This window comes from Doryrhamphus excisus, chromosome 1, assembly GCF_030265055.1.
Source record: "Doryrhamphus excisus isolate RoL2022-K1 chromosome 1, RoL_Dexc_1.0, whole genome shotgun sequence".
In the NCBI taxonomy this organism is placed as follows: domain Eukaryota; kingdom Metazoa; phylum Chordata; class Actinopteri; order Syngnathiformes; family Syngnathidae; genus Doryrhamphus; species Doryrhamphus excisus.
The window spans coordinates 30,027,427-30,171,605 of record NC_080466.1 but is presented as its reverse complement, the minus strand read 5'-3'; the positions used below and the strand labels follow the sequence as shown (position 1 = coordinate 30,171,605).

Genomic DNA, 144,179 nt, shown 5'->3' with positions numbered 1-144,179 from the left:
CTTATAGTGAACAAATGTAACAGTAAAAAAGTATACTTTTACAATCAGTAACTGTTACATTTGTTCACTTCCTGCTTTCCTAAGTTTTTTAAGTCAAGATATGTTTCATAATCAGTGTCGGAAAAATAGAGGGGGTGTCTGGATTTGTTTAACACCGCTGTTTACTGCACACACATCATACTATGACAAACGAATGTAAGTTCTTCTAAGTTTCACCGAGCTTCAGAAGAGCCAGCCAAAGGAGTGTAGAGCTTGACAGGAGCTTGGCTTGACTATACTCCAAAAGACACCTCCCCCGAGTCGTTTTTTTTTTTTTTTTTTAAGACCAACACAGCATACCACACAAGCATTTTTTGAAAGTTCCTTCAAAGTGCGAAATAACAACTGGGGGTGTCCCATAATAGTTAACGCAAACACAACAAGCCTGACCTGCACAAATGTGAAATGCGGGCCAAGCTTGGAAGAATGTCAACATGGCAGATGCAAAGCATCGGAAACATGCGCTGGTCAAACACCGCACACAGAAAAAAAAAAAAAGTCAAGATAAAGACTGCAGAGGAAGCAGTGGGAGTAGATAGAAAAGGGAATGGGGGCACAATGGGAACAATGGAGTTAAGATAAAATACAGATCCTATGAGAAAAGAACCGTTCTGACTGACTGGTAGTCGTTTGAATAGAACGAGGCTGCCAACGCCACATTATTGTTATGCAGACACAACACTTGTTTGTTTTGTTGTGTATGGAATAATCCACCTATTTATAAGCATACAGTGGTCCCCTCCCGGAGGAATGTTAATCTTCCCAAAGGGCTTTGGTCAAAGAGTCCAGAAGCCCCGTAGACGAATGCCATGCAATTGACAGGTCAGTTCCAGAGCATCCGCAACAGGGAAGGTGGTATTTGTTGTTTATTGGCTAGAACAGATGAGGCAGATATTCCATTCATCCAATCACCTATCAGGTTTTTGGTGTGTCCCAGCAGATTCGGATGCGTTCCCAGGCAAGTTGAGAGACATAGTCTTTCCAACATGTCTTGGGTTTTCCTGAGGTCTCCAACTGGTCAGATAGGAAGTATCCTGTCCACCTCATGTTAATGTGGAAGAGCATCGACTCCACTCTAGTTTCTCCCGGAAAACAGAACTTCTCAACTTTTTTATAAGGGAAAAAAACCCAGTCCACCGACTGATGAAGCTAATTTCGGCCACTTGTACTCGCAATCTTAGTCACTATCCAAACTACTACTACTATTACTATTACTATTACTATTACTATTACTATTACTTAAATTAAATTAAATTAAATTAAATTAAATTAAATTAAATTAAATTAAATTAAATTAAATTAAATTAAATTAAATTAAATTAAATTAAATTAAATTAAGGAGAACAGAACCAAACCATGGATCAGGTCCTTTAGCGGCCAATAACTAAAGAACCTAAAAAAAAACCCTATATTAAACTAAAGTAAACTATATTACGAAAGCAGGAAGTGAACAAATGTAACAGTTACTGATTGTAAAAGTATACTTGTACAATCAGTAACTGTTACATTTGTTCACTTCCTGCTTTCCTAATATAGTTTAGTTTAATATAGTTTTTTTTTTAGGTTCTTTAGTTATTGGCTGCTAAAGGACCTAGTCCATGGTTTGGTTCTGTTCTGTAAAAGTATACTTTTACAAGAGGCGGGGTACACCCTGGACTGGCGGCCAGCCAATCACAGGGCACATATAGACAAACAACCATTCACACTCACATTCATACCTATGGACAATTTGGAGTGGCTAATTAACCTAGCATGTTTTTGGAATGTGGGAGGAAACCGGAGTACCCGGAGAAAACCCACGCATGCACGGGGAGAACATGCAAACTCCACACAGAGATGGCCGAGGGTGGAATTGAACCCTGGTCTCCTAGCTGTGAGGTCTACGCGCTAACCACTCCGTGCCGCCCATAAATAAAAATATTTGCAAATAAATTGTTATTTTGATGTAAAACAACTCTTTTTTTTAGTTGTTTTATTAAGTTGAGTTGTTTATGTATCGAATGTATCGTTTCAACAAAAACTTTTTCTCCCATTTTTAGTCGGTAACTGATATTTTCCTAAAACCGACTTATGTTCTCCAGCTGATTGGAAACTGAACCATAAACGTTTCTTTCATATTGTATAGCCAGACCCAAAAGGTACAATACGGCTTTATGCCCCCCCCCCCCAACAATCCTACACTTTACTTGTGTTAGCTTCACCTGTTACTTTAAGTCCTTTTAGTCCCTTTATTTCTCCCCGTCTGTCCTCTCAGCCCCCACATTCCTCCCACCTGTGCGTCATTGTCTTGTCACTGGAGTATATTTAGCTTCTCGCTTTTCCGTCCCATCTTGATAGGTCATTTGTTAGCGGCTCCTCTTCTCACGTGTGACACCTCTTGAGTCTCGTTTTTTTTTGTTATGTCTGCCCTTTTCGAGACTTCTTTTCTTGTAACTTAAGATAAAGCGCTCGCACTCACCATAGTAGACAACTTGAGATAGTGGAAACCATATGATAAGATTTAAAGCGGGTCCTTAAATGACTGCCTTGCTGCTTTGGATATGGCCCCAATTAGTAAATAGTCGTTCTCAGACTTCATGTTTAAAGCTTTTAGTTCATATCTGACGTATAAATGTTGTTATAATGTTATATTCAATGCTGGAGTTTCAGGTTTAAATATTTGGGATCAAGCCCAGAAAGCCTGGTTTCAAAGAGTTTTTTCTAACATTGTTTCACTGTGATGTCACAGTGAGACAGATTTCCTTATATGGGTATGTGACCAATCACAGTGGACTGGGTGTATATTTAAGCAAACATTTCAAATTTTTGGCCTAAAATACGACGATTCCAGCATAAAAATATCAAAATGAAGAAAAATACCAATATAAAGCAAAATATTATTATACTGTATGTTGTATTCTATACTGTAATACTGTCAGTAATGTTACATTGTTGAGTGGTTAGCGTGCAGAGATCCGAGTTCAATTCCACCCTCGGCCATCTCTGTGTGGAATTTGCATGTTCTCCCCGTGCATGTGTGGGTTTTTCTCCGGGTACTCCGGTTTCCTCCCACATTCCAAAAACATGCTAGGTTAATTAGCGACTCCAAATTGTCCATAGGTATGAATGTGAGTGTGAATGGTTGTTTGTCTATATGTGCCCTGTGATTGGCTGGCCACCAGTCCAGGGTGTACCCCGCCTCTCGCCTGAAGACTGCTGGGATAGGCTCCAGCAACCCTCGCGACCCTAGTGAGGATAAGCGGTAGAAAATGAATGAATGAATGAATTTTAGAGCCCTTTAGGCATGAAGTAACACCCCTATAGTGAACTTTATACTCATATTACCCAATATAGTAGACATAATAAGAGAAAATAAGATGTTTTTATGCTGCATGGCGGACGAGTGATTAGCGCGAGGAGACACGAGTTAGATTCCACCCTCGGCCATCTCTGTGTGGAGTTTGCATGTTCTCCCCGTGCATGCGTGGGTTTTCTCCGGGTACTCCGGTTTCCTCCCACATTCCAAAAACATGCTAGGTTAATTAGCCACTCCAAATTGTCTATAGGTATGAATGTGAGTGTGAATGGTTGTTTGTCTATATGTGCCCTGTGATTGGCTGGCCACCAGTCCAGGGTGTACTCCGCCTCTCACCCGAAGACGGCTGGGATAGGCTCCAGCACCCCCCCCTCACAGAAAATGAATGAATGAATGTGTGTTTTTGCAATAAGTGTCACAAAAAAGTCCAAACAAAACACTAAAAGACAAAGAAAAAGCTTCACTTTTGACATAATTTGTTGACTATAAAGTATATATTTACATTTGCTTAATTTATATTTGCTATTTTATTTTTATTTTTAAATATTTGCTATTTGCTTAATTTATGTCTGTCACGTACTCGTGACAGACATATCTTGGCTAGCATTCAGCTTGTGGAGTGTTTCTGTTTCACGTCATTTCGTGCTACCTGCTGCATGTTTGTGTTAAAACCTTCATCCTCCTCAACGGGGCCTGGCTCCACTCCGAGTGGGGAGTCACGGTGTCTGTGACATAGTAGCTGATCTCATTAGTGGTCCGTGGACGTGAGAACCGCTGAGCCGCCCCGTTCCTCCTTAACATTTGGGCACGTTTTGCATTGAGCATGAAGACATTTACCAGGGAAAGGCAAGGAATTGAACGTGGGAGTAAATAGCCCGCCAAGTCCTAAGGAAATGGAAGAGTTCGGAGTAAACACGGAAAATAAGGAAGCCACAATGTCTTGACTCACAGATAAATCTCACATTGGAATGAAGCAAATGTGAGAAGGTTGAGTGTTATTCCAGTTATTCCAGTAAATGCAGTCAATGAATGGGCAAGTGACTCATTCAGCGTGGAGGACTTGGATATTATTCCGAAATGTTTGGCATTAATGTGTCCAATCTGAGTTCATATAATAACAGGAAGAAGGTGGACAGTGAAGTAATCACGACATGGAGACCGACTCTCTCAGGACAGCAGCATCAATCACACCCACTTGACAGCCTGCTTATCCAACAGATGAGGAGGTGCTACTATGTGTGTGTGTGTGTGTGTGTGTGTGTGTGTTGTGGAGCCTATCACAGCTGACTTGGGGTGAGAGGGTACACCCTGAACTGGTCGCCAGCCAATCACGTTCATCCCTATGGACAACTTAGAGTCACCAATTCACTTGTTGGGCTGTGAATTATTCACAAAAATCTTTCTCTTGTGTTTTATTCTAACTATAATTTGTAATTTATAATAATTATTATAATTAATAATAATAATAATGATTATTATAATTATCATCATAATTGTGATGATGATAATAATAATAATATATAACCTGAAATAATAATAATAATAATAATAGTAATTATTATTATTATTATTTTTATTATTATGAACTATGAACTAGCACCATAATAATAATAATTATTATTACCATTATTATTATATGTTTTAATACTATTTTTATTATTGTTATTATTATTATGAACTAGCACCATAATAATAATAATAATTATTATTATTATTATTACCATTATTATATGTTTTAATATTATTTTTATTATTATTATTATTATGAACTATGAACTAGCACCATAATAATAATTATTATTATTATTACCATTATTATTATATGTTTTAATATTATTTTATTATTACTATTATTATTATCATTATGAACTATGAACTAGCACTATAATAATAATAATAAAAACATATAATAATATTTATTATTATATGTTATTATTATTAATTACAATAATTATCATAATAATAATATAATAATAATAATAATAATAATAATAATAATAATAATAATAATACTTATTATTATTATATGTTCTAATTTTAATTATTATTGGTGTCCAATTGTTATTATGATTATGATGATGATTATCATTATTATGATGATGATGATTATTATTATTATTTTTTTTATTGGGTTTGATACCTGGGAAGTGCAAAGAGATGTGAGGGGTGCATTGGAAAAAAGTTACATTGGTTTTCTGTGAAAATATGAACTGTAAATTTAGCTTGTTTAGCTTATTAATATTATTATGGTTATGATTATTGTGATTATCATAATGATTGTTATTAAATCACTAAATCACATCATATTTAATAATCATATCAAACTTTCAACTCAAAATATTGATATCGATATCAATATTGATATCTACAATACTCGGTATATGCATTTATCTGATATCGGTATCAATATTTGCAGTATCACCCAATGAACAGAGTTGAACGTTAAAACTCAGGTGGACACATAAAGTTTTTTGTAGTTTTTTTAGGGTTAGCTTCACGAGGTCATGATGGCTGAATAGGGACCACGTGACACAAGGTAGAGCAAGAGAGAGAGAGAGTGAGAGAGAAGTTTCCCCTTGTTCCCCGGCGCCTTCAGTAGCAGCCTAACATGCAGGACATTTCCATCTGTTGATCAGCACTTCAACTCGGCAACAGAAAAAATGCACTTGTCCGCACTCCATGGACCTTCGTATGCCGTGACGTCATCTCCATTCAGCTGTCGATAACGGCGGAGAGTTGTTTTTTGTTCTTTGGAATTAACTTGACAAGCTAAAAAAATAAGACTTTTGAGGAGAAGTCCAAAGGATGGAGACCTTCGTCTACCTGCTCGCCCTCGCTTTGGCCCGGCTGTCCTGGGGTCTCGGCTACCCGGAACCCGGCGTGCACGGTGGCCAAAGGGCTGCCAGTAGGCACAGGTAGGACGACAAAATGACCTTAAATTAGCACTTTAGTTTGATTTAAATGTGCCTGTGCCCTCATTTGACGCTGGTGTGAAGCGGTAATTAGTATTAATATTAGTAAACTTCGTGTACTAATACATATGGAAGCCAAAATTATACTGTGTTTCTAATATTTTGGCCTGCTAATGTAGCTTCAAAAACTGTTAAATTACATTAGATGAATATATGACTGGCAACAGGTGGATTCGTCTTTCTATGTACACAGAATATATAATATGTATGTATATATAATATATATGTGTATATATATATATTCATTCATTCATTCATTTTCTACCGCTTTTCCTCACGAGGGTCGCGGGGGTGCTGGAGCCTATCCCAGCTGTCTTCGGGCGTAAGGCGGGGTACACCCTAGACTGGTCGCCAGCCAATCACAGGGCACATATAGACAAACAACCATTCACACTCACATTCATACCTATGGACAATTTGGAGTCGCCAATTAACCTAGCATGTTTTTGGAATGGGGGAGGAAACCGGAGTACCCGGAGAAAACCCACGCATGCACGGGGAGAACATGCAAACTCCACACAGAGATGCCCGAGGGTGGGATTGAACCCTGGTCTCCTAGCTGTGAGGTCTGCGTGCTGTATATATATATATATATATATATATACAATATATATAAACATGGAACATACAAAAAGAAAGATTAAACTCAAAATGACCCTTTTCCATTTCTTTAATAATCAGCTGGAGAAAATAGGTCGGTTTCAGGAAAATATCAGCTGCCAACTAAAAAAGGGAGAAAAAGTTTTGGGTGAAACGATACAACTCAACTTAATAAAACAACTAACTCATTTGGAACAGGGGCTGCACAGTACTCGAGTGGTTAGCACTCAGGCCTCAAAGTTAGGAGACCAAGGTTCAATTTCAAAAAGGTTCAAGGAGGTTCAATTCCATCCTCTGTGTGGAGTTTGCATGTTCTCCCCGTGCATGCGTGGGTTTTTTCCGCGTACTCCGGTTTCCTCCCACATTCCAAAAACTTAGATAGGTAGGGCACAAAAAACTGTTTATATAACATTATAACATTTTAGAGCCCTCCAGACATGAAGTAACACCCCTATAGTGAACTTTATACTCATATTACCCATTATAGTAGACATAATAAGAGAAAATAAGATGATGAGTGATTAGCACGAGGGCCTCACAGCTAGGAGACCCGTGTTCAATTCCACCTTCGGCCATCTCTGTGTGGAGTTTCCATGTTCTCCCCGTGCATGCGTGGGTTTTCTCCGGGTACTCCGGTTTCCTCCCACATTCGGGCGAGAGGCGGGGTACACCCTGGACTGGTGGCCAGCCAATCACAGGGCACATATAGACAAACAACCATTCACACTCACATTCATACCTATGGACAATTTGGAGTGGCTAATTAACCTAGCATGTTTGAACGTGGGAGGAAACCGGAAAACCCACGCATGCACGGGGAGAACATGCAAACTCCACACAGAGATCACTGAGGGTGGAATTGAACCCGGGTCTCCTAGCTGTGAGGCCCTCTCACTAATCACTCGTCCGCCATGCAGCGTAAAAACATCTTATTTTCTCTTATTATGTCTACTATATTGGATAATATGAGTATAAAGTTCACTATAGGGGTGTTACTTCATGTCTAGAGGGCTCTAAAATTCATTCATTCATTCAGTCATTTTCTACCACTTATCCTCACGAGGGTCGCGTAGGTACTGGAGCCTATCCCAGCTATCTTCGAGGGAGAGGCGGGGTACACCCTGGACTGGTGGCCAGCCAATCACAGGGCACATATAGACAAACAACCATTCACACTCACATTCATACCTATGGAACAATTTGGAGTCGCTAATTAACCTAGCATGTTTTTGGAATGTGGGAGGAAAACCGGAGTACCCGGAGAAAAAACCACGCATGCACGGGGAGAACATGCAAACTCCACACAGAGATCGCAGAGGGTGGAATCGAACCCTGGTCTCCTAGCTGTGAGGTCTGTGCGCTAACCACTCGTCCACCGTGCAGCCCTGGATTGTTCATTTATGGAAAGAAATGACAGTACTGTACTGATATTCCTGACAGTAATGAAACTACTAATAATACTGATGGCTGCCACATGCGTTTTGTTTTTGTATTACCCTGGAGTAGCAAGTAAGCTTTTAGCCTTAAGACACCGCGCGATGACAGGAACTCATGTCCGTAAATGAATGAATGACAGCCATTTAGTGATTTAACTGTATACATATGTGCATATTCGGTAATAAAACAATAAACATGCACCACAACAGAACGTTTACAGTCAGTGTACAGTGTTACTTTGTACATCGTTGCATGCAGTAATAGTAATGCCATGTGTTTGCACTTAGTGTGTGTGTGTGTGTACAAGCCAGGCGTCTGGGGGTTGAGCCCCTGCATATGGGCTTCTATCAGGTTTCTCGCCACATCAGAGGATTCGGCTGCTGCTGTTTTGACTCCCTGAGTGATGAGACTCGGATTGTTGCCGTCTTTTTTGGTGGAAGTTTTGCTTGTGTGGGTTCTCAGCTGCTACTTGGCTTACGTACACAAATACTGAATAGATGAAGTGGAGACCGGAAAAGTAAAAAAAAAAGGTATGAAGATGAGTTTGAATGCCTGTCTGGGTAGGTATTAGCTCCTTAGCAGAATGATGATCTGGATGGAAAGAATGAAATCATGGTGACACTAAAGTGATTATGTTATGTAAATGCATATTTTGTATGCACAATAGTGTGTACTGCAGGGGGTCTCAAACTCAATTTACCTGGGGGCCACTGGAGCTAGGGTCTGGGCAAGACTGGGCCGTATCAACTTTTTCAGTGCTTTGGTTCCGATTTTCTGAAAAATAAATAAACAAATCAAGAATAAAGAAAATCAATCAATCAGTAATAAAAAAAATGCATTTATTAAAAATTTAATTTTTTTTAAAAACTTCGCTTTGGTTCCAATTTTCTACAATAAAAGCCTGATAAAACATTCCACTGTTCTCAAATATCTTACTTTTTATTTTTCTACACAAAATAAGATGAAAAATAAATAAACAAATCAAGAATAAAGAAAATCAATCAATCAGTCAAAAATAAATATAATAATAATAATAAAACGGCAAATAATAAAAAATTAAGAAACCACATATAGTTGGTGGGTAGACAAATTATTTTTTTCAGATTAAAATGAACAAAGCATTATTAGAGCCCTGTAGACATGACAAAACACGACTATAGTCACATTTATACTTTTTTTTATTTACAATATATTGCGCAACTGCAGCATCTTGAGACACATGCTAACTCGCAAACTAGAGAGCTAGCGACCTAAACGGTAGCCTTCAAGTTATTTCCTTTCAACTTAAATAGCCAAAAACTTACCACTTCCACATGGATAGGGAGGGTAACTATTAATTTAACCCTATTTAACCTTTAACATGAACATTAATCAAACGTAATAATTTTTTTCTGGGTACATGATACCATACAGCATCCATATCAACTAACATTAAACTAACATTAAACTTTCATATCAAGGCGGGGGGCCTCAAAGTAGTGTCCTGCGGGCCACATTTGGCCCGTGGGCCGCGTGTTTGAGACCCCCTGATCTATGCGCTGGTGGCTCAGTTCCGGTGAAGAATGATTAGCGGTTCTTCTATAATCTGTACACTCTTCAAGCTCTGTGCCATGCGCTGACGAGGCGTTCAAGCGCACTGCCTAATTATAAAGATCATGCTATAACAAAGTCGGCAAAGTTGTTTTCATCATACCGAAGTGAGATTAGCCAATCAGAAAAGTCTCTCTCTTTATAATGAATTATACAAATTACTCCTTGTTGCCGTCCAATGCTGAGCTAATCTTAGCTCCAACCAAAATAGACCAGCAGGCCTCTTACAGCTGGATTCCATCCACACCCACCTCGGCTTCACCGTGGCTGTAGCAAGAACATGTCCTGTCAGACTCCTGCTGGACATCTTCACTTCCTTCAAGCACCTTTAGCACTTCTAGTATGGTTGCTACTACACACATCTGTCAAAACACATGGTTTGAGTTCAAACAGATGTCAGAAGGTCAAAGTGTATTCTTCTCTCCTATTGTGGTGGATTTGTCCTGATGTCCTGATCACTTCCTCGTGAGGATAAGCAGGAGAAAATGAATGAACTAATAAATTTTAGAGCCCTCTAGACATGAAGTAACACCCCTATAGTGAACTTTATACTCATATTACCCAATATAGTAGACATAATAAGAGAAAATAAGATGTTTTTACGCTGCATGGCGGACTAGTCATTAGCGCGAGGGCCTCACAGCTAGGAGACCCGAGTTCAATTCCACCCTCGGCCATCTCTGTGTGGAGTTTGCATGTTCTCCCCGTGCATGCGTAGGTTTTCTCCGGGTACTCCGGTTTCCTCCCACATTCCAAAAAACATGCTAGGTTAATTAGCGACTCCAAATTGTCCATAGGTATGAATGTGAGTGTGAATGGTTGTTTGTCTATATGTGCCCTGTGATTGGCTGGCCACCAGTCCAGGGTGTACCCCGCCTCTCGCCCCAAGATAGCTGGGATAGGCTCCGGCAACCCCTGCGACCCTCGTGGGGAAAAAGCGGTAGAAGTTGAATGAATGAATGAATGAATTTTAGAGCCCTCTAGACATGAAGTAACACCCCTATAGTGAACTTTATACTCATATTACCCAATATAGTAGACATAATAAGAGAAAATAAGATGTTTTTACGCTGCATGGCGGACGAGTGCTTAGCGCGAGGGCCTCACAGCTAGGAGACCCGAGTTCGATTCCACCCTCGGCCATCTCTGTATTTTTCCGGGTACTTCGGTTTCCTCCCACATTCCAAAAACATGCTAGTTTAATTGGCGACTCCAAATTGTCCATAGGTATGAATGTGAGTGTGAATGGTTGTTTGTCTATATGTGCCCTGTGATTGGCTGACCACCAGTCCAGGGTGTACCCCACCTCTCGCCCGAAGACAGCTGGGATAGGCTCCGGCACCCATGCGACCCTCGTGAGGATAAACAGGAGAAAATGAATGAATTAATTAATTTTAGAGCCCTCTAGACATGAAGTAACACCCCTATAGTGAACTTTATACTCATATTACCCAATATAGTAGACATAATAAGAGAAAATAAGATGTTTTTACGCTGCATGGCGGACGAGTGATTAGCACGAGGGCCTCCAGGGTGTACCCCGCCGGTTGCCTGAAGACAGCTGGGATAGGCTCCGGCACCCATGCGATCCTCGTGAGGAAAAAGCGGTAGAAAATGAATGAATGAATGCTGTATAGGTCAAATTATGGGGAGATAATAGATAATAAAATCGGATTTAAAAATAAATCGTTAGATTAATCGATGCATAGAAAAACAATTTTGTAGATTAATCGATTGCAAAAATAATCGTTTAACTCAACCCTTGTTCGCATTGTGTCTGTTTGTACCGCTAGTTGTTTGCAGAACGCTGACTATGCTGAGTTACGATGCCATCTACTGGACTTGATCTGTAACGACAAACCACTCGGATCTCGATATAATGCGTGAAAAGGGCGAAAAAAAAGTAGCTGCAAAGTTTCCTGTGGTCGTTCAAATTTCCTTCGCCAGCGACTACACAGTATTCATACATATTGAGAGGAACCGCAGTATTTGTGCCTTGGTTTCTGAATCTTAAGTAATGGAATACCACAACGTACCGCGGTGTGTTATTTCACTGACCACTACAAGAGGGACGGCATACCAGGAGACACCGCTGTGTTCCCGGGCTAATTTGAGCGTAATAGGATTTTCCTGTTCTGGACCACACCTTGGAAAGTCTCCAAATTCAGTCTGTTTGATTTTCTGCTGATTAGCTCGGTTGACAAATCTCCTTACACGCAAGGCATGCTAATGCGTGGAAAATAATATATTCCAGTCACAGCTGTGTAAACGTTGTTTGGATTGCCATGTTAGCGTATTCTACCTGAAGGCTATCCATAAATGGCTAAAATCCACTCCCCCCCCCCTTCTCTGCAGATATCCAAATGCTGACGTATGTGCACAATAACGCTAAAGTATCATGGACAGACTCTGTATATCTTAGCGACCACAAAGCTAAACAATCAGAGCGAAGTTTACACAGTCGTGCTGTCGCTACAGTCACACAGTATTGTGTGTATTGTGTGTGTATTGTGTGTATTGTGTGTGTATTATGTGTGTGTGTGCGCGTCTAAAACCACAGAAGAATGTGTCACCCCGTGTGTATTTGCCCACATGCAATCACTCAAGCATGAGTAAGTGCACTCAAGTGTGTATGTTGTCGTCTGTATGCATGACTGTGTGTGTGTGTGTGTGTGTGTACAGGGGTGTACCTTTACAAGGACGCTGGAGGCGATGCTTGACCTCAAGGGGTCATAGTTCAGCCATAGAGGCACAAGCCACTCCCAAAGAACTCATTGAAGTCGATGTCAGAGCTTTTCCTTGAAGCTTAATGAAAGGTCCCGACAACAAAGGGAACCTCCTAGCCATTTCTTTGTTTAAGTATTAAACCCCCCCCCCCCTCCATTTTGCTGTTTCATTTACTCGCTAAATGGCCCCGAGTGTAAAGACGTTGGTATGTATGGGTTGAGATGTCACTCATGAACATGGTGATTGATTTTATTGATTCTCAGACAGGTGTATGGTGAGTTATGGCTTTGTGGTAATTGGTTGTATTTAGCAAACATCAACTGTTACATTTGTTCACTTCCTGCTTTCCTAATATAATTTTTATAATTAAAAAAAAATTTGTATAATTTTTATAGTTTTTTTAAATTTAATTTAATTTAATTTAATTTAATTTAATTCTGACATGCATACTATGTTACATTAATGTATGTCACATATATGGTAATGGTAATGGTTTTATTTCATTTGAACATGCATCAGATTACAATTGAATGCATCACATAATCAGTTCACAGTTCCACATGTCCAAAAGGAGTAGGAAGAAGCAAAGCTTATTAAATCCTACCCCTCCATCTGGTACTTTTACAATCAGTAACTGTTACATTTGTTTACTTCCTGCTTTCCTAATATAGTTTAAGTTTATTTATTTATTTGTAATTTATTTTTAATTTAATTTATTATTTTATTTTATTCATATCCTCCACACCGGCCTGAACATAAAATAATAAAAAAAAAATATTATAGAATGAATGAATGTTTAGACCGTAGAAAACCTGTTTTAATGTCATTAGAGTCCTCTAGTCATGAAATAACACCCCCACAGTCACCTTTACATTCCTATTCCCCAACATAGTTGACCTAATAACAAAAAATAAGCCATCCACCGTGCAGCCCGTGGCTGGCCACCGGTCCTGGGTGTACCCCGCTTCTCTCCGGAAGACAGCTGGGATAGGCTCCAGCATACCCGCGACTCTCGTGAAGATAAGCAGTAGAAAATGAATGAATGAATGAAGAAATGCACGGGCTTGTATTTCAATATTCAATATGTTGTGTGCACAAAAAAAAATTGACCCTTGGTATATTGTAAGTCATGTGACACATGTAAAATGGAAGTACTTGGTAACCTTTTTTTGCCCCCACCTCCTGCTCCATTGACTTTAAAACCCCTGCCCTAATCTATGGAGCAAGTTAAGCCTCTTACTTTTATGATTGGAATATAATATTTTGTTCTACTTCTCTCTTAATTTCCCAGCAGGATTTATTCCATAAAGGAAATCACAAGGCAGAATGGAAAATGAGATATAATATCTAAATGGCCCCCCAAAGGCTATTATTGCCTCTGATTATAGTTTGAAGGACGCTAATATGCTGCTCCAGTATGTTATGCTCCAATAATCACTGAAAGCTGTTTTTAACTTTAGTATAGTATTACAATGTCTTTTTAATGTGGTTTGTGTATTGCCTAGTTATACGTGTTCTGCATATCTGCACATAATTGTTGCCATAAATAAATATACATGCAACATGTGCATTGTTTTCCTGTGTGGCAAAGCTAGTAAAAGGAGATTAGATGCTGATTAAGCCATTCAGAGAAAACACAAACATACACTCTCTGGGAAAATGTCATTTGACTGGAATTCCTTCCTTCTATAAAAGTACAATTTATGGTTATTTCAAGAGCCTATCCCAGCTGTCTTCGGGCGAGAGGCGGGGTACACCCCTGGACTGGTGGCCAGTCAATCACAGGGCACATATAGAGAAACAACCATTCACACTCACATTCATACCTATGGACAATTTGGAGTGGCTAATTAACCTAGCATGTTTTTGGGATGTGGGAGGAAACCGGAGTACCCGGAGAAAACCCATGCATGCACAGGGAGAACATGCAAACTCCACACAGAGATGGCCGAGGGTGGAATTGAACTCGGGTCTCCTAGCTGTGAGGCCCTCGTGCTAATCACTCGTCCGCCATGCAGTGTAAAAACTTTGTTTTTTTTATTAATTAATTAAATCATTCATTCATTCATTTTCTCCCGCTTATCCTCACGAGGGTCGCGGGGGTTGCGAGAGCCTCTCGCCCGAAGACAGCTGGGATAGGCTCCAGCACCCTCGCGACCCTTATGAGGATAAGCGGTAGAAAATGAATGAATGAATGAATGTTAAAACCATAGAAAACCTGTTTTAATGTCATTAGAGACCTCTAGTCATGAAATAACACCCCTACAGCCACCTTTACATTCGTATTCCCCAACATAGTTGACCTAATAACAAAAAATAAGCCATCCTGAGGGCTGCACGGTGTACGGGTGGTTAGCGCGCAGGCCTCACAGCTAGGACACTGAAGTTCAATTTCACCCTCGGCCATTTCTGTGTGGAGTTTGCATGTTCTCCCCGTGCATGCGTGGGTTTTCTCCGGGTACTCCGTTTTTTTTCCCACATTCCAAAAACATGCTAGGTTAATTAGCGACTCCAAATTGTCCATAGGTATGAATGTGAGTGTGAATGGTTGTTTGTCTCTATGTGCCCTGTGATTGGCTGGCCACCAGTCCAGGGTGTACCTGACAGCTGGGATAGGCTCCAGCACCCCCGTGACAGTTGTGAGGGTATAGTGGTTTTATTCAGCCAATTTCAGTTAAAACAGTGTACGTCTGTTGTTTTATTGGATTACTGTATGGAATGCTTGACTGCCCTTTGGTAAGTTTTTACCTGTTCAATGGCAAACATAAACTTACAGTGCTTTCTTTTCACACACACACACACATACATACAAAACCCAGACACACTAATTTAGCATATTTAGTCATCATCATCATCATCATAAATGCTCCTCTTATGGAAAACTAAACGTCACAGAAGAGAGTCTAGACACTCCAGAGATGTTTGTGTACGTATAAAAGTACACACAAGTATCTCTTTTTTCATATTCCAGGCAGCATCTGTTCTCCATCAAAGTGTGTGAACTTTGCCAACTTTATGCTGATCTTCCGCCTCTGACCCTTTTTTTGAGTCACTAAATCGGGATAATAGATCGCCGGAGGCGACTTCACTGAATCACTGCCACCAAAACACAATGGAATTACACAAGGACCAGACACAGCACTTTGGATTTATTGCAGCTGTCTTATTTTTAGATGTTACCCATTCCCATTCCAAGCTGGGATGGAGAAATATCCCGTCTTTCTAAACGTCCAAAACACACACACACACAGTGGAATCAGACCCAGAACAAGATAACAAAGTAGAACAGCAGCTGTGTTGAGGCTGCTTTCAGATGGAAGAGTTCTGGCTAAGTATAACATAGCTCAAATTCAACCCGCAGAATATGAAAGTTAAATTTGATACAACTTTATGCAAAGAGCAGTGATGGTTGCAAAGATTGAGTTTTCAAACAAATACTCACTTTTCAGAGATACTGTACTTGCATGGTTGGTCATAAGGGTGAGAACTGATGACAGAAGAAATTTTTCTTCAAATAATACACCATAACCAAAAATGAATAATATAAATGTGGTTTATTTGTTGATAGAACCTCATATTATGGAAACCTCATATTACAAATATACAACATAAGGTGGCCAGAAATATTTCAATAATCAATCAGAAATCACTCCACACTCTTTATTGCTCTCTGGTTCTACCATATCTTACTTATTGTGTGGAAATATGGGCTAATAACTATAAAAGCAATCTTCACTCGCTAAATGTACTGCATAAAAAAGGTCAGTAAGGATAATTCATAATGCCGCCTACAGAGAACATACTAACTCCTTATTTCTAAAATGACAAATACTTCAACTTGCTGATATAGTTCATCTTCAAACAGCTAAAATAAGGCTAAAATAAGCAATTAGCTAAAAATTGCTTATTCAGGGAATCTCAGGGAAGAAGTACATTTGAAACACTTCTATGCTAGGACTACGTTATGCTAGCCATAGCATTTCAGTATGTGGAATCAAACTATGGAATGGATTGAGTAAGGAAATCAAACAATGCACAACGATGAGCCAATTCAAGAAACAATACAAGCAGTTGATGTTTGCTAAATACAAGGATGAAGAGTCTTGAACCAGTCATGATGTGCTAAATAAAATAATAAAATAATAATTAAATTAAGTAAATCATAAAATCAAATTAACTAAAATTAACTAAAATTAACTACAATTAACTACAATTAACTACAATTAAATTAAATTAACTAAAATTAAATTAAATTAAATTAAAAAACAAACAAAAAAAACTTAAATTATATTAGGAAAGCAGGACGTGAACAAATGTAACAGTTGATGTTTGCTAAATACAAGGATGAAGAATCTTGAACCAGTCATGATGTGCTAAATAAAATAATAAAATAATAATTAAATTAATTAAATCATAAAATCAAATTAACAAAAATTAATAAAAATTAACTAAAATTAAATTAAATTAACTAAAATTAAATTAAATTAAATTAAATTAAAAAACAAACAAAAAAAATTAAATTATATTAGGAAAGCAGGAAGTGAACAAATGTAACAGTTGATGTTTGCTAAATACAAGGATGAAGAGTCTTGAGCCAGTCATGATGTGCTATATATATCACTATATTGACACTTACTATGGTACCCATTATGTCACTGGATGCTCATATCACCTCCTACTTCGGCACGTGACAAAAATTAAAAAAAAAAACAAAAAAAAAAACTTTAACTATATTAGGAAAGCAGGAAGTGAACAAATGTAACAGTTACTGATTGTAAAAGTACCAGATGGAGGGGTAGGATTTAATAAGCTTTGCTTCTTCCTACTCCTTTTGGACATGTGGAACTGGGAACTGATTATGTGATGCATTCAATTGCAATCTGATGCATGTTCAAATGAAATAAAACCATTACCATTACCATTAATATGTATCATGCACTCTGCCCTGAAGAGGCCTTCAAGTACACTGCAGATTTTGTATATTTTTTGTTTTATTACGGCTGCAAAATTAAGCCACTGTGACTCCAAAAGCGGCAGAAAGGTTGCAGGGGGAACGGTTTAAAGGAGGCAACCAAGAACCAAGATTGCATGAATTTGGCATCAAATAATGTCTCCAATAATCTCTCTAAAATATTCTTGCCTGTGTGAAGTTGACCATTACGTGTGTGTGTGTGTTGGAGAAGGCCCACAATGGTATCCATTGTGGAATTGGTGAAGTTATCCTGATCTGATCTGACATTTTCACCAGCGGACCTCTTGATTGTACAAAATAATAAGCATGGCTTCAGATTTGATCTCAAATCATTCTTGTTCTGCTGGGAAAAACAAAGACTAGCCTGTCAGCAAGTCTGTATTTATAGTAAAAAAAATAAAAAAAATATTATTATAGAATGAATGAATGTTTAGACCATAGAAAACCTGTTTTAATGTCATTAGAGTCCTCTAGTCATGAAATAACACCCCTACAGTCACATTTACATTCCTATTCCCCAACATAGTTGACCTAATAACAAAAAATAAGCCATCCTGAGGGCTGCACAGTGGTTGGGTGGTTAGCGCGCACGCCTCACAGCTAGGAGACTCGAGTTCAATTCCACCCTCGGCCATTTCTGTGTGGAGTTTGCATGTTCTCCCCGTGCATGCGTGGGTTTTCTCCGGGTACTCCAGTTTCCTCCCACATTCCAAAAACATGCTAGGTTAATTAGCGACTCCAAATTGTCCATAGGTATGAATGTGAGTGTGAATGGTTTGTCTATATGTGCCCTGTGATTGGCTGGCCACCAGTCCAGGGTGTACCCCGCCTCTCGCCCGAAGACAGCTGGGATAGGCTCCAGCACCCCCCGCGACCCTCGTGAGAATAAGCGGTAGAAAATGAATGAATGAATAAAAAAAATTATTATAGAATGAATGAATGTTTAGACCATAGAAAACCTGTTTTAATGTCATTAGAGTCCTCTAGTCATGAAATAGCACCCCTACAGTCACCTTTACATTCCTATTCCCCAACATAGTTGACCTAACAACAAAAAATAAGCCATCCTGAGGGCTGCACGGTGATTTGGTGGATTTGGTGGCGCGCACGCCTCGCAGCTAGGAGACTCAAGTTCGATTCCACCCTCGGCCATTTCTGTGTGTGGAGTTTGCATGTTCTCCCCGTGCATGCCGTGCATGTGGCCCGCCTCTCGCCCGAAGACGGCTGGGATAGGCTCCAGCACCCCCGCGACCCTCATGAGGAAAAGGCGGTAGAAAATGAATGAATGAATGTTTAGACCAGGGGTCAGCAACCCGCGGCTCCAGAGCCGCATGTGGCTCTCCAGCCTCTTTGTTGCGGCTCCCTTTGCAATGCTTGAATATTTTTTAGCACCCGTGTGGTGAAAATGCACGTCTTTGTTATGAGTTTACAAAAATCCAACTTTGTGTGAGACCATGAATGCATCCTGACTGAGTTCTGACTGGTGACTGAATGAGCAGACAGGATGCTATCCAGTTCTCTCTGACAGGTTAACATGAAGGGAAATGAGTAATACTTTGAGTTATTTGAGTTATTAATTATTATTAATGAGTTATTTGACGATTCTAAAAAATAAATTAGAGCTCATTTAAAAACAAAAGTTTATCTCCAGTACTAGCAAGAGTACTCCAACTTGTCTTTTTTTTTCCCCTCCAATGTTGTTTTAAACATACAACGTTTTGCGGCTCCAGGCTATTTTTCTTTAGTGGGCAAGTGGGTGAAATGGCTCTTTTCATAGTAAAGGTTGCCGACCCCTGGTTTAGACCATAGAAAACCTGTTTTAATGTCATTAGAGTCCTCTAGTCATGAAATAGCACCCCTACAGTCACCTTTACATTCCTATTCCCCAACATAGTTGACCTAATCACAAAACATAAGCCATCCTGAGGGCTGCACAGTGGATGGGTGGTTAGTGCGCACGCCTCACAGCTAGGAGACTCGAGTTCAATTCCACCCTCGGCCATTTCTGTGCGTGGAGTTTGCATGTCTGCATGTGGCCCGCCTCTCGCCCGAAGACGGCTGGGATAGGCTCCAGCATATTTGTCACATTTGTCATTTCCTTCTTTTTTGTGTTTTATTTGTGATTTGACAGAAACTGGTGCGCTTACGTGGTGACGCGCACCGTTAGCTGCGTGATGGAGGACGGCGTGGAGACGTACATCAAACCAGACTATCAACGTTGTACCTGGGGCCAGTGTCCTCGAGTGGCGTGAGTTACTATTACTCACTCATACACACACTCACACACCTACACAGTACAGTGGAAAAAAACATTCCCCACAGGAAATCATGGAAACAGAAATAATTTGTTCCAGGATGTCACTGGTGTTTCAGCTGCAGACAGTATGGATTCAGTCCACTTCCGGGGAATATTTTTTTGTGTGTCTATGGTGCCCTGGAATTGGCTGGCTGACCAGTACAGGGTGGAGTCCGACCAGCTGGGATAGGCACCAGCCATGTTTTTTCTTTGTCTCCCACCTCCACACAGGCATGTCAGTCATGTATGTCTTTGTCACGGTGGGTGGAGGCGGGGCCGCTGGCATACACACAGAGTGCAGAAGAGTCGCTAACCAGTTTCAAGCTACAACCTTTTTGAAATAGTAATATTCATTCATTCATTTTCTACCGCTTATTCTCACAAGGGTGGCGGGGGTGCTGGAGCCTATCCCAGCTGTCTTCAGGCGACAAGCGGGGTACACCCTGGACTGGTGGCCAGCCAATCGCAGGGCACATATATGTAAACTCCACACAGAGATGGCAGAGGGTGGAATTGAACTCGGGTCACCTAGCTGTGAGGCCTGAGTGCTAACCATTCGGTCACCATGCAGCCCTGAAATAGTAATATTCATTCATTCATTTCCTACCGCTTGTCCTCACTAGGGTCGCGGGGGGGGGGGGGGGTTGCGGTGCTGCGGTGCTGGAGCCTATCCCAGCTAGCATGTTTTTGGAATGTGGGAGGAAACCGGAGTACCTGGCGAAAGTCCACGCATGCACGTGGAGAACATGCAAATTCCACACAGAGATGGCCGAGAGTGGAATTGAACTCGGGTCTCCTAGCTGTGAAGCCTTCGTGCTAACCACTCGTCCACCATGCGGAAATAATATCAAAACTGAATATTTTCTTCAAAGGGTTAATAATGAAACGTAATCAGAGGAGCCCCGCCCCTCCCCGTCATATACCGGACCCCATCTAGGGGGAGCGCCCCCCAGTTTGAAAACCACAGGACAGCTGGTGACGGCTTTAGTGGCGTTTAACCTTCTTGGTTCCACTGTATTACACTGCATTGCTCACATCCTCCCAAAAATCTCATTAACTTTCTGGCTTTTATTGCACCGGGTTGTATTTCCTGTCTGTTGGCTCCAGCTCCCCTCTTCCTGTTTGGGGATCCTGATTTCACTCTTTCTGTTTTATGTTCTATCCATCTTCCTCATCTGGTCAGGGAGGTTCTCGCTTGTGGCTATGCTGGTGTGTTGCCAGATTGTCACTATGTGCATGTTCATACCACAGGGGTTTGATTTCAGTGATGAAGTGCCGTATCCAAACCCACATGTGCATTACTGTGTCGGGCAGGGACTATCCAGTGTCTTGAATCTGGGAACGAACTGACTACACTGTAGATGGGATTGATTCCTGATTTTCACCAAGCCGTCTTAATGGTAGAAGTTGAAGTTATTTGCTCGATTTTGCTAGCTAAAGCTAAAAGCTAAAACAAACACATAGTCTCACAAATACAGATAAAAGATACTTATACACGCATCTGGGATAGGCTCCAGCACCTACGCGACCCTCGTGAGGATATGCGGTAGAAAATGACTGAATGTATTAATTAATTTTAGAGCCCTCTAGACATGAAGTAACACCCCTATAGTGAACTTTATACTCATATTACCCAATATAGTTGACATAATAAGAGAAAATAAGATGTTTTCATGCTGAATGGTTGACAAGTGATTAGTACGAGGGCCTCACAGCTAGGAGACCCAGGTTCAATTCCACCCTTGGCCATCTCTGTGTGGCATTTGCATGTTCTCCCCGTGCATGCGCGGGTTTTCTCCGGGTACTCCGGTTTCCTCCCACATTCCAAAAACATGCTAGGTTAATTAGCGACTCCAAATTGTCCATAGGTATGAATGTGAGTGTGAATGGTTGTTTGTCTATATGTGCCCTGTGATTGGCTGGCCACCAGTCCAGGGTGTACCCCGCCTCTCGCCCAAAGACAGCTGGGATAGGCTCCAGCACCCCCGCGACCCTCGTGAGGATAAGCGGTAGAAAATGACTTAATTAATTAATTAATTTTAGAGCCCTCTAGACATGAAGTAACACCCCTATAGTGAACTTTATACTCATATTACCCAATATAGTAGACATAATAAGAGAAAATAAGATGTTTTTACGCTGCATGGTGGACGAGTGATTAGTACGAGGGCCTCACAGCTAGGAGACCCGGGTTCAATTCCACCCTCGGCCATCTCTGTCTGGAGTTTGCATGTTCTCCCCGTGCATGCGCGGGTTTTCTCCAGGTACTCCGGTTTCCTCCCACATTCCAAAAACATGCTAGGTTAATTAGCGACTCCAAATTGTCCATAGGTATGAATGTGAGTGTGAATGGTTGTTTGTCTATATGTGTCCTGTGATTGGCTGGCCACCGGTCCAGGGTGTACCCCACCTCTCGCCCGAAGACAGCTGGGATAGGCTCCAGCACCCCCGCAACCCTTGTGAATGGACAGACAGGAGTTGGTCTGGAAAACAATCTTCCTTTCTTGCCCTTTTCTTTTTTACGATTGTCCTTCTTACTTTTATAACTCCTCCACCCGCCACATCTATGAACGCTGTTTTTATATTTCCTCTGAGAGTGCGTGGTATTCCTTTTCTCACGCTCTCAGAGCAGGGAGCTGCAAGATTTTTTCCGTAATGTAAAAAAGGCATACGATACTTACAATGACACCTGTAAAGAGGCTTAAAGGAGGCTACCTGCTAAACCATTAAAGCTGAGGCTAGTTTTGGCTAAGGACATAACAAAAGTGACTATGAACCACCGACATTCCAGTTTCTGGACAACCTGCTGTAGTTCCTGAGTCCCTGAGTGGTTCTACGTTGGCTAAAACTCCAGTTTCTGGACAACCTGCTCTAGTTCCTGAGTCCCAGAGTGGTTGTACATTGGTTAAAACCCCAGTTTCTGGACAACCTGCTGTAGTTCCTGAGTCCCTGAGTGGTTGTGTGTTGGTTAAAACTCCAGTTTCTGGACAACCTGCTGTAGTTCCCGAGTCCCCGAGTGGTTCTACGTTGGTTAAAACTCCAGTTTCCGGACAACCTGTTGTAGTTCCTGAGTCGCTGAGTGGTTGTAACTCCAGTTTCTGGACAACCTGCTGTAGTTCCTGAGTCCCTGAGTGGTTGTACGTTGGTTAAAACTCCAGTTTCTGGACAACCGGTTGTAGTTCCTGAGTCCCTGAGTGGTTGGACAACCTGCTGTAGCTCCTGAGTCCCTGAGTGGTTGTACGTTGGTTAAAAGTCCAGTTTCACAACAAAGGGGCAACAGGAAAAGAACCGGCACTTACCTTCAAAGCTTTGGCATAGGACCAAGGTTCTTTCTTCTTTCACTATAAACGTCTCATTTTTCACAAATGCATGCACAAATGGAGGAAAAGCACGTCAACAAACTGTTGTAGGTTCTGTTGTAGTACTTTATTAGCACCCATTCTCTTTATGTCTCTGGTATGCCTGGGAATATTCCCATGGCATTGAATCGATTGGAACTGGACTGTTCCAGTCGTCTCCTTCTCAGGTTCATCAGTTCAAGGACTGGTTTTATCCGAAGACATGGTCTAAGGCCCCAAACAAGAATGGTTTCGAACTTTTATGGTGCAAAAACAACCATTCACACTCACATTCATACCTATGGACAATTTGAAGTCGCTAATTAACCTAGCATGTTTTTGGAATGTGGGAGGAAACCGGAGTACCCGGAGAAAACCCACGCATGCACGGGGAGAACATGCATACTCCACACAGAGATGGCCGAGGGTGGAATTGAGCTTGGGTCTCCTAGCTGTAAGGCCTGCATGCTAAACACTTTCCACCATGTAGGCCTGGAAAAATAATTAAATCATTTTCTACTGCTTATCCTCACGAGAGTCGCGGGGGGAGGGGGGGTGCTGGAACCTATCCCAGCTGTTTTCGGGCGAGAGGCGGGGTACACCCTGGACTGGTGGCCAGCCAATCACAGGGCACATATAGACAAACAACCATTCACACTCACATTCATACCTATGGACAATTTGGAGTCGCTAATTAACCTAGCATGTTTTATCCGGAGAACATGCAAACTCCACACAGAGACAGCCGATGGTGGAATTGAACTCGGGTCTCCTAGCTGTGAGGCCTGTGCGCTAACCACTCGACCACCATGCAGCCCGCCCTTGTTACTGTTCCTTGTTGTTATCGTCTTGCCATTGGATAAAGTCACTTAATAACAGAATTGTCCCTGAATGGAACATGAAGGTCATTCAGGTTTAGTAAGTGTTAGACGCCTCAGCCCAAACACTTCCAATATTAGACCAGGAAGTCAGACAGATCTTTCCTTTTAGTGTTCACAGTGATGTCATCCACGGAAGTGTCCATTATGGGCGGATCTCAGTCTGGATTATTTTGGTGAATCCTTGTGATCCTTATGTGAATCTGTCCAGAGCTGGGACTGAAGTCTGGCCCTCTGCCTTGAAAAGGGAGCGGCGTGTGCTTGATGATCAATGCTCAGGTCACGGCGGTGATGCGTCTCCTTTTCAAATTTGCAGAGAATGCGCCCCCTTGACAGGGAGTTGTTGAGTTATGTACAGTACATGGTAATGGTAATGGTTTTATTTCATTTGAACATGCATCAGATTACAATTGAGTGCATCCCATAATCAGTTCCCAGTTCCACATGTCCAAAAGGAGTAGGAAGAAGCAAAGCTTATTAAATCCTACCCCTCCATCTGGTACTTTTACAATCAGTAACTGTTACATTTGTTCACTTCCTGCTTTCTTAATATAATTTTTTAATTAAAAAATGTTTTTTTATGATTTTTTTTTTTTTAGTTTTATTATATTTTTTATTTTTTGTCACGTACCGAAGTATGAGGTGATATGAGCATCCAATGCCATAATGGGTACCATAGTAAGTGTCAATATAGTGATATATATAGCACATCATGACTGGTTCAAGACTCTTCATCCTTGTATTTAGCAAACATCAACTGCTTGTTTTGTTTCTTGAATTGGCTCATCGTTGTGCATTGTTTAATTTCCTTACTCAATCTGTTCCATAGTTTGATTCCACATACTGAAATGCTATGGCTAGCATAACGTAGTCCTAGCATAGAAGTGTTTCAAATGTACTTCTTCCCTGAGATCATATTTCTCCTCTCTTGTAGAAAAGTATTGGATGACATTTTTAGCTAATTGGTTATTTTTAGCCTTATGCATTATTTTAGCTGTTTGAAGATGAACTGTAATCAGCAAGTTGAAGTATTTGTGATTTTAGAAATAAGGAGTTAGTATGTTCTCTGTAGGCGGCATTATGAATTATCCTTACTAGCCTTTTTTGCAGTACATTTAACGAGTGAAGATTGCTTTTATAGTTATTAGCCCATATTTCCACACAATAAGTAAAGATATGGTAGAACCAGAAATGTTATGTTTTATTCAGTTATGTTGTATTTTTAAACAAATTGACTCCAGTTGTACAAGCCAAGTGACATCCTGTCTGCCCAGGTACCGGACGTACCGGAGGCCAAGATACAAGGTGGCGTACAAGATGGTGACGGAGATGGAGTGGAAGTGTTGCCATGGATACTCAGGGGAGGACTGTCACGAAGGGCCGAGGGTGACGCCCGATAATCAGGTCAACGGAGGCCGACCTCATGTCACACAAACAGGCCACACACCAGGCGGCGGACAGGGTGGAAATGGTAATTATTATTATTATTATTATTTTGTTTTAACACTCAAATAGATTCAGCTAATTGTCTCTTCAATTGTCGTTGTTTGTAGGCGACACAATACAGATTTAGGGCCTAAACTTACCATCTCAGCACACAGCAATGATGCATTCAATAACCATTGAACAAAGTCAAAATGGAGAATATACAAGGATCCAATTATAGTATTATTCCCAAGTACTATAATGTTGTGGTTTAATGACGCAAGCCTTAGTTTTTGCATGGGTTTGATGTAAAATTTTCCATTATCTGTGGCTTACTAACTGTAACACAGAGCCCAGACAGCATTTCTGCACAGCCAGAATCAAAAGCAACAATTAACAACGACTTTTCTGGAGCGACTGAAACATAAACACGCCGTCATCTTGTAATACAAACCTGGAAAAATTAATAGCTGTAATCTATTTTTGAAATGTCTTTCTTTATACATAGAAGACTGGGAGCTTTTCCCAGTGGGAACTATTGTAACAACAAAGCCGGGGGTTGGTGCCAGTGTAGTGTCTTTCAGTGTTTTCCCACAGGATTGCATTCGTCACAGTGGGCTGGATTCATGTTGATTAAGATTTTAGACGGGACCTGCTGCCCGTTGAGAAGAGCAATAAGTAGTTGGTTTTGTGCATCGAAAAGGATTCGTTGGGTAGCATGTTGGGAAAGTAGTACTGCCGGTTACCCAGCATGCCTTGCGGTGTGTTTATCATTTATTTCAGGGGTTCCCAAACTTTACCAACTCGGGGCCCACTTGAAAATCTAAAAAATGTCTGTGGCCCACCTTTGTCCTATAAACAGTACATAGACAAAATGCTGCATTTTCAGAGCACTTAATTTATTATAATTATTATATTATTATAATAATTATTATTATTATAACTATTATTATCACTTGACTTATTATTATTATTATCACTTAACTTATTATTATTATTATTATTTTAATCCTGAATCTTCATAATATTATTATTATTATTATTATTGTTATTATTATTTTTTTTATATTATTATTAGCACTTGACTTATTATTATTATTATTATTATTATTATTATTATTATTATTATTAGCACTTAACTTATTATTATTGTTATTATTATTATTATAAATATATATTAAATATATTATTATTATTATTAAGATTCAGGATTAAAATGAAAGCAGGGGGATAAAGCAAGCCCAAACGTCGTTAGGTTATTACTTAGGCCTATAAATATTTTTTATTATTTTTTCTTATTTTACAATAAAATAATTAAAAAATATATTTAACATATTAAAATATTTTTATGTTTATTATTTATTATAATATTTTACTATATTAAAATATTTAAACATTTAAAAATATTTGCAAAAATTAATCTTATTTTTAATGACCTCTGGTGGCCCACCTGCAGTACCACCACGGCCCGCCAGGGGGGCCCGGCCCACACTTTGGGAATTACTGATTTATTTTGACGCCTGTGCAGTGATGTAGATAAGGTTGCTTAACTATTTCTTACCTTGTGTAGAGGTACAACCTTCAGAAACAGTCCCATCATAATGTGTTTAATCTACTCAAACTTCGTAGTACTTTGTAGTACTTAAATTTCACCCCCAAACCCTTGTCAGTCATTCCAATACGTTTTTTTTTCCTTCTTCATCCACAGGTGACAGTGAAAAGATAAGAAAGCTGGAGGAAACAATCACCAGCCTTACCAAAGACCTCCACAACATGCAGACCTCCATTCACAATCTCAACCAGCGTCTGTATGTCTAAACCCTCCTTTATATTATTCACTGTGTGACCCTTTTAAAGAGTAAATGTTCTACTCTCTCCTGTATAGTTCAGGACTTAATGGAGCTATCGTGCCAGCTGATTCAGCCCAGCCACACATGAAGGAAACCATTAGCAGCATTCAGAACAAGCTGGACCATCTGTATAATAGGACGGAGGTAACAACATTTATATGGCCCCCCCCCAGGGCCTTGTATGAGTACTAGGGTCGTCACTCGTCACTCAGAATAAAAAAAAATGGCGCTGGCCGGCCGTGGCATCAAGTAGCGTCGAGTTAGGGTTGAAGAAAATATCTCACAATCGGATGTCAAAAGTATGTGAGTACTTTACACTTAAAGGTAACCTATTCGGGTGATCTGCGTCCTGTCCAAAATGGAGATAGTGTACCATAAAAGCACTACCGCGACGCACCAGCACCCGGGAGCTGCTTGTGTGGACACTGTACATTTTCAACTTTTTTGTTATTATAGGATTCAATTGTGAACTTTATTGTTGTATTGATCAATACAATTCATTTTCTAAATTGTTGATGAAAAATATATTGGAAAGAAGAAATTTGTGTTTTATTCGTAGCGACAAATTAAGCATTAATTGCTATGTAGGTCAAATTATGGGGTGATAATAGATAATTGAATCGAAATCAAATAAAATCGGATTTAAAAATTAATCTTTAGATTAATCGATGCATCGGAAAACTATATTGTAGATTAATCGATTACAAAAAAGAAGAAATTTGTGTTTTATTCATGCCGATAAATTAGCATTAATTGCTATATAGGTAAAATTATAGGGAGATAATCGATAATCGAATTGAAATCAAATAAAATCAGATTTAAAAATGAATCGTTAGATTAATTGATGCATCGGAAAACTATTTTGTAGATTAATCGATTACAAAAAAGAAGAAATTTGTGTTTTATTCATGCCGATAAATTAGCATTAATCGCTATGTAGGTCAAATTATGGGGCGATAATAGATAATTGAATCGAAATCAAATAAAATCGGATTTAAAAATGAATCGTTAGATTAATCAATGCATCGGAAAACTATTTTGTAGATTAATCGATTACAAAAAAGAAGAAATTTGTGTTTTATTCATGGCGATAAAGTAGCATTAATTGCTATATAAGTCAAATTATAGGGAGATAATCGATAATTGAATCGAAATCAAATAAATTGGATTTAAAAATGAATCGTTAGATCAATCGATGCATCGGAAAACTATTTTGTACATTAATCAATTACAAAAAAGAAGAAATTTGTGTTTTGTTCATGGCGATAAATTAGCATTAATTGCTATATAGGTCAAATTATGGGGAGATAATAGATAATTGAATCGAAATCAAATAAAATCAGATTTAAAAATGAATCGTTAGATTAATCGATGCATCGGAAAACTATTTTGTAGATTAATTGATTACAAAAAGAAGAAATTTGAATCGAAATCAAATAAAGTCGGATTTAAAAATGAATCGTTAGATTAATCGATGCATTGAAAAACTATTTTGTAGATTAATCGATTACAAAAATAATCGTTTATCCCATCCCTAATGAATATTGATAAGACATGCTACGAAGTTGTATATATTTGAAGAAAAGCATTGTGATAAAGGGCTGCATGGTGTTTGAGTGGTTTATGCGCAGGCTAGGAGACCCGGGTTCGATTCCCCACTCGGGCATTGTCTGTGTGGAGTTTCCATGTTCTCCCCATGCATGCGTGGATTTTCTCCGGGTACTCCGGTTTCCTCCCACATTCCAAAAATATGCTAAGTTAATTAGCGACTCCGAATTGTCCATAGGTATGAATGTGAGTGTGAATGGTTGTTTGTCTATATGTGCCCTGTGATTGCCTTTTGAGTGTTCAGTTGCTGTGTGATGACTTTAGCGTTCTTTTTAAGGTGACTGTTTATTTCACTCAATGGCTCAATTTCAAATTAATGTGGAAATATGTATCCGCTTTTACTCCGGAATGATCCACTTCCTCTTTTAAACTCCACTGTAAGCTTTACAGATGCCATGTCTGCCATGCATTGTGTGTTGTGGTAAAGACGTCTACCGCAACACATGGTAGAATACGTCATACTGAAAGTAATTGTACCCACTAAGGGCTACCACCTGGTGTACAAATGTGCCGCATGGATGGAATATTATTGTATTGTGAATATGTAATACAAGCTTAAATGTAATAAATTCCTGTGGGTGTTTACTTTTTCAGGTCCACGACCGGACCCTGCTCAACATTAACAACCACTTAGAGAACGGCGGGGGCAACGACCTGGATGGCGATGCAGTCGGGGGCAAACTCAAGGGGAGCCAGCTGAACACACTAAAGGAAGAAATACTGACTGAGCTGGAGAGAAGGGTGACTCTGTCCTGCTCCGCCTGCCAGGTGAAGCCTCATTTGCTGTACATCAGGGGTCTCAAACACGCGGCCCGCGGGCCAAATGTGGCCCGCAGGACACTAGTTTGAGGCCCCCGCCTTGATATGAAAGTTTAATGTTTGATATGGATGCTGTATGGTATCATGTACCCAGAAAAAATTATTACGTTTGATTAATGTTCATGTTAAAGGTTAAATAGCTGTTAATAGTTATCCTCCCTATCCGTGTGGAAGTGGTAAGTTTTTGGCTATTTAAGTTTAAAGGAAATAACTTGAAAGGCTACAGTTTAGGTCGCTAGCTCTCTAGTTTGCGAGTTAGCATGTGTCTCAAGACCCTGCAGTTGCGCAATATGTTGTAAATAAAAAAAAGAGTATAAATGTGACTATAGTCGTGTTTTGTCATGTCTACAGGGCTCTAATAATGCTTTGTTCATTTTAACAAAGCACTAAACCGTCACTAAAGTGATGACGCTGATCCCTCCTGCTACGTCTTCTTATTCTATGGTAGACCAGATGCTTGAGATGTGTGTTAAGAAGCGGAGTTAAAAAAAATGTAAGGGTGCTGGGGTGTCCGATGTTCCCACTCTTCTTTTGTTGTTTTGTCTCATGTAAGATTCTGTGATTATATGTGTGGGAAAAAAAATCACTTATTGACAGCTGGGATAGGCTCCAGCACCCCCCAGCCCCCCCCCGCGACCCTCGTGAGGAAAAGCGGTAGAAAATGAATGAATGAATGAATTAGTAACTGCTCTGGCGTGGAGAAGCGGTACTTCGGCACGTAATAAAATAAAATAAAATAAAATTAGGAAAGCAGGAAGTGAACAAATGTAACAGTTATTGATTGTAAAAATACCAGATGGAGGGGTAGGATTTAATAAGCTTTGCTTCTTCCTACTTCCTACTAGGTAAAATACTGTATTCATTGATAGGGTATTGGACGAGCGGTTAACATGCATGCCTCACAGCTATGAGACCCGAGTTCAATTCTACCCTCGGCCATCTCTGTGTTGAGTTTGGACGTTCTCCCCGGCTTCCTGTCTCGGTAGTCTACTAGCACTGGTACATGTTTACAGCAACAAGCACAAGCACATATGGGGTGACTATAGGGGTGTTATTTCATTACTAGAGGGCTCTAAAAAACAGTCTATTTAGAAGGTCATAATAGGTTTTCTATGTGTTTTCTATGTGTGTGTGTGTGTGTGTATGTATATGTATGAATATGTGTATGTATGCTGCATATATTTATATATGTGTATGTATATATGTAAGTATAGATATACGTAGATATTGTATAAGTGTATATGTGAGATACATTAATGTAACGTAGTATGCATGTCTGAAATAAAATTTTGGTCTAAATTTGTTCCAAAGCTTAAACAACTCTTGATTTTTATTTTTATTTTTTATGTTCAGGCCGGTGTGGAGGATGTGAGACGGCAACAGGAGGCGGACAGAGAAAGAGTCCGATCCCTGGAGAAGCTGATCAACTCCATGGACCAACATCTAAGACAGAGCCTGCAAATTCTTCAAAGTCAAACTGACCAGTCCCAAGCGTGCTGTAACCGCGTCACCGAGCTGGAGAAGACATTGTCTGTTCTGGACGTCCAAGTCACCTCCACGGCCAACAAGTGTGATACGTTGAAAGGGAGACTAGATAAGGAGCTGGCTGGAACCGGGGGAACAAAGGGACGGGTGACTGAGGACAGGTTGAACGGTAGACTAAGAGATTTAGAGAAGCGTGTGAATAACACCGTTCGGAAAACCGAACAGCGGTGTACCAACAGCGGGAACAATCTGAAGGACAGCGTCCAAAGAGACGTCACGCAGCTACGCAACATGGTCCTCAGTCAACTGGACGATCACGGCTTCAAAATCGGAAAACTGGAACTTGATGTGTCGGTTCTTGGGGACACAGTCACGGACCACAGTCGACGTCTGAGCCAGCTGGAGAACGTTACAACCTTCATGGACAGGAAGTTAACGGCGATTACAAAAATGTGTAACGAGACATGTGGGCCGAACGGGAAAGACCGCCAAAGCGAAGACACGGTTAAAACCTTAGAATGGCGAGTCGTAACCAACCAAGGGGAAATCCGGAAATTCAACACAAAATTAAACGACTTGTCCGTGTCAGGCGACTCGATGGCGGAGAAAATCATAAACCTCGCAAACGATGTGAAAAAGATTATCGCCGTAACGGGCAAAAACGGCGAGAACTTCAACCGGATCGTTTCGGAAGTTGAAACTTTGAGCCAGGATTGGGAAGACTGCTCCGTGTGCGGCAGCGTGGAAGACGAACTCCGTCTGCTGGCCAACAAAACCACCACAGAGATCAACAAGTGTCACACGGAATTGAACCATCTGCAGAGAAAGGTGGATTCAGGAAAAACGGCGTGCTCTCAGGTGTGCTCAAACCTCCAAGAAGAGGTGGGTCGACTTCGAGAGGAAGTGGAGAAGAGCAGCGCTCGGTGTGAAATCCACATCAATGATCTGACCAGTCGCCTGGATGGTCACAACGACCACAGTGGAAGATTAGGAGGGGATCTGAAGTCCATCCAAGGAGATTTATCTAAAGTAATGGCCACCTTCCATTCCATCAACAACACACTGAAGAACATGGGAACGACAATACGGATACATGGGAATTCCCTAAATGATCTGACCAACACCAGGGACAGGATCCACACTCAGGTAAAATGAATTGGTCATGAAAAGAACGTCACTTCCTGTCCGTCCCGCCAATCTTTTTCTTTCAGGAACACACGAGCAATATATCTTATTTATGTCCTAAACGGCTTATTTTCTATTAATTCTATGATGTAATAATATGCTAATTGTCCATAGGTATGAATGTGAGTGTGAATTTAATTTAATTTCATTTCATTTCATTAAGAAAGCAGGAAGTGAACAAATGTAACAGTCACAGATTTAATTTAATTTAATTTAATTTAATTTAATTTAATTTCATTTCATTTCATTTCATTTCATTTCATTTCATTTCATTTCATTTCATTTCATTTCATTTCATTAAGAAAGCAGGAAGTGAACAAATGTACAGTCACAGATTGTAAAAGTACCAGATGGAGGGGTAGGATTTAATAAGCTTTGCTTCTTCCTACTTCCTACTAGGTGACTATAGGGGTGTTATTTCATTACTAGAGGGCTCTAATAATGTTTATTAAATAGTCTATTTAGAAGGTCAATAATGGGTTTTCTAGGCAAAATACTGTATTCATTGATAAGGTATTTGGCTGCACGACGGACGAGCGGTTAACATACATGCCTCACAGCTATGAGACCCAAGTTCAATTCCACCCTCGGCCATCTCTGTGTGGAGTTTGCATGTTCTCCTCGTGCATGTGTGGGTTTTCTCCGGGTACTCCTGTTGCCTCCCACATTCCAAAAACATGCTAGGTTAATTAGCGACTCCAAATTGTCCATAGGTATGAATGTGAGTGTGAATGGTTGTTTGTCTATATGTGCTCTGTGATTGGCTGGCCACCAGTCCAGGGTGTACCCCGCCTCTCGCCCCAAAGACAGCTGGGATAGGCTCCAGCACCCCCCGCGACCCACGTGAGGATAAGCGGTAGAAAATGAATGAATGAATGTAAAGATGACTATAGGGGTGTTATTTCATTACTAGAGGGCTCTAATGTTTATTAAATAGTGTATTTAGATGGTCATAATAGGTTTTCTAGTCAAAATACTGTATTCATTGATAAGTATTGGGCTGTACGGCGTACGAGCGGTTCATGTGCATGCCTCACAGCTAGGAGACCCGAGTTCAATTCCACCCTCGGCCATCTCTGTGTGGAGTTTGCATGTTCTCCCCATGCATGCGTGGGTTTCCTCCCACATTCCAAAAACATGCTAGGTTAATTAGCGACTCCAAATTGTCCATAGGTATGAATGTGAGTGTGAATGGTTGTTTGTCTACATATATGTGCCCTGTGATTGGCTGGCCACCATTGTTGGACTGATAGAGCCCATAGTGCTCCAAAGTTGGAAGAAAGGCATCAGGATTTGGACCGTAAGTCCTAAATCATCAAGCGATGAAACAGTGTTTTATTAAACTTTAAATAGCCTTTCAGAATGGAACCCTCAGCTACCATTTATGGTAGCACCGTCCTGCTGCTTGGGTGTTTTATGTGTTCTTTTATTGACATGTACACTTTGAACTGAATCATTTTCCTTATGGAGTATAAGAGTTGTTTTGTGTTTGAGGTGCATTTCTATGGTTCTGTATAAAATAAACAAATCTTTCTGTCTGCGTTTTGTTCAAGCTGGACATTTTGAAGAAAGATCTGAACGAGCACACGGACGACTCAAGCGATCGATTCGGCGGTCTCAGCAAAGACATCGAAGTGATCAGGAGCAACTATTTCACCGAAGTCGGGGAGTGTCGGCGAACAAGCGACGGCTTAAACGGACGACTCTCCAAACTGGAAGGAGTCTGCAAACGCTTTGATTCTTTTTCCGACAGCCTACTGAGGATTAAGGAGGGCTTGAACCAACACGTGTCCGGTTTGTGGAATTGTGTCAACGGACTCAACGTGACGGTCACGTCTCACGGACGTCTTATCGATAATATCCGGAATATCCAGCTGGAAAATATCCATTCAAAGATACACGGGATGAACTCGTCCCTGCTGGATTTGGCGAAGGAATTCCATGATTTCATAGAACAGGATTTCACGGGTAAGGACTTAGTGCATGGGATCGGACTTCCTGACAAGATATAGAGCTTTCCCAATGGGAGGCAAGGTCATAGAAGGAATCCGGTGTGTCAGGGATTTACTCCGAACCCTAAAAAAGGGGAGTTTCAGTAAACATGAAAAGCTGAAAGGTTAAAGGTCACAGCTTTCTGGGAAATCTCCTCGCTTATCAGTAAAGAGGATGCTATGAGAAGGGATTTTTCTTAAATGTTCCTTTTTTTTCCCCAGGCCCACCTGGTTTGCCAGGACCCAGAGGAGAACCAGGGGTGCCTGGACCTCAGGGAGCTGTGGGACCCCAAGGAAGGGTGGGACCTCAGGGTGAAACGGGCATACGAGGACCGGCTGGACCGCCAGGTAAATATGTCCAATATGTCAAATCATGTTGGTGGTGGAGCGTGCAAGCCTCACAGCTAGGAGACCCGGGTTCAATTCCACCCTCGACCATCTCTGTGTGGAGTTTGCGTGGGTTTTCGGTACATGTTTACAGCAACACACACAAGCACAAGTCTTATTTTCCCTTATTACATCTACGATATTGAGTAATTTAAACGTAAAGGTGAGTATAGGGGTGCTATTTTATTACTAGAGGGCTCTAATGTTTATTAAATAGTGTATTTAGAAAGTCATAAATAGGTTTCCTAGGCTCTAACTCCCGAAATATTGTATTCATTGATAAGGTGGACGAGTGGTTAGCACGCAGACCTCACAGCTAGGAGACCAGGGTTCAATTCCACGCTCGGCCATCTCTGTGTGCAGTTTACACGTTCATGTTCTTCCTGTCTTAGTAGCCTACGAGCACCGGTACATGTTTACAGCAACAAGCACAAGTCTTATTTTCCCTTATTATGTCTACAATATGGGGTATTTTGAATGTAAAGATGACTATAGGGGTGTTATTTTATTACTAGAGGGCTCTAATGTTTATTAAATAGTGTATTTAGAAGGTCATAAATAGGTTTCCTAGGCTCTAACTCCCGAAATATTGTATTCATTGATAAGGTGGACGAGTGGTTAGCACGCAGACCTCACAGCTAGGAGACCCGAGTTCAATTCCAAGCTCGGCCATCTCTTTGTGGAGTTTACATGTTCATGTTCTTCCTGTCTTAGTAGCCTACTAGCACAGGTACATGTTTACAGCAACACGCACAAGTCTTATTTTCCCTTATTATGTCTACAATATTGGGTATTTTGAATGTAAAGATGACTATAGGGGTGTTATTTTATTACTAGAGGGCTCTAATGTTTATTAAATTGTATATTTAGAAAGTCATAAATAGGTTTCCTAGGCTCTAACTCCCAAAATATTGTATTCATTGATAAGAAGAGCAAGTGGTTAGCACGCACACCTCACAGCTAGGAGACCAGGGTTCAATTCCACCCTCGGGCATCTCTGTGTGGAGTTTGCATGTTCTCCCCGTACATGCGTGGGTTTTCTCCAGGTACTCCGGTTTCCTCCCACATTCCAAAAACATGCTTGGCTGACCACCAGTCCAGGGTGTACCCCGTCTCTCGCCCCAAGACAGCTGGGATAGGCTCCAGCACCCCCTGTGACCCTTGTGACGATAAGCGGTAGAAAATGAATGAATGAATGTTGGTGGTGGTGCGGTCGAACCCGATTATGTCGATTTGGACACACTTTTAACATGTAGTGTGTGTTGAGGTGTCCAAAGTGTGGCTCGCGGGCCATTTGCAGCCCATGATGGAAAAAGTTTGTCACCCATGTCTTAAAGCTATCGCTTTTTAATCATATAACATACGGCGGACCAGGTCTTTTGTTGTCGACATAAGCGGATCTCTTGCTTAGAAGTATTGATTTGAATTTATTAGATATGAAACATGAATGGCTGACATAGTAACTCTTATTTTTGTCTTTCATCTCATTTCCCAGGCCTGAGAGGGGAACAGGGTACGTGTTGTTCCTACTAAATCATCACATGAAAGCTCTCATTAGTCTTTTCATCTCTGTTTAAACCCACTCCCACTTGTTGTTTCTCCCTGCCCTCCCACCCCCAAACAGGTCTCGCAGGGTCTGATGCCCACGTGCCTCGCCTTTCTTTCTCCGCCGCGCTGACTCGGCCAATGAGGGGAGCGGGGACCATTGCGTTCAACGAGGTCTTTGTCAATGAAAATGGCGTCTATGATCCCAAAACAGGTTAGCGAGAAAGCTAGTTGTGTGTTTGTCAACATCTGAATGCTCCACAGAAACAAACTTTTCTTTCTGATGAAAGAAAATTATGCTTGAAATGTAGCTTTTCTCACAAAATAATTTTTAGTTGGGAACTGACATTTTCCTGAAACTTACGTATGTTCTACTTCTGATTACTAAAGAACGGAGAAAGGCAGAAACAAACTTTTTATTTCATAAGAGAAAATTATGCTTGCAATGTAGCTTTTCTCACAAAAAAATTAGTTGGGAACTCATATTTTCCTGAAACTTACGTATGTTCTAATTCTGATTACTAAAGAACGGAGAAAGGCAGAAACAAACGTTTTTTTTCATGATAGAAAATTATGCTTGAAATGTATCTTTTCTCACAAAAACAATTTAGTTGGGAACTGATATTTTCCTGAAACTTATGTATGTTCTATTTCTGATTACTAAAGAAAGGAGAAAGGCAGAAACAAACTTTGTTTTTTCATGAGAGAAAATTATGCTTGAAATGTAGCTTTTCTCACAATTTTTTTAGTTGGGAACTGACATTTTCCTGAAACTTACGTATGTTCTAATTCTGATTACTAAAGAACTGAGAAAGGCAGAAACAAACTTTTTTTTCATAAGAGAAAATTATGCTTGAAATGTACCTTTTCTCACAAAAAAATTTAGTTGGGAACTGATATTTTCCTGAAACTTATGTATGTTCTAATTCTGATTACTAAAGAACAGAGAAAGGCAGAAACAAACTTTTTTTTCTGATGAAAGAAAATTATGCTTGAAATGTAGCTTTTCTCACAAAATAATTTTTAGTTGGGAACTGATATTTTCCTGAAACTTACGTATGTTCTAATTCTGATTACTAAAGAACGGAGAAAGGCAGAAACAAACTTTTTTTTCATGAGAGAAAATTATGCTTGAAATGTAGCTTTTCTCATATTTTTTTTAGTTGGGAACTGATATTTTCCTGAAACTTATGTATGTTCTAATTCTGATTACTAAAGAACGGAGAAAGGCTGAAACAAACTTTTTTTCTGATGAAAGAAAATTATGCTTGAAATGTAGCTTTTCTCACAAAAAAAATTTAGTTAGGAACTGATATTTTCCTGAAACTTATGTATGTTCTACTGCTGATTACTAAAGAACAAAGACAGGCAGAAACACACTTTTTTTTCATGAGAGAAAATTATGCTTGAAATGTAGCTTTTCTCACACACACAAAAAAATTGTTTTTAGTTTGGAACTGATATTTTCCTGAAACTTACGTATGTTCTAATTCTGATTACTAAAGAACGGAGAAAGGCAGAAACAAACTTTTTTTTTTTTCATGAGAGAAAATTATGCTTGAAATCTTTGTCTTCCACCCTGCAGGTTATTTTACCGCTCCGGTCAGAGGGAGGTATTTCTTCAGCGGAATCCTAACCGGCCACAAGAACATGAAAATCGAGGCGGTGCTGTCCAAATCCAATACCGGTGTAGCTCGAGTTGACTCTGCCGGGTATCAGCCCGAAGGCCTGGAAAAGCCCATGGCGGAAGCCAAACACATCCCTGGAGCTCTGGCGGTCTTCAACATCATCCTACCCATGGAGGCGGGGGACACGGTGTGTATCGACCTGGTCACCGGCAAGCTAGCGTACTCCTCTGAACCCTTGACCATCTTCAGCGGGACCTTGTTATATGAGAACATCTGATCCAATGGATGCAGAGCGTGGACTCTTTTTTTTTTTTTTTTTTTAAAGACAAAGCTACCGGGACAGTTCCGAAGAATGAAATCGTGGAAGAGGATGCATTCAGGGAATGGTTGTTAACTGTAAAGATTCCAGTCGTTTGTGCTTCAACAGCTTTAAGGAAACTTTGCCATCAATTTGAAAAGCCACTGCATGTTTATCTTGCCAAAAAACTTGAATTATTATACCAGGTGTCCTTTTCATGACGTGAATGAATGATAAAAATCAACATGAACGGGATTTTTTGCTTATCCACACACAGGTTTGTTTTTTTTTTCTCCATGTTAAATCATTCTATTGTAATTACTTCTATTATTTTAATGCTGACCGTTTCATTTTGACCACAAGCTAATTCCCAGAAACATGATGCAGGATGCAGGAACCCAACTAAAAAGAAAGAAACGAGGGAAATGAAGTGAGTTTAAAACCACTATTCTCCACTGGAAAAAAAAAAAACAAATGAAGTCATCCACAGTTCAAGCAAAGGAGACCACAGGATGAAACCTTGAGGAAGGAGCAAGACCGCCATTGATGAAAGATGTGTGTCCTGTTGACCATCTAAATCTGGATCGAGTTTAAATATTGTTTTTTTTTTTTATCCTTAAGGCTCTTTCCCACTGCGCTGTTTTTTTTTTGTCCAAAAAAACAAAATTTTTTGGATAGCAATTTTTTTACATTTTGCACACCACCTCCAAGTGTGATAGGACACTTTTGACCTGTAGTGTGTGTCGAGGTGTCCAAAGTGTGGCCTGGGGGCCATTTGCGACACTATTCTCCGCAGGGACTTGTTTAACAATTTTGTCCAAAAAAACAAAGATTAGCAATTTTTTACTTTTTTTTTGTCCCCCCAAAAAAAATTTTTTGGATAGCAATTTTTTACATTTTTTACCGCTTTTTGTACTTTTATAACCGTTTTTTGCACACCACCTGTTGAGGTGTCCAAAGTGTGGCCCGGGGGCCATTTGCGACACTATTCTCCGCAGGAAAAAAAAAAATGAAGTCATCCACAGTTCAGGCAAAAGAAACATGGAGGAAGGAGCAAGACCGCCATGATGAAATACGTGTGTCCTGTTGACCATCTAAATCTGGATCAAGTTTAAATATTGTTTTTTTTTTTTTTTATCCTTAAGGCTCTTTCCCACTGCGCTGTTTAACAATTTTGTCCAAAAAAACAAAAGTTTAGCAATTTTTTATGGGTTTTTTTGTCCAAAAAAACAACATTTTTTGGATAGCAATTTTTTTTTTACATTTTTTTTACCGCTTTTTGTACTTTTATAACAGTTTTTTGCACACCACCTCCAAGTGTGATAGGACACTTTTGACCTGTAGTGTATGTTGAGGTGTCCAAAGTGTGGCCCGGGGGCCATTTGCGCACACTATTCTCCGCAGGAAAAAAAAAATCAAGTTATCCACAGTTCAGGCAAAAGAAACATGGAGGAATGAGCAAGACCGCTATGATGAAATTACGTGTGTCCTGTTGACCATCTAAATCTGTGATAGTATTCCAAAATAGTCAACTAGTGATGCGATTCTATGTACTGTTCACAGTCAGATATTAGAATTTGCCGCCATATAGCGCCTTCTGATGTAAATATTTACATGGAGGTAGTAGATGGAATCATTATACGGCATTATGGGACAGAGTCTTAAAGGAAAACTGCACTTTTTGTGCAATTTTGCCCATTATCTACAATCCTTACTGTGACATGAACACACATCTTTCCCATTCCTGGATACATTCATGATAATATGTGATACTAACAGTATTTTGGCATACTTTGGTTATTTTAAGCATTACCCAAATCTCACAAATATGTCTTATTTAAGTATAAAATACTTTCTAATCATGCTTACATATATTATCTGATTTTTTTTCTTCCATGTTAATAAATTCCAATCCACACCTTATTCTGTTTCCTTGAAAAAAAAGCATAATGGGAATATACTTTTACTGTTTCAATGAATTGTACATTCTTCAAGTAATGTAAATATTGTTCAACATTTTAGCCATACAAGATTTTTTTATGAGCTGCCACTTCACCTTGCAAGGTACTGTATATGTTTTGTATGTTTTTGCCACATGTGTGCCTCAAATACAGATTAAGACCTACACATTTGCTCCAGAAGTCTCTTTTTAAGGTTGAATTGAACAATTCAGTAGAAGCGTCTTTACTCTGCACTGCCATCTAATGGCGGAAGTGCAGATATACCAATGACTACAATGCAAGCAATAGGTCACTAATGAGCTATATATAGACCTATATATAGCTATAATTAGCATTGAACTCATGCAAAACAAAGTACAGAACAAGAGTAGGTAAATTGAGCTCTGTTCTTGCGGTCATGGACGAAGAACCTGTAATTCTAGCTAAGTTGTTTAGTTATGCAAGGTGGGATCATTTGAAGGTGTATTACTATAGTTTACGCAGTCGCAGTACATAACTAGAACTACAATATCAATCACTATTCAAGTGGCGTTTCCGTGTCATTGGAATGTTAATGGCTGTTGTGTCCATTTGTACCTATTTTTTTTCTTTAAAAAAACAAACGTTTCTTTTCGTGTTTATTTTTACTTTGTTTTGCACTCTGCTAACATGCTGTTTTAATGTAACATAGATTATTATATGTATTTAGAGCGGATACACTATAGAATGTTGACATTTGGAATTATCGAGCACAAACCCAACCCCTGAAAGCACCATCCCACACTGCCGGGATTTCGCGCGTTTGGTTGCCATGGAGCTGAGAGTGATTACTCAGGTTGTCCTGCCGAGACAAAGCGGAATGGAAATAGTAATGGGAGAGAGTCGACTGATATTCTTCAGTAGACATGTCCATGTTGGCTGGATAGAGAAGCAAAGAAGTTAAGGTTCTTGAGGAACAAAGTCCGGAAGCGAATAGTGCGCGTGCAAGTCACAGGTGGGTGAAGTCGTGATTGACGCCTTACCTTTATTACTTTATGTCGATAATGGCGTTCATGCTTACAATTTCACAACAAAAAACACTTTCACAACTAGCTCGGTAGTAAATTATCATACACGGTATATCAGTAAAATGTCCAATATTTTTTTAAAAAACTTAATACGGGATGTTTGCCCCAGATTTTGTGTTGGTCGCGCCGTGATGACGTCAGGTCACCATTATTGTTTACAGCTGTGTCATACAAACTATTGAACATGACGTCACCTTAGTATATAACATGAGCGTACGTGCAACCTGTGAGTAAAGAAATGTATTTTTTAACAACAAAATGCACCCATTAAAATGTGAATTTCACGAAAATATTCTAGTACTGATCTCCAAAATGGCGTAGTATATTGTGTTGTCGAATAAGCCACAATGACTATTTTTACTACTATAAAAGTGGATCAGTGGTACTTATTTTAATATGTAAGTGCTACTTAAATTGAGCTAATTCACATTGCTAATGCATGATGGCTATACAATATGTTCTTAATAGCACCCTAGTCATATAGATCTCTGAATTCACAAACGAGAAGTTCCTCTAAATTTGACATAATTTCAACCACTTTCCACTTGTATGTTCACACTGAATGTGACCTCAGGGGTCTAAAATTAAGACCATAAACCCCCACTAATGTCATGATTTGTATGTTATATGTTACCGAAGCGAATAATGGCATTGATTATATTCAATATACACCAATTTGTGACCTTTTGTTTGTTATTTCCAGGCAATTATGACCGGCAGGGAGGTGGACAACCGCCTGCAGGTTCTTCAGACATACCGCTTGTTGCAGTACATCCATGAGAATGATCAGGCACAAATTGAGAAGATGGTCAACCTCGGGGTGCAAAACCTCATTAATCTCACAGAGCCACAGAAGGGAACCGGGGCGCTTCACATGGCGGTTGCAGACAACAATCATGGTGATGACTTTTTTTTTTTCCATGCTTTGTCACACATACGGTATGCACTCTTCAGTATATTAACAGCACAGCTTAATGGGTATGAGCAGTCAAAACAATGCATCATACACATAAATACATCGATTAATGCACTTATTAAGTCCATTATAATAACCTATCTCCGACTCCTCCTTAGATCTCGTACAGTTTCTTCTCTCATTGAGAGCCCATCCTGACATCCAGAATAAGAGGGGCCACACCCCGGTCATGTTAGCTGCGGAACTGGGTAATGAGGACATCCTGAAAATGTTGGCAAGCAACGAGGCTAACATGAGCATCCAAGATAATGATGGTAAAGGTGAGTACCACCAGTTTCTTCCTCTTGCTGTATTGTGACGGTTATAAACACTTTTCAGCTTTTCCCTGAATTAAGACCATTTTTTTCAATAAAATGAAAAACTGTCACCATCATAAAAACCATCACAGGTCACATATAGACATATATTTTCGGGCGAGAGGCGGGGTACACCCTGGACTGGTGGCCAGCCAATCACAGGGCACATATAGACAAACAACCATTCACACTCACATTCATACCTACGGAAAATCGGAAAATCTGAGTCGCTAATTAACCTAGCATGTTTTTGGAATGTGGGAGGAAACCGAAGAAATGGCCGAGGGTGGAATTGAACTTGCGTCTCTTAGTTGTGATGCCTGTGCGCTAACCACCTGACCACCGTGCAACCGTAAAGATGGCTTATTTTCCGTTATTAGGTCAACTCTGTTGGGGAATACGAATGTAAAGGTGACTGTAGGGGTGTTATTTCATGACTAGAGACTCTAATGACATTAAAACAGGTTTTCTATGGTTTTAACATTCATTCATTCATTCATTTTCTACCACTTATCCTCACGAGGGTCGCCGGGGGTGCTGGAGCCTATCCCAGCTGTCTTCAGGCGAGAGGCGGGGTACACCCTGGACTGGTGGCCAGCCAATCACAGGGCACATATAGACAAACAACCATTCACACTCACATACCTATGGACAATTTGGAGTGGCTAATTAACCTAGCATGTTTTTGGAATGTGGGAGGAAACCGGAGTACCCGGAGAAAACCCACGCATGCACGGGGAGAACATGCAAACTCCACACAGAGATGGCCGAGGGTGGAATTGAACTCGAGTCTCCTTGCCGTGTGTTCCGGTCACAACAGTAGCCTGGGTTTCTATTCAGGATTTTTTTTTTATCAGGGATTATCTTGCCTGTTGTGAGATCATTGAAACTTGCAATAGAAGTCTGTTGTTATGGCAATCAAGTGTGGTGATTGCGTGTCTCAAGAACAGTACAGTAACATTGTAGAATACCACGCCGTCATCTATGAATGCATCTTCTGAATGCCTTATAATTGTATTTTTCTTCAGCCACAAATTCAGTGTGATCCCACCCTTAAGATACGTACCATTTGTCCGACACACAGCTGCAGATATCTGCTGGAGAAGAATGTGTCATAAAGAGCGAAACTGTGTTACCGTTGCAGCTCCCTTAAATAATAATATAAAATATTTGAGTAATTTGAGTCTAATATCGGGGTGACGGTGGGTCCTGTCAAATGGTAGCTTACTGTAAACCATGGATACATGAGAGTTGGGTTACCGATTTGTTTTCTAGTCAGTCCATGTCGTGGATGCTTAGTAACTAACAACAGAGATGAAGAAAAGAAAGTTAATTTATTAGAGTACTAAAACAATAAAATAGCATATATTACAAAATCAGATAATAATAACACAATTATTTTTTTCATGTTATAAAATTGAAGTGAGAAAATGCACCTCATCGGAATGCAAGGTGCTTCTCTCTTGATATGGATGAGGTTGCGCTAACACCCGACACTTCTAATCAGTGAGCCTGAAGCCCTTTTTGGGAACATTTATATTCCATCACACTAATTACTCAGCCGGTCGTTATTAATGGCGCCTGAAAATTACACGAGCAAATGTCAGCTTGAAGGAGAGGTAACGAGAAGGCAGCCAAAAGTGTGTGTGTGTGTGTGTGTGTGTGTCTGAGTAGATGTAATTACAGATCAACCTCTACTGTTGAACCTCTCCTGTGATACTGAGTAACTTGATAGCCTGGCTTGTTCCCCTTCAAGTCTGTCCTCTATTTATCTGCATTGTATTGCAGTATGGACTTGGACTACATGAACATGCACTGGATCTCTCATGGATGACTAAAGACATTTAAAAAAAAAAAAGTAATTTTTAATTAAACAATTCATTGTCTATCTAAATAGTTAATTGGATAACTTGATAACTTGAAGAGTCTCTGACTATGCAGCGTTACAGTGCCATCTATTGGATGGAGTTGCAACGACAAGTCACTCAAACAGTCCTAATATAATGTGAGGGTGAGCACATAGCACCAAATTTGGAGAAAAAAAAAAAAAAAAAAAACAATCCTTCTGTGGCGGTCCACATTGAATTGTGGAGGGCCATCGCATATAAATGAATGTAAGCAAATTGTATAGTTGATTTAGAAGTAGGCTTCTAAGCATATAGCGGTATTTCTAGCATTCATTTATTTATTAATTTTCTACCGCTTATACTCACAAGGGTCGCGGGGGGTGCTGGAGCCTATCCCAGCTGTTTTCGGGCGAGAGGCGGGGTACACCCTGGACTGGTGGCCAGCCAATCACAGGGCACATATAGACAAACAACCATTCACACTCACATTCATACCTATGGACAATTTTGAGTCGCCGATTAACCTAGCATGTTTTTGGAATGTGGGAGGAAACCGGAGTACCTGGAGAAATGGCCGAGGGTGGAATTGAACTTGAGTCTCTTAGTTGTGAGGCCTGTGCGCTAACCACCCGACCACCGTGCAACCGTAAAGATGGCTTATTTTCTGTTATTAGGTCAACTATGTTGGGGAATATGAATGTAAAGGTGACTGTAGGGGTGTTATTTCATGACTAGAGACTCTAATGACATTAAAGCAGGTTTTCTATGGTTTAAACATTCATATATTCATTTTCTAACGCTTATCCTCACGAGGGTCGCGGGAGGTGCTGGAGCCTATCCCAGCTGTTTTCGGGCGAGAGGCGGGGTACACCCTGGACTGGTGGCCAGCCAATCACAGGGCACATATAGACAAACAACCATTCACACTCACATTCATACCTATGGACAATTTGGAGTCGCCGATTAACCTAGCATGTTTTTGGAATGTGCGAGGTAACCAGAAGAAAACCCACGCATGCACGGGAAGAACATGCAAACTCCACACAGAGATGGCCGAGGGTGGAATTGAACTCGGGTCTCCTAGCTCTCATTGAATAAATGGGTCGTATATTCCCACAAAACTGTGGTTTAACCTGACCGTCTTTCTCTCTTGGCTGCAGGGGTTCTGTTCTACTGCATCTACCCAACGAAGCGGCACATCCGTTGCCTGCAGGTGGTGCTAGACTTCCAGGCAGACGTCAACAACGTGTCATCACAGGGGACTCACGTCTTTCAGCTGATGTGTCAACGCGCCAAAGAGTGTGCTCCCATGTGTCACATGATGCTGGCTAAAGGGGCCAACCCCAATGCAGCTGATCAGGTTATTATTTAGTTGGCGGGGGGGGGCGTCGGCACTCAAATAAGAGATTGAGATGAAATCCCTTCTACTTAGCAAACAGGGGTAACAGCGTTGATGGAGGCAGCCAAGGCTGGTTCCCTGGAGCTTGTCAGAGATATTCTAAAAAGAGGAGGGAACCCCAACGCCTTGGATGAGAAGCGCCTGTCAGCAGTTCACTATGCCGCCATGGGAGGCTTTTTTGAGGTGGAAAAAGCTGCTCCGACACACCCAAAACATGTCTGGATATCCGGTGAATCTTTCCCATTTCGAACTGTGTCTTTTTTTTTTTTCCCCAGGTGATTGTGTTGCTGTCAGCATTCTCAGCAGACATGAACATTGTCACTGTGGAGGAGTACACAGCCCTCCACTTCGCAGCTAAAACGGGAGACGTCAACTGCTGCAAGTTTCTGGCTCAGAGAGGTAACACGAGCCATAATACGGCTACTCGCACCAGACCGATCGCACCGTGCTGCCCACTAGGATTCATTATCTAGAAATTAACTATTTGCATGTTTAGAGCATAGAAAACCTGTTTTAATGTCATTTGAGTCCTCTAGTTATGAAATAACACCCCTACAGTCCCCTTTTCATTTGTATTCCCCAACATAGTTGATCTAATAACAGAAAATAAGCCAACCTGAGGGCTTAGAGTGGTTAGCGCGCAGGCCTCACAGAGTTCGATTCCACCCTCGGCCACTTCATTGGGTAGATGCAGTAGAACAGAACCCCTGCAGCCAAGAGAGAAAGACGGTCAGGTTAAACCACAGTTTTGTGGGAATATACGACCCATTTATTCAACAACTGCTCGAAATACCGCTGGCCCCACAGCTAGGAGACCCGGGTTTGATTCCCCACTTTTCCGTGTTCTCCCGGTGCGTGCGTACTCCGGTTTCCTCCCACATTCCAAAAACATGCTAGGTTAATTAGCGACTCCAAATTGTCCATAGGTATGAATGTGAGTGTGAATGGTTGTTTGTCTATATGTGCCCTGTGATTGGCTGGCCACCAGTCCAGGGTGTACCCCGCCTCTCGCCCGAAGACAGCTGGGATAGGCTCCAGCACCCCCCGCGAACCTCGTGAGGAATAAGCGGTAGAAAATGAATGAATTAATGTTTAGAGCATAGAAAAGCTGTTTTAATGTAATTTGAGTCCTCTAGTCATGAAATAACACCCCTACAGTCACCTTTACATTCGTATTCCCCAACATAGTTGACCTAATAACATATAATAAGCCAACCTGAGGGCTGCACAGTGTTTGAGTGGTTAGCGTACATGCCTCACAGCTAGTAGACCCGAGTTCGTTTCCACCCTCAGACGTTGGTTAAATGCAGTAGAACAGAACCCCTGCAGCCAAGAGAGTTGGAATATACGACCCATATTTATTCAACAACTGCTAGAAATACCCGCACTCCTCACAGCTAGAAGACCCGGGTTCGATTCCCCACTTGAGCATCTCTGTGTTGAGTTTCCATGTTCTCACGGTGCATGTGTGGGTTTTCTCCCACATTCCAAAAACATGCTAGGTTAATTAGCAACTCCAAATTGTCCATAGGTATGAATGTGAGTGTGAATGGTTGTTTGTCTATATGTGCCCTGTGATTGCCTTTTTGAGTGTTCAGTTGCTGTGTGATGACTTTAGCGTTCTTTGTATGGTGACATTGTGAGTCCAGCTGCTACAGTATATTGAGTAATGACCTCCTGTTGTTTTTTGGTCATTTTAAAAGTAGCTTGCAGGCTGAAAAAGTGTGAGCACAACATTACTGACACCTAGCGACCATTGTAGGATACTACATTTCACCAACATCTTTAAATGAGTCTTCTGAAAGCAATTTTTGAATGCTTAGGAACAACTTAGGCCCAATAATAACCTGTGATAGAGCGAAGCTGTAAAAATGGATGCACAAAGTAGCTTTATAGCTCCCTCACTTCGTATTTTATAGTTATTTCTTAAATTTGACTTTTTTTTGTCAAAACAGGTAAAAGTAACCTTAAATGTTCATGTATCCATTTCGTTTATGTGGTTCCACTGTCTAAGAAAAGCAGTCAAACCTCATTAAAACCTCATTAAAAATTGCGAAAGGAGGTTCTTGCAATTAAACTTGGCAGAAGGAATTAAGCTGACAAACATAATCTTGTACTTTTTTTTGATCAGGCTGCAACGCCAAGCTGAAGAACTCCGAAGGCGTGCTCCCACGCCAGATTGCTAAAGAAGGGGGTCACAAAGCGGCCATGAAGGAGTTGAGGAAAGCGGAGCAGCAGAGGGGAAAGGAGAACACTGACGAGAGTTGCTTGACAGAAGTGTGGGCCCTGACCCTCCACGACTGGTCTAACGAAACCGAGGCCGATCTTCGACAAGCCTTGGAGAGCGAATCGGTTCACAAAGACACATTTCTGTCCATTTTAGAAACATTAGGTGCCCCGGTCACCCAAGAGCAGTTGGAGATGGTCTTCTCATTGCATCAGACTGGAAGAGAACAATGTATCAACATCAACGATTTCATCAAAGGTACCAGCTACATCAAGAAGCCGTACCTCCTCCTCTCGTACCTTCCCAAGAAGAAAAAAGGTGGGAAAGGCGGGAAGGGGAAGAAAAAGCCAAAATTTGTCCTCCCGATGCCTGTTTGTACCCTCCCATCGGATCTCAAGCCTCGCCGATCGGATGGAGGTCCACCAGAATACATGATCGAAACGTACACCGTGGAAGACGCCCGCTTAATGGAACAAGAACCTCCACCGCATCATCCCATAGTTAATGACACGGCATGGTACACGGAGAAACCGGACAAGATCTATGTCAATATCAACTACCTGGTGAAGAGCGGAGATATCGAGGCTTTGGAAGTCGCCTTTAGTCACAGGATTCCTGTGGATATTCAAGATCCATTTTACAAGACCCCACTTATGGTGGCCTGTGCCACTGGGAACTCCGAGGTAGCAAAGTACCTCCTGGCCAAGAGGTGAGGAACATTGTCACACTGTATGAAATGGAGTGGAATAAGTAGAATATATGAAAGATAGAAAATATTTTTGCTAGTAATCGCTACGGTTACTGACTAATGCCACAATTTTAACACACACTACTACACTAGTTAGGGAAGTTCTTTATAGGTGGGTAACCTTTACAGGTGAACCACAGGAATGCAAATAACATCTAATTTGAGAGACAAAACACAAGCAAAACACATGAAAAGCAAAAAAAAATTAATACAAATGAACTAAGTGGAACCAAATGTCGCAAACAACGCGGCTACTGGAATCCACTGGAATGTTATGGCGCAAGCCAAGTTGCCCCAATGATGATAGGAGTCCACAGGGCCGGCACCAGTTGGTGCTAGTTGGTGCCAGTTCGCGCCAGTTCGCGCCAAGGCGCCTAGTGTCACCAATAAGGTTCCTAGTGGCATGCAGTGGCTCAAACTGCCTCCGAACTGCCTCGTGGTGGCCCGTAACGGCGGCAGAAATTGAGATTGGCGGCAAGAAAATGTCAAAATGTTTAAAATTTTTGTCGATGTGTCTACGAAGGGGAACCAAATGTTGCAAACAATCCGGCTACTGGAATCCACTGGAATGTAATGGTGCGAGCCAAGTTGCCCCAATGATGATAGGAGTCCACACGGCCGGCACCAGTTGGTGCTAGTTGGTGCCAGTTCACGCCAGTTTGCGCCAAGGCGCCTAGTGTCACCAATAAGGTTCCTAGTGGCGTGCAGTGGCTCAAACTGCCTCCCATCTGGCTCGTGGTGGCCCGGAACGGCAGCAGAAATTGAGTTTGGCGGCAAGAAAATGTCAAAATGTTTAAAATTTTTGTCGATGTGTCCACTAAGTGGAACCAAATGTCGCAAACAATCCGGCTATTGGAATCCACTGGAATGTAATGGCTCGAGCCAAGTTGCCCCAATGATGATAGAGTACACTGGGCCGGCGCCAGTTGGTGCCAGTTCGCGCCAATGCAATTTGTTGTGGCGCCTAGTGTCACCAATAAGGTTCCTAGTGGCGTGCAGTGGCTCAAACTGCCTCCCAACTGGCTCGTGGTGGCCCGTAACGGCGGCAAGAAAATGTCAAAATGTTAAAATTTTTTGTTGATGTGTCCACTAAGTGGAACCAAATGTCGCAAACAATCCGGCTATTGGAATTCACTGGAATGTAATGGCTCGAGCCAAGTTGCCCCAATGATGATAGGAGGCCAGTTGGTGCCAGTTCACGCCAAAGATTATGTGATTGACGCATAGTGGCTCGCTGTGGCGCCGAATTCGAGCCACTACACGCCAATCACATAATCTTTGATGTGAACTGGCACCAACTGGCGCCGACCCAGTAGACTCCTAGCGTAAGTCAGCGTGCTGGTTCTATATTTCTAGTCTAAAGATGTTCCTGATGGGATATACTGTTCTGAACAGGGCTTCGGTGGATATTTGTGACCAGTTCTGCTGGACGCCGCTCCACCATGCTGCCCAAGCTGGCCAAGTGGAACTTCTGGACCTTCTATTGAACGCAGGAGCCAACATCGACGCTCAAACCATCACTGGGACCACACCCCTCATGGTTGCCATCCAAAGCGCTCATCTAGATTGTGTTGAGTACTTCATCGAAACTGGTGCCAATCTCCTGGTGGAAAACAAGAAAGGTCAGATTCCTATACAGGCAATCGGAATAGTTTTAGTTACAGTTGTGATCAGGTGTGTCTGGGGATGGGGTATTGATGGCATTTTGACATACTGGGATGACAACCCTTGTGTGTTTTGGCAAGTCCTGCCCGGGCTTGGATCGTGAGGGCAGTCTCAAAGAGACTCCATGGAAGGTAGGGAAGTGTGAAAAATGGATCCTCCAGCAATCCCGGCATGGTGCATGGAGCCCTGCCAGAACGGCGAGGTATTCTGCCTGGAGCAGCCTCACCGAGGTTGGGGAAGCGCAGTGGAGGAAGGTGCTTTCTGCAGCTAGGAAATGGCGCTGTTTTGCCTGGCCCATGCCCAGACAAGCTCCAGGGGAGGCGGGGAAGTGCAGCAAGGAACTCGGCCTCCAACATGGAAAAAAAAAATTTCTTCATTGCTCTTCATGGAAAAATTTTTCTTCATGGCAAAAAAAAAATTTATTCATTGAAATTGAAATTTTAAGTTATAAGTAATTACGAATTCTTTTAAGTAGGTTACACAAATGGGCAAAAACGTATTATTATAATATTAATAAAAAATGACAAGTTAAATAAACTGAAAAGACAGATAATGCAACTGGCAATCAACATTTATAAGTAGAACTTTTAAGAAAATTTTAAGAAAAAGTTATAAGTGACTACGAATTATTTTAAGTAGGTTACACAAATTGGCAAAAAGTTCATATTAATCAAAAATTACAAGTTAAACTGAAAAGACAGATAATGCAAATAGCAATTAAAAACATTTATAAGTAGAACTTTTAAGAACATTTTAAGTTATAAGTAACTACGAATTCTTTTAAGTAGGTTACACAAATCGGCAAAAATTTCATATTAATCAAAAATTATAAGTTAAATAAACTGAAAAGACAAATAATGCAACTGGCAATCAACATTTATAAGTAGACCTTTTAAGAAAATTAAATTATTAAAGTTATTCCCATTGATGCTCTCGACTTAACGGAAGCTCTGGATCGAGGTATACTGTTTTTTGAGGCATTTATTTGAGGCATGTATTTTGATTATATATATTTTTTAGACCCCTGCGGACTCCACCAATACAATTAATCAAAGTGCACATTTTGAAGTGGCCTCTAATATGACGCATATATGAGGCGGATGAATTATTTGAGACAGACAGGACTTTTGTGTACATATAAAAAGTCTAACATCTTTGTATTCAACAGTGTTGACCAATGTTTGACTCCCATGCAGAGCAAAACTGCCTCGACGTTGCCATCGCCTTTGCCGAAGGTGCGATCTATCAACTGGTGAAAGAGAAGGTCGAAGCCTTGCCTAAGCCAAAAAACAAAGGAAAGGGTGCCAAACCTAAAAAAGCCAAGGTACCCAAATAACACCCTTGACCTCTTTTTTACCAGAAAATCTCAACTAACAGTATTAAAACTCTTTTTTTCTCTGTGTTCTATTTGTGTGTTAGGGATAATTCTCCATCCATCTGCTGTTCTTGGAACTCATTCCCCCTCACTGTTGTTCTAACTACCTGCCAATGACGTTTCGCTATCATCTTTTTTTTTTTTTTCATCTTGGTCAACTGCCAGCTGTGTTACACAATACATTTGTTTGAATAGAATTTGACCCTGATTCAAATAAATGTACATTTTTTTTTTTACCAAGAATCATCTCACCCTTGTTAGAAACAAGCCTTATAATAATATAAAACCTGTGATAGAGCGATGGATGCTTTATAGCAGGGGTCTCAAAGTCAATTTACCTGGGGGCCATTGGAGCTAGGGTCTGGGCAAGGCTGGGCCGCATCAGGTTTTCCCCCCCCAAAAAAAACGCATTTATTAAAAACAGAAAAATACACAAACTTTTTCAGTGCTTTGGTTACGATTTTCTACAATAATAGCTCTGATAAAACATTCCACTGTTCTAAAATATCTTAATTTTTATTTTTCTGAACAAAATAAGATGAAAAATAAATAAACAAATCAAGAATAAAGAAAATCAATCAATCAGTAATAAATAAATATAATAATAATAAAACAGCAAATAATAAAAACTTAAGAAACCACATATAGTTGGTGGGTAGACAAATATTTTTTTTCAGATTAAAATGAACAAAGCATTATTAGAGCCCTGTAGACATGACAAAACACGACTATAGTCACATTTATACTCTTTTTATTTACAACATATTGCGCAACGGCATTGTCTTGAGACACATGCTAACTCGCAAACTAGAGAGCTAGCGACCTAAACGGTAGCCTTCAAGTTATTTCCTTTCAACTTAAATTGAAAGGAAAAAACTTACCACTTCCACACGGATAGGGAGGATAACTATTAAGTTATTTAACCTTTAACATGAACATTAATCAAACGTAATCATTTCTTCTGGGTACATGATACCATACATCATCCATATCAAACTTGCGCGGGGCCACACTAACATTAAACTTTCATATCAAGGCGGGGGGCCTCAAACTAGTGTCCTACGGGCCACATTTGGTCCGCGTGTTTGAGACCCCTGATATAAACGTTAAAAATACCATAGTAGCAAGACTACACTTGAGGCAAGTATGTGACATGTGATAACAGCCACAAATTAATTCCTCTGTGGTAATTAAATGAATGTAATCATCTCGGTGTCCCCCAATATAGGCTGATGCTGCAGGAGATGCAGACAGAGCGCCTGCAACGGCAGCAAAGATTTCCCAGGGAGCGTCAAAGACTGTCATCCAACACAACACTGATATCATGACCGGGAAGAATATCGTTCAGGATATCTCGTTTGTTGCTAAAACGGTAGGCGTATTCATTTGACATGCTTGTCTTGGAAATTTTATGGCCAAAAAACTGAAAAGGAAAAATGATTGTCAGTGTATGTATAGCTCGCTTTTAGTGATTTGTACACTCTTGACGGTCTCAGGTTTTCGGGAAGCCGCAACCGAGCAGCCGATTGAAGTCAAAGGTCGAGAGACAGAAGGAGCTCATGTCTCTACAGTTGGACTTGGACGACTTCATGATGATGCCTTTCACCCAGAATCATTAAAAGGAGAAAGATTGGACTGCTTGGATTGCTTGGACTGGATGGAGGTTTGGCCAAGAAATACATGAAGTACATGGTTACTGGATTTAGACTTACATTGTATGAATTAATACTATAATTTGTAATAATACATTCTATGATGCTTTACAGATAACAGCTACATTATCTGGAATGGTTAGTGGTGTCTTTTTGCCAATTTTGTATGGAAATAATCAAAACTGAACAGCATTTAAATACACTATATGGTAATTAAATGATGATAATTTTGTGAGCCATCCCTAATTTTATTATTAATATAAAATATTCATTCATCCGTTTTCTACCGCTTTTCCTCACAAGGGTCGCAGGGGTGCTAGAGCCTATTCCAGCTGTCACCCTGGACTGGTGGCCAGCCAATCACAGAGCACATATAGACAAACAACCATTCGCACTCACATTCATACCTATGGACAATTTGGAGTGGCTAATTAACCTAGCATGTTTTTGGAATGTGGGAGGAAACCGGAGTACCCGGAGAAAACCCACGCATGCACGGGGAGAACATGCCGAAGGTGGAATTGAACTCGGGTCTACTAGCTGTGAGCCCTGCGTGCTAACCACACGTACACCGTGCAGATAGTTCCAAATGTGAGAATTTTACCGCTTATCCTCATTATGGTTGCGGGGGTATGCTGGAGCCTATCCCAGCTGTCTTTGGGGGAGAGGCGGGGTACACCCTGGACTGGTGGCCAGCCAATCACAGGGCACATATAGACAAACAACCATTCACACTCACATTCATACCTATGGACAATTTGGAGTCGCTAATTAACCTAGCATGTTTTTGGAACGTGGGAGGAAACCGGAGTACCCGGAAAAAAAAGCCACGCATTCACGGGGAGAACATGCAAACTCCACACAGAGATGGCAGAGGGTGGAATCGAACTCGAGTCGCCTAGCTGTGTGACCCGCACAGGTCATCCATATTGTGTGAACCAATGAACCTGAGCAAAGACATCCATGAAGAAGACCTGTTATTATCAGCCGACTGGGAAGAAGGATACCCCCTCCTCCCCACACACACAGGAGTGTGTTACAGGTGACAAAGTGTACTATTTGTGTTATTAGTGTCAATATTTCTATCTGTTTGCTCTTTTTTCCCCCAATTTTACTTTATCCTTGTTAATTGTAGCTTTGAAATGTACCGCAGGCCCAAAAAACAACCTGTGTGAAGAAAATGGCCCCCGGGCTGCATGTTGGACACCCCTGGATAAAGGTACCATTCACCATTCACACTCACATTCATACCTATGGACAATTTGGAGTTGCCAATTAACCTAGCATGTTTTTGGAATGTGGGAGGAAACCGGAGTACTCGGAAAAAAACCCACGCATGCACGGGGAGAACATGCAAACTCCACACAGAGATGCCTGAGTGGGGGAATCGAACCCGGGTCTTCTAGCTGTGAGGCCTGCGGGTATTTCTAGCAGTTGTTGAATAAATGGGTCGTATATTCCAACTCTCTTGGCTGCAGGGGTTCTGTTCTACTGCATCTACCCGACGAAGTGGCCGAGGGTGGAATCAATCTCGGGTGTACTAGCTGTGAGGCATGTACGCTAACCATTCATCACCGTGCAGCACTCAGGTTGGCTTATTTTCTGTTATTAGGTCAACTATGTTGGGGAATACGAATGTAAAGGTGACTGTAGGGGTGTTATTTCACGACTAGAGGACTCTAATTACATTAAAACAGGTTTTCTATGCTCTAAACATGAAAATAGATCATTTCTAGATAATTAATCCTACTTTGCTTTCACTTATTATGGTCCATTAATTACGCATGCACGGGGAGAACATGCAAACTCCACACAGAGATGGCTGTGGGGGGAATCGATCCCTGGTCTTCTAGCTGTGAGGTCTGTGCGCTAACCACTCGACCGCCTTGCCACCCAATATAAAATATATAATAATAATAAAAAATAGTAAAAAAAAAATAATAACAAAAATAAGCTGCGGGCCACTGATGGCCCCCAGGCCACACTTTGGACCCCCCTGCCTTAGAGTAATGACTAATGCCTATCCATGTTTTATACTATAACCTATTAAACCATGAAATGTAGGTTAAAAAGCAGTAACAGCATCATGCAGTGTCACGTTTCGACCTTTGTGTGGCGCTGTTTGACCAACTTCTGTATTGCTGTTTACTCTGTTATCTGAATAGAAAACTCTGTAGGGTTCTGCTGCTTTTTTAGAAGGACATTCAAAAACACCATGCAGCATCAAACGTGGATATAATCTAACAGTCTCTCCTTTGAATTTGCATATTAATCCAAAATATGGTATGATAATTAATTAATTAATGCCAAAATTGTGTCAAGGTGGCAGAGTCAAAAACCATATGTTAGTTGTCCTTAGAAGAAACCATGGGACAAAATGTGTCATCTTTCTTGAACGCAGCATCACAAGCACGCTCCCATCATCACTATCGCCGGATAAAATTAGATTGCAGTGTCCTCAAGGTCTATGGGGACAGGGTTATATAATGCAACACACACACACCACACTTGGTGTGTGTGTGTGTTTGGGGTTGAAGTTTGTGATACAGGCCATAGAGTTGTTAAAAATACATGCACCAGTATCATGGATGACAGGTGAGCCAACAGAGAGGTAAAAAAACGACAGGAAAGGAAGGAAGACGGGAAGTCAACAGAACATGGTAGAAGGAGGAGGGGGGATGATAAAGCAGCGGAGGGTGACTCAGAGGATGGATGGGGGTGGGGGGGGCGCGGTGAGGGCTTTTCTAGCACACAGGTTAGCGGGAGACTGGCTGGGGCCTGCTTGTTGGCCGTGTGACGCAGTGTGTCTGTCAGGGCGTGGCCTTGGACTTATATAGTCATGCAGTAATGTGTGTGCCGGGGGGGTTGTGATGTCGGCGTATATAGGCATTGGTGTTTTTTTGCTGCAATTGTTCTCACGTCTCGTCTTATTGCGTCCTTCAAGGATGCACTTCTTACAGTCACCGCCTCATTGTGCGGACAAAAACATGACTGTGTTTTGTTCATCCGTATGAGTGGCAGGACTGTTAAAAATGAGACTGCATCTTCCTCTATCACCAACCCCCCCTTCGGTGCCCCCTCCCTCTGCTGAGTATCAGTGTGTTGCTGCTAAAAGCACTGCAGTCTCCCGGCACTCGCCCCTGCGCCGCTTACTCAGCACTCCATCCCAACAGCACCAACAACAACAACAACTCACACAGTATGATACGGCTCTTTACTACATAATAACATCTTTTTGTTCATTTAAAGCGTCGGTGCCAGATCGTTGCCGCTGTTAATTCACATGTCCACCATTATCTAAGACAGCCAAATAAAGATATAAGCAGATATATTGTAATAACTTCATAAACTACGGCGTTTACAACTTTATTATTATGAGTTGTGCTAACTAACTTCATTTATTCATTTTCTACTGCTTATCCTCATAAGGGTCGCATAGGGTGCTGGAGCCTATCCCAGCTGTCTTCGGGCAAAAGGCGGTCGACACCCTGGACTGTGAGGCCCTGGCGCTAATCACTCGTCCGCCATGCAGCGTAAAAAAACGTCTTATTTTCTCTTGTTATGTCTACTATATTGGGTAATATGAGTAGAAAGTTCACTATAGGGGTGTTACTTCATGTCTAGAGGGCTCTAAAATTAATTAATTAATTCATTCATTTTTTTACCGCTTATCCTCACAAGGGCCGCGGGGGGTGCTGGAGCCCTGGACTGGTGGCCAGCCAATCACAGGGCACATATAGACAAACAACCATTCACACTCACATCTGTTAATGTCATATTATGAAATCTTTTGTGTCCAATTTGTGGACAATTGTCTGAATTATGTGTAATATTAATGAACAGATTTACATGAATACATTTTAAACCCGTTGGAAACCACCATTGGAAGGTCATTACTCAATATACTGTAGCAGCCGGACTCACGGCGTCACGTTACAAAGAACGCTAAAGTCATCACACAGCAACTGAACACTCAAAAAGTAGCTAAGAAATATACAATACAAGTTTAAATAAATACATTTCAATCTGAAATTATTCATTCATTATGAATAATTTCAGATTGAAATGTATTTATAATAATGAATAATGAATGAATTATTCATTCATTATGAATAATTTCAATCTGAAATTATATATTATTCATTATATATTTATTAATATTACACATAATTCAGACAATTGTCCACAAATTGGACACAAAAGATTTCATAATATGACATTAACAGATGTGAGTGTGAATGGTTGTTTGTCTATATGTGCCCTGTGATTGGCTGGCGACCAGTCCAGGGTCACCAGTCACCCAAAAGACAGCTGGGATAGGCTCCAGCACAGCCGCAACCCTTGTGAGGATAAGCGGTAGAAAATTAATGAATGATTGTATTGTATATTTCTTAGCTCCCTTTTGAGTGTTCAGTTGCTGTGTGATGACTTTAGCGTTCTTTTGTAGGTGACACCGTGAGTCCGGCTGCTACAGTATATTGAGTAATGACCTTCCAACGGTGGTTTCCAATGGGTTTAAAAATGTTCATTAATATTACACATAATTCAGACAATTGTCCACAAATTGGGCACAAAAAAATTCATAATCAATACAAGTTTAAATAAATACATTTCAATCTGAAATTATTCATTCATTATTTTTTTTCCTACCGCTTATCCTCTTCCAATTCAGTTTAGGTTGTCGGTTCAACATCATTTTTGCAGATGTTACCATGCAAATAGCGTATTATCAAATGTAATTTAGTCCCTTGTATTAAGGTATTAGGTCCAGTAACATGATGCACGTGAAAGTGTTAAAGAAAATCAATTTCCTGTAATTACATGCAAAGATTGTTTCTTGTGTCCTTGTTGTTTACTGAGAGTTTGTTACAGTAAACACGGTAGCACTGGTGTGGAAACGCTCTCTGGTGGAACAACGGTGGGGCGTATAGATCCTGCTTTGCCATCCATTACTAAGGAGGGGGTCGAGTTTCACATCAGCCTGACTGTATGTGACGCAGCATTGTGTGTGTATGTGTGTGTGTGTTTTTGTTGCAGAGATTCCTCCTGCATTAGATCGGCCTTGACGTCGTCATGGATTTCTTTAGCTTTTTCCATGCCACAGATTCCAATTTGCTGCAGGTCGGAGACTTTTATGATGAGAATATTGATTTGAATTTCATAGTGAGAGCAATAACGGCTGGGTGGTAAAAACACACAAGCGGTGTGGGGGGGGGGGTCTTTTGCTCAGATGAGCAGAGCAATTCTTCCGTCCAAAAAAAAAACACATGCAATAAATATTTTACTGGATACATTACAGCTGCAGTGTTTACAACCTGCACTAATATAAAGATTCGGACATAAATTGAACAAAATACATTCAAAAGCGTGACTGTATTCTCGTATTCTTCCCCTAACTAAAAAGATTCAATCAATAATTAATTTTCTTCTTAATTACCACTCCAGTCTGAACTGTGTTAGAATCTTCCTAGCTGGACTGCCTGGTTTCTTTCCTATCTTTAATTGATGGGAGGAAAGTCTCCTCTGGAGCCAAAACTGCTCATTAGTGTTGCTAGCACAGATCCTGAAAACCTGAGGGATGCCATTAGCCTAAAGCCACAGTAGTTTGTGGTACTCTGTGTTTTTTTTTGCTGCAGAATAAAATGCAGTAGAAATAGCATCATGTCTCCATTTCAATCTGATCATGTACAATTTACACCAGGGGTCTCAAACTCAATTTACTTGGGGGGCCACTGGAGCTAGGGTCTGGGTGAGACTGGGCCACATCAGGTTTTCCAAAAAAAAAACAACAACAAAAAAACTGCATTTATTATAAACAAAAAAAAATTTTAAACTTCGCTTTGGTTCCAATTTTCTACAAGAAAAGTTCTGATAAAACATTCCACTGTTCTCAAATATCTTAATTTTTATTTTTCTACACAAAATAAGATGAAAAATAAATAAACAAATCAAGAATAAAAATCAATCAATCAGTAATAAATAAATATAATAATAATTATAATAAAACAGCAAATAATTAAAAATTAAGAAACCACATATAGTTGGTGGTGTAGACAAATTATTTTTTTCAGATTAAAATTACCAAAGCATTATTAGAGCCCTGTAGACATGACAAAACACGACTATAGTCACATTTATACTCTTTTTTTTAATTTACAACATATTGCGCAACTGCAGGGTCTTGAGACACATGCTAACTCGCAAACTAGAGAGCTAGCGACCTAAACGGTAGCCTTCAAGTTATTTCCTTTCAACTTAAATAGCCAAAAAACTTACCACTTCCACACGGATAGGGAGGATAACTATTAACAGTTATTTAACCTTTAACATGAACATTAATTAAAACGTAATAATTTTTTTCTGGGTACATGATACCATACAGCAGGGGTGCTCACACTTTTTCAGCATGCGAGCTACTTTTAAAATGACCGAGTCAAAATGATCTACCCACTACAAAAATGCAAAACATCTATTTATTTTCAAATGTATTGAGGATTATTTGTACGTACAATGTATGTTGATGTACCTTACATAACCAAATGAGCCAATATTGCAAAACACACATAATTAACTATTAACATTTTTTGTAATTACCTGAGTTTACTTTGATGACTTGCACTGAATTGAATCAGCCAGGGATGCATAGTCCGGACAGTAGCTGCTGATAGCCAGGTTAGCCAGGCAAACGCACTTCGAAAAAGACATTGTGAAAAAAAAGTCCACCTCCCATTCCGTATGGAAGTGATATGTTTTTGCCTTTTTACTTGGTCCAGCTACTTCACTCATTTTAGTGACCATAAACTTTAGCGAGGGCTTAAAATCTGACGCAATTCGCTGACTAGCTTAGCACTTTGCATCGTTGTTTACGCATGAGCGGTGACCTAAAGGTCAAAATTCAGTTGTCATCTGACTGGTTGTCCTGTATGTCAATCAAGTAACGGGGATGGATGATAGGCTGACATCGTAAGTTCTGCTGCACTTAGAGACGTTGTTTGATTTGATTGTTTGATTGGCCCGAAGGGCAACATTCAGTTGTCATCTGAATGGCTGCCCTGTATATCAATCAAGTGACGGCATTGATGCTGGGATGATATTTTTTTAATGTCACGCCGCGATCGACCAGTACCACCTCCGTGATCAACCGGTAGATCGCGATCGACTTAATGAGCACCCCTGCCATACAGCATCCATATCAAACTTGCGCGGGGCCGCACTAACATTAAACTTTCATATCAAGGCGGGGGGCCTCAAACTAGTGTCCTGCGGGCCACATTTGGCCCGCGGGCCGCGTGTTTGAGACCCCTGATTTACACACTTGGACTCATGGACGCATAGAAGCGCTTTGATAACTGTTACGAGACAAATTACCATACAATGACAATAATGGAAATTTGCAAGTGATCCCAAACTTTTGAGCGTCAAAAATCCGACTTAAACCAAAACCCAACTTCCATCATAGTCCAGTGTTACTTGTACATAACCTGAAGTCTACCTGTGGTCGTATTTTCTTGGTACCGGTACTTCACATTCTTGTCATTGTGTCCTAAGACTGAATAAAAACCATGACAGTTCATAAAGTTCCACTTTGAAGCCAAGAGCAGACTTGACTAAAAATGTCCCTGATGTTATCACGCAGAAAAGAGAAACACGCTGCAGGGTAATGGACGGTCATGGTGGGTGAGGTTAGTACTTGGTGTAAATTGGGGGAGTGTTTTGTTTTTATCTTTTTAGTCCTATTTTATGTTCTTAGTCTTCAGCTTTTAACTCCAGTGTTTTGTTTTTATCTTTTTAGTCCTATTTTATGTTCTTAGTCTTCAGCTTTTAACTCCAGTGTTTTGTTTTTATCTTTTTAGTCCTATTTTTTATGCTCTTGGTCTTCAGCTTTTAACTCCAGTGTTATGTTTTTATCTTTTTAGTCCTATTTTATGTTCTTAGTCTTCAGCTTTTAACTCCAGTGTTTTGTTTTTATCTTTTTAGTCCTATTTTTTTTTGCTCTTGGTCTTCAGCTTTTAACTCCAGTGTTTTGTTTTTATCTTTTTAGTCCTATTTATTTTTGCTCTTGGTCTTCAGCTTTTAACTCCAGTGTTATGTTTTTATCTTTTTAGTCCTATTTTATGTTCTTAGCCTTCAGCTTTTAACTCCAGTGTTTTGTTTTTATCTTTTTAGTCCTATTTTTTTTTGCTCTTGGTCTTCAGCTTTTAACTCCAGTGTTATGTTTTTATCTTTTTAGTCCTATTTTATGTTCTTAATCTTCAGCTTTTAACTCCAGTGTTATGTTTTTATCTTTTTAGTCCTATTTTATGCTCTTAGTCTTCAGCTTTTAACTCCAGTGTTTTGTTTTTATCTTTTTAGTCCTATTTTTCGCAGTCTGGATGTTGTCTCAGTATCTTTACTGTTGGAGTCGGGTATCGTTTACATATGATCCGAAATAACACCCATATAGTCACCTTTACACTCATATTACCCCAACATAGTACACAAGAGTGTTGCTATAAATGTGTTCCAGTGCTCGGGGAGATAAGTTAGAGGCGGACAGGAAGTGACATCAGGCGTTCAGTGTTGAGTTTTAGCCTGTGATAAGGATGATTGTGCCCGTTGTAAAATAATACAAACTTTATAAAAATTTTAAAGTTCTGGAAGGAAGTAATGACAGAAATGTAGTATATTGTAAAGTACACAGTGTTTACAATGCAGATGACGTGATGCGGTACAATAAGAATTATGCTTTACACTTATGTATATGCTCATTAATTCATGATTCATCGTCAGGAGAGGTGGACACACACACACACACACACAGAGACAGAAGCGGAAACCAGACCAAACATGGGCACAGGTGACGCACAGAGGATCCCCTGTTTCCATAGCAACAGGCAGGTGCGAGACACGAGGAGCTGGTCTAGCTTGGAATCTGCGAAGGTGAAAGCACAGATTTAAAGGCAGGGCGACGTGCTACATAGAGGAAATGTGTTAATGGTGGTGCTTGATGTTTGGTGCCTTAAAAAAAGGGGGGGGGGGGGGCAGGAAGAGAGTTGATCCATAACATGGGGGAGTGTGATCTATGATGGAGGAGATAAAGACAGAAGGGTGCAGGAAGAAGGAGTGTCAAAGCCATATGTCACATACTCCACATGCTGTATGTTTATATTTACTGCATATGTTTCACACAGATGACGAAAGAGAGAGGCGGGGTACACCCCAAATTGGTCGCCAGCCAATCACAGGGCACATATAGACAAACAACCATTCACACTCACATTCATACCTATGGACAATTTGGAGTCGCTAATTAACCTAGCATGTTTTTGGAATGTGGGAGGAAACCGGAGTACCCGGAGAAAACCCACACATGCACGGGGAGAACATGCAAACTCCACACAGAGATGGCACAGAGGGTGGAATCGAACTCGGGTCTCCTAACTGTGAGGCCCTCGCGCTAATCACTCGTCCGCCATGCAGCGTAAAAACATCTTATTTTCTCTTATTATGTCTACTATATTTGGTAATATGAGTAGAAAGTTCACTATAGGGGTGTTACTTCATGTCTAGAGGGCTCTAAAATGAATTAATTAATTAATTCATTTTCTACCGCTTATCCTCACGAGGGTCGCGGGAGGTGCTGGAGCCTATCCCAGCTGTCTTCGGGCGAGAGGCGGGGTACACCCTGGACTGGTGGCCAGCCAATCACAGGACATAGTATATAGACAAACAACCATTCACACTCACATTCATACCTATGGACAATTTGGAGTCGCTAATTAACCTAGCATGTTTTTCGAATGTGGGAGGAAACTGGAGTACCCGAAGGAAACACACAGTTACTATTTATGTTATTAGTGTCAATATTTCTATCTGTTTGCTCTTTTTTCCCCCTCAATTTTACTCACTTTTTGTAGTATCCTTGTTAATTGTAACTTTTTAAAATGTACCGCAGGCCAAAAAACAACTTGTGTGAAGAAAATGGCCGCCGGGCTGCATGTTGGACACCCCTGGATAAAGGTAAAGACGTCCTCTGTTCCACTTAATTGTTGCATATCATGTTTTATGAGTATATTTGGGCTGCACGGCGGTCGAGTGGTTTGCGCGCAGACCTCACAGCTAAGAGAACAGGGTTCAATTCCACCCTCGGCCATCTCTGTGGGGAGTTTGCATGTTCTCCCCGTGCATGCGTGGGTTTTCTCCGGGTACTCCGGTTTCCTCCCACATTCCAAAAACATGCTAGGTTAATTGGCTAACTCCAAATTGTCCATAGGTATGAATGTGAGTGTGAATGGTTGTTTGTCTATATGTGCCCTGTGATTGGCTGACCACCAGTCCAGGGTGTACCCCGCCTCTCGCATGAAGACAGCTGGGATAGGCTCCAGCACCCCCGCGACCCTTGTGAGGATAAGCGGTAGAAAATAAATGAATTAATTAATTAATTTTAGAGCCCTCTAGACATGAAGTAACACCCCTATAGTGAACTTTCTACTCATATTACCCAATATAGTAGACATAATAAGAGAAAATAAGATGTTTTTACGCTGCATGGCGGACGAGTGATTAGCGCGAGGGCCTCACAGCTAGGAGACCCGAGTTCAATTCCACCTTCTGCTATCTATGTGTGGAGTTTGCATGTTCTTCCCGTGCATGCGTGGGTTTTCTCCGGGTACTCCGGTTTCCTCCCACATTCCAAAAACATGCTAGGTTAATTAGCGACTCCAAAAATAAACGCTACGTCATTATTTTCTAAATGATACAGATGCTTTACGTTAGCCGTCATCTTCCAGCCATAATTTACAAGTCAGCTGCCCTGCAGTGTTCCAAACAAGACACATGTTTATGAACAATTTTATGCACGCGTGTGTGCACATATGGGAGCTGGAGAGTATGCACATTTTGAGTTCAGTCAGCAGTAATGTGCTGCTTCCTGCGCGTTGGCCAGGAGGGATGTTAGATTCTGGTCCAGTGCACCGTACCCCCCCCCCCACCCCCCACCTACCCCATCCCAACAACTTAGCGTCTTCCTTTACCCCGCTCTCTGTTACATGCGTAACCGTGTTCGGTGTTACCTATCCAACATTACGTTACTCCGCTTGCATGATGCACGCCAACGCCGTCATCAGTTACATAACCGGATGTTGCATCATGTGGTAGCGTTTTCTCCACCCGTTACACTCAGCAGGGGGGGCTCAGATGTTTACTACTGTCCTATTTAGAAGAAAAAAAAAAAGCCACGGACAAGGTTCCAAGGTTGGTGTTCTTTGACTGCAATCAGGTCAGTTGTGTACACATTGCAATGCGAGCAAAGATGGACGCTGCGGCAAAGGAGTATAAAAATCCAAGAGGAGAGAAAAGTGGGAATATGAGGTGTGGAGCGGAAGATCGATGCAGATCGATATCCCCCCCCCCCCCCTTCTAACAACCAGCCTCATCGCACCAAAGCCTCCGTGGGACACTTATCAATGTCACCGCTCACTCCTGATCAATCAATACTTCAATTATCGGACTGAATATCCGTCTTCCCAGTCGGATGATAATAACAAGTCTTCTTCATGGATGTCATTGGTTCACACAACATGGTTGACCTGCGGCTAATGTACAAATTAGAATGCGGCTGCATGGTGGACAAGTGGTTAGCATGCATGCCACACAGCTAGAAGACCCGAGTTTGATTCCACCCTGTCCATTTCTGTGTGGAGTTTACACAGAGAAAAGATTTACACATATTAATATCACAATCAGCGCAGAGGCCATGCAGTAAATGTGACTATAGGGGTGTTATTTCATGTCTGGAGGGCTCTAATAATGTTAAAACCTGTATTTACTAGGTCCTAAGCAGGGTTTCCGTGCTCTAACCACGAAAATATTACATTAATAATCCTACTATGAGTGGTTAGCGTGCGGGCCTCACAGCTAGAAGACCCGAGTTCGATTCCACCCTGGGTCATTTCTGTGTGGAGTTTACACAGAGAAAAGATTTACACATTTTAATATCACAATCAGGCCACACAGTAAATGTGACTATAGGGGTGTTATTTCATGTCTGGAGGGCTCTAATAATGTTAAAACCTGTATTTAGAAGGTCCTAAGCAGGGTTTCCATGCTCTAACCACGAAAATATTGCATTAATAATCCTACTATGAGTGGAGCCCCGAGTTCAATTCCAACCTGTGTGGAGTTTGCATGTGGGTGGGTTTTCTCCGGGTACTCCGGTTACCTCCCACATTCCAAAAACATGCTAGGTTAATTAGCGACTCCAAATTGTCCATAGGTATGAATGTGAGTGTGAATGGTTGTTTGTCTATATGTGCCCTGTGATTGGCTAGAGATCAGTCCAGGGTGTACCCCGCCCCTCGCCAAAAGACAGCTGGGATAGGCTCCAGCACCCCCGCGACCCTCGTGAGGAAAAAGCGGTAGAAAATGAATGAATGAATGAATGAATATCACAATCAGCGCACAGGCCACGCAGTAAATGTGACTATAGGGGTGTTATTTCATGCCTGGAGGGCTCTAATAATGTTAAAACCTGTTTTTAGAAGACCCTAAGCAGGGTTTCCATGCTCTAACCAAGAAAATATTACATTAATAATCCTACTATGAGTGGTTAGCGCGTGGGCCTCACAGCTAGGAGACACGAGTTCAATTCCTCCCTGTGTGGAGTTTGCATGTTCTCCCCGTGCATGCGTGGGTTTTCTCCGGGTACTCCGGTTTCCTCCCACATTTCAAAAACATGCTAGGTTAATTAGCCACTCCAAATTGTCCATAGGTATGAATGGCGTTGGCGTTAAATGTGCTGTATGCATGATCGTGACAGGCTCGCCAAAAGTGACGAGAAAGAGGTTTAATGTGTTTGGGATGACTAAGGAGCCATATTTTAACCAGAGCCAAAGAAAGAGAGAAAGAGAGGCAGATTTTAGTGCTGAGTCACTGCAAGGCTCCGACTTCTGCAGCACCCTCCCCCACACCCATGCAGCCTGGCTGCATCGCTTTACTCCCTCGGTCCCTTCAGTAGGGTGGGGGGTGGGGGGGTGTTGGGGTTTGGTCTTCCACATCTCCTTTGGACTGAACAGTAGAGCAATAATTGCAAACAAAACATTCTAGATTGAGTGGATTAGTCGGAATGACACATGCTAACAAACTGAAGAAATGAGTTTTATCATTTTATCCAAAAGGAGACTGAGGGCATTTATCCATTTTCAATGCCGCTTATCCTCATTGATATCTGGTAGCTGGTTTTGGGCGAGAGGCGGGGTACACCCTGGACTGGTCCTAAATGAATGAATAATAATGTAAAAATAGTATTTATATTGAAATTGTACGTCATTACATGAAATCGGGAACACATTATTTTGTACCTCTTGCCCAAAGACAGCTGGGATAGGCTCCAGCACCCCCGTGACCCTCGTGAGGAAAAAGCGGTAGAAAATGAATGAATGAATGAATGAATGTATTTATTTAAACTTGTATTGTATATTTCTTAGCTACCTTTTGAGTGTTCAGTTGCTGTGTGATGACTTTAGAGTTCTTTGTAAAGTGACATTGTGAGTCCGGCTGCTACAGTATATTGAGTAATGACCTCCTGTGGTTTTTCCAATGGGTTGAAAATTTATTCTGCCCTGTGATTGGCTGGTGACCAGTCCAGGGTGTACCCCGCCTCTCGCCCGAAGACAGCTGGAATAGACTCCAGCACACCCGCAACCCTCGTGAGTATAAGCAGTAGAAAATGAATGAATAATTTCTGATTTAAATGAATTTAAACTTGTATTGTATATTTCTTAGCTACCTTTTGAGTGTTCAGTTGCTGTGTGATGACTTTAGCGTTCTTTGTAAGGTATCACCGTGAGTCCGGCTGCAGTCCTCCTGTGGTTTCCAATGGGTTGAAAATGTATTCCTGTAAATTTGTTCATTAATATTACACATAATTCAGACAATTGTCCACAAATTGGACACCAAAAATGTCATATTATGATATTAACAGATCTAGTCAAAACCTGTTGAAATAATCGAAAGTCCAACAAGGAAGAAGAAGAGGAAGTGAAGGTCAAATCAGGACATCTTGGCCTCACTCGCCCCCGATCCAAACCAATCAATTGATTGTCTTTGTAAGAGCAAGAGCCCTATTGATTTTTGAGTGATTACAGTTGCAGGGCAGGATTAACGTAATCAGACCAATTCAATTATTTGCGTCGTAGGTTGACTCTCATCTGCCTTGCTGTAGTTCATGAATGAATTATTTGTGCAAGACCCCCAAAAAACGTCATCGTATAAAACATATCTATATATATATATTTATATATCCAGCCAGGTTGCAGGTTGCATGTCTTTATTGTCATATATATTGCTTTTATTTCCATTTCTATGCAGATAATCAATAGTAATACAATATTTGTTTTGGGTGCTAAAGTCTCAATGCAAAAGTGTGTTATCTTATTGCTATAGATGACCTTTTTTTTAATATCAGGTTTATTTCCTGCTCCATTTTCAATCACATTCATATCAGTGTTATCTATTCTGTGATTGATTATGAAGCCGGGCTCGCGCGACACTAAAAACCTCCAGGAAAGAAATATGTGTATATATGGAAGAGCTAGAGCTCGAGTCTAGAGTCTTGTTATTCAATAAATAATCAAAAAATATATATAAATAAAATAAAAAATATATAAATGTACACGGGGTACATTTATATATATTTTATTTTATTTATGTATATTTTATATATAAATAAAATATTTATAAAACTATTATATATAAATAAAATTAAAAATATATAAATGTACATAAATGTATTTTATATATAAATAAAATATTTATGTATTTATTATATATAAATAAAATAAAAAATATATAAATTTACACAGGGTACATTATATTTTTTTATATGTGTACATTTATATATTTTTTATTTTATTTATATATAAAATATATATAAATAATAAATTACAAATATAGACATTTACACAGGAAACATGTATATATTTTTTATTTTATTTAATCAATAGTATTTATATATTTTTTATGTAAATAAAATTAAAAATATATAAATGTAGACAGGGTACATTTATATATTTTTTATGTGTGTACATTTATATATTTTTTATTTTATTTAGATATAAAATATATCTAAATAAAATTAAAAAATATATATATAAATGTACACGGGGTACATTTATATGTTTTATATTTTATTGAATCAATAGTATTTATATATTTTTTATTTTATTTATATATATTTTATATATAAATAAAATATTTGTATATATTTTATATATAAATAAAATAAACAATATATAAATATACCCAGTGTACATTTATATATTTTTTGTAATGTCATTTTTTGTATGTATATTGTAATAATACAATTTAAAAAAATTTATCTACTTAATCTACTTAGTTATTATGATAATAAATGGAGCAAATTAATTAAAATGGGCTCCACTGTAGTCTTATTGTTCCATAACTCTGGGGTCATTCATGGTTTCAATGAATGGTTGTTGGTTGGTTTTGATGTTTTTTCTCCTGTAAAGCCTTTTCCCCTGTAATAGGATAAATGAGCAATGGTTGAAATCCTGGAGATCCATTCTCCACACACTCAGCCACACCTTAACCAACACACACACACACACACACCCGTCCTTTAATTTCATCCCCTCTGGCTCCCCTCGCCCATTGATTTTTCATGCTGCGTTATCATAACCATTCATTTAGAAGACAGGCTCACTTCAGAGCAATTGAAGACGTATTTGTTGCTGTGCCAAGCAAGCTAGCAAGCAAGCAAGCAGAGCAGAGCAGAGCAGGGCGCCGACTCAGTGCTGAGTCCACATGCAGAAGATCAATGCAGATATAAACTTGTCTTGTTCCGTTGTCATCCGAAAAAAAAGCTTATCCACAACCTGACTCAGTGTCATCTTACAAAGAATGCTAAAATCATCACACAGCAACTTAACACTCAAAAGGTAGCTATAAAATATACAATACAGTTTAAATAAATACATTTAAATCTGAAATTATTCATTCATTTTTTTCTATTGCTTATACTTGTGAGGGTTGCGGGTGTGCTGGAGTCTATCTCAGCTGTTTTCGGGCGAGAGGCGGGATAGGCTCCAGCACCCGTGCGACCCTTGTGAGGATAAGCGGTAGAAAATGAATGAATGATAATAATAATAATCATAATAATAACATTGGCTCTTATTGCGGCCATAATCCAGCTCAAACTCAACTCTGACCTCCTGACGCCACTTCCTGTCCGCACAACCCGAAGACATTTATTGCGACACACATCATCACAAGGTCTTCAATGGCTTATTGTGTCTGATTGTATTTACTATATTTGCTAATACTAGTGTAATGGTTACTATAGGGGTGTTATACCATGTCAAGAGGGCTCTAATGTTAAAAATACATTTAGAAAGTCATAATCATTTTTTCTGTCCACTTCCTGTCTGCACAACCGGAAGACATTTATTGCGACACACATGATCACGAGGTCTTAAATGGCTTATTGTGTCTGATTTTATTTACTATATTCACTAATATTACTGTAATGGTTACTATAGGGGTGTTATACCATGCCAAGAGGGCTCTAATGTTAAAAAAAACATATTTAGAAAGTCATAATAATTTTTTCTGTCCACTTCCTGTCCGCACAACCTGAAGACATTTATTGCGACACACATGATCACAAGGTCTTAAATGGCTTATTGTGTCTGATTGTATTTACTATATTCACTAATACTACTGTAATGGTTACTATAGGGGTGTTATACCATGCCAAGAGGGCTCTAATGTTAAAAAAACATATTTAGAAAGTCATAATCATTTTTTCTGTCCACTTCCTGTCCGCACAACCTGAAGACATTTATTGCGACACACATGATCACGAGGTCTTAAATGGCTTATTGTGTCTGATTTTATTTACTATATTTACTAATACTAGTTTAATGGTTACTATAGGGTTGCTATACCATGCCAAGAGGGCTCTAATATAAAAAAAAACATATTTAGAAAGTTGTAATAATTTTTTATACCATTACTATAAAAATCCTACTTTATGGAGATTAATTTATCATGGTTAGGTCTGGAAAAAGATTAACCTTAATTAATCGTGAGGATAAGCGGTAGAAAATGAATGAATTAATGAATAATTAATTAAGCCATAATCTCACATTTTTGCAAATATTTTTTAAGTACTGGTACTCTTGTCTGACTTTTTCGCCGTATTTGAATTTATTAATATTAATTGATTTTTTTAGCTTGTGTGAGGAAAAAATGTTGGCTCATGCAGGTGTACCTAATAAAGTGTCCTGCCAGTCTATATTGAGTGTACTGAAATACAAACATAAACCAACATTTAAAATATTAATGTGTACGCTATCGTGCATTGTGTATAGATATTAAAAAAAATAAAAACACACCCTTTTTTTTAAAATATATATCTATTAAAAGCTGCTGCTGACGTCAGAGGCTCCGCCATCTTTGACGAGAGCTGCACTGCTTCCCCCCATTGAAGGAGAAGAAGTGAGAGGGATTCGGCGCAGTGCCTTTGCAGCACATTCTCCACACAGGAAGACACACAAGCTGCGGGCCAAAATACGAGCACATTTCCTGCTGTGCTGACAAGAAGCTTTGGTGAGTTTATTATTTTTATAAATATACATATCAAGTATTTCCTCATGTATCCTCGCCAGTTATTTTTTTTATTTTATTTTTTGCGCATTAAGACTCTAAAATGCTTTCTTGTCTTCTGAATGAATAAGTGATTGATATGTGTTTACGTCATGTTTGCGTGGAATTTTGAGCATGATTTGGTTTATTTTTAAAACGGAAAAGTGGCAATGCGTGACCTCCCGCCCGGTAGAAACGCGCAGTGGATGGATGCGATGCGCAATAATGCGTCGATTCAATGTGGGCGTTTTCTGGCTTTCAGAACCATGGACAGCGACAGCGCATCGCTTGTCGAATCTACGTGAATTTATTGTGTTGTTTTTTTTTAACTCTTTGAGGGGAATTGAAACGGGGCCGGATGTTGATGTCGCAGCAAAGATCTTGCAATCGATGGACTGCAAAATGGGGTGCATGCGGGTAATGGTAATAGAAATCCAAATCCAATGCAACAGTCAAATGTGTCATGTATACTTGGTGAATGCGTCCTTTTTTTTTGGCTTCCATGCGGATGGCGACATACATGTGCAACATGGTAAAACCACGCAGACGACCCCCCCCCCTCTCCTCCCCATTAATGAGCATGACCACGCACGTGCTGGATTTTGAGAATTAAAAAAAAAATATATAGCTCATTATTAGTTTTATTACATATTTTATATGTATTACTATGTATTATCTAATAGTAATGCTGTCTAAAGTATTGTTAATATGGGCTACACTACATCCACAGCATATATATATATATACTGTATATCGGTATAGCTGATTAGAGCTTCCAAATACGGTGAACACTTGAACACACCACACACACACACACACACACTGCCAAGGATGCTGTGGTTGCCATAGCGGCTATACCGTATCACCTTTATGCAGCTTGCAGGGGAAACGAGGGGGAGAGGAGGACCACATTGAGAAGGATGGATGAATGATGACGCACAATATTAGCGCGTTCATTCATATTAGCGATGAACGCATATTGTACTGATGTTGGTGTACTGCAATTCATACTGCGTACTGACTTAAATGTGTTTTTTTTTTTTTTCAAAAGTGTCTGTGGGTATCGTGGATCTGACAGTTTTAAGAATAAAGTTGTAAATTCACGACAATAAAGTCGAGAAAAAGGTCGTAAATATATGAGAAAAAGGTATAAAAAAAAGGGTGTAGTCATGTAGACGTTGGCCTCGGGTATGGAAGGTAGGCGTGAGAAGGGCTAGCCATGCTAATCTGCGTGTGCTGTGTTTTGCTGCAACGTCATAAATAAAAGCTGGCCTGAAGCAAGGGGAAAGTTTTCTTCTATGCTCTATTTATGCTCTATAAATTTATGACTTTATTTTTGTAAATGTATTCCTTTTTTTCCTTAAATTTGCAACTTTATTCTCGTAAATTTACTACTTTTTTCCCCCACAAATTTATGACCTTATTCTCATAAATTTACTACTTTTTTCCCCACAAATGTATGACTTTATTCTCGTAAATTTATTACTTTTTTCCCCACAAATTTACAACTTTTTTCCCACAAATTTATGACTTTTTTCCCGTAAATTTATTACTTTATTCTCATAAATGTAAGACTTTTTTCCCTGTAAATTATGACTTAATTCCTGTAAATTTACAACTTTACTCTTATGAATTTAAGATTTTTTTTTCCTGTAAATTACGATTTTATTCTTGTCAATTTGCTGCTTTTTGTCTCAGAAATTTCCACTTTATTCTTGTTAATTTATTACTTTTTTTCTCGTAAATTTCCACTTTATTCTCGTTAATTTAACAATTTTTCCCCCGTAAATTGAAGACTTTATCATCATAAATTTAAGACTTTTTTCCTGTAACTTTCCAAATGATTTCTCGTAAATTTCCAACTTTTTTCCAGTAAATTTACCACTTCATTCTCGTAAATTTAAGACTTTCTTTCTTCTAAATTTATGACTTTATTCTCGTAAATTTACTACTATTTTCCCCCACAAATTTATGACTTTATTCTCGTAAATTTATTACTTTTTTCCCCTTAAATTTACAACTTTATTCTCATAAATTTACAACTTTTTTTCCCCCCAAAATTTTGGCTTTTTTCACGTAAATTTATGACTTTATTCTCATAAATGTAAGACTTTTTTTCCCTGTAAATTATGACTTAATTCCTGTAAATTTACAACTTTACTCTTGTAAATTTAAGATTTTTTTCCCATGTAAATTACAACTTTATTCTTGTCAATTTGCTATTTTTTTGTCTCAGAAATTTCCACTTTATTCTTGTTAATTTAACATTTTTTTTCCCGTAAATTGAAGACTTTATTCTCATAAATGTAACATAACTTTACCACTTCATTCTCGTAAAATTTAAGACTTTCTTTCTCGTAAATGTACAACTTTATTCTCATAAATGTAAGACTTTTTTCATCCTGTAAACTACGACTTTATTCCCATAAATTTACAAATTTATTCTCATTAATTTAGCACTTTTTTTACCGTAAATTTACAACTTTTTTTCTTGTGAATTTAACATTTATTTTCCATAAATTCAAGACTTTATTCTTATAAATTTTTAATTTATTTTTATAAATTCTAGATAGTCAAACTGACAACTGTCATTTTCCAATCACTGTTTTAATCACTGATTGCTCTGAGCCCCATGCTAACGCTAGTTAGCATGACTTAGCACAATCACTGCTAGCTAACCTTTGTCTCTGAACGTGGTTAAAGTATCATCAAGTACAAAACAAATGTTATGTTATGTATCGTGTTTTGAAACGGGCAACAAAGTATATTATACTTTATATATATATATACTTATATATATATTATATTATACAAATACTAAAATATAAAATAAATAAAATAAAATGACTGCATGCTAAGACTGAAGTGTGATACTGAAAATGTTAGTATTGATCTGAAAGTACATACAGTGCCAAATACTGATACATAGAAAAGAAATAAAAATCAATATTTGGATTGATCCACGCACCCCTACCATATGTTACAGCGCCTTTTTAGATGTGTCAATCATCTTTTCGAAGAAGCTGTGAGGATTTTGTTCTAGATGTCGGGATGAAAGACAAGAGTTTTGAGCTTTTTTTTTTTCTTTGTTTTTTTTTTCTGTCCAGTCAGCGCTCCGAGGAGAGCCGCTCACTTTCTCCCAGACACGCTCAGCATGTAAACAACAACACAAAAACAAAATGGCCGCTCCCGAGGCACTAAAGCTGCAGTGGTGCAAAGAGAGACAGACGATTTAGTGAAGCGTTTGTAGTTTTCTGGACGTCTTAAGATTCTTAGAAAGGAGTACAAAAGACATTATATAAATTTTGGAGTCAAGATTATTTTTGCCTTATGAAAAAATATTGAAAATTGATACTAATGACAATTATGTACCATGTAGCATTGTTAAAAAGCCCCCGGTTTCTACTTGTTTATATCTTCGTGCGTCACTGATAATGTGCCAATCTGCCAATCGTTGAGCTGTTGCGCTGTTGTGTTCGGCGGTTCTTGAATGCACCATAGTCCATCAATTAATGCATCATCTTATTTTAGCATTTATTAATAGTGAGTACCTATGAATTTGATAGGATAAATGCCTTTAATAAGTGTGTGAGGCATCCGGATTGTGTCGCATGTGAACAATGGAAAGGAGATGAATCAATTCTAATAAGTCACTGTTATTGCAAATGTTGATCCAAAATCAGAGCGGAACAAATCGTGTGTTAAAAATAGGCATTTTTCGGAGAAGAGCATTCACAATTGCTGGTTAGCGTGGAACAGAAATGCCACAAACGGCTTGTTGGCAGATCTACGTGGATCCATTTTTGGATTCCTTTTTAAAACATGGAAAATATCAAAATGTCGCCTGAATCTTGATTTTTTTTTTAGATCCTTGATTTAGACGATATTTGGTGTCACATTTGTTTGCCGTCATGACATTTTGTGGTTACGATGTTTGGTTTTACAACATTTTGTGTTACGGTGTTTCATGCTATGACATTTTCTGGTTACTGTGTTTGATGTTATGACATTTTGTGGTTACGATGTTTGTGTTACAACATTTTGTGGTTGCGATGTTTGGTGTTACAACATTTTGCGGTTACAATATTTGATGTTACAACATTTTGTGGTTATGATGTTTGGTTTTACAACATTTTGTGTTACAGTGTTTCATGCTATGACATTTTGTGGTTACCGTGTTTGATGTTATGACATTTTGTGGTTACAATGTTTGGTGTTACAACGTTTTGCGGTTACAATATTTGGTGTTACAACATTTTGCGGTTACAATGTTTGATGTTACAACATTTTGCGGTTACGATGTTTGGTGTTACAACATTTTGCGGTTACGATGTTTGATGTTATGACATTTTGTGGTTTCGATGTTTGACATTATGACATTTTGAGGTTATGATGTTTGGTGTTACAACATTTTGAGGTTACGATGTTTGGTGTTACAACATTTTGCGGTTACAATGTTTGAAGTTATGACATTTTGTGGTTACAATGTTTGGTGTTGCAACATTTTGCGGTTACAATGTTTGAAGTTATGACATTTTGTGGTTACAATGTTTGGTGTTACAACATTTCACGGTTACAATGTTTGGTATTACAATGTTTTGTGGTTACGATGTTTGATGTTACAACATTTTGTGGTTACGATGTTTGGTGTTACAACATTTTGTGATTACAATGTTTGGTGATAGGACATTTTGTGGTTATGTTGTTTCATATTATGACATTTTGTGGTTACGACGTTTGGTGTTACGACCTTACGACCATGAAGAGTACCTCGTTGTGCGTTGCTACAATGACGGACCACGTGACATTTCATTTTGTCATTCTGCTGGAAACAAAGAAACATAATGTATGTAGTATACACATTGTATATACACAGAACAGAAGTACATATACAGTATATAGTATATACTAACAGTAACAGTGCCTCTGTTGGTTGGCAACAGATCAGTAGATTACGTCAGGTTCATGTTTGTTGTTCATACATGTCATTTGTGCTAACGTAACGTCTTCCACTTGCTTACAGGCATCAAACACAGCAGTTGTGTTGTAATTTGATATTTTTGAGTGTGTGTGTGTGTGTGTGTGTGTTGAGTGTGCTATCCTCCAGGCAAGCCTGATTGCTTTTTAATGTCTCTGTTTTTATGACTTGTCAAATATTTAACAGGCTCTGAAGTGGCCTAGCTACTCCAGAACTGATGTGAATGAAATGCAGAACACTTCCAGCTGAGTTCTGATATCAATCAGGATCACCGGTCGTGGATGTCGTTGGAATTATGCTCTTTTTATATTCCCCAGCTGCTCCGTGACCAGAAGGGGGAATGGAATGCCTCAATATTGATGAAGTCGTTATGGATTGATGGTGGTTTTAGCTGAAGGAATTCTGCTGACGCTATGCTAGAATATTGACTAGGGAATATGGAATATAGACTAGCTGTCTGACGTCAACGTCAACATCGTCAATGTAATCAACACTGGCATTGTTTAGTAAGAAAAAGAACATGAAGAAGTAAGAAAAAACAACATAATGGACACTAGACATAGACTAGTGATGGGAAAATCCATTCCTTACACTGATCTCAGGTCTGATGAGTCACTCACTAAAGTGAATCGGGTACTTCGTTCACTCAAATTACCCGTCATTCCTCAGCGTTCATGCACAAACTACCATTGAAACTACTCATGAGTTGGTGAAATTTGAGTATTCGTCAAGCACTGGTGAGTCCGTGAAACTCAAGTCTCCGTCACACACCAGTAAGTCACTAAAACTCGAGTCTTTGTTAAATCCCTGTGAGTCAATGAAAGTCCAATTTTCATCTAGTACCCATGAGTCAGTGAAACTCAAGCACCTGTGAATCGGTGAAATTTGAGTATTTGTCGATTACTAGTGAGTCAGTGACACTTCAGTATTCGTTGAGTAGCCATGAGTAAGTGAAACTCAAGTCTTTGTCGCACACCAGTGAGTCAGTGAAGTCCAGTCTTGATCAAACACACATGAATCAGTGAAACTCAAGCACCTGTGAATCGGTGAAATTGGAGTATTTGTCGATTACTAGTGAGTCAGTGACACTTCAGTATTCGCTGAGTAGCCATGAGTCAGTGAAACTCAAGTCTTCGTCAAGCACCTGTGAATCAGTGAAACTTGAGTCTTTGTTGAGCACCTGTGAGTCAGTGAAATTTTAGTATTCGTCAAGCACTGGTGAGTCCGTGAAACTCAAGTCTCCGTCACACACCAGTAAGTCAGTAAAACTCGAGTCTTTGTCAAATACCCATGAGTCAGTGAAACTCTAGCACCTGTGAATCGGTGAAATTTGAGTATTTGTCGATTACTAGTGAGTCAGTGACACTTCAGTATTCGTTGAGTAGCCATGAGTCAGTGAAACTCAAGTCTTCGTCAAGCACCTGTGAATCAGTGAAACTTGAGTCTTTGTTGAGCACCTGTGAGTCAGTGAAATTTTAGTATTCGTCAAGCACTGGTGAGTCCGTGAAACTCAAGTCTCCGTCACACACCAGTAAGTCAGTAAAACTCGAGTCTTTGTCAAATACCCATGAGTCAGTGAAACTCTAGCACCTGTGAATCGGTGAAATTTGAGTATTTGTCGATTACTAGTGAGTCAGTAAAACTTCAGTATTCGTTGAGTAGCCATGAGTCAGTGAAACTCAAGTCTTCGTCAAGCACCTGTGAATCAGTGAAACTTGAGTCTTTGTTGAGCACCTGTGAGTCAGTGAAATTTTAGTATTCGTCAAGCACTGGTGAGTCCGTGAAACTCAAGTCTCCGTCACACACCAGTAAGTCAGTAAAACTCGAGTCTTTGTCAAATACCCATGAGTCAGTGAAACTCTAGCACCTGTGAATCGGTGAAATTTGAGTATTTGTCGATTACTAGTGAGTCAGTAAAACTTCAGTATTCGTTGAGTACCCATCAGTAAGTGAAACTCAAGTCTTTGTCAAGCACCTGTGAATCAGTGAAACCTGAGTCTTTGTTGAGCACCCGTGAGTCAGTGAAATTTTAGTATTCGTCGGTTAACGGTGCATTGACTTAAGTCTCCGTGTAAGTCAGAAAAACTTGAGTCTTTGTCAAACCCCTCAGTCTTCATGTAGTACTTGTGAGTCAGTTAAACTCAAGTATTCGTTGAGTACCCATGAGTTTGTGAAACTCAAGTCTTCATCAAGCACCTGTGAATCAGTGAAACTTGAGTCTTTGTTGAGCACCCGTGAGTCAGTGAAACTTAAGTATCTGTGTAAGTCAGAAAAACTTGAGTCTTCATCAAACCCTTAGTCTTTATGTGGTACTTGTGAGTCAGTTAAACTCAAGTATTCGTTGAGTACCCATGAGTTAGTGACACTCCGGTCTTTGTCAAGCACCTGCGAGTCAGTGAAGTCCAGTCTTCATCAAGCACTCTTGAGTCAATGAAACTCAAGTCTTCATCAAGCACCTGTGAATCAGTGAAACCTGAGTCTTTGTTGAGCACCCGTGAGTCAGTGAAATTTTAGTATTTGTCGATTACCGGTGAGTCAGTGAAACTTGAGTTTTCGTTGAGTACCCATCAGTCAGTGAAACTTAAGTCTCTGTGTAAGTCAGAAAAACTTGAGTCTTTGTCAAATTCTTCAGTCTTCATGTAGTACTTGTGAGTCAGTTAAACTCAAGTATTCGTTGATTACCCATGAGTTAGTGACACTCCAGTCTTCATCAAGCACCTGTGAATCAGTGAAACCTGAGTTTTTGTTGAGCACTTGTGAGTCTGAGAAATTTGAGTATTCGTCGGTTACCTGTGAGTCAGTGAGACTTAAGTTTTTGTTGTGTACCCATCAGTCAGTGAAACTCAAGTCTTTGTCAAGCAGCCATGAATCAGTGAAACCTGATCTTTGTTGGGGACCTGTGAGTCAGTGAAACTTGAGTTTTCTTTGAGTTCCCATCAGTCAGTGCAACTCAAGTCTCCGTCACACACATGTAAGCCAGTAAAACTTGAGTCTTTGTCAAATCCCTTAGTCGTCTTGACACTACTCGCGAGTCAGTTACACTGAAGTACTCGTTGAGTACCCATGAGTTAGCGACACTCCAGTTGTGTCGAGCACCTGTGAATCAGTGTAACTCCGGTCTTTGTCAAGTACCCGTAAATCAGTGAAACTTGAATCTTGGCCAAGTCTTTGTGAGCTTCATGAAGCTCTTGTGAGTCCGAGAAAACATATCAAGTCTTCGTTGCGCACTTGTGAGTCAGTGAAATGTGAGTCTTTGTCAACTGGTCCTGAGTTACTGACACCCGAGTCTTTGTCGTGAGTAAGTGAATGAATTAACGGAGGTGAGTAACCATGAGTCCCGAGTCGGTAAAAAGACTTTATTCATGAGTCACATCCTGTATGTCTAACATCGGTTGGGGGGGGGGTCGACATGAGCGTGACCGACTTAAGCAGGTCCACGCTGACTCGTTTACAAGTCTCTGCTTAGACTTTTACAGCATCGTAAACCAAATGTGCTAAAATCCAAAACACCGTCAACATGTACAGAGATTGCCTCAGTGGTTTTTTCATCATATGCTAATCCCACCAGTCCCCCCCCCCCCCACCACCACCACCCCTCCGCCCCCCATCTTTTTAGTGTTTCTGGGGCCCCCCCAGAACACCGTCATGTCTCCTCCCCTAGCAGTCAAATACCGGCTGTAATAGCATGCAGTGATATTCCAGTTAAGGCGACTGATATCATCGCAGACGCCCTTGTGTTCACCTTGCATGGGTCTTTTACTGGCAGATGCATCCACGGCAGCATCTCCCTTACAACGCAATTAAGCCAATGATGAAAGTGGTTTCACTTCGCTTGTTCTTGTCCTTTTGTCTTTTGGAAGCCCTTGAATTCGCCCGTCAAAAATGCTGCGAGGCATCGATACCGTGTTGTCTTGTGGGATTATCGACTTCATTGTGTAACGTAACCCGGAAGAAGAACTTAGGTTTGAATTGTTATTTTCCTATGCAGTTTTGCATCGGTTTATACCAGTAGCATATAGCATATAGCATAGCATTAGTAGCATATCTGTTTAATATGTTCAAGAAAGCTATTAACTATGTGTGTGTGTGATGAATAAGGGTCGGGGGTGAGGGATTCTCGGGTCAATAATGCATGTCAGTGTCTGTAGAGCCACCCGCCAGGACGTCGCTTAAGCACTTAATGCTAGCTCCTCTCCGGAGAGAGAGAGAGAGAGAGAGCTCCAGCTGAAGTGACACTTAGGTGTGTTGTGTCATGTTACATCATCGTTATTATTCAGGCGGGGGTTATGCTTCTAGCAAATATAGCATAGAAAAACAAAGCGTTGTGGTTGTGGGGGATGGGGGGGCTGCATGAATGCTGCCGGCACTGGGGATGCATGAATGCCGACATGTACTGTGATGCAGAATTTGAATTATCATAATTTCTCAACTTTATTTTGTTTTGTTTGTCTGTCATATTATATTTTATTAAAAAATCAATATGACAATATTTTTTGCATAATATTGCAATTTTTTGCTCATTGGAATATGCCTTTTTTTCTCTCAATATTTTGACTTTATTCTTGTAAATTCTTAGTTTTTTCCATGTCCTACTTTCCTCTTGTAATTTTGACTTTATTCTCATAATATTATAATTTTTTTTCGCAACCTAATTTTCCAAAAAAATACAACATTTTTCCTCATTGGAATATGCCTTTTTTCTCTTAATATTTTGACTTTATTCTTGTAAATTATTTCTTTTTTCCATGTTCTACTTTCCTTTTGTAATTATGACTTTATTCTCATAATATCATAATTTTTTTTCCAACTGAATTTTCCAAAAATTAAAACTTGAATTTTTTTCTCTTTGGAATATGCCTTTTTTTCGCTTAATATTTTGACTTTATTCTTCTAAATTCTTAGTTTTTTCCATGTCCTACTTTCCTTTTGTAATTATGACTTTATCCTCATAATATTATAATTTTTTTTTCCAACCGAATTTTCCAAAAATTAAAACTTCAGTTTGTTTTGTTTGACTTTAATATTTTCAACTTTATTTTATTAAAATGATATTTTTGGTCCTGTCCAATATTACTAGAATAGTACTATTCATCTAAATTCCCTTACTTGCTAAACAGATTTGTTATTGTTTGCCTTTATTTGATGTTTTTGTTATGCATATTTGGAGCGGCTGGACCGGAGCAGGAGGGGATAGAAAATACAAAAAAAGAAAACAGAGAGGGGAGTGCGGGGACAAGCGGGGGACAATACAAAGTATTTGATTGGAGATGTAGTATCTAAAGAAGAAATAATACTACAGGATGGAGGTGCGCAATCCCGTGTTACATTCATATCTGATGTTATTGTTCCCATGGCGACCATTGTGAAGTCATAAAAAGGCATGATAAATTGATACACTTTAAAGTTGAATAGATGCTATTCAATGCTATTCCTTATGTATGGAATTGCAGCTTGTATTGCTAGCCATTTATTTCAAATCCTATATGGGAGTCGATGCCGCGTTCAGCCTAAATCCAATAATCGCCTGTCTGAGCCATACATCACCTTTTTACGAGCCCCCCCCCCCCCTTTTCTGGAGTGCCATCAATTCAACACCAGCGCTAATCAGCAAACCACACCCTGACACGCTCCTACAGGCGAGCCGGGTGTAATAAAAGTGTCCACGCGCTCTTATTTTGACAGGTTTGTTTGTTTAGTGCTTCATTCTACAGCCCTGTTGTGTGTTTTAATAAAAGTCAGCATCCTGATTTTTATCGTCTCCCTGTTGGTACCAGGTCACAAGGTCACCTTGGTTAGAGTCCGGTGTTGTGGTTGTGTAATGGGTGTACCGTAATGGTGATGGTGGTGTGTGCTCATCTAGCATCTTAGCATTTAAAATCTTACTGGGATGAAAATGTTGTCATATTTGAACATGGATTCCAATTTTGCGGCTTCAGTTTGTCACGTTTTTTTTCAAAATTTTATTAAATAATAAATCATTGCTGTTTTGTGGTTGTAGACTGCCTATTACTTGTCAATAATATGCATATTTTTGTGCCTATATTAAGCATTTTCAAGCATAAAAACGGCTAAATGAACTAAAATACAATTATAAGGCATTCAGTAGACACATTCAAACACATGTGATGATATGTAGTACCCCAAACTAGTCACTAGGTGTCAGTAATGTCAACTAAACTAAAGTAAACTCTCCCAATGCTAGCATGTGAGAGTCTATATTATATCTTATTATGTCTGCTATATATATATATGGTTGCACAGTGGTCGAGTGGTTAGCACGTAGGTCTCACAGCTAGGAGACCAGAGTTCAATTCCACCCTCGGCTATCTCTTTGTGGAGTTTGCATGTTCTCCCTGTGCATGCGTGGGTTTTCTCCGGGTACTCCGGTTTCCTCCCACATTCCAAAAACATGCTAGGTTAATTGGTCCTGTGATTGGCTCGCCCGAAGACAGCTGGGATAGGCTCCAGCACCTCCGCAAACTCTCGTGAGGATAAGCGGTAGAAAATGAATGAATGAATGTCCGCTATATTGCGTAATAGGAGTGTAAAGTTGACTATAGGGGTGTTATTTTACCTTCAGACATCTCTACAATGTTATTTTACTATGCTAATTAACCCTACTTTGTAGAGATTCCCTGCACAAATTAACAGCAATTAGTGTACATTGGGGCCCGTTTATGTCGACACCGCCTCGGACTGGTTGACTGACATCAACATCGACATCAGCGGTTGGTTTTGCCAGAGGAATATGTTGACATCCTCGTCGTCGTACACAATTTAGGAATAATTTCATGATTCTGAATAAAATACATTACTTAATATTTGGACTTGACTTTAGACTTGACTCAAAATTTTAGATTAAAGACTTGCAAAACACTGACTTTGTTAGTGGCAACGTTAACAACACTACAACACGTCAACATAAACGGTATATTGGGTATATTACCGTACCCAATTTCCCGTCCTCGGTTCCAGTCTTTTGCTTCTTTGCATTCCTCTAATCTCTTTCTGGGTTTCTAAGAGCTTCCAGGAAGAGAAGATTTCAAGATAAAGTATCTTCAAAATATCCTGGAAACACACAATTTATCTCGATATGCTATTTTGTTATCGTACCTTTCAGTTTATCATGCAGCGTGCTTTTTCAGAGGTGATGCACGGCGGAATACAGATACCGATCAATCCTTCTTTATGTACTGTCACCTTGATTTTATTACACTTGCACGCTCATATAAAAACATTACAACAGATTAATCACGATGGGCAACTACGCCGGAAATATGCTAATTTTGTACTGTATTTAATGAAGAGGAAGATAAATGACAGGACAGGATTATACGTGTATGAACGGATCCAAACCAACTAAATACGTCAATCAAGCTTAAAAAAAAAAAAAACACACAAATCTAACACTAGTCTTTTTAGAACATTTCAATCACACTTTAAACCAGGGGTCTCAAACACGCGGCCCACGGGCCAAATATGGCCCGCAGGACACTAGTTTGAGGCCCCCGCCTTGATATGAAAGTTTGATATGGATGCTGTACGGTATCATGTACCCAGAAAAAATTATTATTACGTTTGATTAATGTTCATGTTAAAGGTTAAATAACTGTTAATAGTTATCCTCCCTATCCGTGTGGAAGTGGTAGGTTTTTGGCTATTTAAGTTGAAAGGAAATAACTTGAAGGCTACCGTTTAGGTCGCTAGCTCTCTAGTTTGCGAGTTAGCATGTGTCTCTAGACCCTGCAGTTGCGCAATATGTTGTATATAAAAAAAGAGTATAAATGTGACTATAGTCATGTTTTGTCATGTCTACAGGGCTCTAATAATGCTTTGTTCATTTTAATCTGAAAAAAATAATAATTTGTCTACCCACCAACTATATGTGGTTTCTTAAGTTTTTATTATTTGCCGTTTTATTGTTATTATTATATTTATTTATTTATTACTGATTGATTGATTTTCTTTATTCTTGATTTGTTTATTTATTTGTCATCTTATTTTGTGTAGAAAAATAAAAAGTAAGATATTTGAGAACAGTGGAATGTTTTATCAGAGCTTTTCTTGTAGAAAATTGGAATTTTTTTAAAAAAATTGTTTTTAATAAATGCGTTTTTTTGCCCCCAAGTAAATTGAGTTTGAGACCCCTGCTTTAAACCGTGTTATTATGACCAATGAAGAGTAGCGTTCAAAGACATCACGTAATTGAAGGTACTTTGTTTTCAGTGTATTATTCAGCATACTTCAATGTATTAAATTGTTTATCCGAATTAAGAATTCCGAAACAAGTCACAAGAACATCCGCCTCATGTTTTTCTTCATCTTTTTTTATGTATTATAAAGGTGTTGTGATGTACGGAGTGTCCGTGAATGCACGTCGTGTTCTTGTAAAGTGAATGAGGAAGTGTGCTTCCCAGGATGAATGGACGAGAGACGTAAGTTCCAAATAGTACATGTTTGTTGGAATGGTGCTGTTAGTGATGTGTTCAGGTTAGAATGCAGTTAAAAAAAAAGAGATTCAGACGCTGTGTGACGCTTTGTGGCGGTGTGGGGAATATCCGCCATGATTTTTCTATCTGTCGTCGTAACAGAGAGCCGCATTTGCTATGGCGTGAGTGAAGTTCATTACACTAAAAACACTAAAGTTTTTGGTTTGTTTACGGGTGGTTCTCCATTTAAGGTCATATTTAGCGTACATACGGATGTTGACGTTTTCTTGTAAAAACGAAACAAGCTAGGAATCACGAGAAAAACGGTCAACTGTCAGGCCACGTGTCACATTGTTTGCTATTAGTGAAAATGAGTGTTAGCATTATGTTGACATTTGCAGTTAATTGATGCTATTGGAATATTAGCATAGTAAGATTCATTCATTCATTCGTTTTCTAATAATAATATACATTTTATTTGTATTGTGCTTTTCAGAGTGCTCAAAGACGTGTTCCAGTAGAAAAAAAAAAGAAATAAAAATACAGTTGAGTAAAAACAGAGTAAACGATGCATTAAAATACAATATCCAAACATTCATTCAGAGCTAAAACAAGGCTAAAAGCGGGCGGGGCACAGCAGTCAGGTATTAAAAGGTATATACCCTTATCCTCATGAGGGTCGGGGTGGAGCCTATCCCAGCTGTCTTCGAGCGAGAGGAGGGGTACACCCTGTAAAATAACACCTCTATAGTCACCTTCACAGTCCTATTATGCAATATAGCAGAAATTAATTTATTAATTTTCTACCGCTTATCCTCACAAGGGTTTGCGGGGGTGCTGGAGCCTATCCCAGCTGTCTTCGGACGAGAGGACTGGTGGCCAGCCAATCACAGGGCACATACAGACAAACAACCATTCACACTCACATTCATACCTATGGACAATTTGCTATAGGGGTGTTATTTCACGTCTGGAGGACTCCAATGTACACTAATTGCCATTAATTTGTGCAGGGAATCTCTACAAAGTAGGGTTAGTTAGCATAGTTTGTATAGTAAAATTGTAGAGATGTCTAAAGGTAAGGACATTCATTCATTCATTCTCCACCGCTTGTCCTCACGAGGGTCGCGCGGGGGTGCTGGAGCCTATCCCAGGCGGGGTACACCCTGGACTGTTGGCCAGCCAATCACAGGGCACATATAGACAAACAACCATTCACACTCACATTCATACCTATGGACAGTTTGGAGTCGCTAATTAACCTAGCATGTTTTTGGAATGTGGGAGGAAACCCACGCATGCACGGGGAGAACATGCAAACTCTACACAGAGGAGATGGCCGAGGGTGGAATTGAACTCGGGTCTCCTCGCTGTGAGGCCAGCTTGCTAACCACTCATACTAGGATTATTAATACAATATTTTGCATGGAAAATCCTGTTTCTAATCTCCTAAATCTTAACATTATTAGAGACCTGCAGATACTATAACACCCCCACAGTCACCTTTACATTTGTTTACCCAGTACAGCAGATATAATCAGAGAAAATAAGACATATTAGATATAAAGATGGGCGGTTATCATGTAGCCTACACAGTCAGGAGATCGGAAAGACCTGGGTTTGATTCCCATAGGCTTAAGGATTGTTTGTATTTTGTAGCAATGTTGTAGTATATAATCAGAGTAATTGTAGTAGTTAGAAGCTACTAGTTACATAATGGTTGCAGTACTGTACCTCCTCCTTGTTGGGAAAAAAAAAGGATGAAGAGAAATTCAGGAAGCGCTGAGGCGAGCTATGATGCAAAATGTGACGCCTGTAAATTGAGCCATAAAGTAAAAAGGTCAGCGCGGTGTGTTCAAAGCCCAATGTTTGATTTTGGTTACATAAATCTGCAGGGAAGCGATAATCCGTCCACTCCACCCCCCGTGTCAAGTCGCCATGAAGTCTGCTGTAAATCGGACCGGATTCAGACGCGAAGCACTGCGGTGCGCCGTGCACTTTGAGGTTTATGTAAGCCAACATGGCTGCTGTTGTGAAGCCACGCAGCACAGAAAAGGCGAGCAGAGAGAGAATTTAGGGCAGGAATACCATATTTATATATTTTACTTTATAATTAATCATTTATTTATAATAATAAATATAAGATATAATAAAATTATTATATAATAAAAAAATAAATTAATAATTTATTTTACATTATACTATTTTTTTCTTTTTTTTCAATTTTTATCCGAATATTTCAGCTTCATCCCATGTAATGTTTAAGTTTGTTCCAATAATATTACGACTTTACTCCCGTAGTATTTTACACGTTATTTTTATAAATATATATCTAGCTGTCAGGCTGTACAACCAGCACTGCTCCCAATAGACTTCTACACTGCTATGTACATCTGTGTAATATTTTGCTTTTTACATTCAGTATAGTTACTCCAGACCCCATTCACTGTGCAATATCTGATCAACCTCCATGTGCAATATTAAGGCTCTAAATGCAATATATTAAGTTCTATGTGAAGTATTTCTTTAATGCCTCATATTAACTCACTAGCAAGATCTCAGTGTATAGACTGGTCATATATATCATCTCGTCTCATATTATCTACATACTGTATTGTATATAACTCTGGGAAAAACTGTTGATTTTTGTTAATACTTGAGTCGTTATATTGTTTATTTTTCTATATTGTGTATTTTGTACTGCTTAACTGATTCTGTACTCTTGCTGCTGTGCAATACAAATTTCCCCACTGAGGGACGAATAAAGGCATATCTTAATCTTAATCTTAATCTCAACTCTATGTTCCAAAAATTGCATGATTTTTCCTCATGTTAAGAATTTATTCTTGCAAAAACCTTGTAAAATTCCTCATTAGTATATGACTTTTATTCTTAATATTTTGACTTTATTGTTGTTTTCCCCCTCAAATATTTTTACCTTTTTATTTCATTCTCATATTACATATTTTTGTGTAAAAAGTATTATATTTATTTATATATTTAACTTTATAATTAATAGTTTATTTATAATAATAAATATAATATATAATTAAATTATTATTATATAATTAAATTAATTTATTTTATATTATATATTATTATACTATATTTTTTAATATTTCAACTCGGCTCCAAAAATTAGAGTATTTTTTGACTTTATTGTTGTTTTCCCCCTCAAATATTTTTACCTTTTTATTTCATTCTCATATTACATATTTTTGTGTAAAAAGTATTATATTTATTTATATATTTAACTTTATAATTAATAGTTTATTTATAATAATAAATATAATATATAATTAAATTATTATTATATAATTAAATTAATTTATTTTATATTATATATTATTATACTATATTTTTTAATATTTTAACTCGGCTCCAAAAATTAGAGTATTTTTCCTCATAATTTAAAAGAATCTATTCTCTGAAAATGTAATGTTTTTATCATTAGAATACAAAAAATTTAAATTATTTAATTTTAATTAGTTAATTTATCTATTTAATTTTTTTTTTATTAAAATGATTGGTTGATATAATTTTTTTTCCTGATTTAAAAAAATGCTGTGTACAGCACATTTGTGTTCATTCCACCACATGTCATGTTATCGGCTGATATCGGTATCGGAAATTGAGAGTTGGACAGTATCGGTAATATCGTTATTTGGCAAAATAAAAGCCAATATCAAACATCTTCATATATAACATCCTTTTCTTTAATCGTTCAACTTTATGCTAGTAAATCATGCAAGATTTTCTCATTAGATTACAATGTTAAATTGTATTTTTAGAATGTGCCAAGGGTCCATTTAAAAAAAAAAAAACAGCCACGTGTGGTTAATGGCCCTGGGCCGCACTTTGGAGACCCTTTGCTCTAATTGGACATTCCTCTGCAATCATCCGTGCTTGCTCTCCTTCCATGAAGTCACATCTATTAAAGCCGTGCACGGCTACACGGCTACATTGTGACACCGGCCTCGCTGTACTTAAAAGAACAAATCGGCCTGACGTTGATCATTAGCTAATTAGCAAATGTAAGCACATGTTTGTGGTGTGAGCGGCCATTGTGGCTTGTCCTTTCATTTCTGGTCAACCTCAGTGCAAATGAGCCTGACACGCTTGTAGTAGCCGAGCCTTCTGATGGTGATCTATCCTTCGGCAACCGTGCGGTGACCACCGGCTACTGGTTCAAGGTCACGCCGTGATTCGGTTAGAAGTGTTGACACATCACTGGCCTCAGCTGTTTACACCAAATCCCCGGCTGTCTTGTTTTCTCTTTCAGCTCTTTCTGGATTCCCTCTAGGATCTTTTCTTCCCTGTTGGAGACCCTCTCCACCCCCCGCACCCAACAGCCATGGCAGATGACGCCGACATGCGCAACGAGCTGTCAGACATGCAGCAACGTGCCGACCAGCTGGCCGACGAGGTGAGAACAAGCACTAGAATATGGCGATACGATACGATAACGTATCACGATACCATATATCACGATACTGTTAACAAGGCAATATTTTTTTGTAGTTAAAGATTATTTCCTGGAAAAACTGAATTACACCAGCAATATGCACTGCTGGGGGTACTGATGAAAGTACATAGAAAGATGAAAGTACACAGAATGTACTGTATATAGTAGTTGCCGCACCCTTCTAGAAAAAGGAAAGTCAAGTCATAAATTGGTATATTGGGGCAGGAGCCAATCACAAGCTATCAGTGATCTCAAACAAAAAAAACATCATACTCTGAAACATATAAACATGTACCAATATGAGTGTAAAAAATACATTTTAAACTGTTCCCATAATACATTTTCATTGGAGGAGCATATTAAGCATTAAACTCATATTAGGATGTTTGTATATTTGTATATACATGTGTTTCATGTTAAGTTGCTGTCTGATGAATTTAGTGTAGTTTGTAAAGTGTTCATTAAAAGGTGACGCTGTCATGTTGTTATACTAGTGTTATACTAGTATGTGTGTGTGTGTGTGTGTGTGTGTGTATATATATATATATATATATATATATATATATATATATATATATAGTATAACACTAGTATAACAACATGACAGTGTCACCTTTTACATTATGATCTACATTACTACCTTTAAAACAACAACTGTTCCCATAATGCATTTCATTGGAGGAGCATATTAAGCATTGCGAATGGCTTCTGTCCACCAGAGGGAGCCACAAAGCAAAAAGAGGGAAGCTGACGACATCGCAGCACAGCTTTATTTTAAACTCATATTAGGATGTGTGAATATTTGTATATACACGTGTTTCATGTTAAGTTGCTGTCTGATGAATTTAGTGTAGTTTGTAAATGCCTAAAAATATCCATATCATACTTTTTAATAGCAATACAGTATCATGGAACGAGTATCGTTATATTTTCCTACACCCCTAACAAGCACAATAATTTCTGTATTCTGTCATATGCACTTGGAATATTATAGCACCAAATGTTATTAACTCATTCAATAGCAGCCATTTTTTCAAAAGACATCAAAATAACAAAAAAACAAATATAACACCACGGAATTGTTAAAATTTTCACAATTGGAACTGAACTATGCGTGTGCACGCGTTAGCATTTTTCGGACATTGCGTAACCATCTGCACGCTACACTCCTCCATGCTCTCTCAACGCCCTCCAAGTCCTACGTCAAAATAAATTAAATGCGACTTAGACTGTTATTGAGGACAGTAAGGTTGGTTACTATCTGTACGATGCGTTCAGGTGCTCAGTAGATCACTTTAAAACCTGCAAAAACTTGTAATGTGTCTTTCTGTCTTCCTGGTGGCATTTGTGGAACAAAGAACGGCTTGTAGGTCAGCAACTGTTTCACATCGGGGGGTCACCAATGTGGTTTTTACGCATTTTGCGTCATATAGCCTTGCACACCCCCCCCCCCAAAAAAAACATGGCCCTAAAACGTAAGCGAGAGGCCTTTACTCCCTTGTGTCCGCCATATATATATAATATATGCAGTATTCATGTATGACCTTGTGTGTATGTGGGTGTTTAGTTCATCCCCACTGAACGCCTGGAGTGTGTCACCACCCCCACCCCCCTACCCCACGTTCACATATGACTCACACTGACAACCACTAGCAGAATATTGAGCATCCCGGAGAATAAAATGTGCACAAAATGGTGGCATGATAAACAGTCGGGACTATAAAGACACAAAAAAAAAAAAACTTTTTAAAATGTTAATTTTTTTACATTCCCTTTATTTCTTGATGTGGATACTGCAGGGATCAACAGGAAGCTGTGTCAGTGTAAGACGGCGATGTCATCGAGTGTCCCTGCTGGGGGGGGGGGTGCAGCCTCATATAGCTTGGGAACCAGAGCTATATGTGGTATAATAACCACATTCTATCCAAATACAGTATAGCTATACACACACCAGCATAATAACATCCAATAGAAAAGCTACCTTAGAAATAATAGAGTATTTATCAGACAACAGTATTGCAGTTGCAGAGATGTACCATAATGACATTGTAAATACTATCTGAGAGGTAGTCAATGATGATTTCACACAGGTTTTTTTTTTACATGTTTTATTAGAAAAATCATATGTATTTGGTTACATTGCAGGACTCTTACCATTAGTGAACAAGGAAGAGCCCAAAATGAAAGTACACAGAATGTGTAGTAGTTGCCGCACCCTTATAGAAAAGGAAAGTCAAGTCATAAATTGGTATAATGGGGCAGGAGCCAATCACAAGCTATCAGTGATCTCAAACAAAAAAACATCATACTCTGAATCATATAAACATGTACCAATATGAGTGTAATATGATTTTTTTTTTAAACTGTTCCCATAATACATTTTCATTGGAGGAGCATATTAAGCATTGCGAATACCTTCTGTCCACCAGAGGGAGCCACAAAGCAAAAAAGAAGGAAGCTGACAACATCGCAGCACAGCTTTATTTTAAACTCATATTAGGAATGTGTGAATATTTGTATATACACGTGCTTCATGTTAAGTTGCTGTCTGATGAATTTAGTGTAGTTTGTAAAGTGTTCATTAAAAGGTGACGCTGTCATGTTGTTATACTAGTGTGTGTGTATATATGTATGTATGTATGTACTGTATATGTATATATATATATATATGTATATTTATATATAGTATATATATATATATATATATATGTGTATATATACTGACCTATTGTGAGTGATGCACTGAAATAGACTGAATCTAGACGTGTAACAATTCCATACTAACATTCTCAAAGTACTACCACAATAATAAACACACTTTATTAATATTTGTACACTTTATTTATAATTAACACACTTTATAAAACAATATAGCATCTGTACAGGAAGTGATCATATAGTTTGTTTACTGAATGAAACAACCAATGAATATTACAGTCAAGAGTACAATATGAGCTTACATTGCATGTCACTTATTTTTCCAATAATAGCTATTTTTTTTCCCCCCCGCAGTCACTGGAGAGCACTCGTCGTATGCTGCAGCTGGTGGAAGAGGTAAAACTACCTTTTGAAAATATTCAAAATGTGCTTTTTTTTAAATGACATTTATGGTAAATATGTAACCTGTTGACAACTTAAATCTCCGTCTTATACAACCCCCACTAATAGTCGTTCCTAGCCGCCATGTCAAAGCGAAAGCTAAACATAGCAGCAGCGCCGTTGGATGCTCAGGTTGTCTCACATAATAACATCACTCCTCAGCCACAGAGAGACGTCCTAGCGAAGAGGATTCATTTTATTTAGGATTGTTAGCCGAGCCGTTCCCACCTTGAAAACACATCTTGACTGGATAGGATGTCTTTTTTTTTGCCGAGAAGCACCCAAAAAGCACATAAAACGCCAGTGTTTGAGGGCGTTGATTTTTGAAAAAAAACGTAAGGGGTTAGTATGTCGTTTTTTTTTTATTTTTTCAACTTGCTGAAAATGCACTTTTCTGGTGAAAAAAACAGGGGAAACCTCACACACACTCACCAGGGGCATCCAAAAATGGCATAAAATGCCAGAGTTTGAATTTGGTGACTTTTTACAAAAAACGTAAGGGGTTAGTATGTCGTTTTTTTCTGTTTTTTTTTTCAACTTGCTTCTAATGCACTTTTCTGGTAAAAAAAAAAAATGGGGAAACCTCACACATACTCAAAAGGGGCCCCAGAAGCATCCAAAAATGGCATAAAATGCCGGAGTTTGAGGGCGGTGATTTTTGACAAAAGAGATTAAGAGATTAAGATATGCCTTTATTCGTCCCTCAGTGGGGAAATTTGTATTGCACAGCAGCAAGAGTACAGAGTCAGATAAGCAGTACAAAATACACAATATAGAAAAATAAACAATATAAACAACCCAAGTATTAACAAAAATCAACAGTTTTTCCCAGAGTTATATACAATATAGTATGTTGATAATATGAAACGAGATGAGATAATATAAGATAGATGAGTTAATATGAGGCATTATGGAAATACTTCACATAGAACTTAGTAAGAAAAAACGTAAGGGGTTAGTATGTCGTTTTTTTAATTTTTTTCAACTTGCTGAAAATGCACTTTTCTGGTCAAAAAAACAGCGGAAATCTAACACACACTCAAAAGGGGGCCCAGGAGCACCCAAAAAGCGCATAAAACGCCAGTGTTTGAGGGCATTGATTTGTGACAAAAAACGTAAGGGGTTAGTATGTCGTTTTTTTTTTCATTTTTTCAACTTGCTGAAAATGCACTTTTCTGGTCAAAAAAACAGCGGAAACCTCACAGACACTCAACAGGGGCCCCAGAAGCATCCAAAAACGACATAAAATGCCAGATTTTGAGGGTGGTGATTCTTGACTGTATGTTGACTGAAGCACGCCACAGATGAAGCCATCCATCCATCCAGGAACTGTTTTAACCTGTGAAAAGATAGGACATTTAAAAAAAGACCTAGTAGTACGTGATAGACAAGCATGTGGGACATATGCATGGTATTTTCAGATTGGCCTATGTTGCAAAAACTAATAACGTTTATTTTCAAGATGAAAGAATTCATGGGGGGAATCATTAAATTGCAACACCGCAAAATTCTAACCTACAATTCTAACCACTCATAGTAGGATAATTAATGCAATATTTTCGTGATTAAGCATGGAAACCCTGCTTAGGACCTTCTAAATACTTCTAAATACATTATTAGAGCCTTTCAGACGTGAAATAACACCCCTATAGTCAAATTTACTATGTGGCCTGCGCAGTGTTTGTGATATTAAAATGTGTAAATCCCCCCCCACTCCCCAGATAGGAGAGGGCAAGGCATTTCTTTGCCTGTTTGAGATCATATTTACTCCATAAGAGTGCCCCCCCCACTACCCACCCCCTCCCTCCAGAGGCACATTTTACTTCATGGGGATTACTCCTGGCTGAATTACAGAATAAATTTGCCTTATTGCTCCCTGCCGCCTCTCTAAAGTCAGTTGGCTTTCTTCCGAAACCGCTGAGGAGGCAGCTGGGGGGGTCGGGGGGGACGCGTGTGCCTTCATGCATGCTCTATTACCAGCGTGTATACACCGACACTGGATAATCAGATTTATGCCTATCGGGGCCGAGCCAGGTGCCGCATATTATCGTTGTTTCCGAGAAGCCACACCATGCCGGGGGAACCTGTGATATTACCCCTCATTTGTTGGTTCCGATAAAACTGCTATACTGTTTGACAGTGATGACCGTTGTGGAGCGTTATGACTAACCTCTGTTATATTTCTTTCCTTGTTTTCTCCCTACCTTGCTACCTCAACCTACCTTGCTACCTTGTAGAGCAAAGATGCTGGCATCAGGACTTTGGTTATGTTGGACGAACAAGGAGGTAAGTGTGCATGGAAAATGGTTATATTATGCTATATTAATAATACTGTAACATACTGTTACATTAGAAATATAGTCACACTAGGAACGCCACATTTATGTACATAATGGAATGTAGAATTGTCTATTTGGAATATTGTAATGACTATTATTATTTTTCATTGACCAATGTTTGGGGTTTTGTTATTAACAATTTATAACAATTTCTTTGAAATCCTTTCACTCCAGGGTGATGTTTATATTTTCAGCTTCTTTATTTATTAACCTTTTGTTCCTTTTTAATACTTTACTTTTATTTTCTTTCTATTTGCTAGCGTTTTTTTTTTGTTGTTGTTTTTTTCTCTCTCCATTAGCCGACAACAGCAGCTGGACGTGTTGAAAGTGCCAAGAAACACACACACAAAAAACACAGTACCACAGTGCCAAAATACAGTGTAGTACTATTATGAGTATTACTATTTACGTGTTGGTGGCAGGGTGACTTTGAACATTATTTCAAATGTTGTTAGGTTTACTTATACATACTCCGTAATGACTCCAAATATAAGACAATTACATTGACTTTCAAAATGCGACTTTTACCATTGTTAGAGCTCTCTACATGTGAAATAACACCCCTATAGTCAGCTGACAAAATCAGAGATAGTATTTAAGACGTAAATAAGATTCAAGTTTGTGTTGTTTTTCAACAAATATTTTCTGGATATGTGGACAGGTTATTATTATGATAACAACTAGCGAGAAGGGCTAGCCATGCTAATCTGTTTGCGCTGGACTGCTCTGTCTCGCTGATATGTTATCAATAAAAAGCTTGGTTGAAGCAAGAGGAAAGCTTCATTCCTTCTCGAAGGAATTGTATTTTTTTACGACGTTATTCTCGTATATTTATGACTTTATTCTCATATTACTAGTTTTTTTCTCAGAATATTACATCATTATTTTCGTACTTTCGAACTTCATTCTCAAAATATCACTACTCTTTTTCTCTGAATATTACAACGTTATCGTGAATTTGCGACTTTATTCTCATATTACCACTCTTTTTCTCGTAAATCTGCGATGTTATTCTTAATTTATGCCTTTATATTCTCATAAATATACAAATTTTTTCTCACAAATTTCCGACTTTATTATCATATTACGACTCTTTCTCTTAGATTTATGACGTTATTTTTGTAAATGTATGACTCTATAATCTCAATGTTACAAGTTTTTTTTCTCTAAATCTGCAACTTTTTTCTCGTAAATTTACGACTTTTTTCTCATAATATTACGACTCTATTTCTCATAAATTTATGACTTTATTGTCATAATAGTATGACTTTTTGTCTTATATTTATGACATTATTCTTGTAAATTTATGACGATATTCTTGTAACGTTACGAGTTTTTTTTCTCGTAAATTTTTTCTCGTAAATTAATGACTTTATATGCTCATAATATTACAACCTTTTTTCTCGTAAATTCACAATGTTTTTCTTGTAAATTTACAACTTTAAAAGTGTACAACTTTATTCTCGTAATGTTACAAGTTTTTTTCTCCTAAATCTACAACTTTTTTCTCTTAAATTTTAAGATTTTTTTCTCATAATATTATGACTCTTTTCTCGTAAATTTACAACTTTATTCTCATATTACGACTCTTTCGCTTACATTTATGACGTTATGCTTGTAAATGTACAACTTTTTTTTCGTAATGTTACGATTTTTTTCCTCCTAAATCTGCAACTCTGCAAATTTACGACTTTATTCTTATAATATTACGACACTGTTTCTCGTAAATTTACAACTTTATCCTCGTAATGTAACAATTTTTTTTCCTCTTAAATCTGCAACTTTTTTCTGGTAAATTTCCGACTTAATTCTCTTAATCTTTACTTTTTGAGGTCAACTAAAAAGTCGCTGCCACTTCGATATCCATAGATTTATTCGGTAAAGACAAAATATTCGACTATAGTCGACTATGCTGAAACCATGAAAAGGTACCATCAGCATCTCTTTGGGGGGGGGGGTAAGACTCATAAAGCATTTGATTTGTCCCATAAAGCATCGTTAATTGCACCAACAGGGCCGTAAACATTTCCACTATTGCTCCTCCAACCCTGGATTTGTGTCAGCTTGCCCCCCCCCCACGGGACTCAAAAACCTTCAGCACAGCCGACTGAACAGCCTTCATTTACACTGCATGCCACACACTTTAATGAGCGTAGCACGCTCCGCGCCGCCGCCATCAAAACACTGAATCATGTAATAAGGTCCTTGATTAGCATACTTGCTAACTACCCCCGGGGATTTATGAATGGGAACATATTTTCATTGATGAATTCCACCATCCGCCATTTTAGCATGACGAAGGCCCAGAAAGGCAGGTCATACACACGAAACATCAACAAACATCGTTTCATTTTTGTCGAAGCTACATTACCCAAGATGACACTAAACGCATCACAGTGATTCCACAACAAATAACATTGACAAATATGAGTGAATATACATTTCCAAAGTAAAATGCATTTCCATGGTAACTGACTGATGTGGACCATGTGATATTACAACATTCCATATATTAAGGGCAGCGGTGTCCAAAGTGTGACCCTGGGGCCAATTGTGGCCGGCGGCTTTTTTTTTTTTTGGCCCATTTAACAAGAAAGCAGCAGTAATTTTCCAACAATAAAGTCAAAGTTAAAATTTGTAATCTAATGAGAATAACACTGTAATATTATGAGAAGAAAATTTCATTTTAGTTGACAAAAATGTTTTATAAATTAAATTTTTTTTTAATGTTTTTTATATTGTAATATTTTTTGGAAAATTAGGTTACAGAAAAAATTAATGTTAAATATATATATATATATATATATAATATAACATAGAAAATTATACAAATTAATATAGAATTTAAAATATACAATTTTGAAGAAGCAGCTTGAAATAGTTGGGGAAAAAAATCCCTGTAAAAATAGAAAAATCTGCAATAACCTTACAAGAATAAAGTCAAAATATTAAGGAAAAAAGTTATATTCTAATAAATAAATGAATGAAAAACTTAAGGAAAAATAATGTCATTTTAGTAGCATAGAGTTGAAATATTAACCAAAACTTTTCTTTGTTTCTCATATTCTGACTTAAAAAAAAAAAACCTTGAAAAATAAAATTGTTTTGGAAAATTAGGTTGGTGTCCAAAATATGTCCGATATTATCCAACTCTCAATTTCACCATATCACGGGCCGATAATTAACGGTACCTATAACAAAAACAAAATAAAAATTTTAATATAAGAAATGGAAGATAAAAAAGTTGTAAAATTTTTGAAAAATTAGGTTGGGGGGGAAAAACTCAATCATGTCAAATACATAGATAAAATCATACAAATATAAACATATAATTTAAATATGAATTTAGAAGAAGCAGCTTAAAATAACTGGACATTTTCTAAAAATGCAACAGTAAAAAAAAAAATTATAACTTTACAAAAATAAAGTCAAATATTAAGAAAAAAAGTTGTACTTTGTAAAAAATTAGAATTTTCATATATATCATTTAGTAACAGAGTTGAAATATTAATGGAATAATTTTTTTAAGTTTTAATATGAGAAACAAACTTTTTAAAAATGTAACGTTTTAGAAAATTAGGTTGGGGGAAAAGTATAATATTATTGCAACTTAAGTTAAAATATTATTGAAATATAGTCATAATATTGAGGAAAGAAAGAAGGGAGTTGAAATATTTGGAAAATTAACGTAAAAAAAACAACAGAAATGGGACGCAATGAACCAATAATGTTTTTTCAGATGCTGTTTTTTTTCTTGAAATATATATAAACAATTTATATATATATATGAACAAATATCCAGTATAAAAATATCTGCAAAATATCAAAAGTTTGAACACCTCTGCCTTGTGTTTCGTTAAATGCATCCCATGTAATACAAGCAGTACATATAGAAATTAATTCACCCGAGCGAATTTCTCCACATCATAATTGATATTTCTGTCAAACAGCCAATGACATTCATTCCGCTACTGTCATCCCTTTGTCCCGACCAGAGCAACTCGATCGTGTTGAAGATGGCATGAACCATATCAACCAAGACATGAAGGAAGCCGAGAAAAATTTAAAAGATTTAGGGAAATGCTGTGGAATTTTCATATGTCCATGTAACAAGTAGGTACTGACAAACGGGCCTCAAAAGGTTGTCACGTATGTGGTGGCGTCCAGTTTTTCCTCTTTTTTTTTTCTTTTTTAATTTAATTTACTGTTTTTTGCTTTATTTCGTCACAGTGAGTGTCTGAAGTTGTTGTCTTCTCTCCTTTTGTCCTCTTTCTTTCTTTCCTCCTCTATCTCTCTCTCTCTCTCTCTGATTCTCGTGCTTCGTTCTGTGGGGGATAAATGACTCGCGTTTAATCAGAACAACTGGAGCGCATCGAGGAGGGAATGGACCAAATCAATAAGGACATGAAGGATGCAGAAAAGAATTTGAACGATCTAGGGAAATTCTGTGGTCTTTGCTCCTGTCCATGTAACAAGTAGGTGCTGCTTGCCTTGCCTGCCTGACTTGCCTGCCTGCCGTCACAGAAATAGCAATTAACTCTTTTTAAAAAATAAAAAAAAATTAATTAATTGCTGGCATGATTACGGCAATCGGCTTCGAGTAGTCCTGCTGTGCGCCTTGCACACATCCATACCCACAGGAAGACCGTTCCCATATAATCCTACCTTCACGGGCGACACCTAAAGTATCCAAATCCAAACTATTTTGTCCTAGCTACAACAGTCAATAATATCTATATTAATATCTATGTGCCCGCATTCTTAAATAATAGTCAATAATACAAACAGAACTACCATAATGGCATCTAATTGGTTCCAGTAAATAATAAAAAATTTAATAAATTTTCATAGTTGGGGCATATAAGACCTATTTATAACCTTCTATATACAGCTTTTTCACATTAGAGTCCTCTAAAAATGAAATAACACCCCAATAGTCAACTTTACGCTCGTATTACTCAATGAAGTTGACATAAAAGACAAAAAAATTCGACATAATATGCGGTGGCTATTGTCTCGTCAGCGTATTATTACAAACACTTAGTGACCTATATTTTTGTATTTGAATGCTTCTTCTGAATGCCTTATATTTGTATTTTTGTTGGTTTAGCTATTTTTATGCTTAATTTAGCCCGGGAAAAATGTCAAACTTTGCTTGAATAAATAGATAATAAATAACAGCATTGATTATTAATACCGTATTTTCTGGACTATAAATCGCTCCCGAGTATAAGTCCCATTTTTTTGTGGGTAATTTATTCTACAAACTACTTGTAGTAAGTAAGATATGCTAACACAATGGTTATTCAGCTAAGTAAGATATGTAAGATATGCTAACACAATGGTTATTCAGCTAAGATACGTAAGATATGCTAACACGATTCTTATTCAGCTAAGTAAGATATGCTAACACAATCGTTATTCAGCTAAGTAAGATATGCTAACACAATGGTTATTCAGCTAAGTAAGATATGCCAACACAATAGTTGTTCAGCTAAGTAAGATATGTAAGATCTGCTAACACAATGCTTATTCAGCTAAGTAAGATATGCTAACACAATGGTTATTCAGCTAAGTAAGATATGTAAGATATGCTAACATAATGGTTATTCAGCTAAGATATGTAAGATATGCTAACATAATGGTTATTCAGCTAAGATATGTAAGATATGCTAACACAATGGTTATTCAGCTAAGTAAGATATGTAAGATATGCTAACACAATGGTTATTCAGCTAAGTAAGATATGTAAGATATGCTAACACAAAAATAAACATGAACAGAAAAGGTGTCCAGTGTTTATGTAACAAACACTTTTTTCATTTATAAGTCGCTCTGGAGTACAAGTGGCAGGATCAGCCAACCTATGAAAAAAGTGTGACTTATAGTCTGGAAAATACGGTGTATATATAATATTAATATAGTAATATATTCAAGGCGCAATATAAACTTAAATGTTAATGTGCGATACAGCCGATACCATTTCCCATTGTATATTTCATAACAAATACTTAAGAATGAAAAGTTCCATTCACCAATGAACACAACAACATGAACGTAGCTGAAAGAGCGCCGTCCTCCACATAAGCTCCGCTCCACTCAGCCAAAGCCGAGGGTTACCAGGAAGCGCCTCTCGTCCCGAGTACCCTTTCCTCCGAGCCTCCACTTAGGGCCTCATCTACTTTCTCTAAGTGTAGCCGTTCCTAGCATCGTCTAACATTCCCACAACAACACGTAACGACGCCAACGATCCTGGCGCTAGGACTTTTCATCTGCATGATCTTGATCTTGTCACCGCCACGCCGCTCTAACATCCACTCGACGCTCACCCTTTTTGCAGGCAACTAAACACCCCGCCCCCCCCATTACCTTTTACCACCGTTTGGGAAAGGACAATGACATGGAATGACTGGCGAGCATGATCCTTGGAATGCTCATGCATGCTTAACAATGCAAAGTCATGACGGCATTGCTGCACGTGATTGATGATGCTACGACCATTATGCCCATGATGTTGATGTATATGATGATTATGATGATTATGATGATAATGATGATGTACGATTATGCTATCGGCTACTAGCAATTTTTGGGGTGAAAGAAAGTCTGTTTACAATACACAAAAACAATTAATGGTCTCTGTATTAGCTAGCCATCGGCTATCACTCCCCTATAAACGTCTTTCTATGAGGTTATATTGAAAATATTGTGCATCAGACCAAGCTACGTAGCATCACTGATGCTGTCGCCAACATATGCTATCGCTAACATTGCCAGAAATCCTCGGATATTCGCGATGCGTTTTTTTTACCAAGAATTTTATTTTATTAGTTTTGATTCATTTAGTTTTATTTAGTCTCCATAATTAGGAGACCCAAATGCTTACCTCACTCACGGTGCAACTAAAAGTAACAAGCATAAGAAATTTACAAATTTTACAAATTTATAACCTGCAAGACATGCTGGGAATGCACACTTCCCCAAACATGAAGTTACCCAGCATACCTTGTGGCTTATACATTTTTTATTGTTTTTCATGTATATTAGTACATTAGCCCCATATAGTCTACGTGTTCCACATGTCTAACTTGTTACTTTTTGTCGCACCGTGAGTGAGTGACTGTTTTGACGATGATCTGGTTTGCATTGACGGTGCAGGTTTTCTCAGGACCGTCTTTCCTGTAGAGCACGGCACTAAATTAGCATTTAGCATTAACATAGCAATCCCCGGATATCCGCGATTCGGTCCACAAAATTGTGCGTTTTTTTTTACCAAGAATTTTATTTTATTATTTTTGATTTATTTAGTTTTATTTAGTCTCCATAATTAGGAGACCCAAATGCGTACCTCACTCACGGTGCAACCAAAAGTAACAAGCATAAGAAACAAATGTACAAATTTTACAAATTTATAACCTGCAAGACATGCTGGGAATGCACACTTCCCCAAACAGGAAGTTACCCAGCATGCCTTGTGGCTTATGCATTTGTATTGTTTTTCATGTATATTAGTACATTAGACACATATAGTCTAAGTGTTCCACATGCCTAACTTTTTACTTTTCGTTGCACCGTGAGTGAACGACTGTTTTGACGATGATCTAGTTTGCATTGACGGTGCAGGTTTTCTCAGGACAGTCTTTCCTGGAGAGCACGGCACTAAATTAGCATTTATTGTTCACTTAAGTCCATCTCCCGCGGGGGGAACCTGCTCACATGTAGGTCAGCTATATCAGATAGCGGAGTGGCCTGCCGGGAAATAAAAGCATGTTTTTGTTCCGACGTTCGAGTCCATCCATCCCATTAGAAATAGCACTTTACAGACTTTATTTCCTAATTCTAAAGATTCCGACTGGCCGTTGTTTTTCCCCCTAATAGCCTCAGATTCCAGTCTTATCTCCGTGATAGACGGGAGTTCACCTCAGCCGCAGTATCGTCCGTACTTGCGAGATCTAAATCGCATCATCTCCGTTCAATCACCGCTAAGCCGATTAAACTCTGTTTAGCATCCATTCGGGAAGAGGAGGAAGAGTGTATTTTGGAACAAAATGAAAAAGATGAGGGAAAACCGGACAGATGGGGAAACAGCAAGTACAGAAAGAAAGAAAGAACGTGTCAGCAGGGACTGGCAGATAAGTGAAGCCTTGCCTTGGTCCAATTCTATTAATAAAAGCCATGTAGGAGGCTGAGTAGTCACCATCCCTCTTAGTACTTAGCACTGCGTGGTAACCCGGCAACTCGGACTCGGAGACTGATTTGTTTGAAGACAGAAAATTTTAACTCGGTTCCGTTAATTGACGGTGCAGCAAAGGGAACATAAAACTGCTTAGGAAAGTTGATATACAGGAAAGAATATGTGTAGGTTAAATAAAAGTAAAATAAAGTAAAGAAACAAAAAGTACATATAATGCCATTCTGTTTTAAGGTCACGATTCCGTTAATTGACGGTGCAGCAAAGGCAACGTAAAACTGCTTAGAATGGTCGATATACTGGAAAGAATATGTGTAGGTTAAATAAAAGTAAAATAAAGTAAAGAAACAAAAAAAGTCTTTACATTTTCGAAAAGTACATATAATGCCATTCTGTTTTAAGGTCACGATTCCGTTAATTGACAGTGCAGCAAAGGCAACGTAAAACTGGGCCGCATCAGGTTTTCCAAAAAAACAAAAAAACGCATTTATTAAAAACAAAAAAAAATTTTAAACTTCGCTTTGGTTCCAATTTTCTACAATAAAAGCTCTGATAAAACATTCCACTGTTCTCAAATATCTTAATTTTTATTTTTCTACACAAAATAAGATGAAAAATAAATAAACAAATCAAGAATAAAGAAAATCAATCAATCAGTAATAAATAAATATAATAATAATAATAAAACGGCAAATAATAAAAACTTAAGAAACCACATATAGTTGGTGGGTAGACAAATTATTTTTTTCAGATTAAAATGAACAAAGCATTATTAGAGCCCTGTAGACATGACAAAACACGACTATAGTCACATTTATACTCTTTTTATTTACAACATATTGCGCAACTGCAGGGTCTTGAGACACATGCTAACTCGCAAACTAGAGAGCTAGCGACCTAAACGGTAGCCTTCAAGTTATTTCCTTTAAACTTAAATAGCCAAAAACTTACCACTTCCACACGGATAGGGAGGATAACTATTAACAGTTATTTAACCTTTAACATGAACATTAATCAAACGTAATCATTTTTTCTAGGTACATGATACCATACAGCATCCATATCAAACTTGCGCGGGGCCGCACTAGCATTAAACTTTCATATCAAGGCGGGGGCCTCAAACACGTGGCCCGCAGGACACTAGTTGAACGGTCCAGATCCAATCGGTTCAATGCCGGTTCAATTGTCGCAACCCATCCCAAACTGTCCACAAAGTCTGAACAAATAAACACCAGGTTTCATCAGTTTGGATTAAAATAGATGCTGAGTAACGACTACAGGCCGGGCGAGCGTCCGATTCCCTATCTTTGTTAGCGCAGCTCTATTTGTCGGTACACGCTTCCTATCGTTTTGTTAGCGCCGATGTCGTTATCGCACGCCTCGCTGCTATAATTAACGACACAGAGTGTGATGGAGGATATGAATCGGGGCGGGGTTTTTTTGACAGATCCAAGAATCGCACATGGAACCTTTTTTTTTTTTTTTTTGGCTCTCTTGACTTTTTTTCAGTTTCTTTTTTGTTTTGTTGATTTGTTTTGCTATTTTTGCATTAATTGTTGTCCCTCCTCCGACAATGTGACAGTCCTGTATAATCCATGTTGTTTGTCTAGCAAGAGATTGTTTACTCTTTGTTGTTTTTCTGTCACCTTTTGGGGGATTCGACTGTGGTGTCGGTGGTGGTGGTGGGGGGGGAGGTGATGGAGGATATATATCACAGGATATCATGTTGTTTTTTTTTGTGCATGCTATATAATAGAAAACAGTGTTTTTCAACCACTGATCCGCGGCACACTAGTGTACCTTGAGAAACCGTGGGGATTAACCAATATCACTTTTGATAGTTAACATTGATTAATCATGGTTAATTTTACATTTTCCAATGTAAAAAAAAAAACGTGGCGCGGCTCAAAAAAGGTTGAAAAACACTGATGGACACTAAGGATGTCATACAAGACAAGACATAGCATCACTCGCCTTGCTATTAAATTTAATTTAGTGAATGAGCCTGCCAGTCCATGCCTGCTATGCTTTGCTTGACTTAGTCTAGTCTAGTCTAGTCCCTGACTAGATGCATGAAATCAAGTCATTTGATATTGATCTGTATGTATATATATATATATATATATATATATATATATATATATATATATATATATATATATATATATATATATATATATATACTCGTCTGACTGTCGAGTAACTGTTTGATTCCATCGGCCAGGATGAAGAGCGGAGCCAGCAAGGCCTGGGGGAACAACCAGGACGGGGTGGTGGCCAGTCAGCCAGCCCGCGTGGTGGATGAGCGTGAACAGATGGCCATCAGCGGAGGCTTCATCCGCAGGTAAGAGGGGCGAAGTCGCGTGAAGCAAACCTGCGACATGCGACCTGTACGTGGTCATGCTATCATTTGAAGTTTGTTAGCAATTTCCTGTGTATCGTGTAATAATTGTGTATCGTTAAACACGGTCATGTTAGCATCATAGTCCATGGGTGCATGAGTGCTGCCGGTTCTTTTCATGTATAATTATTTTTAAACTAATGTGACAAACTTGCAACTTTTTATGGTCGTTTGGCGAGATAATTGTGTATCGTTGAACATGGTTAGCATTATAGTCCATGGGTGCATGAGTGCTGCCAGTTCTTGTCATGTATAGATTATTTTTTAACTATCAATAGTGACAAACTAGCAACTTTTTATGGTCGTTTGGCGAGATAATTGTGTATCGTTGAACGTGGTTAGCATCATAGTCCATGGGTGCATGAGTGCTGCTCGTTCCTTTCAGATGAAGATGATTTTCAAATTATCTAAAGTGACAAACTAGCAACTTTTTATGGTCGTTTGGCGAGATAATTGTGTATCGTTGAATATGGTTAGCATTATATTCCATGGGTGCATGAGTGCTGCCCGTTCCTTTCAGATGAAGATGATTTTCAAATTTATCTAAAGTGACAAACTAGCAACTTTTTATGGTCGTTTGGCGAGATAATTGTGTATCGTTAAATATGGTGGTGTTAGCATCATAGTCCAGAATTGCATGAGTGCTGCCGGTTCTTTTCATGTATAGATTATTTTTTAACTATCAACAGTGACAAAATTAGCAACTTTTTATGGTCGTTTGGCGAGATAATTGTGTATCGTTGAACATGGTTAGCATTATAGTCCATGGGTGCATGAGTGCTGCACGTTCCTTTCTGATGATGATTTTCAAATTATCTAAAATGACAAACTAGCCACTTTTTATGGTCGTTTGGCAAGATAATTGTGTATCGTTAAACACGGTCGTGTTAGCATCATAGTCCATGGGTGCATGAGTGCTGCCGGTTCTTTTCATGTATAGATTTTTTAACTATCAACAGTGACAAAATTAGCAACTTTTTATGGTTGTTTGGCGAGATAATTGTGTATCGTTGAACATGGTTAGCATTATAGTCCATGGGTGCATGAGTGCTGCCCGTTCCTTTCAGATGAAGATGATTTTCAAATGATCTAAAGTGACAAACTAGCAACTTTTTATGGTCGTTTGGCAAGATAATTGTGTATCGTTAAACATGGTTAGCATTATAGTCCATGGGTGCATGAGTGCTGCCCGTTCCTTTCATGTATAGATTATTTTTTAACTATCAATAGTGACAAAATAAGCAACTTTTTATGGTCGTTTGGCAAGATAAATGTATATGGTTAAACACGGTGGTGTTAGCATCATAGTCCATAGACTGATGACTGAGGATGGGAATTTCACTGCATTTCTATTTTGTGCTTGTTTGTGTTGTCAGGGTAACAGACGATGCCCGGGAAAATGAGATGGATGAGAACCTGGAGCAGGTGGGCGGCATCATCGGAAACCTGCGCCACATGGCCCTGGATATGGGCAACGAGATCGACACCCAGAACCGCCAAATCGACAGGATCATGGAGAAGGTACAAACACTTTTTTTTACATGGATTCAAAAGTGTGGAGTTTGCATCTTCTCCCTGTTCTCTCAATTTTTAGGCCGTAATTGTGAAAAAAATAGACTTTGAATTGATATTTTCATAGTTACAGCATAGAAAAACTGTCTAAATGCGTTTAACATTATTAGAGCCCTCTAGACATGAAACAACACCCCTATAGTCACATTGACATTCATTCATTCATTTTCTACCGCTTATCCTCACGGGGGATGCTGGACCCAATCCCAGAGGCGGGGTACACCCTGGACTGGTGGCCAGCCAATCACAGGGCACATATAGACAAACAACCATTCACACTCACATTCATATCTATGGACAATTTGGAGTCGCTAATTAACCTAGCATGTTTTTGGAATGTGGGAGGAAACCGGAGTACCCGGAGAAAACCCACGCATGCACGGGGAGAACATGCAAACTCCACACAGACGACAGAGGGTGGAATTGAACTCAGGTCTCCTAGCTGCAAGGCCTGCGTGTTAACCAATAGTCCTCCGTGCAGCCTTAAAAAAAAATTGAGCAAGAAAATGGATCATTTCATAGTTGCAAATTGTGATTAATTAATTTGAAAACCGTGATTATTCAGATTAAAAATATTCCTCATGTGGCATCCCGAGTTAATACTCCATACACAATATTTCATGTTTAATATTTATTTCATTAAAGAGTGAAAAGTGCTCCAACAGTTAACGTTTCATCATTGAGACATGTACCGAAAACTCACGCAGAAGGTGCAAACTCCACACAGAGATGGACGAGGGTGGAATTGAACACAGGTCTCCTAGCTGCGAGGCCTGCGTGTTAACCACTCGGGTCACCCTGCAGCCTAAAAAAAAAAAAATTGAGCAAGAAAATGCATCTTTTCATAGTTACAAATCGTGATTAATCATGATTGATTAATTTGAAAACCGTGATTATTCCGATTAAAAATATTCCTCATGTGGTATCCCTAGTTAATACTACATACACAATATTTTATATTTATTTCATTAAAGAGTGAAAAGTGCTCCAACACATTCATCATTGTGACATGTACTTGCAAACGCCACACAGAGATGGTTGAGGGTGGAATTGAACTCGGGGTCTCCTAGCTGTGTGGCCTGCGCGCTAACCACATTGATTATCACACTTATTATCCAACATAGTAGACAAAATAAGACTAAGTACGCCATTTAAGACTTAATAAATAAGACTCTCATGCTAGTGTGTGTCGCTATAAATGTGTTCCCTATGGGGACGTGAGTAAGGGACAGACAGGAAGTGACGCCAAATGTTTCAGTGGGTAACAACCACAACCAACCCGCGTGAAAAGCCTAACGCTTCTGGTGCTAGTAGAGATGGCCGAGGGTGGAATTGAACTCGGGGGGTCTCCTAGCTGTGTGGCCTGCGCGCTAACCACATTGATTATCACACTTATTATCCAACATAGTAGACAAAATAAGACTAAGTACGCCATTTTAAGACATAATAAATAAGACTCTCATGCTAGTGTGTGTTGCTATAAATGTGTTCCCTATGGGGACGTGCTTGAGGGACAGACAGGAAGTGACCTCGAATGAGTAAGGGACAGACAGGAAGTGACGTCGAATGTCAGTAATTTCAGTATTTCTGTGGGTAACGGCCACAATAAAATATTGCTTCTGGTGCTTGTGTGTTTCACCGAAACATTACAGTAGCATTACCGACCCCTAGATAGTAAAATAGTAAGGTTTTTGTTTACATGTGGAGCTAGAGACCTACCTTTTGACTATAACAGAGTAGGCGTGGTCGTGGGTGGGTTCTGCGAAGTCCTGTGGAGAAAAGAACGCAGATTTATTATGAATGAATGAATGAATGATATTTAAGGAACATTTCCTCTGGTGTCCCACAGGGACAGTTCTAAAAAAAGTGCCTCTTTCTGGTCCTTCACAGGCTGATTCCAACAAGACCAGGATTGACGAGGCCAACCAGAGGGCCACAAAGATGCTGGGAAGTGGCTAAAAACAAGTCAACCCGCCGAGCATGGAAATGAAACCCCCCCCCTTATTGACCCCACCCCCCCATCCCCGACCCCTTCCTTCCGGCATCCGGCGCTGCACGTCATCATGGCGCCGCCATGCTTTTTATCATATCGACCTTCTAGGTTTGCACACATGCACATATCACCTCCCTTCCGCCATTGTAAATGTCGTTACTGTGTGTCGTCTGTACGGCTTTTTTTTTTTTTTTTCAAAAAAAAAGATTATTTCTTATACTCCGTGCATCGTTTTTTTTTTTTTTCCAAAGGTTGTATATAGCGCTGAGGTAATGAGGTAATGCTCACCTGTGAACTTTTTATTCTCTCGATCAATATATATATACTATATATAAATATTATACTATATCGTATAATATATAGAAATATACAAGCACACTGCTACGGATGACAAGTATATCATATGGAATGCTGTTTTGTTTTCATTCCTCCTTTTTCAGTAATCTCAGTATTGTTGTAGTAAAAAAAAAACGGTGTCATTCCAAGTACGCTTCCCGTCATGCTCCTGATGATTTAGCGGGGGGGAAAAAAAGCGACATTAAATAAATTAAAACTCCATTTTTTTTTCTTCCCCTCTCCATGGCAATCATACTGAGTTTGCTGTTTTTAGACAATGTGCAACTAGACTCTCTGTAGCTGTATTAGGCATTGCATTGCATTCCGAGTGATGTGAATTGTGCGTTCTCTGCATGATTATTATTATAAAAAAAAAAAAAAAGGTTAGATTTTAGTCTTCTAAATAAAAGCTGTCTGAAAAAAAAATATATATAAAAAAAAATAACACAGAAGTAGCGAATTGATTAAAAAAAAAAAAAACGCATGCTCAGTATTAGGACAAAGGTGTTCCAATTCTTCCCTTGCGAGTTTGCAATAGTGCCACTATATTTCTGTCTTGATATATTTACCGACTGTGACCATCTAGTTGTAAAATAATGCAAAAGGTGAACAAAAAAGCAAGACACAAGACGACGATTGGGGGTTGTATTGCAAAAAAAAAAAATTTTTTTGTAAACGATTATGCAGAAGATAAGCGCTGGAAGAGGAGGCCGGGGTTGTGTACTGTAACATAGGTTTTGGATGCTCTGAAAAAATAATAATAATAAACGTTTGCAATGTAAAGCAAAGACGCATATTTCTGAGAGACCTTACTTTTATAAGAAGACTGTACCTGTAAGTTTATTCTCCCCGTGTGGTTTGTTATTGGTAAAAAAAAATAATAATAATAATGTTAACAATAAGATACATCCAAACAGGAAAAAAAAAAAAAGGGTTTTTGTTGCTTCTGTACTTTAGAGCTATGCACACCAACTCTCTCTCAAAATGTCCCGTAGTTTAGAGTAAAGTGACGAAATACCACCCCCCCAAAACTGAATGACACAATAGGTTCAACTGTGAGATTGATGTCCTCAAACGCATGTTGTATTCAAAGACTTCCCTTCTCTGTATCCTGTCAGTGTGTGTGAAGTGGTGGACATTTTGTAGCTAGCTGAATTGATTAAAAGTAATCGACCCTAACATGTGTCTGTCTTTATTCATCTCGTTCAAGCATATAACGAATGTAGCGTCACCCTATCAGGGATTTTTGAAAATACCGTATTTTCTGGACTATAAGTCGCTACAGAGTATAAGTCGCACAAGGCCAAAAATGCATCATTAGGTAGAAAAAAACATACATAAGTCGCACTGGAGTATAAGTCGCATTTTTTTTGTGGGTAATTTATTTTATAAACTACTAGAGTTGTCGTGGAATGATTACTATTAAAGTAACTCGGGTGTCCTTGGTGTGAGGCCTGCGTGCTAACCAGTTTTAACATTATTAGAGCCCTCCAGACGTGAAATAACACCCCTATAGTCACATTTACCGTGTGGCTTGCGCGCTGATTGTGATATTAAAATGTGTAAATCTTTGCAAACTCCACACAGAGATGGCCGAGGTTGGAATTGAACTTGGGTCTCCTAGCTGCGAGGCCTGCGTGCTAACCAGTTTTAACATTATTAGAGCCCTCCAGACGTGAAATAACACCCCTATAGTCACATTTACCGTGTGGCTTGCGCGCTGATTGTGATATTAAAATGTGTAAATCTTTGCAAACTCCACACAGAGATGGCCGAGGTTGGAATTGAACTTGGGTCTCCTAGCTGCGAGGCCTGCGTGCTAACCACTCATCCAACGTGCAGCCCTCCCAAAATATTATATTAATTAATAAGGGATCCTACTTTGAGGAAAATCACTAATCATACAGAGATGATAGCTTTTTAAACTAGCAATGATTGGCATCAAAACAATCATGGCTGACATTGTGGTTACACAACATGCAGTTTCAATGCGCTAGTTAGTAGTAACTGGAGGAAAGGGATGTGTTGACATCGAACATGGATACCAGCGCAGTGACAATGGCGCATCGTGTATCCAGACACAGAGGGAAGGGCGGGGCTCCACCGCAATGTGTCACCCTCGCACCCGACACCGCACGTCACGCTGACATGTCATGTCCGCACAGCCGGGGTGTTTGGACCGTGTTTTTAAGGCGTTATTGTGCTGTGGTGACAGCTGGGAAATTTATATCCTTTTATTCTGTAATGGCCGCCGCTTTTAAGTAGAAGCCTGGCGAGCGCTTCTTCGCCGTCAATCCACACCCTGCCGCCGCATCCTCGGAGGCACGAAACGACCTCTGCAGCCATGCCGGCATGTGCAGGGTCATTATTCATCAAGTGGGTGCGTTTAAGGGTAAAACCTGACACCTGCTGGCAGTGACCGTGTATTGCAACTGGTCATTCCCAGCTATTAGAACTACTAACTATATAAATCATGTCTTTTCATAGTGGAATACATACATAGACATTTGAATATGTAATATTCTACACTAGCCACTAGGTGTCAGCAATGAGAATGGTGAGAAGTATTCTACAGAACAGGAAATAAGAGGAACAAAGCATTGTTGCAATCATATTTGCTATTATTATTATGTCTACTAAATTGGGTAATAGGAGTGTAAAGGTGACTATAGGGGTGTTATTTCATGTCTACAGGGCTCTAATAATGTTAAAAGGCGTATTTAGAAGATGGTAAATATTTTCGAAGAGGAAAAAGAAGGAAGGGAACAAGGTTTTTCACAAATGAATTCACAAAAAAACACAGCTAGATCCCTGACATCACTTCCTGTTCTAGTCACTAGGTGTCAGCAATGAGCATGGTAAGAAGTACTTTACAGAACAGAAAATAAGAGGAACAAAGCATTGACACAATGCAAACAGTATTATCATATTTGCTATTATTATTATGTCTACTAAATTGGGTAATAGGAGTGTAAAGGTGACTATAGGGGTGTTATTTCATGTCTACAGGGCTCTAATAATGTTAACAGGCGTATTTAGAAGATGGTAAATATTTTCAAAGCGCTCTTATGACACTCTGGTGTGATTTGTCTGGCGTTAAACGGAACGGACGATCATTTATCATTTTAGCTGATTTTTTTTTATCGCAAATTTGAAGTACAAATGCAAAATCTGAATTTTCGGACCCTCAAACAAACACACACACACACACACACATACCTGTGGTGTGACCTTTACAGTTGCTCATGTGGAGGTGGTTCCTGGTAGTTTCTCACAGAGAACTTGAAGCCATGGTTATGAAGGCGATCGATGAGGCTGGTTTTGTAAAAGGCGCTTCCTGGTGTGTAAACTCCACCCCTGTCAAAAGTCCAGGGAGCGAGGAGAGGAAAAGGAAGGAAGAGAAGACCTGTGAGGATACACTTTGAACATCGCGCCTTTAAAAATAAAGGTTTTTCAAAAATGAATTAATAAACGATGATTGTTTTGGAGTTGACTACACCATACCATTAGTCTGAAAAATGCATATTCAAGCAAATGTTACTAAATTTAACATTTTCAAGCAAAACAATGTTCCAAATGAAGCAAGTCCAATTATTAATATTTTAATTATTTTATATTATATATATTTTTTTATTTTAGAATTTTTATATTTATATATATTATATAATTTTAATTATTATTAATTATTTAAAAATATTAGAATTATTTTATATATAGTAGAATGAAAAATTACAATAAAGGGCATTATAATAATTAATAATCAATTATCAATCATTATCAATCATCAATAATTAATATTAATTAATTAATATTCTGATTCTGATAATTAATAATTTTAATACTTAATATAAATAATATAAATAATAATTATTATATTAGATTTATTTATCTCACATTATCAGAATCAAAATTCTACTATATGTAAAATGACAATAAAAGGCATCCTGATTCTGATTCTAATAATTAATAATTTTAATAATTAATAATAACAATAATTATTAGATTTATTATCTCACAACAGCCACAATAATCACCACCAGAAAAACACAGGGTAAAGTCGTGGCTGTACTCCAGCTAAATCCCTGACATCACTTCCTGTTCACATTCCGGAAATAGCAAGTCTTATTTACGTCTTATGTGGCTTATTTCCCCTGATTAGACCTACTAAACTAGGTAATATGAGTGTAAAGGTGACTATAGGGGTGTTATTTCATGTCTAGAGGGCTCTAATAATGGTAAAAAGTCATAAACAGGTCTTCTGTTCTTCACATCCAATAATATTCTGTTTATTAATATTGCGGAAGGAAATTCAATTATCGCGGTCGGGTCCGGAACTAATTAAATCGGGATAAAGGGACAATTAGTGTCCAGCTTTAAGGCTTCACTGACCTCCTGGGAAGAGAGTGTCTTTCTTTCAGCAGAGTGACTGCTGCTTGGACCATAGCGTTCACTGTAGCCACATAACCAGGTTCTGGAAAAAAAAATCGAAACATTATTTGATGTTGAAATGACTTCCAAGATTTACACTTCAAACCATATCTACATATGAGCACTTCACTCTTACCTGCTCCCAAGACCTGAGTGCAGATCTTGGCGTTGGGTGGTCCTTGTGAAGGGTCTGTACCCTCCGAGTAGCCCTCACCGAAAAACATGATGCTGAAGCAGGTGTCTTCTATCTGCCGAGTGAGAAGACTCCAAGATGAGAGACGGACTATCAGCACCATCAGCGGACTAGATAAGATACGGGTACAAAACATTCCCTTACCTGTTTCATCGTTGGACCAGCCTTGCTGAACAAGCCGAAGGAGAAAAACCTTGGAAACTTGGGGGAGGGAGGGGGAGAAAACACCAAGTCAGTTTCTTTATGGTAACTTAAATAGAAAGGCACTATCTGTGGGGAAGTCAACACGTGTGCAGAGTACAAAAAATGTGTACATGTTGGCAGGTATGCAGAAGTTGTGTAATAGTGTGATATGATGGCAGCCTGTATGTTGCCATGGTACAGGGGTGAGCAAATATTTTGACTGGTGGGCTGCATTGAGTTAACAACATTTTTAACAAAAAATATTTTTGAAGAAAATTGTTAAAATTGTTAACAAAAAATAATTTTCCTCGAATTTTTATTATTTTTATTTTTTTTTTAATTTTAAATTATTTGTCTAATTATTTGTCTAGTGTTCTACTATCAGCTGTATGTTCTCATGTCCCTTCTTTCAGGACCACATCAAACTCTTCATTCATTCATTTTCTACCGCTTATCCTCACGAGGGTCGCGGAGGGTGCTGGAGCCTATCCCAGCTGTTTTTGGGCGAGACAGGTGGACAATTTTTAGGCCGTAATTGTGAAAAAAAATAGACTTTGAATTGATATTTTCATAGTTAGAGCATAGAAAAACTGTCTAAATGCGTTTTTTTTACATTATTAGAGCCCTCTAGACATGAAACAACACCCCTATAGTCACATTGACATCAGCTGTATGTTCTCATGTCCCTTCTTTCAGGACCACATCAAACTCTTCATTCATTCATTCATTTTCTATCGCTTATCCTCACGGGGGGAGTGCTGTAGCCTATCCCAGCTGTCTTCAGGGCGAGAGGGGCGGGGTACACGCTGGACTGGTGGCCAGCCAATCACAGGGCACATATAGACAAACAACCATTCACACTCACATTCATACCTGTGGACAATTTGGAGTCGCCAATTAACCTAGCATGTTTTTGGAATGTGGACATGCAAACGCCATATAGAGATGGTCGAGGGTGGAATCGAACCCGGGTCTCCTAGCTGTGAGGCCCGCATGCTAACCACTCGTCCACTGTGCAACAGATTCTCTTCTTCAAACAACAGTTTGAGACAGAAGTTATGGGCGGATGTTGTGATGTTTTTGGTACCAGTGATGATACTATATGATAATATCAACGTACCGTGGTAAGGAGCTTCCTGCCCAGGCTGAACTTGACCATGATCCAGAAGAGCAGTCCACCACAGACGAGCTTGACAAGCGAGAGGAGGCCCCCCACCCCAACGTATGCACAATACTGGATCTGCGGATGGAGAATGGAGGGGGCGTCGTAAGACAGTGAAAGAAGAGGGGGCGCTAAAGAGCTATGGTCCCATATGCTCTCGGACAGGGATTTGAATAAATGTTATTCTGCCTTCACTCAGAATTAGTGGTGGGCAAAACCGTTCATTTCAGTAAAAAGATCAGTTCATTTCGGTCAATTGGTCGTTAGCCTGTGATCTCCCACTGTGCATAGAACCGGTCAGTCGTGTCGTGGGTCAGTCCGTTCACTCATGTTCACGTTCGTTCCGACTCAACAACTCACCAACTAGTGCTGTGTTGGTCATGAATAAAACGGCCGGCGGACTGAACGGGTATTTTATGGGCGGTTCATTCGTTCACAAAAAAAGAACTAGTTCTTTTGACCCGTTCGTTCACGAACGGCACACCACTACTCAGTACCCACTGTCTAATATAGAGGGTGTAGGAGTAGATAATAAATGTCTTATAAAATTTAAAAAAATAATAATTAAAATAAATAAATTTCAAAAATAAATTAAAAATAAAATACATTTTAACAAATTAATTAATTAAAAAAGCATAACATAAAAATCTAATTAGAGAGCTAATTAAAAAGTGTTTAGGAGCTACTGGCTGGAGACCCCTGACTTACCGCGTATGAAGTCAAAGAGTCGGGACCGCTAGTGCTCCTCCAACCTTGCCTGCCCCAGGAAGGAGCACTCATTGGCGGATACACTTTGTCCCAAGCACCGCTTGTGCCGTGGAAGAGCGGATGTGAGGGCGCTGCGTTTATTATACTATAAATTATACTATAATTGATATGGGCAGATCATTTAGAAATATATATTTTTATTAACCTGTGCATGTGTTTTGTGGTTTATGTTTTCAGGGACTAATCAGGGACTTTCATGGATTAATCGATGCATGGAAAAACAATTTTCTAGATTAATTGATTACAGAAATAATCGTTTTTAGCACACAGGATCTTAATGGTGTGGGCTGATTCCGACATATTAGCCTCTTTCCCTAAATCCTTCCTTTCCGACGGCATGTTGGAGCAGAGGGAGACGCTTCATAATATTATTGGAACGAGGGCATGACAAATTATTGATTAGATGGAAAAGTGTAGTTTCCACCCCTCTGGCTTAGCATGAATGATATATGATGCGAAGAAAAAAAAATCACATGAAATAATAGAGGTTGGCGTGATTCAGCAAATAGCCTTTGGGATCCGTATTGGTCTTGGAAAAGTGATAGTTTACTGTTATGTAAACAGCAACACATTCAGGATACACAACCTTAATAATACACACACAAATAACTGTTCTTATTGGAGTATATACTCGGGTTAGTACTTACTGGGGAACGATGTTCCTCCTCAAAAAGGAAACGCTGTGTTCTCTTGACCACGGAGGGGTCTGAACCCATAAACGGGATGGCATATTGCATAATCTCCTTGCTGAAAAACACACAACCTCTGCACACACACACACACACACACACACACACACAATAATGTGAGAACATCTTACAACATAACAAATATTAATAAATACTGTCAATGTATAAACCATTGATATATACATTCATTTGTACACAACTGGTCTGCCAGGGAATAAGAAGACGTAGCAGGTGACGTGAATATTCGGATCCCTCAAGATTCTGTTTTTCAAAGTAGCGACTAGCGACAACTCTAGCAACTTTATCTGGTCTTATTTAAAAGGGGACCTATTGTGCTTACTTTTTGACCCTTTGTATCGAGTTGTGGACTCCTATAGAGCAACGACACGCAATAACCTGTCTAGATCTTGCAGAATCTGCACTTATTCCGGCTGTATTTCCTTGGATTTGTGCTTCCTGCCCAAACGGTCAGTTTTAATTTATTACACCCACTCTGCTAATATATCAAATATAGGGTGTAGGAGTTGATAATAAATGTCTTATGAAATAAAAAAATAATTAAAATAAATTAAAAAAAATAAAATAAATAAAAATAAAAAAATTAAAATAAAAAATAAATAAATAAATTTTAAATAAATTTAAAAACATGCCCAAGGAAGAGCACTCATTGTCGGACACACTTTGTCCCAAGCACCGCTTGTACCGTGAGAGGGCGGACGTGAGGGCGCTGCGTTTTACGAACTGCAGATAATCTCGGCATAACATCGGTAGAGGAAATGTGGTTCTCTCAAACCTCGGAAGCGGAGCTTGGGGGAGGGCCCGAGAGAACACGTTCCTCTGTGACATCACAAAGGAACAGTTTTGCAAACGCCCTCTGAAACCGAGCGTTTTGAGACATCCCAAATTTCTTTCAAGGGCTCACTTCCAAATGCGCAAAGCTCATGATCGGGAACTTTGGCATCGTTTAACACGGAAATAAAACATTCTAATTACATTTATAGGTTAAAAAAGTGGGGAAAAAAAGCACAATAGGTCCACTTTAACACAAGCTTGCATTTGTAAACATGTTTGTTTTCACCTTCACTTTGTGTCTCTCCCACAAGGTCCATAAAAATTACATATACATGCGTCATGGCAAATTATGCAAATTAGACAATGACCCCTGTTGCTCATGAACACATTAATGGTATAGTCCAAAATTGCTGGCTTATAACCTTACCTCGGACGGACTTTGGTTCCCACCACAGGCAGCGGCTTGTAGCCAAACTTCCTCCGCAGCTGGCGAAGGGAGCTACTGTCAGCAAAGCCGTGCACGGCCGACTGCCATGTTGCATCATGGCCGCAAGTACCCTAAAAGAGATTACATACATAAATATTTACATCTCTGGTGCAGATTTGTTGACTAAATTGCTGTCAGGACATAAACAGTACAGCTATTCCATGCAACGGCCCCAATTAAATTCAACTTAAATTTGACTTTTAATGCACTAGAAATGCTAATTTGCTACAAATTACCTGAGGCCCGCAGTTTATAGTCAGGAAGCTTTCCACTGCAGTCAGCGTCCCTAAAAAAAATATGCAAGAATCCATGTACTGCATCAGTATTTCCCATATACTCATATATCATTGAGTCTGACCTTTAAAGTGTGTCTGAGTGTAAATAATGCCCAGGTCTGCTGGTATGGAGTCAAAGCCACAGCTACCGATCACATAGACTCCTCTGTCCAAAGCCTTAGTGTGGTACTGCAGCTGCATGCTCTCCAGAAACTGCCAACACAAACACACACATGTTTTTCCCGTGCATTCATTTATATGCGACAACTTCAAAAATACCTCACCTGGGGCTCTCCACAGATGTCGATATAGTGAGTGCCGTTCTCCACGCACGCGGCGACAACCGGCTCGCCATGAAACCTGTACTGTAGCATCAGTTTTAATAGTGAAGTTAAACTTTCTTTGAATCGGGAACATCGAGAACAGGAGCTATAAAACACTTACTGGACCCACACAGTTGAGAACAACCAGGCCCTGTTGGCACATGACGGCCAGAGATTCTTTGTCGGAGACGTCTGCTATGATGATATCAACGTCAGACCTCAATTCTGGCATCGCTGAAAAAATGGAAGGCATTATTTCATTTCAACTTTTGTCTTCCTATATATAATATTTTTACTTTATTGTTGTAACACTGTAACTTGTTCCACAAGCTAATTTTTTCAAAAATTACAACTGTTTTACATAACATTATGACTTGGAAAAAAAATATTCCGTAATATTTCCACTTTATAGTGCTGTCTTTTATTTCTATACATTACTATTGTACTCTTACCGGCATTTACTCCTTTTTAATTGTGAATTACAATGACTGAAGCAAAAGGTTTTTACCCATGTATAAAATCAGCTATAAAATACACTAAAAGCAATAAGTTACAATCAAATTTGCTTCTCATGTCTTGGTTACCTTCTTAGGCTTCCTCATCCATGAAAATATTGATTTTAATACTTTTGGTGTGGGCATGTAGGCCTTTTTTTGTCACTATACCCCTCCATTTCTATTTCCAAAAATGGTAAAAAATGAACCTCAAAAGAATCATATTAATAAATTGAAGGTTCTTTTGTTACCTGGCTATTATTTAATGCTATAGAACATATCTCTTAAATCAATTAGTTTTATTTATTTTCTCATTTTAGTATTAATCACGAAAGAAACATCTATGGTGTTCGGGTGAATTTTGACCCATATATGTTAATGTCAAAAAAGGTAGAAAAAGTTATTGTTTTCAGCAACAGAACTTTAGTATAAATTGAAATAAAAAAGCAGAACAGGTCCAGATCTTGGTTCACTGTAATTCTTCTTGTCATTTCTTCTGTCATTCTTTCCATGATCCAAATTATAAATGTTAAATCATCATCATAATCAAAATGAGTGAATTCACTTCACATGTAAACTGGAAAAGCGGTCAAAATGAGAATCCCCTAACTGTACACTTTTGATTTCAGTTTTGGCTCAAAATATTGCTTTATAGTCATATTATTATAGCCGGGTCAAAACCGACCCTAACAATACAGTGTTCATAATTTCAACCAGAGCATTTTAAAATGTAGTAAAAAATTGTTTTTTTGGTTTTATTTTGTTGAAATAAAGTTTCCTGACAAAGTCAAAAAGCCTTGATGCAATAAACAAATGTTATGTGATTATTTTTTTGCATTAAAAACATTAATTAACATTAATGCACACTCAACATTTTGAGGCGTTTAAGTGGAACATCCGGGAACTGGCAGCGTACTACTTTTTAGCCCCTACTTCTCAGTGTGCACTTAGCGTAAGGCTGTGTTTCAAGCTCGCGCACTTACACGCTTATAAGTGCGCGAGTGCATTCCCTTAGACACACATACACGCTTATTTATATACACACTTACCTAGCTTGTTAGCCACCTGCTTTAGCACTGCCTCCAGACGGGCTCGGCTTCTCCCAGCCACTGCCCATGTTAGACGGTCGTTTCCAGAACTTTCCGCCGCGTACCTTGCCACTTCTTCCGCAATAAACTTGCCAGTGAAGCCCGAAGCACCGAAAACAATGATGTGGTACGGTCTGCTGGATGTCACCGCTTCCATTGTGGTACAGTTCCAAAGTCGCTCCGAGTCACGTCATTTCCGGTTATGTCATGTGGCGCTCGCTTTAAATATATGTAACTTATTCTATTAATTTAATAATACTGTCATACAATATCCGTTTTTATGTCAGGGAGGACTAAAATCTGACAGTTATTTTGTTTTTATCTGGTTTCTACAACCGGTTAGCAAATATAGCGATTGCATGCATATCGCCACCTAGTAGACACGAGTGTAGTGTTCCTGTTATAAGTGTTCCGTCCTTTCCCATTGACGCCACAATTGGTTCCGCTTAAAAATAATAGTGAGACAACATAAAAATAAAGCGAAATTATCTCTTCCACATGCGAATAAATCGAAATAAAAATGTAATCTACATCAACATATGTGATTACACACTGACCTCTAGTGGCCAATATGGTTATGACTTGCTTTAAGACTAACAAGAACAGATGGATGGGTGAAGAGAAATTGAATTAAATTAAATATAATTAATAATTAAAATATATAAAAATTATATTTGGTTGGATTTTGGTTTTAAATAAAAAATGCATGTTTTAAATGCATAAAATATTAAATATTTAGCAGTATTAGCAATATTTAGCAGATTTTGTAAAAGTACAATCTCAATATATGCTTATTCTAGAAGTAACATTGCATTTATTCATATTCATAATGATTATTTTGAACCAATGCAGAGAACCTGTTTACAAATGTTCCTTTAATAGTGTGGTAACGTACATATCAAAGCACACAAAGGCCGATTGCATAATGCAACACTCGTTGATCACCATTATTATTATAATCACCATTATCCGGTGACAATACAAAGGAAACGTTACTTTAACCACATTCGGAGCTCAGAATGAGGGTTTTTTTCTTTGAAATCACAAGCGGTAAACAAAGTACAAAGCATTCAGGGGTAAAGAAACATGCAAAGACATGGATAAAATAATCACATTTTTTACCTTAATTATAGACAAACATGTACATATAAAATATTTCAAACATCACCATTTCAGTGCTATTCAGTGTGGTGTCGAGAAATAATTAATTTGTATGAATATTATGTTCTGTTGAAACTAGACCTTTGGCATCATGGTGTAAACAGGATTGTGACTTTTATGAATAATAAAATATAAAAAGAGTGGCTGGGAACTTATGAATATTGCAAATTCTTATTAAATGGATCAATTAGTCCAGCAGTTGCATTCATTCATTTTCTACAGCTTTTCCTCACAAGGGTCGCGCGGGGGGGTGCTGGAGCCTATCCCAGCTGTCTTCGGGCGAGAGGCGGGGTACACCCTGGACTGGTGGCCAGCCAATCACAGGGCACATATAGACAAACAACCATTCACACTCACATTCATACCTATGGACAATTTGGAGTGGTTAATTAACCTAGCATGTTTTTGGAATGTGAACATGCAAACTCCACACAGAGATGGCCGAGGGTGGAATCGAACTCGGGTCTCCTAGCTGTGAGGTCTGCGCGCGCGATCACTCAATCGCCGTGCCGCCCAGCAGTTGCATTATTGCTGTTAAAAAGTACCCCATCAAATTAAAATAAGCCCAATTGTGTCAGTGTTTTTCTTGATTAAAAAAAAAGCCTTAAGATTGCAAATAACACCCTTAAAAAACGTAAACACACACATGCAGTGAGATTAAGACAAACGAAAACTTGAAATGATAATAAAAAGGAAAACTCGAATATGTGAGGAAAAAGCTACAAATGAGAGGGTAACAAGAACTAGCGTTTAAAATAGTCAGAGCACCCTTCTAAAAAGGCGTTGTCTAAAAATAAACAATCCACTACAGTTGTGGTCTTCGTCTGAGCCCCTACCCGTACTTTAGCACATTTTCAAGTCGCGGTCATCTCAAAAACGCGCTTTAAAAGACGTCCGCTGAGCGTCCCTCACGTCCTGTGGGGCAGCCAGTGTCCGAGGCCTTCGAAGAACCTCCGTACGTTGGTCACAAAGAAGTCTACGTTGAGCGTGAAGTCAGTGCAAATGTTGGAGTACCTGTCCACCAGGGAGCAGTAGAGGGCGGTGCCGCCGATGCTGATCACCACGGTGACCAGACAGAGAAGAAGCAGGATCAGGCAGGAGTCGCCGCTGACCTCGTCTACGTTGGAGAGACACGCGGCGGAGATGTAAGAAGCTTTGCTAGAAAAGTTCGCTACACACTTGAGTCTGTTATTTTTGGTTGCACCGTGAGCAAAGTTAATGTATTTGCAAATACACGTTTATAAAATACCACTACCATATAATAAATCTGATCAGTTTACTACTTATAAGGGTATCATTACAAAAATCCCCAAAATTTGCAAGGTTGGGAAACTACACTGCAACTTAAAGGTAGAATCGTCCTGGTTGCTCAGTACAATAATATTATTATTACTATTAATAATGTAAAGTCAACAAAAAAAAAGTTCAGCAGCAGACATGCAGTCTGTGGTTCAGTACGCATCTCTCTGTCCAGGCTGCTCAGTACAACATGGCAAACTTGACCATTATTAAGACCATTAGCATGTTAGCATCCAAGTTAATGGCTAAATGAACTAAAATACAAACACAAGGCACAAGAAGCATTCTAATTATGAATGTAATTGTATGTAATATATACACTGACCACTAGGTGTCAGTAATAGTTCAGTGAGACATGCACCAGTCCTGACGGGCAGAATAGGCACAATAATAATAATAATAATAATAATAATAATCATAATAAAAGTACCAGTACCCTCTGACATCAGAAATATTGACTCTAGGTCTGCCATGATTAGTCGACTAATCGTGATTAATCATCGTTAATCATGGCATTAAAATAGTCAACAACTACTTCAATAGTCGACTTGCACTGTAGTGCAGAACAAGTCGGAGATGATTCATCTACAAAATACTCAGTGATTAGTCGACGATCAAAATAATCATTTGTGGCAGCCGCAGTCGATTAATCACAGATTATTTTTGTGGATTAGCTGACTAACACTCAAAAACTCAACTGTTCAAGATTGCATACTCACATACTGCATGTACACTGTCCTTGGCTTTTTCGAAAAGCGCTTCTAAATTAATCATCCACGACAAGCCAAAACTCAACTCTGAACCTCTACCGTCACTTCCTGTCCTCAAGACATCTGTCCGCCCGCCACCAAGGCCCCCTAGGGGAATCACATTTACTGTGACACACACATGCAGGACTTTTACAGTATAATACGGTATTACGTCGACTGTAATACCGGTGTAAAGCCATTTGAAATCACTATTAGAGTACATTGATGAGATAGGAAGCGCGCTGTCAAGAAAAAACAAGAGCTATCTTATTTACTGTATGCCTAATATGTCTTATTTTGTGATTAAAGGTGTAAAGGTGACTACATGGGTGGTGCCAATAACTATACAAATATTATATTTATTTAATACTTCCTTTACTACCTGTGATCACCATGTTATTCTATGACTTAAAACACTGACTGCGCCCCAACTAATACTAGTTGTGAAGTTGTCGGTCAAACCTTGTTCAATTCCATCCTCCGGCTCACTGAAGCGAACTTTGCGTTTGGAGTTCAGCTTGGCGCCGATGTCGCTGGGGGGTGGCAGGCCATCCAGGGATGCTCTCCTCCTCTTCAGGATGGAAACCAGACCATCCGGGGACAGACTCTAAAATTGATTTGACACAGCTGTGAAACAGTGGAAACGACAAAAACAAGAAAAAAACAACCGCTAAATGTATATTTTTGATACAAGACTATTGTATTGGATCACAGTGTGCTCTTTTAATGCAAGCGATAGTCAAGCTAGCTTCACAGAACAAATGCTACATAGATTGTTTACCTTACCCACAGTCCACACCACATAACAACACAACAAAACACATAAAATAACACTTCGACTGCTAAAAAAAATATTTACTAGGTGCCCGCAAGGCATGCTGGGTGTGATGTTGTATAAATTGATGGTGTATAAATTTTTCAAAACCCTGATAAGTGAATCCCTGAAGTTACAATTTCATCCAGCAGGGGTCAGTAGTGGACTAAGGCTATACGGCACTAATAACTCATATGTCATCTGTGCATCATGAGGGTGATACGCTGGCTAGCAAAACTGTCATTTATTTATATGTCAGCATCATCTGCTGCCGTTGTTTATGGCATGGAATTATTCAGAGTTCATTCTCCATGCACGCATTGTCCAGCAAGAGGACACAGAGAGGCCTTTTCACACATCAACAGCGCCAACACTGCAAGCTATTATGAAGTGTCAATGAGATGCTGCCTGCAGCTCATGGCTTCATCCAGCAGAACCTTCATGTTTGCCAGATGATGACGAATGAGCACTTGGGTGTTTTTTTTTTTTTTTTTTGCTGATACGTATCTTAGTTTGAAAGTGACCATGTACATGTATCGGTTATCAAGTTCGCCATCTGATGGTTACATCATGGTGAAAAATGGTTACATTATTTTGTTGTTTTTTTATACAGTATCTCAACAGCTATTAAAAAAGGAGGGTGTTGTGTCTTTTTATCTATGTAATTTTAAAAAATGTACTTATTTTTTTGTAAAAAAATTCTTTTTTTAATTAAAAAAATTATTTATTTTTAATGTATCATTTTTTAGTTTTATAGTTTTTTTTATTATTTAGTTGTTTTTTATACAGTATCTCAACAGCTATTAAAAAGGAGTGTGTTGTGTCTTTTTATTTATGTAATTAAAAAATGTACACTTTTTTGTAAAAAAAATATTTTTAATAAAAAAATGTATGTATGTGTAATGTGTCATGTATTTGTTAATTCTGTGTATATGTATTTTTTAATTAAAGTTGTATTTTGAATATATATTTAATACACATTTTAACTGTTCTATTTTTGTTTTTTGCTGTCTTAATAGTAGTTAAATGGAACTGTGAAATGTGTTTTATATATGTTTACACATACATTAGTGCCACAAGGGGCGACAGGGGCAAATGATCTAAAAATGATCCAAAACAAAAACCTCAGGGTACGGAAAAATGCTGCGGATATAGATATAGAGTATGTGGTTTAAGTTTATATGATAAAGACTGACTGCAAAATCCTTGTGAATTATAATTCAGCATGGCCGCCCATGTCCCACCCAGATAAAATCTCCACTGGATTACATAACAACTCGATGGAGCGAAGCATTCAGTATGGAAGTGGATATTTAGAACATATGATTTCCTCCCTGCTTTGCCGGGTCTCTAGCCATGAGTTGGGGATGATGTCACTGAGGGAGCGTAGAACATTGGGAGTGTCGCAGCAAACACTTAATAGCTACGGGCTGGGAAAATATCATTCCATGCTTGTGGAACTCACTCGCGCAGAGGAAGGAAGGATGGATAGAAGAAGGCAGGAAGCAAGGATGAAAAGGTGTTTCCTACCCCGTCTGCATGGGAAAGCTTGGCTAGGTCCTTGTCTGATGCCTGGGGTACTCCTGTAGGCCACTCCACATTCACCTCCTCGTCTTCGTCCTCTGCTTCCTTTGCCTGCTCATAGGTGTCCTCCTCATTTAGGTCTTTGCCCTTGGACTTCATTCTTCGCTCTTCATCGTCTCCATGTGTTATTTCAGACTTGCATTCTGTAACAGCAACCCCACAACAGCTATTGGATTCAATGAGAGCGACATGCTGACTTTGGTAAATACACTGTACTGACCCCAGAGTTCACGCTCATGTTGAGTTAACATTAGCATTAATGGTAACATTATTGTTAGCATTAATTTTGTGTGCAAACATAATAGATGGAGGTCTCAGATCACATATGTTTGTGTTTTGATTATTAATGGACCAGTATCAAGGTTAGCATCAATGCTAATATTGTTTTGTGAAAACATAATCTATATCAATGGACCAGATAGGACACTTTTCATGTTGAGTTACTGTTAGCATTAATGCTAACATTATTGTTAGCATTGTTAGGTCTCAGATCACATTTGTTTGTGTTTTAATTATTAACGGACCAGTATCAAGGTTAGCATTGATGCTAATAACAGTGTTTTGTGCAAACATAATCTGTATCAGTGGACCAGATAGGACACTTTTCATGTTGAGTTAGTGTTAGCATTAATGCTAACATTACTGTTAGCATTAATTTTGTGTGCAAACATAATAGATGGAGGTCTCAGATCACATATGTTTGTGTTTTAATTATTAATGGACCAGTATCAAGGTTAGCATCAATGCTAATATTGTTTTGTGCAAACATAATCTATATCAATGGACCAGATAGGACACTTTTCATGTTGAGTTACTGTTAGCATTAATGCTAACATTATTGTTAGCATTGTTAGGTCTCAGATCACATTTTTTGTGTTTTAATTATTAACGGACCAGTATCAAGGTTAGCATTGATGCTAATAACATTGTTTTGTGCAAACATAATCTGTATCAGTGGAGCAGATAGGACACTTTTCATGTTGAGTTAGTGCTAGCATTAATGCTAACATTACTGTTAGCATTCATTTTGTGTGCAGACATAATAGATGGAGGTCTCAGATCACATATGTTTGTGTTTTTATTATTAATGGACCAGTATCAAGGTTAGCATTGATGCTAATATTGTTTTGTGCAAACATAATCTATATCAATGGACCAGATAGGACACTTTTCATGTCGAGTTACTGTTAGCATTAATTTTGTGTGCAAACATAATAGATGGAGGTCTCGGATCACATTTGTTTGTGTTTTAATTAACGGACGAGTATCAAGGTTAGCATTGATGCTAATATTGTTTTGTGCAAACATAATCTGTATCAATGGACCAGATAGGACACTTTTCATGTTGAGTTAGCATTAGCATTAATGCTAACATTACTGTTAGCATTAATTAGCATTAATTTTGTTTACAAACATAATAGATGGCGGTCCCAGATGACTTATATTTGTGTTTTTATTATTAATGGACCAGTATCAAGGTTAGCATTGATGCTAATATTGTTTTGTGCAAACATAATCTTTTCATGATGTGTTAGCATTAGCATTAATGCTAACATGACTGTTAGCATTAATTTTGTCTGCAAATATAATAGATGGATATCTCAGATCATATATTTTTGTGTTTTAATTATTAATGGACCATTATCAAGGTTAGCATAGATGCTAATATTATTGTTTTATGCAAACATAATCTGTATCAATGGACGAGGTAGGACACTTTTCATGTTGAGTTAGCATTAATGCTAACATTATTGTTTAGATTAGTCTGCAGACATAACAGATGGGTGGATGAAGGCCCCAGATGACTACTACTGCTGGACCAGCCAGGACACACTCCAAATGTGTTAGTTCTAGCATCAATACCTATATTGTTGTTATGTGAAAACATAGCAGATGGATTGAGGAATGACGTTGATACTAATAAAATACACTATATATAACTTGTTTACCTGTTCCCTGATGGGATGCCTCACTGTGTAGGTCTGTCAGTGTTATATCCAGCGGCTTCTATTGAAAATAAAGACAATGACACATCATGTATACCGAATGTCAATAAGAGAGGAAGGTATAAACATCTCACCTTTGCCTCACTGAGGGATGGTCTGAGTCCAGAGAAAGAAGGGAAATCATGTAAAAAGGAAAGAAAAAAGCTCATTAAGAGAAATATGTCAAGTTTAGCGACATTTTTAAAGTAGGATTTGGCCTCTCTGCTTAAGACAAATAAGATCCACCTGCACCCTTGTTCCGAGTCAGTAAAGGCGGGACACACTATAGTGTCTGGCATGCAGACCCGTGGTATTAGTGGGGCTTTAGTCACATACTTTATTAGTCTTTTCTGCTAGCTATTCATTTTCCTCCACATTCCTCTGAGTGACTCTTTGTGACTTTCTACATATGGGTTTTAACATTATTAGAGCCCTGTAGACATGAAATAACACCCCCTCACTTTTACAATTCTATTATTCTTTTGTTTACATTACATTGGGCAGGGATAACAACCAAGTAAATTATTTACTTGTTCTAAACTTAAGGTGTTTCAAACATTTCTTTACCACTTCAACACAAAAGGAGAGGATAACCTATTATTTTTTATATGAATTGATTATTATTTATTATTTATATTATAAAATATTTACATTATTTATATGAAGTTATTATTATATTAATGTTATTATATATTTTTATATTTTAATAATATATCTATATAATATATTATATATTTAATATATAATATTAAATATATATTTAATATATTAATTTATTAATATTAATATATATATTTTAATAATATATTTGTATTATATATTTATATAATATATTATATATTTAATAAAATATTTTATTTATAAAATAAATAAAATTAAAACAAAATTAAACTATATTAGGAAAGCAGGAAGTGAACAAATGTAACAGTTACTGATTGTAAAAGTACCAGATGGAGGGGTAGGATTTAATAAGCTTTGCTTCTTCCTACTCCTTTTGGACATGTGGAACTGGGAACTGATTATGTGATGCATTCAATTGTAATCTGATGCATGTTCAAATGAAATAAAACCATTACCATAGTTCAGTTCAGTTCTAGTTCAGCACCAATACCGCTTTAGGTATTGTGAACTTAAGACTAAACCCCTCACCCACGGCTGCATGTTTTACTGTTTTACATTTTTAATGTAAATACACAAGTCAGCTACAGAGGGAGCCTATTACGCTATTCAAAGATGAAGGCGCTACTTAGTGTGCATCAAGACACAAAACACAACATTGCACACCCGAGTGAGGACGTGTCATCCCTTCAAGCAGAATAATCACTCTTCTTCTTCGTCTTAAAAAGGCCATTAAGGGCTTAATGTTCTTGCACGTGAATGTTTCCTCCTCGGGTCCTTCACACAATTGTATTACGAGGTGTGGAAAGGCCTGTGATGACTCACTTGAGGTGTGTCCTGCAGAGGTGCCTCAGAGTGCTGATGTGTTTTTGACCGATGTTGTCTGTTTCATCGGGTAAACAGTTGTCGGACGTCTTTTCTTTCCACAGGCTTTCTGCACGGACAGAAAAGTAGCACGATGTAGATAAGTGTATGCTCCTCCCCAGCACACTAGACTTGGTGACATTATTTTGGAGCCTTTGATACAGTGGATCAAAACACTGGACTCAAACATGGGCATTCATACGTCACCATGGGACACCCGGCTTTAAGGCATCAAGTGGGCATTTGCAGTAGTGCTTTAAAATGTGCTCTAACTTTTTGTGCCATTTCTACTAGCACTGAATTCTCCTCAGCTCCACTATCATGTGGCGTCCCACAAGGCTCTATGTTAAATCCCCTGTTTTTTTTTCACTTTACTTCCTTTGGAACATGCCGGAACCTATACCAGCTGAATTTGCAAGGCAGGATACACCCTGGAGTTGGGCACGCTTGTACAACCTCTCCTTATACTGTTGTGTGATGACATGAAAGTATTCAAAGTACCAGCGTTTGTACCCTGTTACTCCTAGAGATACAAATACCTCAGATTGTATACTTTCATTCATTTATTTTCTACCGCTTATCCTCATGAGGGTTACGGGGGTGCTGGAGCCTATCCCAGCAGTCTTCGGGCAAGAGGCCGGGGTACACCCTGGACTGGTCGCCAGCCAATCACAGGGCACATATAGACAAACAACCATTCAGACTCACATTCATACCTATGGACAATTTGGAGTCGCTAATTAACCTAGCATGTTTTTGGAATGTGGGAGGAAACCGGAGTACTCGGAGAACACGCAAACTCCACACAGAGATGGCCGAGGGTGGAATCGAACTCGGGTCTCCTTGCTGTGGGGCCTCGTCCGCCGTGCAGCCGTGTTTCAGATCATCAATTTGGGAGTCGCTAATTAACCTAGCATGTTTTTGGAATGTGGGAAGAAACCGGAGTACCCGGAGAAAACCCACACATGCACGGGGAGAACATGCAAACTCCACACAGAGATGGCCGAGGGTGGAATCGAACTAGGGTCTCCTAGCTGCGAGGCCTGCGTGCTAACCACTCAACCACTGTGCAGCAGATTCTATACTTCAAACAACATTTTGAATTTGTTCTATCAGAGTTTTATAACTATTGTCTTTTACTTAGCTATAGTTTATTATCGGTTTTATTGTCTCTAGTGTCTCCTAGCTGTGAGGCATGCGCGTTAACCACTCTTCCGCCATGCAGCCCAATACCTTATCAATGAATACAATATTTCGAGAGTTAGAGCCTAGAAAACCAATTTATGACCTTCTCAATACACTATTTAATAAACATTATTAGAGCCCTCTAGTCATGAAATAACACCCCTATAGTCACCTTTACGTTCAAATTACTCAATATCGTAGACATAATAAGGGAAAATAAGACTTGTGCTTGTGTGTGTTGCTGTGTTCCTAAGACAGGAAGTCGTGGAGAACGTAGCAATGAGGTTAGCGCTGAAGTGCTTTATTAACAACGATGGTATTGAGAAACCGGAGCGTGTCCTACCCCAGTTCTCCTGCAGGACAGTGAGATTGTAGAGCACACGTTCATGGTAGAGCTTCTCTAGCTGGAGAAGCTGGATGGCCAACTGATCTGGTAACATCAGCGGGTTAAAGAACTTAAAACTTCGTATGCACCTGGTCTACTTGCAAAATACTGCAATAACGAATAATGTCTAAAGTTCACATACATCTTACTTTTTGGTTTTGGATATCCTTCCAACAAGCATCTGAAAATAGTTTACTGGTGCCTGTTGCTCTTCTCAACGAGCAGCGGGTACTGTTTGGACTACTCAGTAGACAGTATTCCTCTCTCCTATGTTGTCCATAACAACTACATGCAAAAAACTCAACTACAGTATTACTGCATGTATATATTTTATAGCTGCATACAGTATTGCAATGTCCTCCTAAAAGGATACAGTCTTCTTGGCGTGAACAGGCTTCGGCAATCTGGAAAAAGAAAACATTTTTAAAGAGAGTTTGGATGGTGTGAAACTGTAACCCACTAAGACAACGAACAAAACTTCGACCTTCATGACTGAGCACAGAAGAACAAAAAGTGAAAATAAGCTGCTCAGCCGTGAGTAATGATTTCGTCTGAAAAGTAACTGCTTTCCATAAAAAGGTCACACGGTGGGGTGGGGGGGCAGTCCACCTGTCCGTCAGACATCAAGTCACATGCTACTACTTTAAAGTGGCTGATTCAAATATCTCGCATACTTTGCCTTTAAGTCGACTGACAAGCACCATCTAAGCAAGATTGATAAAACATGCCCCCCCCCCGTTAAGAAGCTGGCAGGGGGTACACACTGAGACTTATATATATATTAATATTAATTTGAATAATATATATTCAAATTAATGAATCGTGATTAATCACTATTTGCAACTATGAAAAGATGCATTTTAACTGTTGGAGCACTTTTCACTCTTTCATGAAATTACACAAGTAACATTTTTAACCTGAATAATCATGGTTTTCAAATTAATTAATCATGATTAATCACTATTTGCAACTATGAAAAGATGCATTTTAACTGTTGGAGCACTTTTCACTCTTTAATAAAATTACACAAGTAACATTTTTAATCTGAATAATCATGGTTTTCAAATTAATCAATCGTGATTAATCACTATTTGCAACTATGAAAAGATGCATTTTAACTGTTGGAGCACTTTTCACTCTTTCATGAAATTACACAAGTGACATTTTTAACCTGAATAATCATGGTTTTCAAATTAATTAATCATGATTAATCACTATTTGCAACTATGAAAAGATGCATTTTAACTGTTGGAGCACTTTTCACTCTTTAATGAAATTACACAAGTAACATTTTTAATCTGAATAATCATGGTTTTCAAATTAATCAATCATGATTAATCACTATTTGCAACTATGAAAAGATGCATTTTTACTGTTGGAGCACTTTTCACTCTTTAATTAAATAAATATTAAATATTGTGCATGTAGTATTAACTAGGGATGCCACATGAGTAACATTTTTAATCTGAATAATCACGGTTTTCAGATTAATTAATCATGATTAAACACTTTTAACCTCATAAGGACTTCAGTAATAGCAATGAGGTATGACATAAGAAGTACTGGAATGAACCTATGAACATCTGTCATTCAATAATCTTGCTGTCAATGAATCTGTGTTTCGAGGAAAATTACGGTCTAGCAAAAAAAAAAAGCAAAGTGGGAGCCTTTTCGGCGACACACACACACGGAGACAAGCTATATTTATCACACTTGTAATTAACACATCCATGTGAACATGAAGGGAGGGAAAAGACACGTAAACAAAGAGATCGCCTCTGAGTCCAGTAATTGCATACGTGATAACCACTGCTCGTGTTGCCATTAGCCATGCAACCGTTAACCGACATCTGCTGAGGCATCTTTAATGTTATGCAACTTAATCCTGTAAGAGTTTTATAAAGCTTAGTAGATGACAGTTCTGGGATTTGGTGCGTGGCCGGGGACCGCACATCTGAACTCCAATCGATGGGGGTCTTTTTTACATTGCTAACATGCATTTTTAATTGAAAATAAAACTAAATAAAACAAAACTAAACAAAATAAAACTAAACCAAACTAAACTAAAACTAACTAAAGTAAACTAAAGATAACCAAATTATACTAAAACTAACTAAAGTAAACTAAAGAAAACCAAAACAAAACAAAACAAAAAAAACTAAACAAAAAAAACAAAAAAAATAAACTAAACTAAACTAAAGAAAACCAGATTAAACTAAAACTAACTAAAGTAAACTAAAGAAAACCAAACCAAACTAAACTAAACTTAACTAAACTAAAAAAACTAAACTAAAAAACTAAACTAAACTAAATAAAACTAAACTAAACTAAACCGAACTAAACTAAAACTAACTAAAGTAAACTAAAGAAAAACAAATTAAACTAAAACTAACTAAAGTAAACTAAAGAAAACCAAAACAAACCAAAACTAAACTAAACTAAACTAACTAAAGTAAACTAAAGAAAACCAAATTAAACTAAAACTAACTAAAGTAAACTAAAGAAAACCAAATTAAACTAAAACTAACTAAAGTAAACTATAGAAAACCAAAACAAACCAAAACTAAACTAAACTAAACTAAAAAACCTAAACTAAACAAAAAAAACTAAACTAAACAAAACTAAATTAAATGAAATAAAAAAAATTTGAAATGTAGAAGTTGAACTAAATCATGCAGCATGCTAACATCAGAACCACAAATAAATAGACCACTTAGTCTGCCTAGCAATACGATGACATCGTTTTTATGTGTCCCGTCACTACTTCCTGCCATGTCACCGCAATTTTCATGACTCTGTGGACTATTTCCAGTCTGATTGATTAAGTCATTTTGATTATTTATATTGTGGAAGGCAGCCACTGTCATTAATTGCTTGGAGAGAGCAATAACTTTAATGAATATATGAATTAATAAATCATAAGAAGTACAGTTTTCCTTGAAGAACCTGCAAGGAGCGAACGCTTGATCATACTGTCTCGGTGCATGTGCATGGAATTCTGTGTGGGCAGGCTTTGTATCACTGCAGGGACATAACAGTCGCCTCTCGAATTTACTTATTCTAAACTTTCTACCCTTTTATTCGTAGTGGACACATACACTGTGACATGAAGCTTGTTTGGTCTCTCTTAATAAAAGCACACACTCCCCAAGGATTTGGGAGAAAAAAGAAGGGCCATCTTTCCAACACAAACACACCCACCTGGTGCAGCGAGTGTGGCAGTAGTGTGTAGTCAGTGTTTTCTCCGAGGGACTGCAGGGAGGCCAGCAGCTCTGGGCTGAGGCTTGACGCTCCATATCTGGAGACACTTCCTGGAAACATACCAGAAAAACAAACGAGCAACAATGAGACTCACCTGCTGTTTCTCATGTCCTTATTCATTACGTCAAGCCTTGCATGCTCCACACTGAAGAAGCCACATCAAATCCAGGAAAAATAGGCCTGGTGATGATGCGGGGATCATAGTACAGTACAGTACAGTGTTATGCATGATGAACCAGTGTTGGCATAAACATGCCTCTCATGGGAAGTGTCACAAAGACACCATGCACTCATATTAAAGGATGAGTCACAATGATGAACGTTAACTGTTGGAGCACTTTTCACTCTTTCATGAAATTACACAAGTAACATTTTTAACCTGAATAATCATGGTATTCAAATTAATTCATCGTGATTAATCACTATTTGCAACTATGAAAAGATGCATTGTAACTGTTGGAGCGCTTCATGAAATTACACAAGTAACATTTTTAATCTGAATAATCATGGTATTCAAATTAATTAATCGTGATTAATCACTATTTGCAACTATGAAAAGATGCATTTTAACTGTTGGAGCACTTTTCACTCTTTAATGAAATTACACAAGTAACATTTTTAATCTGAATAATCATGGTATTCAAATTAATTCAACGTGATTAATCACTATTTGCAACTATGAAAAGATGCATTTTAACTGTTGGAGCACTTTTCACTCTTTAATGAAATAAATATTAAATATGGTGCATGTAGTATTAACTTGGGATGCCACATGAGTAACATTTTAAATCTGAATAATCACAGTTTTCAAATTAATTAATCATGATTAATCACTATTTGCAACTATGAAAAGATGCATTTTAACTGTTGGAGCACTTTTCACTCTTTAATGAAATTACACAATTAACATTTCTAATCTGAAGAATCACGGTTTTCAGATTAATTAATCATGATTAATCACTATTTGCAACTATGAACAGATGCATTTTAACTGTTGGAGCACTTTTCACTCTTTAATGAAATAAATATTAAATATTGTGCATGTAGCATTAACTAGGGATGCCACATGAGTAACATTTTTAATCTGAATAATCATGGTTTTTAAATTAATTAATCGTGATTAATCACTACTTGCAACTATGTAAAGATGCATTTTAACTGTTGGAGCACTTTTCACTCTTTAATGAAATAAATATTAAATATTAAATATTGTGTATGTAGTATTAACTAGGGATGCCACATGAGTAACATTTTTAATCTGTAATCTGAATGTAAATGTGACTATAGGGGTGTTATTTCATTACTAGAGGGCTCTGATAATGTTTATTTAGAAGGTCATGAATTGGTTTTCTAGGCTCTAACTCTCGAAATATTGTATTCATTGATAAGGTATTGGGCTGCATGGCGGAAGAGCGGTTAACACGCATGCCTCACAGCTAGGAGACCCGAGTTCAATTCCATCCTCAGCGTGGGGTTTGCATGTTCTCCCCAATCGGAACCCCAATCAATGGGGGTCTTTTTTCATATTGCCAACATGCATTTCAAAATGATTTTTTTCTTTTATCGAAATGAATTGAATTTGTGTCGTCATTGACGAATATTTTCTTTTTTTTTTTATTATCTGAAACAGTGAAAAAGTGTGACAAATTAAAAAAAACTTTGTGCTGTATGTCAATCCAACTCATCAAGTCTGGTCTTAAGTCTTAAGTGCTCACTTAAGTCAACATCGACCTACATGGTGGACAAAACTGTTTACCTGTGACACTGCTGATGTCATCATCATCCTCCATCTGTCCAGACCCAGTATCAGGACCTTTAGGCGGGCTGGTGTTCTTGTTCCCCATCACCTCCGTCACCTTGGAGAACTTTTCTTTCATGGAAATGTCGTACCTCCGATGACTTTTTTTCTCATATGTCGCCTCAGTGGAAAAAAAAAACAGAACCAGGTCTCTGCAGGTCAACTTCTAACAAAGCTTGTGATGTAATGCTTCGTGGTCAAGAAGGGTGAGATCTCGGAGCTCGGAGGTAGCGGTAGAGAGTAGCTTCCTTTAATTGTTCCCGACCAGCTGTCGGAAAAAAAAAATTGAAGATGCATTAATTTTAACAACAGGTCGTTGTTTTTGGCAAGTACACAACGTTTTTAAAGAGAAAGAATACATGAAAAGAGAAAGCGAGTATTGCATCTTTGCATAAGGATATGTACCAAATGAGCTGTTTTGCGTTTATGGCTGCTCATTGGAGCGTGGAAGAGTGTTCCCTTCTTTAATGCCTCCTGGAAATAAAATTTACTAAGATAGACCGCACGCTCTATGCTATTCATGAATCATTTTTTTTACTTTGACCTGGATTGTAAGGACATCTGATTCCCATGCACTGTAGCTTTCTCAACTACATAACATAAAGTACCATAAACACAAACATAAACATAAACATAAACATACAGTACCATAAATTCATGAAAAAATGAAATGAAAAGAAATTTCATAAAACATTGTGTCTGAGTAACACATTCATTGGGGCGCTGCAATGACATCAGCCTCCCTCTGGGCTCTGGGGGGTCTATATGATGCCAAATTTACATATTGTATTTTGCTCATGAGCATGTCAAAATGTGACATTAAAAAAAACATCAAAAGCTGTTTACAAATACAAATACTTTTTCTTGTTTTTTTTTAATCTCACAGACAAGCATTACCTCAAATGACTGAAGTATAGAAAGTATCAATATTTTTGATTTAAGAAGAGCACACAGAGCCGGTATCTGAAGTATCGCCATTTCCGTATCGAATCACACATTACTGAAAGTCATTTACAATGCTGATCCCTTCTGCTATGTCTTCTTATTCTCCGGAGTATGAGCGTTTTACATAAATCTAGGGTTAATCCTTTAAAGTAAGGGTTAGCTAAAGAAGATAAATGTCCCTAATATATGTGCGTTTACATGTTTAAACCAATGAATCTAAAAACAAGGGACTATTTACTGTATATTTTGATACATTAAACAAGGGGTGGGGCAAACTTTTTGACTGGCGGGCCGCATTGATGTAACAAAATTGACGGGGGCCAGACTATTTTACACCTAAGAGTCCACCTGGAATTGTTGTATCTGTAAAAAGTGTCATGCAATCTGCTATATGTGCACTTGAGATCATTTATTTGATGTAAAGTGCGTTATAAATTTATAATAATAATAATAAATTTATTTTATTTTATATTATTTGTTATTGTTATTTTATATTATTTGTTATTGTTATTTTATATTATTTGTTATTTTTATTTTATATTATATGTTATTATGATTTTATATTATTTGTTATTATTATTTTATATTATTTGTTATAATTATTTTATATTATTTGTTATTATTATTTTATATTATTTGTTATTTTTATTTTATATTATTTGTTATTATTATTTTATATTATTTGTTATTATTATTTTATATTATTTGTTATTATTATTTTATATTATTTGTTATTATTATTTTATATTATTTGTTATCCCCGCGACCCTTGTGAGGAAAAGCGGTAGAACATGAATGAATGAATTATTTGTTATTATTATTTTATATTATTTGTTATTCATTTTTTAAGATTTTTTTTATTTTTTAAGATTTTTTTATTATTTTATTACTTTTTCAGGAGCATTTTATAAACAACAGCCCATAATCAAATAACGAAATTGATAAAACAGCTAAACCATGAAAATGTTGGCTCAAGCCATGATACCAGAACGGATGGTCCCTATTCAAACATTTGGCAGGCCGGATGTGGCCCCCAGACCGTAGTTTGCCCACCCCTGCATTAAACAAATGACAAACGGCTAACCGGCAAGGAGTCATTTTAACCTCTAAACAAACAAACCAGAAGACCATTTATTTTTGCATTAAAGCTCCCTGTTTTTTTTTTTTGTTTTTTTTTACACAGCCCAGCTAATCACCCGCATCCCATCTGTCAGGGTCTCCCCAGAGGGAAGTAAATCACAAGGGCTCCTACACCATTTTCTACACTAAAAGCTTGTCAACGCCAGCGTCATGGCGTCCTGTCTCTTAGCATTAGCGGAGAACGGATAGGTCGTAGCTGACACGGTGAAGATAAATACATTTATGCCTCATGAAGTCTGCGTGGTCAGAAGACTGGAAAGAACATTTCATAGACATGGAAAGGCTGTGAGTTCTGCAACGTGGAATGTTACAGAAAGCCGGGGAAGCGATGAACGCTCGGAGCAAGGAATGATTCATACGTAGAATAAAAAAACTAGGTAAACAATTTGCCTATGCTATACCCTTCTGATTACATATATAATAAGATATTCATTCATTCATTCGGCGGGGTACACCCTGGACTGGTCGCCAGCCAATCACAGGGCACATATAGACAAACAACCATTCACACTCACATTCATACCTATGGACAATTTGGAGTCGCTAATTAACCTAGCATGTTTTTGGAATGTGGGAGGAAACCGGAGTACCCGGAGAAAACCCACGCATGCACGGGGAGAACATGCAAACTCCACACAGAGATGGCCGAGGGTGGAATCGAACTCTGGTCTCCTAGCTGTGAGGCCCTTGCGCTAATCACTCGTCCGCCATGCAGCGTAAAAACATCTTATTTTCTCTTATTATGTCTACTAATATGAGTATAAAGTTCACTATAGGGGTGTTACTTCATGTCTAGAGGGCTCTAAAATTCATTCATTTATTCATTCATTTTTTACCACTTAGCTTCACAAGGGCCGCAGGGGGTGCTGGAGCCTATCCCAGCTGTCTTCGGGCGAGAGGCGGGGTACACCCTGGACTGGTGGCCGGCCAATCACAGGGCACATATAGACAAACAACCATTCACACTCACATTCATACCTATGGACAATTTGGAGTCGCTAATTAACCTAGCATGTTTTTGGAATGTGGGAGGAAACCGGAGTACCCGGAGAAAACCCACGCATGCACAAGGGAGAACATGCAAACTCCACACAAGAGATGGCCGAGGGTGGAATCAAACTCGGGTCTCCTAGCTGCAAGGCCTTCACGCTAACCACTCGACATGTGGTTTCGTGGTTGAATATTATCTGTCGAGAAATTACATATTTAAGCAAATTGTATGTATTTATGTCTAAATTAAGTATTTTCAAGCACGGAAATGTCAAAATAAACAAAAATACAAATATAAGGAATAAAAAGATGCGTTCAAAGACATTGTGATGATATGTGTAATTCTACTCTGGTCACTAGGTGCCAGTAATGTTACATTGTTGAGACAATAGCCACTGCAAAGTAATGCGCTGAACAGAAAATTCAACATACAACAGAGAACAAATGGATCGCTCTAATACACCAACAGGACGCAGAACACAAATAATATTGTTATTGTTCTTTTACAGTGCTATTATTCTGGTGTGCACATATTACTGTTAATAAATCACAGCTGTTTCGAGGTTGACTACAGCTTAGTAAAAATGAAGCATAAATGAAATATTGGAATATGGGATATTCGGGGTACCAAAGATGCCCAACAGAGATTCAAACCCAAATCCTCCAGATTTCCTGACTGTGTGGCCGGACGAGGGCCTTCAGTCAGGAGGAATGCCCCCTGCAACATCTCCACATAGCCATCTACCGTTTGACGCCCCTGTACAACTTGAGTGGTTGTGACACTAGTAGCATTGACATGAATGAATAAATAAATAAAATTGTATTATATATTTGTCTTTTGTTGTAAACAAAATAATTTCTACATTTTTATTTTTTAATACAATGATAAATTATTTATTTAAATTTATTAAAATATGTATTATTTTATTTGTTATTATTTATTTTTATTATTTATTATTATTATACATTCGTAAATTTTAAATTATAATTCCTTTGTAAATAATTGTATAATATATGGATTATTGCCTGTGTCAACACCCTGACAGTACTATGTATATTATATACACTATGTACAGGTACTATGTGTATTATATACACTATGTACAGTACATGTAATATACTTGGAAAAAATCATATAAACAATTGGACGAATGTGTGTGGGGGGGGCTACATAGTAGTCGTCTACCACCACCATGCTCGTGCCTCCCTCGTGCACAGTAAACATGGCAGCTACTGTAAAGCTACCAAAACGGTTAACGTATTTTCTTGTTGTTTAGTAGCGAACTGTAAGTGTAACAATTTACGTCTTTAAATGCCTCCTTCCTGTGTCTACCGTTCCCGTATCGCGTGACAAACCTTATACATGGTATCTTATGTAACTTCGTAACATATATGACGATACGTACATGATATATATGTCACCTACTCACCGCTGGATCAATTCAAGCGGTGTGCGGAGACATGGCCGCCCGGAAAAGACAGCTCTCGTCGGGTGCGTCTTGTCCTTCCCTTCCCGCCGTCGACCAGCTGCTGGATGCAGGTGAACATCAGCTTCATGTGTGACGTCATACGCTCCTCGTGTTTACCCTTCAATCCGGGGACTTTCCAGCTGCCACTCATTACTGAATACTGGGAGAATCCATCCAAATATTAACCGAATCAATACCATACTTATTTTTTTAATATTTATTTGACACATACAAAGTTGTATGTAATAAAATTTCATTATTTAAAAATATATATATTGTTACGCTGTGTTATATTGTAGAATTTAAATATTTGCCCATTTATCATTTTTTGTCAACTTGTTTTATTCTGATTATAACAATTATCAACAAATTAAATAAAATGTAAATGGTGAAAAAGTACCTGTATTGACACCAAAATGTACAATATCGCCCATCCCTACTCATCTTTTTCCACCCTGAAGTATTGTACTGCAGCTCATAATCCGCAACACGTGTGGCCGAGGCTGCCACCTTGTGGCAGAAAAGGGAACACATGTTATTTTCCTGTTATGTGTCAAGGGTTACGTAAGCGTGAACAAGTCATATGATGACTTCATCTGGTTTAGTGTGCATTGGATTACCAGGAACAAGCATCTTACATGTACATGTATATTTGCTTTTACTTTTGTTCTTACTGTTGTGTAATCAAGAATACATGAGGTAGATTTAGCGCCATATTGAAATGATAATATATTGAGAATATTTCATATTCAGATTTTTGTTGTAGTTGAAGTTTGCATTGGTGTTTGCAATTTGTTGCTTTTAATTTTCTAACATTTTATTAATAATGGCAGAATGTTATGCAAAATGTTATCAAAATTATTATTATTATTATTATTATTATTATTATTATTATTATTATTATTATTATTATTATTATTATTATTATTTTGTTTTTGTTGTATAATTTAATAATCATTTAATACAATAAATATTTAAAACTGTGTTTTTAACTGTGTTAAAACTTTGCTTCTAAATTAATTGCCTCATTTTTAAAGTTTTTATTATTATTATTATTATTATTAAAAGTATTATTATTACTAGTAATAATAATAATTTTTGTTTTTGTTGTATAATTTAATAATCATTTAATACAATAAATATTTAAAACTGTGTGGGACCTTTTGCTTCTAAATTAATTGCCTCATTTTTTAAGTTTTTATTATTATTATCATTATTCCAAATTCTATGGACTTTGTGATTGTACAGTGCATCATATAGTGTGTGCAATTTATTCATGTTGTAGTAATAATCATAATTTTTATGTTTTTGTTGTATAATTTACTAATCATTTAATACAATAAATATTTAAAATTGTGTGGGACCTTTTGCTTCTAAATTCATGCAATTTAATAATTTTTTTACAAGTTTTTATTATTATTATTATTATTCCAAATTCTATGGACTTTAGCTTATAGTTTGGCTGTGATTGTACACTGCATCATATAGTGCATATAGTGTGTGCAATTTATTCATGTTGTGATTAATTATTAAACTGCTACCTCACCAAAAGAATTATTATTATCTTCAAAAAGTCACTAGTTTTCTTCTTAAGGTGCAAAACATATTTTTGGTGTGTTTGGGGGGCAAAAAACACACACCAAAAAGCTTAATGAACAACAAAGTATACATATATATACATCTTTCTACCATTGCAACGTGAATAAATAGTTTTATTGTGTGTTACTTATGTCTTTCCATGATACGACATGCACTGCTGAGTGTGTGAAAGTGAAAGTAAGGCTTAACCACTAAAGGAAGTAGAGCAGAAAGAGAGGAAGGGCAAAGTCAGCAAAGGAAGTGTGTGTGTTGTCCCTACTGTAATTAGTCACAATTTACAATTGGCTTGCTGTTTTTGGCTTGAGTATGAAGTTATTGTTATACGCTGATGAAGTTATTGTGTTTTTAAAAGGTCAAAATTCATGAAATCATCCAATGTGGCCGAATGACAACAAATCTGCAAAGATGAGAGCTGGAAGAGACTCATTGCAAGTTATCACAAACGCTTGATTGCGGTTGTTGCTGCTAAGGGTGGCCCAAGCAGTTATTAGCTTCATACATTTGTAGCATTGCACTACTTTTGACATTAGTTTCAAAAGACTTTATTTCAAGAAATGTTTTTGGCATATTGTTCAGCACCATCATGTGGATACAAAATTCTATATGGCAACATTTCCTCTTCATTGGGTTCCATTAAAAGAAATATTAAAACAAATTAGACAACAAAAGCATAATAATAATAATAATAATGATAATCATAATAATAATATAATGATAATCATGATTATATTATTAGTGTTATGATTATTATTATTATGATTATTATTATTATTATTATTATTATTATTATTATTATTATTATTATTATTATTATGGAAAAAAACACTGGAAATGTATTCATTATCATTTTTAATAATGATAATAATAATGATGATTATTATTATAATCATCATCATCATAATCATCATTCATTATCATTATTAATAATCATATTAATAATGATAATGATTATCATTATTATTAATAATCATTATTAATAATGATAATGATGATCATAATCATCATCATCATTATTAATATGATTATTAATAATGATAATGAATGATGATGATGATGATGATGATAATAATCATCATCATCATCATTATTATTATCATTATTAATGATGATAATGAATAAATTTCCAGTGTTTTTTCCATAATAATAATCATAACAATAATAATATAATCATGATTATTATTATTATTATTATTATTATTATTATATTATTATTATTATTATTATTATTATTATTATTATTATTATTATTATTATTATTATTATTATTATTATTATTATCATTATCATTATCATTATTATTGTGATTATCATCATTATTATAATTATTATAATATTATATTATTATAATAATAATGATAATAATATTATGGAATAATAATAATAATAATAATAATAATAATAATAATAATAATAATAATAATAATAATAATAATAATAATAATAATAATAATAATAATGATAATGATAATCATGATTATATTATTATTGTTATGATTATTATTATGGAAAAAACACTGGAAATGTATTCATTATCATTATTATTGTGATTATCATTATTATTATTATATATAATATTATATATAATAGGCGGCACGGCGGTCTGGTGGTTAGTGCGCAGACCTCACAGCTAGGAGACCAGGGCCCCGTTTCAAGAAGCAGGTTCAACCAACTCTGGAGTCTAACCCTGAACTCTGAGTTGATCTACTCTGAGACAGGAAACTCTGACTTATGGGTTTCAGAACAGGTGATTTCAATTGGTTCAATCAACACAGAGTTTGTTCACTCTGAGTTAAGCGCGTGCACCACGACTTTAAAAAGCCCTGATCAATGGAGCCCCGTTCCCTCGATTCACCATGGCAACGAGTGAGAAGAAAAGATCGTCATATTTCAGTCCTCTGGAACTGGATATATTAATGCGGTCATACGGCGAATTTGAAAGCGTTTTTAAAAAGAAAAGCAACATTGAAAGCGTTTTTAAAAAGAAAAGCAACACGGCTGCAGCAGCGAAAGAACGCGAGTCGGCGTGGGAGAAGATTACTGCTCGAGTCAATGCGTAAGTTTAAATTTATTATATACATTCATGTAATCACAATAATATTAGGCTACAGATGCAAACAAGTAGAATAGTGTTACAGCTACAATTTATGTCACTTAGATGTAATCCCACCGGCGAAAAAAGAACGTGGAAGCAGCTGAAGATGAAATATAAAAATATTGTTCAAACAGGTAAGCCCTCAGCATAACAGTCAGGGTGCCTCTTTTTAATCATGTTTACCACTAAATATCATTCAGCGGCTGTTTCAGTGTGCATTATCTCCAACATAATATTGTTTTCACACACATAAATGTCCTCGCCTGTATACAGTTAAATCAGACATATGAAAAGCAACATCTAACTTCTACTCAGCCAACAGAAAGCGGGCATCTGCCCGCAAAACTGGCGGAGGA

The 144,179-nt window shown here is 38.4% G+C and overlaps 5 protein-coding genes across 14 annotated transcripts; 3 read left to right on the top strand and 2 right to left on the bottom strand.

Annotated features, from left to right (window-relative positions):
* Positions 1–5,898: 5,898 nt before the first annotated feature.
* Positions 5,899–40,490, top strand: emilin1a (elastin microfibril interfacer 1a). The gene is made up of 12 exons (XM_058086067.1): positions 5,899–6,249; positions 19,764–19,880; positions 25,419–25,615; positions 27,278–27,377; positions 27,455–27,563; positions 29,622–29,795; positions 31,200–32,477; positions 34,070–34,484; positions 34,730–34,855; positions 36,390–36,407; positions 36,519–36,653; positions 38,025–40,490. The coding sequence occupies exons 1-12, from the start codon at positions 6,140–6,142 to the stop codon at positions 38,342–38,344; spliced, it is 3,099 nt and encodes a 1,032-aa protein (XP_057942050.1). The 5' UTR covers positions 5,899–6,139; the 3' UTR covers positions 38,345–40,490.
* A 621-nt stretch (positions 40,491–41,111) lies between these two features.
* On the top strand, positions 41,112–53,731 carry ankef1a (ankyrin repeat and EF-hand domain containing 1a). 3 transcript variants are annotated; one of them, XM_058076796.1, is made up of 11 exons: positions 41,112–41,299; positions 42,076–42,271; positions 42,447–42,608; positions 45,652–45,851; positions 45,924–46,073; positions 46,166–46,289; positions 48,022–48,826; positions 50,261–50,487; positions 51,727–51,854; positions 53,134–53,277; positions 53,402–53,731. In XM_058076796.1, the coding sequence occupies exons 2-11, from the start codon at positions 42,082–42,084 to the stop codon at positions 53,522–53,524; spliced, it is 2,253 nt and encodes a 750-aa protein (XP_057932779.1). In that variant the 5' UTR covers positions 41,112–41,299; positions 42,076–42,081; the 3' UTR covers positions 53,525–53,731. The 3 variants fall into 3 exon arrangements, with proteins under 3 accessions (XP_057932779.1, XP_057932797.1, XP_057932787.1); XM_058076804.1 differs by lacking the exon at positions 41,112–41,299 and adding an exon at positions 41,525–41,598; XM_058076814.1 differs by lacking the exons at positions 53,134–53,277; positions 53,402–53,731 and adding an exon at positions 51,950–52,100.
* Positions 53,732–71,001: 17,270 nt separating this feature from the next.
* snap25a (synaptosome associated protein 25a) lies at positions 71,002–110,182 on the top strand. 3 transcript variants are annotated; one of them, XM_058064556.1, is made up of 8 exons: positions 71,002–71,164; positions 88,890–89,033; positions 92,085–92,126; positions 94,409–94,457; positions 98,506–98,623; positions 104,926–105,045; positions 106,479–106,623; positions 108,565–110,182. In XM_058064556.1, the coding sequence occupies exons 2-8, from the start codon at positions 88,962–88,964 to the stop codon at positions 108,631–108,633; spliced, it is 615 nt and encodes a 204-aa protein (XP_057920539.1). In that variant the 5' UTR covers positions 71,002–71,164; positions 88,890–88,961; the 3' UTR covers positions 108,634–110,182. The 3 variants fall into 3 exon arrangements, with proteins under 3 accessions (XP_057920539.1, XP_057920520.1, XP_057920530.1); XM_058064537.1 differs by lacking the exon at positions 98,506–98,623 and adding an exon at positions 98,868–98,985 and having other exon boundaries at positions 108,565–109,976; XM_058064547.1 differs by lacking the exons at positions 71,002–71,164; positions 98,506–98,623 and adding exons at positions 84,540–84,613; positions 98,868–98,985 and having other exon boundaries at positions 108,565–109,976.
* On the bottom strand, positions 92,775–120,263 carry sccpdhb (saccharopine dehydrogenase b). 4 transcript variants are annotated; one of them, XR_009124244.1, is made up of 15 exons: positions 119,847–120,263; positions 118,425–118,537; positions 118,265–118,345; positions 118,064–118,193; positions 117,942–117,991; positions 117,646–117,776; positions 116,385–116,502; positions 114,928–115,047; positions 113,769–113,825; positions 113,568–113,679; positions 113,393–113,474; positions 112,223–112,360; positions 108,394–108,443; positions 107,378–107,479; positions 92,775–93,510 (listed from the first exon to the last, which is right to left on the bottom strand). XR_009124244.1 is itself a non-coding variant. In XM_058064520.1 (13 exons), exons 1-12 carry the CDS (start codon positions 120,040–120,042, stop codon positions 112,237–112,239), a joined length of 1,314 nt encoding a protein of 437 aa, XP_057920503.1. In that variant the 5' UTR covers positions 120,043–120,263; the 3' UTR covers positions 107,215–108,443; positions 112,223–112,236. The 4 variants fall into 4 exon arrangements, 1 of the variants encoding a protein (XP_057920503.1); XR_009124395.1 differs by lacking the exon at positions 107,378–107,479; XR_009124192.1 differs by lacking the exon at positions 92,775–93,510 and having other exon boundaries at positions 107,225–107,479.
* A 484-nt stretch (positions 120,264–120,747) lies between these two features.
* cnstb (consortin, connexin sorting protein b) lies at positions 120,748–140,251 on the bottom strand. 3 transcript variants are annotated; one of them, XM_058088787.1, is made up of 11 exons: positions 140,094–140,251; positions 135,547–135,856; positions 133,731–133,840; positions 130,903–130,933; positions 130,488–130,574; positions 128,921–129,029; positions 127,573–127,594; positions 127,442–127,499; positions 125,439–125,635; positions 123,557–123,701; positions 120,748–122,163 (listed from the first exon to the last, which is right to left on the bottom strand). In XM_058088787.1, the coding sequence occupies exons 2-11, from the start codon at positions 135,665–135,667 to the stop codon at positions 121,955–121,957; spliced, it is 1,089 nt and encodes a 362-aa protein (XP_057944770.1). In that variant the 5' UTR covers positions 135,668–135,856; positions 140,094–140,251; the 3' UTR covers positions 120,748–121,954. The 3 variants fall into 3 exon arrangements, with proteins under 3 accessions (XP_057944770.1, XP_057944762.1, XP_057944781.1); XM_058088779.1 differs by having other exon boundaries at positions 140,070–140,231; XM_058088798.1 differs by having other exon boundaries at positions 127,442–127,496; positions 140,070–140,231.
* Positions 140,252–144,179: the final 3,928 nt, after the last annotated feature.

Bases quoted from the DNA above. Each gene is read 5' to 3' on its own strand.
- sccpdhb (XM_058064520.1), bottom strand. From the start codon at position 120,042: ATGGAAGCGGTGACATCCAGCAGACCGTACCACATCATTGTTTTCGGT. The intron at 118,346-118,424 runs GTAAGTGTTTTA...CTGATGCTACAG, and splicing joins TTCTCAACTGTGTGGGTCCA to TACAGGTTTCATGGCGAGCC. The intron at 117,777-117,941 runs GTAATTTGTAGC...AATCTCTTTTAG, and splicing joins CTATAAACTGCGGGCCTCAG to GGTACTTGCGGCCATGATGC.
- ankef1a (XM_058076796.1), top strand. From the start codon at position 42,082: ATGACCGGCAGGGAGGTGGACAACCGCCTGCAGGTTCTTCAGACATAC. The intron at 50,488-51,726 runs GTCAGATTCCTA...ACTCCCATGCAG, and splicing joins CCTGGTGGAAAACAAGAAAG to AGCAAAACTGCCTCGACGTT. The intron at 51,855-53,133 runs GTACCCAAATAA...CCCCCAATATAG, and splicing joins CCAAACCTAAAAAAGCCAAG to GCTGATGCTGCAGGAGATGC.
- snap25a (XM_058064556.1), top strand. From the start codon at position 88,962: ATGGCAGATGACGCCGACATGCGCAACGAGCTGTCAGACATGCAGCAA. The intron at 92,127-94,408 runs GTAAAACTACCT...GCTACCTTGTAG, and splicing joins TGCTGCAGCTGGTGGAAGAG to AGCAAAGATGCTGGCATCAG. The intron at 106,624-108,564 runs GTACAAACACTT...GGTCCTTCACAG, and splicing joins TCGACAGGATCATGGAGAAG to GCTGATTCCAACAAGACCAG.
- emilin1a (XM_058086067.1), top strand. From the start codon at position 6,140: ATGGAGACCTTCGTCTACCTGCTCGCCCTCGCTTTGGCCCGGCTGTCC. The intron at 19,881-25,418 runs GTGAGTTACTAT...CTGTCTGCCCAG, and splicing joins GGCCAGTGTCCTCGAGTGGC to GTACCGGACGTACCGGAGGC. The intron at 36,654-38,024 runs GTTAGCGAGAAA...TCCACCCTGCAG, and splicing joins CGTCTATGATCCCAAAACAG to GTTATTTTACCGCTCCGGTC.
- cnstb (XM_058088787.1), bottom strand. From the start codon at position 135,667: ATGAAAGAAAAGTTCTCCAAGGTGACGGAGGTGATGGGGAACAAGAAC. The intron at 133,841-135,546 runs GTAAACAGTTTT...GTATGTTTCCAG, and splicing joins TGACATCAGCAGTGTCACAG to GAAGTGTCTCCAGATATGGA. The intron at 122,164-123,556 runs GTTTGACCGACA...TCTCCAACGTAG, and splicing joins GGAGGATGGAATTGAACAAG to ACGAGGTCAGCGGCGACTCC.